General features: G+C 42.9%; 1 protein-coding gene across 1 annotated transcript; it reads right to left on the bottom strand.

Moving 5' to 3' along the window:
- Positions 1–52,998: 52,998 nt before the first annotated feature.
- LOC117659349 (vomeronasal type-2 receptor 26-like) lies at positions 52,999–127,522 on the bottom strand. The gene is made up of 8 exons (XM_087892303.1): positions 127,439–127,522; positions 121,716–121,935; positions 110,016–110,105; positions 104,908–105,122; positions 63,343–64,182; positions 61,088–61,306; positions 56,654–56,783; positions 52,999–53,903 (listed from the first exon to the last, which is right to left on the bottom strand). Exons 1-8 carry the CDS (start codon positions 127,520–127,522, stop codon positions 52,999–53,001), a joined length of 2,703 nt encoding a protein of 900 aa, XP_087748429.1.
- Positions 127,523–144,179: the final 16,657 nt, after the last annotated feature.

The following is a 144,179-nucleotide window of genomic DNA, read 5'->3' as shown; positions in this document are numbered from 1 at the left end:
GTTTAGTGGCCATGAAGGCCAGAACCACCATGACAGTTTTTGCCAAGACAGAGGAAACTGCAAGGGAAAAGAGAATGGCAAATGAAGTTTGTTGGAAGAGACATGTGAGCTTTCTGGGTCGACCAATGAAGAGGAAGGAGCAGAAGAAGCAGAGCATTAGGGAGACCAGGAGGATGTAGGTGAGATTTCTGTTGTTGGCCTTGACAATCGGTGTTTCGTGATGTTTAAGGAAAATCACCAGCACTGCCAATGTGATCACAGAGAGGAAAAGAGCGAGACATAATAAAGTGTTTCCCAGGGTCTCTTGATAGGCAAGGAAGTGGATCCTCTTGGCAATGCAGTGGTCCTTGTGCTGATTGGGATATCGGTCTTCTGGGCAGAGGTCACAGTGAGCAGCATCTGAAATCAAGAGTCTTTGTTTAAGGATTTCAGGGGCATCTGCCATATGTGTTAACCGTCCCATCAGGGTGACATGACCACAGACTTAGTGATGGAATGAACTATGTGTATTACATAGTGGATCAAAAAGAACAATAATTCTTCATGATGACACTGAGGGTAGATTAGAGACAAGAATCTGTTCAGCCTTAGCTGTTCGATGAGTTTGCTGTGATATAAAGGGTCTCTCCAATCACTGGGCACATTAAGGGAGGGGACTAGATTCCATATTAGTGAGGGCTGTTTAATCAGCACTGTGGGTGGGAGCGGCAGATATGGTGGTAGCAGGGGGCCATATCATGTTTTGGGAGTGCGCACCCGCTGTCTTCGAGCAATTGCGCACTCCGGTCCCCAATGCTTTTCTTGTTACCTGGGTTGCACAGATCCTCAGGGCCCGGTCCTCCGGCTGATGTTGTGCAAAGCCAGGTCCGTGATAAATAAAGCCCCCCTCATTTGCGATCTTATTCAGGAGGGGGGAGTTGACCTGGCAGGTATTACGGAGACCTGGTTGGGTTGGGAGGGGGGGTTCCCCTCGTTGAAATGTGCCCACCAGGCTTCCACGCATTCCATCAGCCGAGGGCTCAGGGTAGGGGCGGGGGGAGTGGTGGCTGTTATAAAGGAAGGTCTTTGTCCGAGGGAGGCCACTGTACCTCAGATAGCCGGATGTGAGTCCATCCTTGTGAAGTGGGGTCGTGAGGTGCAGATGGGCTTGCTGATTGTGTACCTGGCTCCCTGCCACGTAGTGGAAGCCTTGCCCAAACTGCTCAACGTAATAGCCAGGATGGCGGTGGATACCCCCAGGCATGGGGGATTTCAACCTGCCATCTGTTGGTGAAATGTCAGAGGCAGCCCGGGAGTTCATCGCTTCCATGATGGCCATGGACTTGACCCAGTTAGTTCAAGGCCCTACTCACACGGGGGGGACACACTCTGGACCTGATTTTTGTCTCTGGTCAGTGGCTGAATGATCTAGAAACAGGGGATATAGTCATCAAGCCCTTGTCATGATCAGACCATTCACTCCTTTGACTAGACTTTCGAGCCGCTACCACAGGGAGACAGAACTGACTAGGTGGTTCTGTCCCAGGTGCCTGATGATGGATCCGGATAGGTTCCTGATGGAGCTTGGGCCATTCCCTGAAGCTCTGGCTCATGACTCGACTGAAGAACTGGTGGTTGCCTGGGTTAGGGCGGCTGCTGGAGCTTTGTACTGCATTGTGCCTTTGCGGCCTCTGACCCGGTGCCGATCGCAATTGGCTCCCTGGTTCTCTGTGGAGCTGAGAGAGATGAAGCACCAGAAAAGACGCCTGGAGAGTGGTCGGAGGGCCAGCCACTCCGAATCTGACCGAACACTGGTAAGGTCTCATATTAAGATCTACTTAGTGGTGATAAGAGCGGCAAAATCTAATTATTTTTCCACTCTTGTTGCATCTGCATATAACCGCCCAGTCATCCTGTTAGGGTGATCCGCTCCCTACTTCATTTGGGAGCGCGGGAAGACCCCTTGCAGGATAGGGCTGAGGATTTTGTGTAATATCTGCATGACAAAATCACTCAGATTCGGGAAGGCTTGGACTCCAACTGGGTAGGCTCAGATGCGGTGATGGAGGTGGGTCTTGAGAGTGTTATCTGGGAGGAGTTTGACCTTGTGACTCCCGAGGATGTGGACAGGATTCTGGGAAGGCTTAGAACTGCCACATGTTTATTGGACCCGTGTCCCTCCTGGTTGGTGCTGGCCTCCCAGGTGGTCACACGAGGCTGGCTCTAGGTGATTATTAACACTTCTCTGAGTGACGGTTTCTTCCCCTTCACCTTGAAAGAGGTGGTGGTGAGGCCCTTCCTCAAGAAGCCTTCCCTGGACCCAGCTGTATTAGCGAACTATCGTCCAGTCTTCAACCTTCACTTTGTGGTGAAGGTTGCTGAGAGTGTGGTGGCGCTACAACTTCCCCGGTACCTGAATGAAGCTGTCTATCTAGATCCATACCAGTCAGGTTTCAGGCCTGGGTACAGCATGGAAACAGCATTGGTCGCATTGGTTGATGATCTCTGGAGGGCTCGGGACAGGGGTTGTTCCTCTGTCCTGGTCCTATTAGACCTCTCAGTGGCTTTTGATACTGTCGACCATGGTATCATGCTGCGCCGGTTAGAGGTGTTAGAAGTGGGGGGCACCATGTTACGGTGGTTCTCCTCCTTCCTCTATGACCATACACAGTCTATGTTGTCAGGGGGGCAGAGGTCAACCTCGAGGCGCCTTGTTTGTGGGGTGCCACAAGGGTTGGTCCTCTTGCCCCTCCTGTTCAACATTTATGTGAAGCCGCTGGGTGAGATCATCCATGGTTTTGGGGTGAAGTTCCATCAGTACGCTGATGATAATCAGCTGTACATCTCTACCCCGGACCACCCCAACGATGCCCTTGATGTGATGTCGCAGTGTCTGGAGGCCATGCGGATCTGGATGGGGAGAAACAGGCTCAGACTCAACCCCTCCAAGACTGAGTGGCTGTGGTTTCTGGCATCCCGTTATAGCCAGCTGGTTCCATCGCTGACTATTGGGGATGAGATTTTGGCCTCCTCAGAGAGGGCTCGCAACTTGAGTGTCCTCCTGGATGCACAGCTGTCTCTAGAAGATCACATGACAGCTTTTTATCAGGTTCGCCTGATTCACCAGTTGCGTCCCTTTCTGGATCGGGACTCCTTGTGCACGGTCACTCATGCCTTCGTCACTTCCAGTCTGGACTACTGTAATGCTCTCTACATGACGCTCCCCTTGAAGAGCACCTGGAGGCTCCAACTGATCCAGAATGTGGCCGCGCAGGCGATTATGGGAGTGACACGGTGCTCCCATGTAACACCTCTCCTGCGCAAGCTGCACTGGCTTCCGGTGATCTTCTGGGTGCGATTCAAGATGTTGGTTACCATCTTTAGAGCGCTCCATGGCTTAGGACCTGGGTACTTACGAGGTCGCCTGCTGCTACCGATAGCCTCCCACCGGCCAGTACGCTCCCACAGAGAGGGACTCCTCAGGGTGCCATCGGTCAAACAATGTCAACTGGCAACCCGCAGAGGGAGGGCCTTCTCTGTGGGGGTACCCACCCTCTGGAATGAATTGTCCCCGGAGATACGGATGATCCCTGATCTACGCACCTTTGGCCGTGCCCTCAAGACATTATTGTTCCAACAAGCTGGGCTGGCCTAAACATTAATTTTAATGGGTTGTTTTAGTTTTTTAATGATTATTTTAATTATTTAATAAGTTTTTAAAATTGCTTTTAATTTTATATATGTGTTTGTTTTATTTTTTGGCTGTGTACTGCCCTGAGTCCTTCGGGAGAAGGGTGGTATAAAAATTAGATTAAATAAATAAATGAATAAATAATGCCTAATGTACATTTCAGATTGAGAGAAACTATGAAATATGGGGTTTTTTTTCCAATTTATATTGAAACCCCCAGAATTCTGATAGAGCTTGTAAACCAGGAATGTTGCTATTTTGTTTATGTATAGAAAAACAGAGTTGGAAAGTCTACTAGTCCAGCCCCCTGCTTAGGCAGGAAAACTCCATATCATTTCAGAGAAATGGTTATCCAATCTCTTCTTAAAAACTTCCAGTGTTGGAGCATTCACAACTTCTGCAGACAAGTTGTTCCACTGATTAATTGTTGTAACTGTCAGGAAATTTCTCCTTAGTTCTAAGTTGCTTCTCTCCTTGATTAGTTTCCACCCATTGTTTCTTGTCCTACTCTCAGGTGCTTTGCAGAATAGATTGACTCCCTCTTCTTCGTGGTAGCCCCTGAGATATTGGAACACTGTTATTATGTGACCCCTAGTCCTTCTTTTCATCAAACCAGACATACCCAGTTCCTGCAACCGTTTGTCTTTTATTTTAACCTCCAATCTCCTAATCATCTTTGTTGCTCTTCTCTGCACACTTTCTAGAGTCTCAGCATCTTTTTTATAGCGTGGCAACCAAAACTGGGTGCAGTATTCCAAGTGTGGCCTTACCAAGGCCTTATAAACTGGTATTAACACGTCACGTGATCTTGATTCTATCCCTCTTTTGATGCAGGCTAGAACTGTGTTGGCTTTTTTGGCAGCTGCAGCACACTGCTGGCTCATATATAAATGATTGTCCACTCAAACTCCAAGATCTCTCTCACAGTTACTATTATTAACCTGAATAATAAAACTTAAAGCTTAAACCTCACATTCCCGTCCTTTACGAAAAGATTGCTAGCAATTCTTCCAAAGGGATGTGAAAATACAGGAACACAGGCTAGTAAGGTTCCCATATGTTGTTTACTGAAATTACCCTGCATTAAATTGGTTAGGAGCAGGAAGTTGGCCTGTGGGCTGAGTTTAGTTCCATAAACTAAGATGAGAACTATGAATACTTTGAAGCACGTCAATCCTACCAAAAGTTAATTAATATGAAAACATATTAATATCTGCTGAACGGTGTCCTTGAGCATGGAAGACCTAAATTTGAAGTGTAATCTACCTGTTTGATCAGAAATGGTCCCTTCTGGACAAGGGTCACATTGGTAGCAGCAAACCTGCTCGCCCTCTGGAACTCTTCTCCTCTCTCCTGCCTGGCACCTCTTCATGCCACACCTGGCAAAGGGCACCTTCTAAAAGGCAAAAGAGAAATGCTTGAGATGGCCTAAGCAGTGAACATGCTTCATATTGATTTCCACATTTCTTTTTCCATGTTCAGAAGGTCTTCAAAATAAATGATACACCATGTTCTACAAGAAACCAGGAACATCTCCTGAGGGATTAACACCATGGATATTGTTCTTGTCTCCTCCAATTGCATCCTGGGTTTCATGCAAAAGTCTCTTTCAATCCCAAACCTTTGTAGATTAGCCACATATCTACCTCAATTGTGTTACACGCAAAGCTTTCTCACCAAATGTCCACATGTTTTTTAATTCAATAGTTCTGTTTCCAGTTAGAAGGATATTCTGCATCCCCAGGAAAGAATGAATCTTTTGCTAAATTTACGACATTTCCTTCCATCTCACCTTTGTGGCCCAGACGATTCCATCAGAGTTAATGATGAAATCTTGGCCTGGGAGAGCCCCAGCATCTACTTGCCCAACTTTCACAGGGACAAAAGATTGATTGGGGAGGAAAACCCAGTTGAGAAGATCGTATTGAGCAGACCCGAGTCCATTTTCTGAGAAGGAGACTTCATCTCCAGCACTGTTGTTGAACTGGACATTTCTCAAATAGGCAAGGATCTGAAAGAAAAGAAACGTTCAGAAATTAAAGTAATTAATCAGAAAGTCAGAAATGAGACATCATGGCTTCTCTCATTCTGTGTCAGGTCCCATTGATCTCTATGGAGACCTGGGCATTCTGGTGGGAGGGGGAAGGTTTGGAGATATGCTTATATGGGGTTTTCCTTTGGTCCTTTCTCTGCTTTGATGAACCTTTGGGGAAGTAGGGAAGGGGGAAGAATGTGCCTCTGGCCATCTGTTTTGTCTCACCATCGGAGGAGCGAGATCGTGGTACCTGGGAACTGCCTGTTATCACCTTCTCAGCCCAAAGTTCTCACAACAACTTTGCACCTTTGGATTGGCTCAAAGATGAACTGGACATTGGGAGGGGCATCAAATTCATTTAATGACTACAACTCAACAACTGTGGCAAAAAAACATCATGAATTGGGTCAAAACTCACTTACCTGCCTTGATTGGCAAATTTAGACTCAATGGTACCTATGTCATATCATTATACTGTTTTAATCCAATTCTCTAAACTGTTCTGAGAATACCTGCCATGAATGGACATTTGAGATCTTCTTTCCAAGTCTCATCATGGATGGTTGGGCACTGGATCCAAACATCGCATGTAATGCATGTGCCAGAGCAAAAATGGCATTGTAGACATTGTAACTTTCCCCTGTCATGCTTGTTTCAAAAATGTGAGTGGGCACATTTTGTACATTCTCCTTTCCTGTACATTTCTTCATCATCTCTGGAATGAATCTTCCTGGTCTCTGTATCTTGCAGTCAAAGACCTTTTCCCACCACTGTGGGAGGAAGATGTCCCCTTTTGGGTTCAAAGGGTCTAAAGATGTGAGAAAATGGATGAATTCTGAGATATCTCCTGTGTGGTCCCTTAACTGCAAAGCCCCATGGAAGGGCTTTATAACTGGCAATGCATCTTTAAATGCCCCCACATTATGTTTCCATTGGGAAGTTAGGATCCAAACTTTCTGAAGTGTTGACTTTGTTGACGTTATGTGAAAATGCAGAGCTGACTGTATATTCGCATTAGTATGAGGGTCTCCAAAGAGAATAATCACTTCAGCTTGACAACAGTTTTTTAAAAAAAGAACAAATGTTTTCCATGTATGGAGAAAATCATCCGATTTCAATATTTCAGTGAAGGCCACACAGATCTCCTTCTCCTTGAGCATCGGCATCAGAGATGAGAGGAAACGTTCTCCACTATCAGCATTGTTGGCCACCAGCCCAACCCAGTTCCACTGGAAATACAGGAGCAGCTGGACTAAACCCACATACTGAGGAAATTCCTTGGAATTAATCCTGAAGAAGGAAGGAGAAACTCTTCTCTCTCCCTGAGGGAACTCAAAGCCAACACCAAGCTGGAGAAAATGAGATTCTTCTTTTAAAGACAAAGTAAGTTTTATGGTAAGTTTTAAGGGTAACCATTTTATGATTGATGGCCCCATTATTCGGCCTGATTAAAGAAGCAAATTTAAGCTTCCTTCTTAGGAAGAATGAAAAGTTACACATTTTGCCTGGTTGGGACAGGTCAGAAGACAAAGATACAAACCCTTCACCTGATATAGGGAATACATTGCACTGAAAGGGTGCCTAAAGTATTAGTTAATTAGGAAGTAACTTCTACATAAAAAAAATCCTCTTGGCACAGTCAGTGTTTAGGAAACATCTCATTATCTGATTCTATCATAGAATAACAGAGTTTGAAGAGACCTTGAAGGACTTCTAGTCCAACCCTCTGCTTAGGCAGAAAACCCTATATCATTTCAGAGAAATGGTAAATCCAATCTCTTCTTAAAAACTTCCAGTGTTGGAGCATTCACAGTTTCTGGAGGCAAGTTGTTCCACTGATTAATAGTTCTAACTGTCAGGAAATTTCTCCTTAGTTCTAAGTTGCTTCTCTCCTTGATTAGTTTTCACCCATTGCTTCTTTTCTTGCCCTCAGGGGCTTTGGAAAATAGCTTGGCTCCCTCTTCTTTTTAGCAGCCCCTCAAATATTGGAAGACCTCTATCATGTCACCCCTAGTCCTTCTTTTCATCAAACTAGACATGCCCAGTTCCTACAACTGTTCTTCATGTGTTTTAGCCTCCAATCCCCTAATCATCTTTGTTGCCCTTCTCTGCACTCTTTCTAGAGTCTCAGCATCTTTTTCACCTGGTGTTGACCAAAACTGGGTGCAGTATTCTAACTGTGGCCTTACCAAGGCATTATAAAGTGGTATTAACATTTCACGTGATCTTGATTTTTATTTTATTTTATTTTATTTTATTTTTGAATTTGTATACCGCCCTTCTCCCTGAGGACTCAGGGCGGTGAACAGCCAAATAAAAACATCAAATACAAATATTAAAATACAGTTAAAATATATATATAAATTTGGCCCCATTAATTAAAACAATAAACAAAACAATTAAAAACACTTAAAAAGAATTAGGCCAGCCCGGCTTGTTGGAAAAGGAAGGTTTTAAGGGCATGGCGGAAGGCACTGAGGTCATGGATTCTCCTTATCTCAGGGGGCAACTGATTCCAGAGGGTGGGAGCCCCCACAGAGAAGGCCCTCCCCCTGGGGGTCACCAGCCTGCATTGTTTGGCTGATGGCACCCCGAGGAGGCCCTCTCTGTGGGAGCGCACAGGTCGATGGGAGGTCGTCGGTGGCAGCAGGCAGTCTCGGAGATAGCTAGGCCCTATGCCATGGAGCGCTTTAAAGGTGATAACCAACACCTTGAAGCGCACCCGGAAGACAACTGGGAGCCAGTGCAGCTCGCGCAGGAGCGGTGTTACATGGGAGCGCCATGCTGCTCCCGTCACTACCCGCGCTGCTGCGTTCTGGACCAGTTGGAGCCTCCGGATGCTCTTCAAGGGGAGCCCCATGTAGAGAGCGTTACAGTAATCAAGGCGAGAGGTCACGAGGGCATGAGTGACTGTGCACAGGGAATCCCAATCAAGAAAGGGCCGCAACTGGCGGATCAGGCGAACCTGATAAGAGGTCCCCCTGGTTACAGCCATCAGATGTTCCTCCAAGGACAGCTGCGTATCCAGGAGGACTCCCAGATTGCGAGCCCTCTCTGTGGGGGCCAAAGACTCGCCCCCAATAGTCAGTGATGGAGTCAACTGACTATATCGGGATGCCGGGAACCACAGTCACTCAGTCTTGATTCTATCCCTCTGTTTATACAGCCTAGAATTTTTGGAAGGAATATCCATCTGGTTTCAGTTCCTAGTGGGGAAAAAGACCCTGGAAACATGGAGACTGCTAGGAAAGATGGTTTAATGGTGGACAGGATCACATGGTTTGAGTTCCTGAGCAGAAAAAGGGCCGAGATGCTAAATGTGCCTTGGTTTTATGCCCTCTCTGTGCTTTGAACTTCCTGGGGCACAGGAAGAGTATCCCGATTGGTTATCAGATGCCTAGGGGGTGGGGGGGTCTTAGCTAGCCTTGCTGGCTGGTGTAATCTTCCCAGGTGCCATGGGGTGAGTTTCTGTTGCTAGATGGGTGGGCCGGGAGGCAGGAAGCTGCTTTGTGTTTAAAACATGTTTCTCCATTTCTCATCCAGGGAAATATAATATGCTGCCTTTTTTAAATATTTCCTAAAATATTTCATTCTTCTAGGAGAGAGGTAGGTGTTAACTTCTTACAGAACTGTGTTGGCTTTTTGGCAGTTGCAGCACACTGCTGACTCATATTTAAATGATTGTCATGTTATATAAAAAATTACTTTGACACATGAAAATAAAAATAAATCCAACTGTCATGTGGATTCTCTAAGTCACATATTTGTGATGTTCCCCAGTAAGCATCTTTGGTTTCTCTCTGTTTTTCCCTTGTTTGTCTGTGTCCGTATCCAACATTGGATGCCGCTTATCAGTGGTGGGATTCAAGTAATTTAACAACTGGTTCCCTGCCCTAATGATTCCTTCCAACAACCAGTTTGCCAAATGCTCAGAAAGTTAATGACTGGTTCTCCCGAAGTGATGCGAATTGGCTGAATCCCACCAATGCCCCTTACCTGTGGGACCTTGTAGATTCTGAAGATGGAGGCCATCTGCCTTGAAGATTTGGGGATGAAGCCTCCAATGACAGAGAGCAGAGGGTCCTGCCTATCACATTTATAACCTGGAATCATTCGGCCTCGTGTGGAGAGCAGGGAAAGGCCGATAATTGAAATACTTCTCTCAATCTGGTGATTGTCAGAAATGTGGAACCCCAGTGTGATATTGGGGAGGAGAACCAGATCCTTGTCGACCTCTCCAACTCCAAATACCACGGCCAGGAACTGCTGGTAGCTCTTGGGTATGAGTCTATTGTGAGAAAAATCATTGGGGAAATTTTCAGAAAACATCATGCTGTTGTATTTGGCTTGCCTTTTTCTTTTTCTTTCTTTCTTTTTTCTTTTCTTTTCTTTTTTTTTTTTTTGGTGTTGGTTGGAGTCAGAAGTCCCAAATTTCATTGGTTTGAGCCCATAGACATTTCTTGATGAAATTTGTATGACTTTGTGAGAAAGGAGAAAAGTGTCTCTTTTCATATCACAGAACATTTTATACCTTGTAAAGAACTTTCCCTCTTCATTTTGCTGCAGTGGTTGTAATCCTTCCCCGTTCTTTTACTGGCACCCCAATTAATTTGGTTCTGTCTTGGAGCATCTTCTTCAGTGAGAGTCCTAGCATCTACAGTAGTGGCCAAAATTGTGGAAACCTTTTGGGAAAGGTGTATTTTCTAAAACTAGCTAATAACTGTACTTTCTTTGGAGTAGTACCGTAAAATTATATATCAATGGGAAGATAATTTAATCAAGAATGTAATGCAATAACTTTTATGAAAGATTTGTTATTAGAATAGCAGTTAATGTATAAAGAAAAAACGGGAAAGTCGTAGAAAAAACGAGATATACAAAAATTATCACCATGTCAGTTAATCCTTAGTTGGGTAACCTTTAGCATGGATTAAGGCAGGGGTGGGTTCTACTTACCTTTACCACCAGTTCACAACAGGATTGCATGCATGCACAGATTGCTGATGATGACATAAAGGGCAGTTGCCGGGGCCTCACGCTGGTTTTATTACCGGTTCTTATGAACCAGTCTGAACTGGGAGCAACCCACCACTGAATTAAGATCTTACAACATCTTCCCATGGAGTAAGCCAAGTCTTTTAGTTCTGCAGCTCACCATGACCTTCTCTCCGAATTAATATTACAATTCAACTTCTTCACTAGGCTAGCACAATTTTTAAGCTCTTGTCCTGCCTCACTTTTATTCTTTACTGATGAAAACGTCTCTTAGAGAATTTTACCTATTTTAAGAATTAAGCTCTTTACGGAGGAAAGAATAAAGATTTGAACTAGATGCCAGAACAGGCATTTTTCAAAAGAGTCCCTGAATTTAAAACAAAGGAAATAATTATCTACATCATACCCGTTCAAGTGAGACTTACAAACTTCGCACAAAAAGCAAGAATGGGTCTTTTTGGAAGTCTGGAATGATGGAAAGAGCAATGATCCCCAGGTGCACATTCCCACCAATAATGAGATCACCAGGCCTATAGTAGCTTTCCTGTGACTGGAAATAATTCCTCAACACACATACATTTTGCATCTTCTTAGCAGCAGTTGGAGGCAGGAGCCAGAGGAGCAGCAGCAGCAGGAGAGGCAGCCCAGTCATTCTTGTCACCTTCCCTCCTCGATCATAAATCAAGGTTTTTGGAGAAGCCAACTTGCAGGTAGCACTTGAAATCTCACCAAAGCTTTAGCACAATAGACACCACCCATTCTACCTGGATGGCCTCAGGGAAAATTCATATCAACTATGTTTCCTCTTATCTGTGTTCAGGCTGTTGCCAAAGAGAAAACTATGACCAGCTGAGTCTCATCAAGCCCAGAAGTTTGCTATTTGCAAGAAAACAGTAGGTGACAGATATGTCCTCTCTCCACTGGGAGAACTAGGGGCATATTTTTTTATAACAGGTTTTATCTTGAAAGATTTGTGAGGGTAGAAATCTACAGGGGATACATTAACAATTATTGTTCTTGGCACTAGAAGGGGAAAAAACATGTTTATATCTCTTGTTGCTGATTCACAGAGCAAATCGACTTGAGAGTCAAGGTGAAACTGGTGTTTGAGTTACATGAAACTGAGCACTTGTGTCACAATTTGTTCAGATATGACTTAGAATAACTTTGTCACTTTGTATGTAGACTAATCAGCATACATTAAAATGAAATTTCATTGCATACAGCTCTCAAAGGGTCACCACCTCCAATATTCCTTACATAAACATGGCAAAATAAATACATACATACATACAAAATTATGCATATAGCCACATATATTATATGACACAGAAAAACAACAGAATCTAGTTCAGGTGTATACATGTACATGGCAGAAAAACGAATCTTGTTAGTTTACCAGATGGATGACTTAGGGAACAAAGCTGTTACAGAATCTGTTAGTCCTGCTAGATATACTTTGAAACCTCTTCCCAGAGGGAAGCAACCGATCATAAAGTGGGGTCTCTAACAATACTTTGAGCTCTAAGCACATAATGCTTATAAGCAGCATCCTGAATAATGGGAAGCCAGCTTCCTATAAACTTCTCAGCTGTCCTCACCACTCTCTTTAGGGACTTTCTATCCGAGGCACTGCAGCCACCAAACCAAACAGGGATACAGTTTGTTTAAAATGCTCTCAACTGTGGCTTTGTAACATGTGGCCAGGACAGAAGGATTAAGATGTGGTCTCCTCATCCGACGCAGGTAATGCAGATGCTGATTTGCACCAACTTCAGTAAGAATGACGTGTGAAGAGACCAGTTCAGATTGTTAGTTATCTGCACCCCCAGATACTTAATACTGTTGACCACCTCTACAGCTGTATCCTTAATATTGAATAGATTTTTACTATGTCAGCTCTTTCTAAAATCTACAATGACCTCCTTTGCTTTATCATTTAGAACCAGGTTACTTTTATTGCACCAGTCCACCAGGAAATTCCTGATTAGTTTTAGGTTGCTTCTCTCCTTGGTTAGTTTCCATCCATTGTTTCTTGTCTTGCCTTCTGGTTCTTTGGAGAATAATTTGACCCACTCTTCTTTGTGGCAGTATTTGTGGCAAATACTGGAATACTGCTGTCATGTCATCCCTCATTCTTCTTTTCTTTAGACTAGCCAAACCCAGAATATCAACATCTTTTTTTTTTTTTATTGAAAAAGTTTTCAAACATCTTTTTTTTATATATTGGGGCAACTAAACCTGGATGCAGTATTCCATGTGTGGTCTTACAAAGACTTTGTAAAGCAGTGTTAACACTTCACATGATCTTGATTCTGTCCCTCTATTACTGCAGCTAAGGATATCATTCACTTTTTTGGCTGCCGCCACACACTATTAACTCTTATTTAAGTGATTGTTCACTAGGACTCCAAGTTCCCTCTCGCAGTTACTGGTATTGAGCCAAATTTCATTTTATTTGTACCTGTACACTTGTTTTTTCTTGTCTAGGTGTAAAACCTTATTTTTCTCTACATTGTTTCATTTTATTAGATAGGGCCCAGTGTTCAAGTCTGTCAAGATCCATCTAGATCTTGAGCCTATCTTCTGGGGTGTTGGCTATTCCTGCCAGCTTAGTATCATCTGCAAATTTGATAAGTTCTCCTTCTATTCCCTCATCTAAGTAATTTATGAAGACATTGAAGAATACTGGGTCTAAAACAGAAACTTGGCTTACCCCACTGCTTACTTCATTACAGTCCTCTGATAATTCCCTGGTGTTCCACGAGCTTTGGAAGATGTGGATCAATGATTTCAAGATCACATCAGCCAACTCCTTCAGAACTCTGGGACATAATCCATCATGTCCTAGTAATTTGAACTCATTTAGAGTAGACAGGTGTTATCTAACCATTTTGTTGCCTATTTTAATTTGTATTCCTGGCCTGTCTTTTATGGTTCTGTTTTTGGTAGGTTGAGCTATTTCTCCTTTTTGTGTGAAGACAGATGCAAAGAAAGAATTAAGCAGCTCTGCTTTCTCCCTGCTGCTCCTCAATTTCTTGCCATCATCTCCCATTAGTTGACTGATTGTTTCCTTGAGTTTTTTTCTTGTTTTTTATATGTTGAAAGAAACTTTTTAAAATTATATTTGACTTTTGTTGCAAGTATTCATTCTGGGCCTTACTGTAACTTTCCTGACTTCATCTTTGCAGATTCTGGTTATATGCTGATATTCCGCCTTTGTTATATGTCCCTCTTTTACACTTTTTGTATTTATCCTTTTTGTCTTTCAGCTTATCAGAGAATTCTCTGTGCAAACTTGTTGGTTTCTTCTTGGCTTTCTTATTTTTCTATTTTAATGGTCCAATCTATCACTCTGACTGTTTGAAGATTTCCTAAGGATAATTCAGAGGTTCTCTCAGACCAATTATTTTTCATTCCATTCCATTTCATTCATTTCATTTCATTCATCTGCAGTTTGAACCTTTCATTGAGTGGCAATTCTATTATCTTGGTAGTGAACACAACACTGTAAAACACTAACACGTTAAAAGTTTCCATTAAAAAGAACAAAATTAGAAAATGTATTCCATGAAATAAACATATCTTTAACATCAAGTATATTTCCCTGCAGGGAACTGGATCTCAATGGGAATAAATAAAGGACATGGAAAACAAAATACTGAGTGACCAGCCATAGCATTAAATAACCAATTATTAATTGACAAAAGCTTCCTTCATCTCAGAAGCTTTAAGAAAAGTCATCCTATTCTAAAAAAGCTTTAAAGACAAATAAAAAATGTGGCTTATCCTGTCATTTGTTAGAGATTCTTGTTTCTTATCATATTTTCTCTACAATTAAGATTGGGCATCAGTAAGATAATTTAACATTTGGGGGAAAAGATGCAAGCCAAGAGACCAGCCCCAGAGGCCAAGATGGAGAAGATCTCCACGGCCACCATGGACTTCCCCTTGGTGCTCAGGTAGGTGGGGAGGAAGGTGATCCAAACACTGCAAAAGACCAGCATGCTAAAAGTAATGAACGTGGCTTCATTAAAGCTGTCAGGCAATTTCCTGGCCATAAAAGCCACTGTGAAACTGACAAGGGCCAGGAAACCCAGATAGGCGAGGACAGCATAAAACATTGAAGCTGAGCCTTCATTACATTCCAAGATGGTCTCTCCTACTAAGGAGTGGAAGTCCAATTTGGGAAATGGGGGAGAGATTACCAGCCAGGTGGCACAAAGAAGTGCTTGGATCAGGGGACAGGCTATGACAATAGAGTTGGTTAGTGGTTTTCCTAAGAGTTTCCTTGCCTTGTTCCCTGGCTTGGTGGCCATGAAGGCCAGAACCACCATGACAGTTTTTGCCAAGACAGAGGAAACTGCAAGAGAAAAGACAATGGCAAAGGCAGCTTGTCTGAAGAGACAGGTTATCTTCCCAGGTCAACCAATAAAGAGGAAGGAGCAGAGGAAGCAGAGCAGGAGGGAGACCAGGAGTATATAGGTGAGATCTTGGTTGTTGGCCTTGACTATTGGCGTGTCACAATGTTTAAGAAAAATCACCAGGACTACAGAAGTGATCACAGAGAGGAAAAGAGCAAGAAAAACTAAAGAATATCCTAGGATATCTTGATAGGAAAGGAAGTGGATCTTCTTGGCAATGCATTGGTCCTTGTCCTTGATGGGGTATTGGTCTTCTGGGCAGTGAGCTGCATCTGAAATAAAGATTCTTTGTCTAACTTTTTCAGTTGCATCTACCATGAGGACAATCTCTATGTCCTACAGACTGGCTCAGATGTGGCTCCTTTCTGAAGGGGACAACTCAAAAAGAAAGTAATAGAATATGATTCACCAGTAAGGGTAGATCTTCCTTGGTTCAAGATTGTTCTTAGAGAGGGATCTGTTGAATTCCAATGGCCTTCTAAGTAGACCATTACATTTATGGTTAGCAGTTAGCAGTTTATACTGGAATACCAATAGATCTCTCGGCCACAAATCCTGCTATTCAATTTTTAATCTACATCAGTTTTTCTCAATGTCAGTAGCTTATAGATTTTCTGGATTCAACTCTCAGGAGGCTGGCTGGGAAATTCTGGGAGCTGAAATTCATACATCAGAAATTCACTCAAGTTGAGAAACTCTGAAATACATTATTTCTTGGTATGTTCTAATACATTATTTATTGATATGTTCTAAGTCATAATAAGGGAGACACACTGGGACATTAATGTGGCATGTTAGGTGGACAAGAGAAGATGTTCTTAGACTGATCAAAAGTGATTCTCAAGGTAACTTAGTTTTAGGAGAGCAAATGTTTAGAAAGACTCATAGGCATGAGTTCCCAACCACAGTAAGCCACTCATGCAGGCTAGTGATCAGGAGTTTTCCCATTGGACCCTGGTATTGGATGGGAGTGGAATGGAGAGCAGAGATTGACCAATTCCTGCCCTACAATTATTATTCATTGGTGAGAGGACAGGACTGCCCAATCCTTATTCCTTAAAAGTAAGGAATCGAGACTTGGGGGCATGAAAATTTAAGTCCACATCCTGAAGATTTCTTCTGGAAATATTGACTATAGGGAACATGTCCAACTTGTCCAAAATGACAAAGAAAATTAAATCATATAATTAAGTGAACTGATTCCTTGACTTGGAAAGATCCACAATGGAAGGGTGCATCTGAAGATGGCCTTGTTTTATTATTGTTTTGCTTTGCTTTGTTTTGTTTACCATATTTGTATGACTTCCCATCTCATAAGAGAGTGACTCTGGGTGGCAAACTTAAATAAAAAGAAATAAATAAATACATACAAACACACTTGATAATAATTGTTATTATTACAAATGATAGAAACTGCACACATGAAACAAAAGACCATAAGCTTAGTGTCAGTAAAGGAACCATCAAAGGTCCTCTGGGATTTGTCAGGCATGATAGTCATAGTTTATTTGTCCCAGGAAGACCTACAATGGAAGGAGGTTCCCTAGATTTGCTCTACCTGTCTTATTAGAAATGGTCCCTTCTGGACAAGCATTACATTGGTAGCAGCAAACTTGCTTGCCCTCTGGAACTCTTCTCTCTCCTGCATGGCATCTTTTCACACCACATCTGGCAAAGGGCACCTTCTAAAAAAGAAATGTATGAGACAACCTAAACGATGAACATATTTCATTTATTCAATTCAAAATTCCTATTTCCATCTTTGCAATATTTTCAAAAAAAAAAAAAATGGTTAACTAGGATTTATAAGAGACCAGGAATAAATTTTGGGGGATTCAGTTCAGTTGCATTCTGGAGCCATCAATGGATGCTGAACATTGGATCTTGGACCTTGACATGAAATGGAAGGATTTTGACATTAAACTACAGCTGTTAACTGTCCAACTAATTGAACTAATAAAAGCAGCCATTTTCAGGAACTTTAAAATCCCAAAAGCAAAACTTTATTGAGTACATCATTTTGGCACTGAAGAAAGCAAAACCAACTCTAAATTTTCCTGGGTAAACTTGCATAGTTAAAAATGCATTTCATCCCTCCTCCCATGGAATGTGTCACATGGACCAATTAGGAATCAGCCTTTTGTTTTGATAACAGTCCACATCTTGGCTGACACCTGCAGAAGTGTCCTTGGCTCTCACGGTTAAAGATTGTAACGTCCGCATTCCATCTCATCTTTCCCTCCCCCCAGTTCTTTGGCATGTTGAAAAGCAATAATAGTCACAAGCATTTTTCAATACTGACAACAGTATTTCTAAAAGAAAAATGAGGAAGTCACTGAACATGAATGGTCCATAGAAGTCACTGTTGCCTGCTCTAATGGAATCATGTGTTTCAAGCAGAAGTTCTTCCCAATCTCAATGCTTCATGCATTTGGTTCTAATTTTTATACATAACTCTTTTAATTCTAATTGCTTTTATGTCAATTATTTTAACACTTGTATACTGCTCAGAGTTGCCTTATCAGTGAGATCAGTGAGAAAATATTTTTATTTTCTTTTAATGACCCTGTAATCCCTTGCATCGGGGTGGACTTGGGTTGACTAAATGGAACTGAGCATTTACTGACCGGATGCCCTTCCTGATGTCTACACAGTGTTCACACCAGATAATAACTCATTGCACCCGGAGAGAAAATATCTGCCGCTACCTAGAATCGAACTCCCAGCCTCCTGATTGTCATGTGAAAGCTCCACTTCTAGGCCACCATGCCACTTGGCAGACATAAATTTAATAAATATATAAAAGAAATGGACCTGTCACAAATGAGACCTCAAATATATTAAAGTGAAAGCAAGTTTTTTATTAAACATCTGCCACATTTTCTGATTTAGTAGACCTGTTTTCCAGTTAGAAGGATATTGGACATCCCCAGGACAGGGTAACTCTTTCCTTCAATTTACAATATTTCCTTCCAGCTCACCTTTGAGGACCAGTTGATTGCATCAGAGTTAATGGCGAAATCCTGGCCTGGGGGAGCCCCAGGATATATTTGCCCAACTTTCAAGGGGGCAAAGGATTGATTGGGGTGGAGAACCCAGTTGAGAAGATCATAATGAGCAGATCCCAGTCCATTTTCTGAGAAGGAGACCTCATGTCCAGCACTGTTGTTGAACTGCACATTCCTCAAATGGGGAAGAATCTGAAACGAAAGAGACCTTCTGAAATTGGACTAATCAGCTGAAAGCCACAAATGAGACATCATGGCTTCTATCATTCTGGGATAGGAGATGGGTGTATGTTTGAGAAGCCAGAAGAGTTTTCTTGGTGGAGATCGAGCAATCAGGAGTAACAAAAAAATTGACTCTTATCCCAATATGAGAAACATTTCTCTTTATTATGCTGCATATTTTTTATTTTTTTATTTTATTTGTCAAACACATAAGATAAGAGATATAACTATAAACATGATTATGAATACATGAAATGGATACAAATAAAAGGGGGACGGTAGGACAGGGACGGTAGGCACGCTAGTGCACTTATGCGCGCCCCTTACAGACCTCTTAGGAATGGAGTGAGGTCAACAGTAGGCAGTCTAAGGTTAAAGTTTTGGGGGTTTGGGGAAGAAACCACAGAGTCAGGTAGTGCATTTCAGGCATTGACCACTCTGTTGATGAAGTCATATTTTTTTGCAATCAAGTTTGGAGCAGTTTACCTTAAGTTTGTATCTATTGTGTGCTCATGAATTGTTGTGGTTGAAGCTGAAGTAGTCATTGACAGGTAGGACATTGTGGCACATAATTTTATGTATTACACTTAGATCAGATTGAAGGCAGTGTAGTTCTAAGTTGTCTAAGACCAACATTTCAAGCTTGGTGGCATAAGGTATTTTATTGTGAGCAGAGGAGTGGAGGATATTGCTTGTGAAATATCTCTGGACTCGCTCAGTTGTATTGATGTCTGATATGCAGTGTGGGTTCCAGACAGATGAGCTGTATTCGAGAATTGGTCTAGCAAAGGTTTTGTATGCAATAGCTTGCAGTACAATATTACCAGAGAAGAAGTTTCGCAAAATTAGGTTAACAACTCTTAATGCCTTTTTGGCAATGCTATTACAGTGAGCTCTGGCACTTAGATCATTAGAGATGTGTGTGTGTGTGTATATATGTGTGTGTGTGTATGTATGTGTATGTGTATATGTATATGTATCATGGCTACTTCAACTTTAGTTCTACCAAATTATACCTATATACAAAGATTTTAATGCCACATAGCAAATATCATTGTGTGGTTTTGCTCCCGTGATAGTTGTCTATGCATTTTAGGAATACATAAATAATTTCTATCACAATAGTGTAAAACTCCACTGACTTTCTCTAACTGACATTGAAGGAGAGCAGCATGGAGCAATCAGGTCCAAACAAATGGGGCCATATGGAAAGAAGAATCTGTCCTGGTTTGTCACTTTGCTACCCAGGAATATCCAACCTTTAGTCCTTGATGCCAAAAGCCTGATGAATTTCAGACCAGAAACCTGTTATGATTACTTGGAGTCATATTCTGTGTTCCGAAGGCTACTTTCACACAACAAGTTGAGTTGGTTGAAAAGATTAGCCAGTGATATCACTGACTCCTTTCATGTTCCCCTGGCAAGAACTGGAGTGAAGGACAAGAGCTCAACCCATCCCATGGCAGCTCTTGAGTCGCGAACATGGGCTTCCTCACCTCCTGCCCAGTGTTCCAACCACTTGAGCCACCATGTTCCTATAAACCAAGGTGAAACTGATGACACCCAGCTGTACATCTCCACCCCAGGCCACCCCAATGATGCCCTTGAAGTGATGTCCCAGTGCCTGGAGGCTGTGCGGATCTGGATGGGGAGGAACAGGCTCAAGCTCAACCCTTCCAAGACTGAGTGGCTGTGGCTCTTGACATCCCGATATAGTCAGTTGACTCCATCACTGACTATTGGGGGTGAGTCTTTGGCCCCCACAGAGAGGGCTCGCAATCTGGGAGTCCTCCTGGATATGCAGCTGTCCTTGGAGGAACATCTGACGGCTGTAACCAGGGGGACCTTTTGTCAGGTTCGCCTGATTCACCAGTTGCGGCCCTTTCTTGATCGGGATTCCCTGTGCACAGTCACTCATGCCCTCATCACCTCTCACCTTGACTACTACAACGCTCTCTACATGGGGCTTCCCTTGAGGGGCACCGGGAGGCTCCAGCTGGTCCAGAACGCAGCAGCGCGGGTAGTGATGGGAGCAGCATGGCATTCCCATGTAACTCCGCTCCTGCGTGAGCTGCACTGGCTCCCGGTGGTCTTCCGGGTGCGCTTCAAGGTGTTGGTCATCACCTTTAAAGCGCTCCATGGCATAGGGCCTAGCTATCTCCGAGACCGCCTGCTGCTACCGATGACCTCCCATCGACCCATGCGCTCCCACAGAGAGGGCCTCTTCGGGGTGCCATCAGCCAAACAATGTAGGCTGGTGACCCCCAGGGGGAGGGCCTTCTCTGTGGGGGCACCTACCCTCTGGAATCAGTTGCCCCCAGAGATAAGGAGAATCCAAGACCTCAGTGCCTTCCGCTGTGCCCTTAAAACCCACTTTTTCCAGCAAGCCGGGCTGGCTTAAGAAGAAATTTTTAAATGTTTTAATTGGTTTGTGATTTTTAATTTTTGGGCCAAGTTTATATATATATTAATTGTTTTTTAATATTTGTATTTCATGTTCTTAATTCTGGCTGTACACCGCCCTGAGTCCTCAGGGAGAAGGGCGGTATATAAATTGGAAATAAATAAATGAATAAATAAATGGAATAATTGGTTTGTTTATAGGCACAAGGCAGGTGATGAATTCAGAATGTAAGTCCTCCAATAGATCTTAAAAATAGAAAATGTGATCCCTGAAGATGGGAATATTATTTTAACCACTAACTGAAGCCAGAAAACATTGTGTGTTCTGTTTGTCTTTCATTTATTTGGACCATCTTGCCCAAATATTACGGCCAAAAGTGAAGAGTGTAAAAGTGCAAATCCGTGCTTTTCTGTTGGTGGCCCTGCTTTTTTCTGGAGTAACTTCGCCCCAGAAATGGGATCTTCTCCCATGTCCCACAAGCTATTAAAACAGAATTATTCTGAAATGAATTTGAGTTTCTGAAGTCTTGCTGTCAATTGTATTGGTTCTATAATTATTTAATTAACTGCAGTGTTGGGTTAGTGTCAGGGTTCCAAGTAACACACTCAACAGAATCAAAACTCCAAGGCAGGCATATTCTTCAAAGTATAGATTTATTAGGTATGTCATATTGGCACATCTGGGGAAACCCGACTCTAACCCCCTCCCCTTAGGTTTCCCCCTAGTTAAAAGTAATGTTTTCCTTTCCCTGCCCATACAGTCCATCACATGGTCCAATCAGGTCACAGTCCAAAGGTCACTTGGACTCAGATCCCACCTCCTCACACCTGGTGGGAAAGTCCTTGGTTCTCAGAGGAAAGAATTTTATTTTGGCTACAATCCCCAGCTATCTCTATCTCTCCCCTCCTGTTCCCATAGATCAACTCATCTCCAATGTGGCAGCCCTGGAGATGCCAAGGGACAATGGCTCCAGGACTGACATGCAGACTCATTTTTATTAGGAAACATAGCCAAAACTAGTTTCCAAAGAAACTAGGGCTTCTTGTAAATTGTTCACTCTATTTTTCCATCAAACAATTATCTTGATATTTGATACCATATATAAAAAAATCCATTCTCAACCCTCTGGGTGGTCTATATTTTCCTCAATCTCAGGCCTTCTACCAGAGACCTGGCAGTTGGAGGGCTCTGAACAGTATTTTAGCACTTCCTAGCACTGCCCTCTTTTGGACAGAGAGTTCTGCTGTTGTTTTGGGGATCTGTTGGAGCCACAATCCCAATTTAGGAGTCCCAGGCCCAAGTGTTTCTACCATAACTGAAACCACTTTGGCCTTGACTTTCCATATCTTCTCTAGTTCCTCCTTCAGGCCTTGGTCCTTCCCCAGCTTCTCATGCTCCTTCTTCCTGATGTTGCTGTCAGTCAACACTACTGTGTCTATCACCAGCATTGTCTCCTTGTCAATGACCACTATATATGCTTGACTGGCCAATAGCAATAGCACTTAGACTTATATACCGCTTTACAGCCCTCTCTAAGCAGTTTACAGAGCCAGCATATTGCCCCCAACAATTTGGGTCCTCATTCCAAGGTCCACCTTGGAAGGATGGAAGGCTGAGTCAACCTTGAGCCTGGTGAGATTTGAACTGCCAAATTGCAGGCAGCTGGCAGACAGCAGAACTTTACTATACATTGCTTTTGTATCTATTCTCTAAGCATTGATAAAATAAATTCCATATATTATAATAATCAGTTTCTTCCTTCCCTCTAATTGCAAGTGTTAATCTATTCATTGCTACACATTCCAATATTTTCTTAATCACATTTTCATCTGTAGGAATCTCTTCACCTTTTCAATTCTATGCAAATACAATTCTAGACGCCATTATTACAAGAATAATCAAGTATACAATTTCTTCACTATAATTCCTTGGTAAAATCCCCAATAGAAATATTTCAGGTTTTACATCAATATGCTGCTGCATCATCTTCTCCAACCACATACAAATTGTTGCCCAGTATTTTTTTATATCTACACATGTCCACCACATATGATAATAAGTTCCTGTGTCTGACGACGTTTCCAACATTTAATTGATTTATCTTTAAACATTTTTGCCAATCTTTCAGATGACAAGCGCCATCTATAAAACATGATACAAATTCTTCTTGTATGCAGTAGACATTGTTAATTTATAATTTCTTAAGGAGAAATGTTTTAGCATAATTTAAATTGTACTATACCAAATCTCAAATGTAATATAGAAGGAATTTCAAACAGGGAATTAAAATGATATATCTTTGCACTGATATGATTGTACAATATTTTCATAATTTTTAATCATTGGAAGAACAAGCCCCTCATCATTGCTAAGATATGACATCAAATTTAAAAAATGCCCCAAAGTCAAAATAAAAGTTACTACTTTACACATAAATCAGAGATTTTTGCGCCTCATTATATTTTCTCTCTGATTCAGATCAGGCCTCAATAGGATAATATAACACTTGGGAGAAAAGATGCAAGCCAAGAGACCAACTGCAGAGGCCAAGATGGAGAAGATTTCCACAGCCACCATGGACTTCCCTTTGGTGCTCAGGTAGGTGGGGAGGAAAGTGATCCAAACACTGCAAAAGACCAGCATGCTAAAAGTAATGAACTTGGCTTCATTAAAGCTGTCAGGCAATTTCCTAGCCAAAAAGGCCATCATGAAACTGGTAAGAGCTAGGAAACCCAGATAGGCAAGGACAGTATAAAACATTGAAGTTGAGCCTTCATTGCATTCCAAGATGGCCTCTCCTACCAAGGAGTGAAAGTCCCAGGTGGGAAATGGGGGAGAGGTTCCCAGCCAGGTGGCACAAAGAACTGCTTGGATCAGGGGACAGGCTAAGACAATAGAGTTGGTCAGTGGTTTTCCTAAGAGTTTCCTTGTTCTGTTCCCTGGCTTGGTGGCCATGAAGGCCAGAACTACCATGACAGTTTTTGCCAGGATAGTGGAAACTGCAAGGGAGAAGAGAATGGCAAAGGCAGTTTGTCGGAAGAGACAGGTGAGCTTCCTGGGTTGACCAATGAAGAGGAAAGAGCAGAGGAAGCAGAGCAGGAGGGAGACCAGGAGGAGGTAGGTGAGATCTCGGTTATTGGCCTTGACGATCGGTGTGTCACGATGCTTATGGAAAATTGCCAGGACTGCTGATGTGATCAAAGAGAGAGAAAGAGTAAGAGATGCTAAAGTATATCCCAGGGTATCTTCATAGGAAAGGAAGTGGATCTTCTTGGCAATGCAGTGATCCTTGTCCTTGTTGGGATATTGGTCTTCTGTGCAAGGGACACAGTGAATAGCATCTAAAATCAAGAATTCAAATATTTGACTGAAGAGTCCAGGCACATCTACCATAAGCATCATTTCTCATTAGTTATTCCTCTTTGCCTCTACTGTGGCCTGACTGTCCCCTTTCTGTTCTGGCAAATTCACAAAGAAATTGATGGAATGACACAGGGTGATCAAAAAAGGCAATTCTTTCTCTATTATTGATGGTGCTTTGACTAAGTTAGCCAGAAAGTTCAAACCCAGCTATCCTGGTCTGTTTTGTTTTCTTTTAACGACCCCATAATCCCTTGCAGGGTGGAGTCTGGGAAACTGAATGGAGCTAACACAATGTTTAATGGCCGGATGCCCTTCCTGTCACCAATGCAGAGTTTTGTTCAGCAGATATATATTCTCATTGTGCCCAGAGAGAGAAATATCTGCCTCTACCTGGGATCAAACTCACAGCCTCCTGATTGTGAGGCAAGAGCTCCACCTCTAGGCCACTGCAACACTCCTTAGCCTGGTCTGTTTGCTGTGAGAAAAAAATGCCATTTCTAATCACTGGGACCTTCCATGACTATTGTGGCTTTTAGTATTTGAGAGAAGTTGCCGTTTCTTCCCCAATTTTATTTCCTATCACCCAGAAATGCTACTCTTTTGTATATTTGTGCGTTATTTTTGTGATTGGGTTGAGAAGATCTAAAATGCAACAGAGAAGGATATAAAAATATCTATTGAGTTTCGGGAGTGGGAAAAATTTCTTTGCCAAACCAAAGGTGATTTATAGAGAAATTGATTACAGGAGGAAGAGAGGAAAGAATGATCCAGAAGCACTCCAGCTCTGAGAGCTGTTTGGCTCAAATTTTCCACTTTGTACTTCAAATCGGTTGATTCAGATTTTTATTCTTGTTGCAGGGAAGGATTGGCAGCCCCCAGACAGATGGATTTCCTGTTCCTCTGACAGATCTATCAATTTCATAGGTAACTGATAGTGCTGACAGAAGATGCATACTCTAAAGATTAAAAAAAATAACTTAACACGGAGTGGTAGCTATTTTTCCAAAAGGGACATGATATTACAATGCATGAAATTATTGAGGAGTGAGAGAGGGGGACTATGTGGACAGGACAATTTAAAACAATAAACTGTAACATCCTGTTCTAAACTATGAATATTTGGACATATGTCAATCCTATAAAAATGACAACAATCTTAAAATTTTGTTTTACTGAATGACTTCCGCAATATGGCAAGATCTGTTTTTAACATTTGCTCTACCTGTCTGATTAGAAATGGTGCCTTCTGGACAAGGGGCACATTGGTAGCAGCAAACCTGCTTGCCCTCTGGAACACTTTTCCTCTCTCCTGCCTGGCACCTCTTCATGCCACACCTGGCAAAGGGCACCTTCTAAAAGAGAAAAGAGAAATGCTTGATATAGCTTCAGCAATGAATATGCTTCCTATGTTCATTTGTACATTTTGGTTTCCATCATCGGAATGTCTTCAAAAGAAATGGTTAACTAGGGTCTATCAGAAAAAGACAGGAAAAGCTATGGAGGGATTAAGTCCACTGGAAACCTGATTCATTTATTCTGAGCCATGGTGGCACAGTGGTTAGAATGCAGTATGCAGGTTACCTCTGCTGACTACCGGCTGACTGCAATCTGGCAGTTGGAATCTCACCAGGCTGAAGGTTGACTGAGCCTTCCATCTTTCTGAGGTGGGTAAAAATGAGGATCTGAAATTGTTGGGGTCCATAGGCTGACTCTGTAAACCGCTTAAAAAGGGCTGTAAAGCACTGTAAAGAAGCACATAAGTCTATGTGCTGGTAGCACATAAGTCTATGTGCTGGTAGCACATAAGTCTATGTGCTGGTAGCACATAAGTCTATGTGCTTGGTAGTACAGTGGTCTAAAGCACCCTGTTATTAAGACCAGCTGCCTGCAATTACTGCAGTTTCGAATCTCGCCAGGCTCGAGGTTGACTCAGCCTTCCATCCTTTCTAAGGTAGGTAAATTGAGGACCCAGTTGTGGGGGCAATAAGATGACTTTGTATAAATATACAAAAGGATGAAGGCTATTGCTTAGCATATTGTAAGCCGCCCTGAGTCTCCGGAGAAGGGCGGCATATAAATCAAATTAAAAAAAAAAAATTGAAGTAAAGCCTTCAAAGGAAATGGTTCAACTGAGCTTCCCAGAAACCAAAACCAGCTGATTTAGGCCAGTGACATTCCCAACCCTACAATGGAATCGGAAGATTGGAACAGGGACCTAGGACCTAGCTATTCTGACCTAGGCTTCCTTAAAAAGCATGAAGCAGAGTCTTGGTCCCGGCCAAACCCCTTTTATTTACACGACTGTGAATTCCTTTTGTTCACAGTCAGCAAGACTTGTCAAACAGTCTCTCAAAGGAATATTTATCAACACAAACCTTATCTTGCTTGGAAAGCTGCCAGATAACTAGTTTCCAAACACAGTGTAAGGCAAAACTTGGCACAGAGTTTCTTAGAGTAACGAACAGAACTTTCCACTCTTGAAACGACCGAATGAGTGAATTGTTTCCTGCAAAAGCCAACTCCTCCTCATTCACTCCTCTTTTGTTTCTTATGGGACGGACCAATCACCTCCAAGGTGTGGTTTTATTCCCAAGTCGACCCTCCTTTCTTAGTTCTTCTTGTCTTCTGGCAGCTCTGCGCATGCACACACTGGAAACAGGCTCCAGCTGTTCCTCTGCCTCACTGCTGTCTAGCTCCCTCTCTGCCTTCAACACAGAGCCCTCGTCCGAGCTTTCCTCAGCCCTCAGGACTGGCCCATGTTCCTCCCCAACCTCCTCACTGTCCGACTCTGCTGCCAACTCCACTGGCCACCAGCAGGCTGCAACACTAGGAGGCCTTGTGACATTAAGATGCAGCCTTTATGAAACAATTAATGATGAGGATCAAAATGAACAGTGTGAGAGAAACAAGTTCTTGGAGGGATGGGAGGGAGTGAGAAAATAGAAACAGGAGAAATGGGTTCTAATTGAGGCATCATTGAAGTACTTGTTTCTCAGTACGCTTTATCAAATTTTCTATGGCAACATCATTGATATGCTTCTTTTAATTAAGACAATAATTCTTCCTTGGGGATAGTAACAGCAGAAAGGTGTAGTCCAGGGGTGTCAATCTCGATTTCATTGAGGGCTGCATCAGGGTTGGGTTTGACCTTGGGGGTCCCGGATGGGCATAGCCAGAGTGGGTGTGGCCAGCTCGACGTCACTCATGTCAGGGGCAGCTGTGGTGGCCTGAGCGCTCTGGCAGTGAAAACAGGCTCCCGAGCTCTTTTTTTGACTGTGACGGCTTCCTGAAATCCTCTGCCAACAAAAATGGAGTTTGTAAGGGCCCCCCTGAACTCAATTTTCACTGGCAGAGGCACCAAAGGCCATCCCTTCACTGTTTCCAGGGTGTCCCCGCGGGCCAGGTCTAAGCATCCAGGCCTTGAGTTTGACTCCCCTGTGTAGAAGTAACTTGAGTTTTGCTAAATATGAATATCCATGGTTATATCATTGATTACCTATGCATATTTATTTATTTATTTATTTATTTATTTATTTATTTATTTATTTATTTATTTATATTTTTATACCGCCCTTCTCCCGCAGGACTCAGGACGGTGCACAGCCAAAATAAAACATAGTATACAAAATTTAAAAACAATTTAAAAACAATTAAATAATTTTGGCCCAAATAATTTAAAACAACCCAATTAAAACCGAATCAATTAAAACTGAGAGGATGGGATCAAGCCAGCCCGGCTAGATGGAATAAGTGTGTTTTCAGGGCCCGACGAAAAGTCCGGAGGTCTGATATCGTGCGTATCTCAGGGGGTAGGTCATTCCAGAGGGCTGGTGCCGCCACAGAGAAGGGTCTCCCCCTGGGGGTCACCAGCCGGCACTGTCTGGCCGACGGCACCCTGAGGAGGCCCTCTCTGTGCGAGCGAACCGGTCGGTGGGAGGCTATTGGCGGCAGAAGGCGGTCTCGCAAATACCCCGGCCCTAAGCCATGGAGAGCTTTAAAGGTGGTCACCAACACCTTGAAGCGCACCCGGAAGACCACAGGAAGCCAGTGCAGCTTGCGCAGGAGAGGTGTCACGTGGGAGCGCCCCGTCGCTCCCATAATCCCCCGCGCGGCTGCATTCCGGACCAACTGCAGCCTCCGGGTGCACCCCAAGGGGAGCCCCATGTAGAGAGCATTGCAGTAGTCCAGGTGGGAAGTGACGTGATGAATGTATGACTATCATTTTATTCTCCTTTCCTGAAATTTATAAATATGAGTGAATCCTTTTATCTGTAGGAACTCCACCTATTGTTTACTCCAGTGTACACTATTAAAGGGATGCGGTACCTCACTGGCTAAGATGCTGAGCATGTCGATTGAAAGATTGGCAGTTCAGGGGTTTGAATCCCTAGTGCCACATAACAGGGTGAGCTCCCATTATTTGTCCCAGCTTCTGCCAATGTAGCAGTTCGAAAGCACATAAAAAAATGCAAGTAGAAAAATCGGGACCACCTTTGGTGGGAAGGTAACAGCATTCCGTGCGCCTTTGGCATTTAGTCATGCCGGCCACATGACCACGGAGATGTCTTTGGACGTCTTCGGCTTAGAAACAGAGATGAGCACTGCCCACTAGAACGAGTGGGCAGATACTCCAGAACGAGTAGCACATATGTGCAAGGGGAACCTTTACCTTTACACTATTAAATTCTGCAGTGAGAATTGGTTACTGGTTTTGGTGTCCTGTGTTTGATTCCAAAATAGGATTAGTCGATAGAAATAAATGTTGGCCACCTTAATGGCATCCTGGCCTTCAACAAGTTCTTTCCAATCCTTTGTCGATCAGAAAGGTTGGCAGTTCGGCCGTTCGAATCCCTAATACAGGGGTTGGACTAGATGACCGCCAAGGTCCCTTCCAACTCTGTTACTGTTACTAATCCCAACCCTTTATGCCACAAATCAGGTCCGAAATGTATTACATGCAAAACAGGTTTTCACCAAATAGCTGCCATATTTTATGATTCAATAGACTTTTTTTCAGTTAGAAGGATGTTTTGAAGAGAACAACATGGCTCAAGGTTGACTCAGCCTTCCATCCTTTCGAGGTAGGTAAAATGAGGACCCGGATTGTGGGGGCAATAAGCTGACTTTGTATAAAAAAAGAACACTGCTTGGGAGGGGGGGGCGAAAGCCCTACTAAGCAGGTATATACAAAAGTATGAAGGCTATTGCTTTAACACATTGTAAGCCGCCCTGAGTCTCCGGAGAAGGGCGGCATATAAATTGAACTAATAAATAAATAAATAAATAAATAAATAAATAAATAAATAAATAAATAAATAAATAAATAAACAAACATCTTTCCCTGAATTTACATCAATGCCTTTCAACTCACCTTCATGGCCCAGATGATTGCATCAGAGTTAATGGTGAAATCCTGGCCTGGGGGAGCCCCAGGATCAACTTGTCCAACTTTCACAAGAATAATTGATTTATTAGGGAGGAAAACCCAGTTGAGGAGATCATAACCAGCAGATGCCAGTCCATCTTCTGAGAAGGAGACTTCTTCTCCAGCACTGTTGTTGAACTGCACATTCCTCAAATAGGGAAGAATCTGAAGCAAGCAAGACCTTCAGAAATTGGAATATTTGACTTGGAGCCACCAATGAGACATCACGGCTCCTCCCATTCTATTATGGCCCTCATTTTCACAGACTGGTTTATGTTTGAGAAGCTTGTGGAATTATCTTCATGGAGATTTGAGCAATCAGGAGTAATGCCAAATGCTTAGCTACTTCGCCAACACCACAAAGGTTTGCTATTGCAATTGGGCCTTTGTATCAATGGCAGTTTCAACTCCACTTTAAACAAATGCTTCCTACCTGCAAAGATTATAACACCTCACTCCACAGTTCATTGTTTGGCTTTCCTCATGCTTTACTTGGCTAAATACATTTTAAAAACTGTACTTTGGACCAAGGACTTACAAACGACAAATGCATTTTAGGAATGATTGAATAATTTATTTCAAAACGGAGTGCAATTCTCCAGATTTTCTCTATTGACAAAGAAAGCAGAATGCAGGAATTGGATCTGACTAAGTGAGGCCATGTGGACGAAAATGTCTACCATGGATGGTCGTGGATTGTCTGAGAAGCTCCAACATTTAGTCTTTGATGTAAAAAAAAGTTTGATAAATTTTACACCAGGAATAGATTGGATTCAGGCTACATCCTGAGAGAAACTGAGGCGCTTCTAAGTGTTCTGTCCCCGTTCCACTCATGCACCCCCACAGATGGCCCAGAGTTAATAAGCCACACGACAAAATTCTTTGAAAATAAAGCTGGCAGCAACCCAGTGGCTAGCTGCCAATTCAGACTTTACTCACACAAAACAAAGATTAGCCTGCCAGCATTCCGATAAAACAGGCAGAGTTTTCAACAATACAAGGATTAATCCAAATGCAGTCCGATAAAGCAGGCAAAGTCCAGTAACGCAAAAATCATGGATTAGTTCTAGTTTTTGCTCATCACAAACTGAACCGACCACCACACCCACATTTATACCCTGTGGGGTGTGGTCCAGTGACTCAGCTAATCTCTGGCATGCCTTCCCCTCTGTTGTGCATGCTTCTCCCTGTGCCTCTGGCGAGGGTCCAGCCAGCACTTATCTCCTTCATCACTGTCCACCTGTGGCTGCAGGGATGTGCTTGGCTCTGAGCTTATCTTTTGGCCTTCGGTGTCCTCCGGAGGCATTGCTAGAGAGGAGCGTCCTAGAGAGGGAGGCCTTGCCAACTCCTCTTCCTCACTCTCAGAGTCTGCATCTGTCGATAGCCCAGGCTCAGGCAACGGAGCCACAACACTAAGAAAGGTGCCCCCTAGGACAAGATCTACCCTATTGGATCATTTTGCACCCAGATGGTCATCTTGCTCTGGGCTGACAGCATGAAACAGTCACTGTCAGGATTCAGAGTAATAATCCCATATTAAGCAAAATTCTGAGGCAGGTGAAGTCCTCAAGGAATAGCTTTATTGGAAATTTCATATTGGCACAGATCTGGTGAAAACCAACTTCAGCCAACTTCAGGGTTGACAGTCACTTCCTGAAATTCAGGCAACCATAGAAGAGTTTTCAGGACCTTATATGAAGATATTTCCCCTATGAACCTTATGGATGATCAGTTTGATTTATCTGTTTCCCCTTGTCCCTTTTCATCCAAACATTTGACTTCGTTCATAGTGTTATTTTTTTTTCCTAATTGCTGTTTTAACCTGTTCTGGTGAACACTGATATGGTAGCATACAGATATTTAATGAGTAATTCCAAAAATACTTATGGGAAACTTCACCTCTAAGGATCTGTGGACTGGATAAAAAGTCACAAAGATTACCTGCCATGGCTGGACATTTGAAATCTTCTTTCCAAGCTTCATCCTGGCTGGCCGTCCTCCAGCTTCATAGATTGCATGTAATGCGTGTGCCAGAGCATGAATGGCATTGTAGATGTTGTAACTTTCACCAGTCATGCTTCTTTCAAACAAGAAAAATGGTACATTTTGTATATTCTCCTTCCCAGTACAGATTTTCGTCCCTGGTGAATAAAATATACCTGGTTTGCGGAATTGGCACTCAAAGACACTTTCCCACCATAACGGGAGAAACATATCCCCTTGTGGGTTCAAGGGACTTAAAGAAAGGATGAAATTCCTGAATTCTGAGATGTCACCCGTGTGGTCCCTAAAATGCAAAGTCCCATGCAAGTGCTTTAGATTTTGCCATAGATCTACATTTTCCATTACACCGGGTTTCCAAGAGGAAGTTAGGATCCAAACGTTTTGAGGTGGTTCTGTTTCATGAATTATATAAACCTCGAAACTCCACTGAAAAAATTCAACAGTAGCAGAATCTCCAAAGAAAACAGTGACGTCAACTTTAAGTGACATTTTGAAATATAAAAGGAACTTCTCCATATCTTCAAAAATTGTCAGCCTTTCAGTGAAGGCCAGGCAGATCTCCTTTTCTTTGAGCATTGGCATCAGAGTTGAAATGAAATGTTCTCCAATGTCATTTTTAGAAGCCAGAATCCCAACCCAGTTCCACTGGAAATACAGAAGCAACTGGACTAAACCCACATACTGAGAAAATTCCTTGGCATTAATCTGGAAGAAGGAAGGATAAATTCTTCTGTCTCCTTGAGCGGATTCAAAGCCAACACTGAGCTGGAGAAAATGAGAATCTTCTTTAAAAGACAAAGCAAAATTTGATGGTGATTTTAGGGGTCCCCATTGTGTCGTTTATTGTCCCCCATCAGTCAGGCTGAGTCATTTTGAGAGATAAGCTTCTTAGCTTCTTAGCTTCTTAGGATGAGCCATCAATTATCAAATTTGCAGAGTTGTGACATGTCAGAATCCAAGGGAACAAACCATCAAACAATGTTACATGAAACATATCTTGACACATACAATACTAAAATGAATCCAAGTATAGTATCAATTCTCTAAATCACATATTTTTCAATCCACCCCCACCCCCAAAATACCTTTGGTATCATCTTGCACTTCTGTATATTTGTCTACTCCATAACTGTATATCTCAAGAAGCCCCCTTACCTGTGGGACCTTGAAGAGGCTGAAGATGGAGGCCATCACCATTGAGGATTTGCCATTGTCACCTCCAATGACAGAGAAGAAGGTGTCCTGCTGGTCACATTTATAACCTGGGACCATTTGGTCTCGTGTGGAGAGCAAAAAGAGGCTGATTAAAGAAATCCTCCTATCCCACTGGACATTGTCATACATGTGGAAGCCCAGCGTGATGTTGGGGAGGAGAACCAGATCCTTGTTGATCTCTCTGACTGCAAACACCAAGGCCAGGAACTGATGGTAGTTGTTGGGAATGGCTCTATAGTAACAGAAACATTGTGAAATATTAGAGGAAAGCTTGTGTGTCCTTGTGGAGTTTGCCTTGTCTTTGGTTCTTGCGGAGTTTACTTTGGAGCAGGAAGTCCAAAATATTAATAGTTTTTTAAATGTTTTTGAATAAACCTGAATGGATTTGTGAGAAAGGAGAAAAGCCTGTCTATCCAAATCACAGACTATTTTATATCCCTCTATCATCCATCCTTCTTCACTTTGCTTCAGTATCTGTAATTCTACCCAATTTCTCCTGTAGTAGCCTAATCAATTTTATTCCCTCTTGGAGCAACTTCTTTTTTTTTATTATTATTAAACTTTATTAAGGTTTTTAAAAAACAAAAGAGAAATAAAAAGAAAAAACAAACATTCAAACAATAACATAAAACACATAAACATAATATACATTTTCAGTTTGTATCGGATGTGCAGTGTTTTAACTATTTACATAGATAATACTTGGTGACATTTTAACTCACTTTTAACCATTATTTAACACACCTTTAGATCTTTCTTTCATTTTATCATGCAACCACTTGTACCACCTTTCCCACACCATATAGTAAACTGACTTTTCATCATTTAATTCATAGGTTAATTTAGTCATCTCTGCGCACTCGAGTATTTTCTTAATTGTAAGCTCTTCTGGTGGTTGAATTTTCTCTTTCCAATACTGTGCGTATGCCAATCTAGCGGCTGTAATTATATGGATCATTAAATGTGTCATTTCCTTTCTATATGGCTTCTTTATTATTCCCAGGAGGAAAATCTCTGATGTTAATTCAATATCTTCATCAGTTATTTCATATTACCATCTCCTAATTTTATTCCAGTATCCTTTTGTTTCCAGGCATGTCCACCACATGTGAAAGAAGGTGCCTTGACCGTGGCCACATTTCCAACAATTGGGATGTATATTGGGATATATCTTCGCTAGTCTGGCCGGGGCTAGGTACCATCTATGAAACATTTTGTAATGGTTTTCCTTATATGCTACCGCTCTAGTCAATTTAAGATTTCTGTTCCATGCCTCCTCCCATTCCCCAAAATTTATATTGCGCCCTATATTTTTCTCCCATGCAATTATTTGGTTCTTCGTAACATCTTCGAACTTGTCATCGCTTAATAGATAATTGTATAGTTTTGCCAGAATCTTTTTATTTGTTCCCATCAAGACTTTATCCAGTCCATTTGATCCCAGTTCTAGACCATATTGTTCTTTGTCTCTCTGATATCTGGATTTTACTTGTGAATAAGTCCACCACGCAACTCCTCTGGAGCAACTTCTTTTATCAGGTCTGATAACCATTGCTGGGAACAAAAGTGGGGGTCACAGCAAAAATATTCTGAGGGTTATTATTCATAAGGACTGCTGATTCCCGAACTGAGTTGTTGTTTTTTTGTGTGTGTTTATGTGTTGGTCTATGTGTGTGTGTGTGTGTGTGTGTGTGTGTGTGTGTGTGTGTTTTATAGTACTCCATGCAGGAATAGCTTGGAGCTTCTCTTTGAGAATGTTCCATCTTGCCTTTCTATCCAAATTAACAGTGTAATCATCTTCTTAACTAGGGCAGTGCAGTTCCTAATATGTTGTCCCTCATCACTCTATATCGGAGTTTATCATCTTTCTGATGAAGAGTTCTGGAAAGATTTAGAAGCTAGCCCGTTTTATGAGCTCGGCTCTTTATTGAGAAAAACACAAACATTTGAACTACATCATTAGAAGAAATATTTTTGAGCAAACAAATCATACAATCATTTATATAATTCTCCTCCAGGTAAAACTTACGAAAATGTGACCGAATACCATAATGGATCCATTGTAAAGTCTAGGTAGACAGTGTTACCATAGAAGCCAAGAGGCAAATTCCCACCAATAATGAGATCACCAGGCCTGTAATAGTATTCCTGAATCTTTAAACGTTTTGGCAAGACACACGTGGTTTGCATCCTCACAGCAGATGTTGGAGAAGTTGGAGGCAAGAGCCAGCAGAGCAGCAGCAGCAGGAGAGGCAGCTCAGTCATTCTTGTCACCTTCCCTCCTAGATTAAAAGTCAAGGTTGTGCAGAAGCTGATTTGCAGGTATCACTTGAAATCTCACCAGAGTCTCGGTGCATAGTCTGGTTATGCCACCTCGATGGCTCCAATTCAAATTTATATCCAACATGCTTCCACTTACCTGTGTTTGGCCTGGGACCAAAGAGAAAACTGAGTCAGCTGAGTCTCACCAAAGTTAGAAGTTGGCCCTTTGGAAGACACAAAAATCTCTCTCCCTCCACAAAGAACATTTTTAAATCAGGTTTTATCTTGGAAGATTTTCATAGGTGGGAATTCATAGGGGGTACATTGAAAAATCACTGTTCTTCTGATAATTGCAAAGAAATGCAGTGGTCCTGCCCACTTAGCACTATATTTTGTTTGTGCACCAGAAAATGAAAAACATGTTTGTGTCTCTTGTTGCTCTTCCACAGAGTCAACTATGTTGTTTTGGCTGAAGACTCCATCCACCTCCACTCTCCCCCTTCAGCTCCAAACTGTGTCAACCTGAATTCATGTGAGAATAACCCATGATAGAAACGACCCCACAGCCAGTCAGATTCAAGCTTGACATGCAGTCCTCATTTGTTAAGTTGGCAAAGTTTGAGAAACATTGCTCTGAGATGTTTTTTTCCTTCCCTTCACTTAATTTTTTGCTAATTGCAAATATAATAAAGTTATACTTTAATTTATTATCCTAGTCATTTTTAATATTTTGAAAATAACAGGGTCTAGGACAGTGATGGCTAACCTTTTTGCCATCGTGTGCCAGGAAGAGCGGGGTGGGGGGGTTGAGCGCATGCGTGCTCATACCCATAATTCTATGCTAATTCTAATTCTCACCCCGCTCCTGCACACAATGGCCCGGTAGGCCTGTTTTTCTTTCTCACCTGGCTCCAGGACCTCTCTAGGCATCTGGGGAGGGCAAAAACAGCCTTCCCCACCCCTCCGGAGGCCAAAAATGGCCCATTTGACAACTTCCAGTCCCCCTGGAAGCTGAGCTCGCGTGCCCACTGATATGGTTACAGGTGCCAGCTGTGGCACGCGTCCCATAGGTTCGCCATCACGGGTCTAGGATGAAGCCTTCAACACTGAAGTTTCCTTCTAGCTTCAAGTATATTTGTATTTCAGTGCATTTATTCCACTAGCTCATAGCATAGCTCAGCCTCCATTTTGTTCTCTTCTCTACTGGGATCCCATGCAAGTCAAGGTACACTGCAATATATTGCGTTGCATTCCAATGCTCAAGTCAATCCACCTTTTTTAAAAAAGGAGTTCAAAGTGGTTTGGTTAATTTGTTCAAATACTGTGGCTGACTCATGTCCAACATTGCGCTACTTTCTAAATTGCTGATGCCTGGGAACAAAAATAAAAAACAAATTGTGAGCAAGTGTGTGTTATACTTTGTATTGTATACAAAGCCATGGGGGTGCAGTGGTCAGAGTGCGGTACTGCAGGCTACTTCTGCTGACTGCCGGCTGAGTGCAATTTGACAGTTCAAATCTCACCAGGCTCAAGGTTGACTCGGCCTTCAATCCTTCTGAGGTGGGTAAAATGAGGACCCAAATTGGGGGCAATATGCTGACTCTGTAAACCACTTAGAGAGGGCTGTAAAGCACTGTAAAGCTGTATATAAGTCTATGTGCTATTGCTATTGTACCAAATCTGAAATGCAAAAAATAAGGAATTTCAAACAGGAACCTAAAAATGGTGATGTCAGTGTTGCAACGCTGGCATAGAGAGGAGAGCGAAAGATAAACTCTGAAACTTTTGCCTGCTAAATTCCTTTGAAGCCCGGTTGTCGTGGAAATGAGGGGAGGGGGCACATTCCTGAGAAATGATGAGGAAAAGTAGTCTGAAGAATGACTTGGAAGACAGCCAAAGAGAAGCAGAGACTTGGGGATCGGAAAGGGAGGGATTGGGAGGCAAAAGGTCAGTCTTGTCCGTGCGGAGTCATGATCCGGTGGCTGAGTTCAATTAAAGAAAGATTTCCTTAAAGATTGGCAGTTTGGAAATTCATTTAATTTTGAGATAGCACCGCAGTCTGACAGGTACTTCTTCGGACAGAGATGCCAAAGGGTATCCATGCTTCTTTGTAACCGTGGAAATAAGGTTGTTTTATGTGTAATTCTAATTTGTTTAACCAGATCACACCACAGTACTGTAACGTAAGGAGAAAATTTTTAATATTCTTTAAATTCCATTGTACCAAATCTTAAATGTAAATAGAAGGAATTTCAAACAGGAACTGAAAATGGTACATCTTTGGACAGAGATGCCAAAGGATGTCTATGGTTCTTTGGAACAATGGAGATTAGGTTGTTTTATGATGATGATGTTATCCTTTCACTCATATCAGGTTCTTAATGATTTGATGGGGCAGGTCTCTCAACGTCTTCCAATCTTGCACTACTTCTTTGAGTTTTTCTTATGCTCTGGCTGATGTCCATTTTGATGGTGTCCAGACACCATGTTCTTTGGTGGCCTGGTTTCCTTTTACTATTATCTCTTCCAAACAAAATTGCTTTCTCCAGTAAATTCCCCAGCATGACATGGCCAAAGTAAGTGAGAGACAGTTTTGTGATTTCTTTCCAGCAACATGTCTGGAGTTATGTCCTCCAGCACTTGCTTGTTAGTCACCTTTACTGTCCAAAAAGTTGTTTTATATATTATTCTAATTAGTTAAGCACACCACATCACAATTCTGAGACTCAAGGAGAAATGTTTTAGTATTGTACTGTACCAAATCTCAAATGTAAATAGAAGGAATTTCAAACAGGGACTAAAAATGATATATCTTTGCATCAAGAAGATTGTAAAATATTTTCATAATTTTTAATAATTCATTAAATAGTGTGTCATCTGGGTACAAATTTTTTGTGTCATAACAATTAAAGCCTACCACCATATTCATTATTTATATTTACTATTAGTTTAATATTAATACTTAATACTTAGCATATCTATTATCATAACATTTCTCTTCTTAACTTATTTAACTTTACTAAACATTACTTTCATATTTATTCTCTAAGCATTGATAAAATAAATTCCATATAGTATAACAATCAGTTTCTTCCTTCCCTCTAATTGCAAGTGTTAATCTATTCATTTCTGCACATTCCAATATTTTCTTAATCACATTTTCATCTATAGGAATCTCTTCACCTTTCCAATTCTATGCAAATACAATTCTAGCCGCCGTTATTACATTAATAATCAAGAATACAATTTTTTTACTATAATTCCCTGGTAAAATCCCCAACAGAAATATCTCAGGTTTTAAATCAATATGCTGCTGTGTCATCTTCTCCAACCACATACGAATCCTTGCCCAGTATTTTTTTGCATTTACACATGTCCACCACATATGATAATATGATCCCAGTGTCTGATGACATTTCTAACATTTAGTTGATTTATCTTTAAACATTTATGCCAGTCTTTCAGGTGACAAGTGCCATCTATAAAACATCTTATACAAATTCTCCTTGTATGCAGTAGACATTGTTAATTTATAATTTCTTAAGGAGAAATGTTTTAGCATAATTTAAATTGTACTGTACCAAATCTCAAATGTAAATAGAAGGGATTTCAAACAGGGACTAAAAGTGATATATCTTTGCACTGAGATGATTGTAAAATATTTCCATAATTTTTAATCATTGGAAGAACAAGCCCCTCTCTTATTTCATCATTGTTTAGAAATCACATCAAATTTTAAAAATGCCCCAAAGTCAAAATAAAAGTTACTTTACACATAAATCAGAGGTTTTTGCACCTCATTATGTTTTCTCTCTGATTCAGATCAGGCCTCAATAGGATAATATAACACTTGGGGGAAAAGATGCAAGCCAAGAGACCAGCTGCAGAGGCCAAGATGGAGAAGATCTCCACAGCCACCATAGACTTCCCTTTAGACTTCCATAGAACTTGCTGAATCTGTACTTATATTTTTGATTTTTTCCTGCTTAAATATGAAACTTTGCTTTTCTCCACATTAAAATTCATTTTGTTGAATAGGGCCCATTGTTCAAGTTTGTCAATATCTTTTTGGATCCTGAGCTTGTCTCCAGGGGTGTTGGCTTTTCCTGCCAGTTTAGTGTTATCTGCAAATTTGATAAGTTCCCAATCTATTCCCTCATCTAAATCATTTATGAATATTTTGAAAAGTACTGGGCCTAAGACAGAGCCTCATGGTATCCCATTGCTTACTTCTCTCCATGTTGATGTAGTATCATAAGGATTACTCATTGAGTATCGTGGTGGTGATGTTGCCTATTCCACATTTTTCTAGCTTACCAAGAAGTAAGTTGAGGTCTACTTTGTCAAATGCCTTACTGAAATCTAAGTATGCTTGCAGGGTACTGCTGAGGATTTTGTCCAATTCCTGCAAGACAAAATCACTCAGATCCGGATGGGGTTAGACTCTGACTGGGCAGGGTCCGATGAGGGGACAGGAGCAGGTCTTGAAGGTAATATCTGGGTTGACTCTGACCCTGTTTCTTTGGAGGAAGTGGACAGGACTGTGGGTAGATTGAGTGCCACAACGTGTTTGTTGGACCCGTGTCAATCCTGGCTTGTTGCGGCAACCAGAGAGGTGACCGGGGACTGGATCCAGGTGATTGTGAACACTTCGTTGAGGGATGGGGTCTTCCCCACCATCCTTAAGGAGGCGGTGGTTCAACCCCTCCTCAAGAAGCCTGCCCTGGATCCGGCCTCCCTTAATAACTTTTGTCCCGTCTCCAACCTTTGCTTTATAGTGAAGATTGTTGAGTCCGTTGTGGCGTATCAACTCCCGCAATTCCTGGAGGAAGCGGACTTTCTAGACCCTTACCAATTGGGCTTCAGGTGCGGATACAGCACGGAAATGGCATTGGTCGCTCTGGTGAATGATCTCTGGCGGGCCCGGGACAGGGGTTATGCCTCTGCTCTGGTCCTACTTGACCTCTCAGCGGCTTTTGATACCATCAACCATGGTATCTTGCTGCGGCGACTCGGAGGGTTGGGAGTAGGGGGCACTGTTTTGCAGTGGTTCTCCTCCTACCTCTCGGGTCGTTCGCAGTTTGTTTTGGTGGGGGGGCGGAGGTCCTCCTCGAGACCCCTCATTTGTGGGGTGCCTCAGGGTTCGCTCCTCTCCCCCTTGCTCTTTAACATTTATATGAAGCCCCTGGGTGAGATCATTCGTAGTTTCGGGGTGAGTTACCATCAATATGCTGATGATACTCAGCTTTACATCTCCACCCCGGACCAATCCAGTGATGCCCTTTCCATGATGTCTAAGTGTCTGGAGGCGGTGGGGGTTCAGATGGGTAGGAACAGGCTCAAACTCAACCCCTCCAAGACGGAGTGGCTGTGGATACCGGCACCCCAAGATCTAGTGGCCCCATCACTTTTGATGGGAGGGGAGATACTTACTCCCTCTGAAAGGGTTCGCAACCTCGGCGTCCTCCTGGATTCGCGGCTGTCTTTAGTAGACCATCTGACGGCCATATCCAGGGGGGCTTTTGCATAGGTTCGCCTGATGCACCAGTTGCAACCCTACCTAGACAGGGATGCCCTTCGCACAGTCACTCAGGCTCTCGTTATCTCTCGTCTGGACTACTGCAATGCCTTCTACATGGGGCTGCCCTTGGGGTGCACCCGGAGGCTCCAACTGGTCCAGAATGCAGCCGTGCGGGTTCTTACAGGAGCTTCCCAATACTCCCGGGTTACACCTCTCCAGTGCGAGCTGCACTGGTTGCTGGTGGTCCTTCGGATCCGCTTCAAGGTTTTGGTTTTGACCTATAAAGCCCTTCATGGCATAGGCCTGGGATATTTGCAGGACCACCTCCTACCGGCCTCCCACCGCCTAGTGCGCTCACATAGAGCTGCCCTCCTCCAGATGTTGTCGGCCAGACAATGTCGGCTGATGGCGCCCAGGATGAGGGCGTTCTCTGTGGCTGCACCAACCCTCTGGAACGAGTTACCCACCGAGCTCTGGATGACCCCTGATCTCCATTCCTTCCGCAAGGACTTGAAGACATGGCTCTTTAAGCAAACTGGCTGAGTCTGTTTTGGGAGTTTTAATTAATTGTGGGTTTTAAACTGAATTTTAATTGTTAATTTTAATCGTATTTATTATTACTGTTTTTATTGGGATTTTATTGTTGTGAGCCGCCCCGAGTCCTTCGGGAGAAGGGCGGCATATAAATTTTAATAAACTTAAACTTAAACTTATACTATATCCACAGCATTTTGGTGGTTTACTAACTTAGGAGGGAATCAATTTATTTTCCAAATCAATTATCTTATTCCAAAGAATAAGAAACAATGGATGTAAACTAATAAAGGATAGATGCAAACTGAAATTAAGGTGAAACTTCATAACAGTGAGCACAATTAACTTGCCTTCAGAAATTGTGGGTGCTTCATCACTGTAGGGTTTCTGAGTAAGCTTTCTGACTCGGGAGAAGAAACCACTGCAGGGCCCTGCAGTGGAGACGGGCCCACGGCACGATGCCAATGCATGAAACCATCTTTCCCAGGAGTTGGGAGAGGATTGCCAGGGAAACTGGGTTTCCCTGAGCAACGGAGCTGACCAGAGACCGCAGGCTGGACAGCCGCTCCTCGGAAAGGTAGACCCTACACTCAACCGTATCTATGATAGCCCCGAGGTGTTGGATGCGGGTCGTAGGTAGATTGATGGAGAAACCGTGAGCCTCCAGGACCTGGAGGGTGGTGTCCAGATCCTGACGTGCCCGCGCCTCCGAACTCGAAAGGATGAGAAGATCGTCTAGGGTTGTCTGAAATGGTATAGGGTCTCCTGCTTGAGCTCTCCCCCTTGAATGGCAACCAAGAAATGAAACAGAAGTAAGTATGGCTTCATCTGAAGTTGTTTTCCAGATTGACAACTTGCCTGAAACGATATAGGGTCTCTTTCCTGCTTGAGCTCCAAGGTCTCTTCCAGCTTTTTTCTGATTTCAAATTTTCAGAGATTCTTGTGCCTCATTATATTCTCTCTGCAATTGAGATTGGGTTTAAGTAGGATAATGTAGCATTTGGGGGAAAAGATACAAGCCAAGAGAGCAGCTCCAGAGGCCAAGATGGAGAAGATCTCCACGGCCACCATGGACTTCCCTTTGGTGCTCAGGTAGGTAGGGAGGAAGGTGATCCAAACACTGCAAAAGACCAGCATGCTAAAAGTAATGAACTTGGCTTCGTTAAAGCTGTCAGGCAATTTCCTAGCTAGAAATGCCACTGTGAAACTGATGAGGGCCAAAAAACCTAGATAGGCAAGGACAGTATAAAACATTGAAACTGAGCCTTCATTACATTCCAAGATGGTCTCTCCTACCAAAGAGTGGAAGTCCATGTTGGGAAATGGAGGAGAGGTTACCAGCCAGGTGGCACAAAGAACTGCTTGGATCAGGGGACAGCCTAAGACAATGGAGTTGGTCAGTGGTTTTCCTAAGAGTTTCCTTGTCCTGTTTCCTGGCTTGGTGGCCATGAAGGCCAGAACCACCATGACAGTTTTTGCCAACACAGAGGAAACCGCAAGAGAAAGGAGAATGGCAAAAGCAGTTTGTCGAAAGAGACAGGTGAGCTTCCCAGGTCGACCAATGAAGAGGAAGGAGCAGAGGAAGCAGAGCAGGAGGGAGATGAGGAGGAGGTAGGTGAGATCTCGGTTGTTGGCCTTGACAATTGGTGTGTCATGATGTTGACAAAAAATTGCCAGAACTGCCAGTGTGATCATAGATAGAGAAAGAGTGAGAGAAGCCAAAGTGTATCCCAGGGGCTCTTGATAGGAAAGGAAGTGGAGTTTCTTTTCAATGCAGTGGTCCTTGTCCATGTTGGGGTATTGGTCTTCTTGGCAGGGATCACAGGAAGCTGCATCTGAAATCAAGAGTCAGTTTTCATTTCATGGCGTGTCAAAAAGGGCTAATCATCCTTTAGTACTGATAACCCTGAGGATACATTAGCCTTTCAACTCTTGGGCTCAATTTCTCTGCTTTATATTTTGCATCTGCTCATTCAATCTTTTTTTTGGCAAAGAAGGGCAGGCACACATAGCTAGATCAATCTTCTCTTTCTCCAATGGGTCTATCAATTTCCTGGGAGACTGATAATGCTGACAGAAGAAGCAAAATAATGAAAATTAAACTTTGAATCTCACACTCCTCTCCTTCATGAAAAGATTGGTAGCTGGATTTGCTGGTGGCTTGTAAGAGAAGGAGTAGAAAGTCTACTGCAGAACTCATGAATTATCCCCTGAAACTATCTTGCATTAAATTCCTGAGGAGCAGGAAAGGTGGTGGGGGAGGGGTGCAGCACAGTTTAGATTCATGAACTCAGAGGTTCTCCTGGAAACCACGAATATTTTTGAAAAATATCAATCTATGAGAATGACAACAGAATTAATATTTCTTCTTACTTAATGGCTTCCTTTATCCTAGAAGTTGCGGTATAAATTTGAGATGAGCTCTACCTGTCTGATTAGAAATGGTCCCTTCTGGACAAGAGTCACATTGGTAGCAGCAAACCTGCTCGCCCTCTGGAACTCTTCTCCTCTCTCCTGCCTGGCACCTCTTCATGCCACACCTGGCAAAGGGCACCTTCTAAAAGGGAAAAGAGAAATGCTTGAGATGGTTATCCCCAGGAAAGAACGAATCTTTCTCTGAATTTACAAGATTTCTTTCCAACTCACCTTTGTGGCCCAGATGATAGCATCAGTGTTAATAGTGAAATCCTGCCCTGGGGGAGTCCCAGGATCTATTTGCCCAACTTTCACGGGGACAAAAGATTGATTGGGCAGGAGAACCCAGTTGAGAAGATCATAACCACCAGATCCCAGTTCATTTTCTGAGAATGAGATTTCATCTCCAGCACAATTGTTGAATTGGACTTTTCTCAAATAGGGAAGAATCTGAAAGAAACAAGATCTTCAGACATTGGAATACTTGGCTGGAAGCCACAAATGAGACATCATGGGCTTCTATCATTCTGTGATGGCCATCAACTTAGCAGATGGTTGTATATCTGAGAAGCTAGAGGATTTTCCTTGGTGGAGTTCCGAGCAATCAAGGATAACACCAAATATTTCATTCATTTTCCAATACCACAGATTCTCTTTATCATTGGGCATTTCTATCATGGCTTCTTCAACTCCAGTTTTACCAAATGATTCCTACATACAAATATTTTAATTCCACATTTAGAATTTCATTGTATTGTTTTATAGAAAATAATAGAATAGAATAGAATAGAATAGAATAGAATAGAATAGAATAGAATAGAATAGAATAGAATAGAATAGAATAGAATAGAATAGAATTCTTGATTGGTCAAGTGTGATTTGACACACAAGGAATTTGTCTTCGGTGCATAAGCCCTCCGTCTACGTTAAAAATACATTCATCAAGAATAATAAGATACAACACTTAATGATAGTCATACGATACTAAATAAGCAATCAAATCATACTAGGAAACTAAATAAAACAATATAAATCATAAAGATACAAGCAGCAGGATTATAGTCATAAGTAGGAAGAGATAGATGCTAGTAAGGAAGAGAAGAATAATAGTAATACAGTCTTAGTAAATAGTTTGACAGTGTTGTGGGAATTAGTTGTTTAGCAGAGTGATGGCATTTGGGAAAAAAACTGTCTTTGAGTCTAGTTGTTCTGGTGTGCAGTGCTATATTGTTATATATATATATTGCTATATTATATTGATACTGTTTCCTGATTGCTTATTTGTTCCCTATGACTATCATTAAGTGTTGTACCTTATGATTCTTGATGAATGTATCTTTTCTTTTATATACACTGAGAGCATATGCACCAAGACAAATTCCTTGTGTGTCCAATCACACTTGGCTAATAAAAATTCTATCCTATTCCTATTCCTATTCCTATTCCTATTCCTATTCCTAGTCTATTCTATTCTATTCTATTCTATTCTATTCTATTCTATTCTATTCTATTCTATTCTATTCTATTCTATTCTATTCTATTCTATTCTACTCTATTCTATTCTATAGTGTCATTTTGAGGGAAGCAGCTGAAACATTTTATGTCCAGGATGCGAGGAGTCTGTAGATATTTTCACAGCCCTCTTTTTGACTCATGTATTATACAGGTCCTCAGTGGAAGGCAGGCTGGTAGCCATTGTTTTTCCCGCAGTTCTAATTATTCGTTGAATTCTATATCTGTCTTGTTGGGTTGCAGAGCCAATGATTTATACATTTTAAATATATACATATTAAAACACTTGCTTTGGTTATAAGTGTTCTTATAAATGAGAAATGCATTTTAGGAATGATGAAATAATTTCTGTCCCAACAGTTGACAGTTATATCCCATTGACTTTCTCCAGCTGATTCTTAAAGAGCAAAGAATGCAAGAACCTTGTCTGACCAAGAGGGGCTTTGTCACTGCGTTTTTGTATTTACCAGATGAGCTATTATTTTTGGACTTTTAGACTTACCATAGCTTGCCAAGTTTCTTATCTTTAAGCTAACTGCACATGTCTACATTCCTTCACTTTCTTTCTTCTCTAAAAACTTTCCTTTGTTCTCCTGCCAAGAGAGGTCCGGCAGGAACGTTGCTAAGATGTAACTAATTAGACTAGTGAGATGTTTTATTTTCTTTATAACAAATAAATGAGTTTTTCTTAGAAAATATATCTTCAGGTTTTATTTTCTTGCAAAGATATACACAAGGAAAATGCCACGATTCACCTCTAACTCAGGCAATTACCCCAGGAAAGTAACGGGGCTGATTGCCACTCTGACAATCTGTGTAAGGAAAACCCTGCTCTGGTTTGTCACCTCACTGTGAAGAAAGGCCCAATGTTTGAAATCCTTTGAAAAGTCTGAGGGATTTCAGGCCAGTCACCCATTGCGTCCAACCTTGAGTGCTGCTTGATGTGCTGAGGGTGACAGATTCTGCTTTCACTCAACAAGCGGAGCAGCTGAAGAAATGGCAAATTAAATAAGTGGCACGGAGTCACACAGAATGCTAAGCCACGGAAATATGAACCAAAGTTAAAAGGAATTGGGTTGATGATGACTGACTTTTTACAGGTTGGATTCAGGCTACATACTGAGGGAAAGTGAGGTGGTTCTGCAAATGTGCCCACTAGGACATGTTGACTTGTTGAAGCATCCAGATTTTCATCTTGCTCAGAGCTGTCACCTCCTGCATGGATTTGTCACCCTCTCAAACACAGGTAACCATTGAAAAACATTTGGGACATATAAGAACATCTTTCCTCTAGAGAATTTATGGACAACTGGTTTTGTTTACTTTTCTCCTTCCCTCCTTTACCTCTTTCCAATAAAAATCTCACACTTTACTTATATTATTTTTTTTTAACAACTGCTCTCTTAAACTGTTCTGAAATGCAAGCATTTGGTAACAAACACATCACAATTGCAAATCCAAATTCAGTCACATGTTACAATTACAAATCAGTAATTCAAGAAATACATATGGGAAGTTTCCTCTCTAAGGATCTGTGGATTGGATAAAAAGTCCTGTAGATTACCTGCCATGATTGGATATTTGACTTCCTCTTTCCAAGCCTCAACCTAGTTGGTCGCCTTCCTGATCCATACATTGCATGTAACGCATGTGCCACAGCATAAGCAGCATTGTGGATGCTGTAACTTTCACCTGTCATACTTGTTTCAAACAGGTAAATTGGCACATTCTGTAAATTCTCCTTTCCTGTACAATGTTTTTTCTGTACGTTCTTATTCTGAGTTATTTGGTGGAACCTGCAGTCAAAGACCCATTCCCACCATACTGGGAGAAAGGTGTCCCCTTGTGGGTTCAACGGGTCTAAAGACAGGAGAAACGAACTGAATTCTGGGACATCAACCGTGCGGTCCCTAAAATGCAGAGATCCATGGAAGTGCTTTATATCTTTCAATATTGCAATAGATCCCATCACATTAAGTTTCCAATGAGAAGTTAAGATCCAAACTTTCCAAAATGGTTTCTTTGTCAATTTTTCATGACAATACAATGCCACCAGTACATTTGCAATACTATGGGAGTCTCCAAATAGAATAATCACTTCAGCTCTACACAAAGTTTTGAAAAGACGAAGGATTTTCAATTCTGTTACACCATCAGCATCAAATTTGTACTTGTTAATGAAGGCCAGACAGATCTCCTTCTCCTTCAGCATTGGCACCAGAGATGAGACAAAATGTTCCCCATCATCATTTTCAGGGGCCAGAAGACCAACCCAGTTCCACTGGAAGTACAGAAGGAGCTGGACTAAACCCCCATACTCAGGAAATTCACTGGGATTAATCCGGAAGAAGGAAGGATAAACTGCTCTTTCTCCTTGAGTGAACTTAAAGCCAACACCAAGCTGGAAAAAGTGAGAATCTTCTTTCAAAAACAAAATTAAGTTTTATGGTGACTTTAGGGGTCACCACTGTGTGGCTGATTGTCTTACCAACCAGCTGACTCATTTTAAGGGACAAGCTGAAGCTTGTTCCCATTTTAGGAGGAGCCATAATTTCATATTTTGTGTGGTTGGAAGAGGTGAGATGCCAAGGGAACAAACTGTCAACCTGACACAGAGAATAAAGTGCAGGGAAAAGTTTGCTAAACTTTAATGAAGAATAAGTTAGGAAGGAATTCCTCTTGGCAAATACAGGATTTCAGAATTATCTCATTATCTCTTTGGAGCTATATAAATCAAAACATAAAATATAAAAATGAATTCAACATATCATGAATTCTCTAGATCACAGACTCACCAAGACACCTCTGGTTCCATCTTTGGCTTCAGTTGTGCTTCTGTTATTTGCCTACTCCGTAACTCTTTCTAAAGAAGCCCCCTTACCTGTGGGACCTTGAAGAGGCTGAAGATGGAGGCCATCTGCCTTGAGGATTTAGGGTTGTCACCTCCAATGACAGAGAGCAGAGGGTCCTGCTTGTCACATTTGTAACCTGGAACCATTCGGCCTCGTGTGGAGAGCAGTGTGAGGCTGATTATGGAAATCTTCAACTCCATCCTGTGATTGTCATGGATATGGAAGCCAAGGGTGATGTTGGGCAGGAGATCCAGATCCTTGTTGATCTCTTTGACTGCAAACACCAAGGCCTGGAACTGCTGGTAATTCTTCGGTATGGGTCTAGAGGGAGAAAAACATTGGGGAACATTACAGGAAAGACGGTGTGTATGAGAGGTGGGATTTGCCTTGCCTCCCATTTTTGTATTTTGTGTGGAGCAGCAAGTCCAAAGAACAAATGAAGGTTGTTTTTTTTTAAAGTTGTTCTTTCATTAAACTTGAAGGCCTTTATCAGAAAGGAGAAATGCCTCTCTCTCCATTTCATGGACTATTATATACCCCTCTATTGTTCTGTCCGTCTATACTTTGCTCAAGTGAATGTAATCCTTCTTAACTCTTTCTCCAGCACCCAAATTAATTTCAGTCTCTATTTGAGCATCTAGTTCTGCTCTGCTAAGCATTGATGAGCATAAGACTCCAGTGGGGTCCACGCATTCATTTCTTGAAGGCTATCAGTCCTGAGCACTGCTGATTCCAAAACTGAATTTGTTTTTTGTTTTTTTTCAGTATCCCGTACTGGAAAAGGATAGACCTTTTATCTGAGTTTTCCACTATAATTTTCTGTCCAAATTAATATTATAAATCATCTTTTTCACTAGGTCAGCGCAGTTTCTAAGGTACCAATGAAGGAGAATATTTGTAGCTCAGGGTTGAAATGAAGGGTCCTTGATGCTTTCAGAGCTTGGTTGTTTTCTTGCAAATGTTTCATTATCCAAATAATTTCGTGTTATGAGGGTGTTACCTAGTTTTGATAATGAAACGTTTGCAAGGAAGCAACCAAGCTCAGAGAACAGCAAGGAAGTTTCTAAGGTGTTGTTCCTGCTTACATTTTATGTTTTTTATCATCTTCCTGATGAAGAGTTGTGGAAAGATGGAGAAGCTTGCCTCTTCATTGAGAAAAGGAAAAAGTATGAGATTGTAAGTATCACTAGAACCAATATTTTAGAAGGAGACCCTGAACCCAAAACAAGCCAAAGAATTCTTTACATCTTCCCCACCAGAAGAAACTTACGAAATCTTGAAAGAAAGCTGATATGGATTTCTTTGAAAGTCTGGGATATTGGATGAAATTACAGTTACTAGGAGTAAATTCCCACCAATAATGAGGTCACCAGACTTGAAATAATACAATTTTTCCTGATTCTGGAAAGGATTTGTGAACACACATTTGTTTTGCATCCTCTTAGCAGAAGTTGTAGGCAGGAGCCAGAAGAGTAGCAAGAGCAGCAGAAGATGAGGCAGCCCAGACATTCTTGACACCTTCAATCCTAGATCAGAAATCAAGGTTTGTGTGGTGGTTGAACTGCAGGTAGCACTTGAAATAACACCAGAGTTTCGGCACCAGAGAGAGAGAGAGAGACGATGCCACCTGGATGGTCCCAGGGCAAATTTATATCATCCATACTTCTCCTTACCTATGCTTGGTCTGTGACCAAAGAGAAAACCAAGACCAGCTGAGTCTCACCAAAGCTAGGAGTTACTCTTTTTCAGGAGGAGGAAACTCAGATCATATTTGTAAAAGCTTATTTTACCTCAGAATATTTTTCTGGGTTGAAATCCATGGGGGATACATTTAGAATGACTGTTATTCTGATAATTGCAGGGAAGACCAATATCTTACCCACTTAGCAATAGCTTCTCTTCATACACTAGAAGTCTGTTGTTGATCCAAGGAGCAGATAGGTCAAGTAGATCCAAGGGTCAAGGTTCAGGTGGAATTTGGCCTACCTGAAACTGAGCACCTGAACCCAAGATGGAGTCTGTCCCATAGTTTGTTTGGATAGTATGAATGAAGTAGGGTGGCACATGACCATCAGTTTTACCCTAGTAAGTGTGAACAATCGTACCAACATTTGGATAAAATGGCTGGTTTATTTGAACCCCCTGGCAGGGGATGAAATAAGAAACTAACTTCTCCCATAGATTTTAAAAAGATAGGATGAAGGATCTCAAAAAGGTATTAGGCTAATTTAAACTCTGCAGGAGAGCTGTCTAACAACTCCTTGGAGCCAGAAAAAAATGTTTGATGTGTTTATCTTGTGAAGTGTGTCTTCAGAGTTGTCAGTTGGTGTGAAAGGATACCATCTCCCATGGCAAAACTCTGGGATGGTTTTGGGTTATAGGAATGGGTGCATGGTGCTATGTTCTTCTCTAATTCCTCTGAAGGTGCTAATAGTCAGTGTGGGTTACGGGGAAGAGGAGTTCAGACCATTGGTATATTAGGATGATTAAGGAATATGGCCTGGACTGCAGATGTTCTTTTACAGAGAGAAAAAGGACAAGGGAAGTGATTGGAATGCAAGGAGGAGTACAAGGGAGGGTAAAGGAATGCAACTTTGCTGGCTTTGTTTGCGTGCAAAATTGTTAGAATTGGCTTTTCCACTTCTGTACCCACATGGAATTTTCAGTAAAGTTATACTCTTGGCTGTTTTGAATGGCAGGTTCTTCCATGGTGGACATGCTCTTCATTGCCCCACCCCCAACCAGAGGCTCTCCCGATTATTTCTTAGCATTGAGCATCGAGCCATCCGGGGGGACAAAAGGGTTAATTTCCAGAGATTCCCCTTTCCCAGGGAAGTTTCTTCTGACTTAGAAAACAAACAAACTGACAATCAACCCAAGTACCCATTACCTTCTTTTATTCCCTCCTTTCCCCTTGTTGTTCAGATGCACATCTCCTTTTTCTAAGGGGGGCAGCATGTCAGGTCCCTATCAGAATGCTGTCATTCTGGAAGGGAGGGTGGAAGTGTCATGGGCCACATAGTTTGCATGCTTTTGCTCTGTTGTTGCTGTAACTGCTTGGGAGCTAAAAGGGAGGGGGAAGCTCACACCATCTGCAGCAACTCCCTCTCTGCAGGTCTGGGCCAGGTATCCAAGGTCGCAGTGCCCCAAAGATGAACTCTTCGGAGATTCTCATAACACCTTTGTGGCATGTTATTGGTCACTGATGGACACGGGGTATCAAGGGGGAGGGTTTCAAGGGAAACTTTAACCTAATGCTTCATACCTGAATTTCAGACTCTCTGCAATCACTATCTCTCAGTAAAAGTTCCTTTTGACATGTCGATTGTTTCTAGAGTTTTACTTTCTTGAGAAAGTAGCTGAGGCAGGTCCTTAAAAAAAGCCTGGAGACTAAAACATATGAAGAACGGTTGCAGAATTTGGGTTTGGCTAGTCTATAGAAATGGACTTTAGAGAAAAGAAGTCTAATCTAGAGAAAAAAAGGACTAGGTGGGACATGACAGCAGTATTTGAGAGGCTGCCACAAAGAATAGAATAGAATAGAATAGAATAGAATAGAATAGAATAGAATAGAATAGAATAGAATAGAATAGAATAGAATAGAGCTGGAAGGGACCTTGGAGGTCTTCTAGTCCAGCCCCCTGTCATGCAGGAGAACCTATAATAATAATAATAATAATAATAATAATAATAATAATAATAATAATAATAATAATAATAATAATAATAATAATAATAATAATAATAATAATAATAATAATAATAATAATTTTATTTATATACCGCCCTCCTCCCGAAGGACTCGGGGCGGTGTACAGCCAAAATTAAAATATAAATATTCAATATCATAGTTAACATTAATTAAAATCATTAAATAGTTTTGGCCGAATTTTAAAACCCAAAGTTAAAACTCAATTTAAAATCATTAAATTAGACAGCCCCGCCTGTCGGAACAGTAGGGTCTTAAGGGCACTTGTTTGACATAATATGTCAACAAAGTTGACTGTCCAGTCTCCTCTTAAAAACTTTCAGGGTAATAGAGTACCCACAATTTCAGAAGGCAAACTGTTCCATTTGTAAATTGTCCTCACTTTAGGAAATTTCTCCATCATTCCAGGTTCGTTCTCTCCTTGCTTAGTTACCAACTATTGTTTCTTCTCCTGTCGTCTGATGCTTTGTGAAATAATTTTACTCCCTCTTCTTTCAGAGATCGAACTCCTGACAGTGAGCAGTATTTTAGCTTGCAATACTGTATTCTAGCCACAGCTCAGTCTGGGGTTGCTCCCTCCTGAAGAAACTATGGCTGGACTCCACCATACTAGGCAATTTTTATCCACTACCAATGTCTCACTTTTAGAAAATATTGTACATTGAATATTTTTCAAATATCTAGAAGGGCTTGTTAGAGAACCTGTTCATTAAAAAATTCTAACTAGCAAGAGCTAACAAAAAAGTCTTCCTTTTATTTTCTCCACACTATGGAATATTTGGCCTTCAGTAAGAGCATTAAGAGCTGATATAGGAGTACAAGACTGAGACATAAGGTTGCAGGTGTTTGCTGGATTAAGAGAGCACAGTCAACCTTTTCAAATTTCTCTACTTTTGGGGAGGATTTTATGGTTTTATGTTTTTGTTTTTACTTGTAAAACATTCAGTCATTTATATCAGAGTTTCTTGCAAAAATCAAATCCAGCAGCACACACAGATAATTGATTCAGCTGGATTCATTAACTTCTTTATATACATAATAACAGATGAAATAAATTTTACAATGCCAATAGTTGATCCTTCAGTGTGGTAGAAGTTACAGGCAAAACACAAGGCAGGAGAGAACAGTTAATTTCATTTCAGCAGAGCAAACAAGCATACACTCTGGTTTCAGTTTCGATTCTCTGCACAGACTCCGAAGCTGCAGACTAAGACACGCCCTGTCTCCAGTCTGTCTCAGCTCCCAATTGGCTGACTTAGTTGCTATGCCTATTCATTGGCTGACCTTGTTACCATGTCTCTGCCAGTTCATGAATAATCTGACAATTTAGACAATGAGATGAGGATATATAAATATGATAAATAAAAGATTTACCTCACTGCCAAAATTCTCCAAAGTCAAAGTAAAAATTCCCAATCCACACATAAATCAAAGATTCTTGTGTTTCATTATATTTTCTCTACAATTCAGATGTGGTCTAAATAGAATAATATAGCATTTGGGGAAAAAGATGCAAACCAAGAGACCAGCCCCAGAGGCCAAGATGGAGAAGATCTCCATGGCCACCATGGACTTCCCTTTGGTGCTCAGATAGGTGGGGAGGAAGGAGATCCAAACACTGCAAAAGACCAGCATGCTAAAAGTAATAAACTTGGCTTCATTAAAGCTGTCAGGCAATTTCCTAGCCAAAAAGGCCACCGTGAAACTGATGAGGGCCAGAACACCCAGGTATGAGAGGACAGTGTAAAACATGAAACCTGAGCCTTCATTACATTCCAAAATGGCCTCTCCTACTAAAGAGTGGAACTCAAAGTTGGGAAATGGAGGAGAGGTTGCCAGCCAGGTGGCACAAAGAAGTGCTTGGACCAGGGGACAGGCTAAGACAATGGAGTTGGTCAGTGGTTTCCCTAAGAATTTCTTTGTCTTGTTCCCTGGCTTGGTGGCCATGAAGGCCAGAACCACCATGACAGTTTTTGCCAACACAGAGGAAACCGCAAGAGAAAATAGAATGGCAAAGGAAATTTGTCGTAAGAGACAGGTAAGTTTCTCGGGTCGGCCAATAAAAAGGAAGGAGCAGAGGAAGCAGAATAGGAGGGAGACTAGGAGGATGTAGGTAAGATCTCGGTTGTTGGCCTTAACAATTGGTATGTTGTGATGTTTATGGAAAATCACCAGAACTGAAGATGTGATCAGAGAAAAGAAAAGAGCTAAAGATGCTAAAGCATATCCCAGGGTGTCTTGATAGCTGAGGAAGTGGATCTTCTTAGCAATGCAGTGGTTCTTGTCCTTGTTGGGGAATTGATCTTCTGGGCAAGGGTCACAGTGAGTTGCATCTGAAATTAAGAAAATTTTCTAAATATTTCAGGGGCATCCACAATGAACATTATCCGTCCTGCCTAGGATGTCATTTGTGACACCTTGCTGATTGGTCAAACTCCAAGTAAGTAAGTAATAAATAAGTGATGGAACGACCACCTGGGTATTTTATGGTGTTCTGAAAAAGGCAAATCATTCTTGGATCAAAATGATGTTGGAAATCTGTTGCTCAAAGTTTGGGTTCACACTTTATCTGGTCACTGGTCACCTGCATAATTATTTTGGCTTTCTTTGTGACAGAAAGTTTGGCACCTGAATTTTTTTCCTCTTTGTAATTGAAGCTCAAGAATATCTGTCCATCAAGAAGCCCGATATTTATTATTTAATTTACATTATAATTGGTTATTGTCACACATATGATGAGGGAACTTCACAAATTTACATTGAAATACATTTTTGGAGGGAGCGATCTTGTCCTATTCCTTTCTCTTTCTGTCCCTTCCCTATTTGTTCTATCTGTATGACTTAAGTCAGGAAGCTCAAACTGCCCAAGGAGCTGCTGATCCAGTTCTACAGAGGAATTATGGAGTCTGTCATCTGCACCTCTATAACTGTCTGGTTTGGCTCTGCAACCCAACAAGACAGACACAGACTTCAGAGGATAATTAGAACTGCATGAAAGCACTTGTAACAACCTGCCTTCCACTGAGGACCTGTATACTGCACGAGTCAAAAAGAGGGCTGTGAAAATATCTACAGACCCCTCACATCCTGGACATAAATTGTTTCAACTTCTACCCTCAAAATGATGCTATAGAACACTGCATACTGGAACAACTAGACACAAGGACAATTTTCCCCCAAACACCATCACTCTGCTAAACAAATAATTCTCTCAACACTGTCAAATTATTCACTCTGCATTACTATTACTAATAATCTCCTCATTGTTCCTATCACCCATCTCCTCCCACTTATGACTGCATGACTGTAACTTGTTGCTTGTATCCTTATATAGATTGTTTCCTAGTATGATTTGATTGCTTATTTGTACCCTATGACTATCATTAGTGTAATTATTGTATCAATTACTGTAAGTTCGAATCTCACCAGGCTCAAGGTTGACTCAGCCTTCCATCCTTTCTAAGGTAGGTTAAATGAGGACCCAGTTTGTAGGGGCAATAAGCTGACTTTGTATAAATATACAAAAGTATGAAGGCTATTGCTTAACACATTGTAAGCCGCCCTGAGTCTCCGGAGAAGGGCGGCATATAAATCAAATTTTAAAAAAATTAAGTGTTGTACTTTATGATTCTTAACAAATGTATCTTTTCTTTTTATATACACTGAAAGCATATGCACCAAAGACAAATTCCTTGTGTATCCAATCACAGTTGGCCAATAAAGAATTCTACTCTAATCTAATCTAATATATAAACACAGATGCACAGGCCCAGATATGGAATGGGATGAGGGAGAGATAATTTCTCTATTTGAAATCATTTTTCTGCCTGGAGGGGCTGTTAAATATAGCTAGTTTTAATCTATTTCTCTGTCAGACCTATAGATTTCCAGGGAGATTGATAGTCCTGACAGAAGTAGCATGCTAAAAGTAATACAGATTTTGAATATTCAGACACACTGAGGAAAATGATCAGTAGTTGGTTTTCCAATTGAGGACTTGAGGAGTGGAAAGAACAGTAAGAAAATACTGCCTTGAAGCCACCCTGCATGAAATTGGGTGAGAAGAGCAGTCCTGCCAAATCCTCATTCCTCAGGGGCGGGAAGTTAAACTGCATGGGCAGAACAATTTGCATCCACATCTGGAAGCATGTCAAACTTGCCACAAATCAACAACAGTTTTTTAATGTGTGTTTTCTGCTTTGTATGAGGAGAGCACATCTCCCTTCCCCTGTCCTTACCACTTTCTATAGAGGTAATTGAGAGTATCCTGTTATATTGTATTGCACTTTGGTTTGGAAGTATTACTGCTGCTGACTGTGTAGAAAGTGGTGAGGACAGTGGAAAAGATTATTTGAAGTTCACTTCCTTCTATCCAGGACATGGCATATAAAAACCCCTTGACCAATATTGTCAGGGACTTCACACATCCTCCCCATGACCAGTTTTCATTGTTGCCTTCTGGGAGGAAGCTTTGTGGTATCCGAAGCAGAAGAACAATTACATTCTATAATATCTTACCTTGTTAATCCTCCAGACTCTTTTTTCTGTTATGTATTCAAAATGGTTTGTGTGTGTGTGTAGAAATAGACATTCAGTAGATATACATCAGAGCTGTCAAACTCCCGGCCCAGGGGCCAGATGCATCATGTGCTGACCCTGCCACACCCAGTTTAGCGAAGGACAGAAAAGTCCCAATACACCATGTGACGCAGCTGTGATGATGTGAGTTTGACCCCCTGATATAGATGTATAGAGATAGAGATGATAGAGATAGAGAGAGAGAGAGAGAGAGAGAGAGAGAGAGAGAGAGAGAGAGAGAGAGAGAGAGAGAGAGAGAGAGAGAGAGAGAGAGAGAGAGAGAGAGAGAGAATGTTTTGTTATTATTTTGTATAACATGGCACTTATTATTATCTTTGGGACAGTGATATTGTTTGGTGAGTGGCTTTTTTTTCTTTCAAGAGTGGACATCAGAATTTCATTTTAATGTGTGCCATTGTGTACACAGAAAAATGACAGTAAAATTTATCTTTATTTTGATCTACTGAATGGCTTCTGGAAGATCTACATTTGAAGTCTGCTCTACCTGTCTGATTAGAAATGGTCCCTTCTGGACAAGGGTCACATTGGTAGCAGCAAACTTGCTCGTCCTCTGGAACTCTTTTCCTCTCTCCCGCATGGCACCTTTTCTTGCCACACCTGGCAAAGGGCATCTTCTAAAAGAGAAGAGCAAAAAGTTTGAGGTGGATTAAGCAATGAACATGCTTTTATTCATTTCCACATTTACATTTACATTTTCAGAAGGTCTTTAGAAGAACTGGTTCACCATCCTGTAACAACCAGGAGGATGACAATTCCAGCAGTGCCTGTTACTATTGTTAAATGGATTCTTTGGGTCATTAACCAAATATCTACCTCAATTCAAGTCATTCCCAGGGTTGGTCCCTCCAACCCTGAGTCTCAGTTCTTTCAAGGTAAGGGAATGTCTATCCTTCAACTCTCCCCACCCTATTTTCCCCATCTCTGTCCTTTTGGCCACTGCATGAGAAAGCCACTGTATTCCCCTCCTGCCAACTCTAGAAGACCTTCCACATTTTCCTTCTCAGCAAATCATCACTGAGTTCTTCGTCTCTTAGGCTGTCCTCACCACCACCACCACCACCACAGAGCCTCAAGCTCTACAATGCAAGCAGACTCATGGCTGCAGCATGCCAAGAAGCTGCTGAGTCAAAACATGCAGCCCTAGAACTATGGTCCAGCAAGAAATCTCTGATCTATACTACAGTACAAAGCTTCAGCCATCCCAATCCAGAAGCCTGGTGCAAAGACCCTAGATCAGTGGTGAAATGCTACCAGCTCACACTGGTTTGGGCAAACTGGTAGTGATAAAAACTACTGGTTCGGGTGAACCAGTAGTAAAAAAAAGCTACCGGTTCCTCCAAACTGGTATTTCTGACGATCAGATGTGCCGTGTGGTTTAAAATCGCTAGAAAGCAGGAAATCCTGCTTTCTAGTGAATCTAAATCATGTGGCACAGCTGATCACCCTCTCGCTGCCCCCAGAAATGCGTAAGATCTCCGATCTCCATGTATTTCGCTGTGCCCTCAAAACCTTGTTGTTCCGCCAGGCCGGGCTATCAATGTAAAGATTTTAATTGGTTTTAAATATGGGATTTTAAATTTGGGGGTTTTATAATTGAGCCAATTATTTAATCATTTTAATTATTTTTAAATTTTGTCTGTCTTTGTGCTTTTAATTAGGCTGTACACCGCCCTGAGTCCTTCGGGAGAAGGGTGGTATAGAAATAAAATTAATAAATTAATAAATTAATAAAAATAAATAATAATAAATAATACTTACCTTCCCAAAACCTCCTTTTTCCGCACAAAGTGCATGTTTGGTGCGCACTGCACATGCACAACCAGCGAACTGGTGGCAAACCAGTTCAGATTTCACCACTGCCCTGGATGACTGAGAATCTTTACAGACATCCAGGTCATGGTTATCCCAAAGGTTCTTTTTCAAGAGGCAACTGGACTTTCTGTTTTTTCTCTGAAGACTTTTCACTTCTCATTCAAGAAGCTTCTTCAACTCTGACTGGATGGTGGGAACCCATAAATGCAGCCCACCTGCATTTAAAAGACACAGGACACTGTTTTGAAGACGGCAAAGTCCACATTGTGACAGAGAGAACCGCTTGTTTGGAAAGAGGGGTCAAAGAGGCCATCTATGTCAAAATTGAACAGCCTTCTCTTAACACAGGGGGGTGGGGATGCGACATCATCTATCTCCAATCTACAACACAGTCCTTTCAACAGTTCCAAGAAGACTCCACACCCATTTGCATTACTCAGATGACCCTAAGGACACAGACAATCCTCCAGGTGGCTTTAGTGACTCACTAAAAGAATGCAAATGACCAGCTGTCCGCAAGGAGCATAAATCCTTCCATTCTCCTACATCCAGTCAGAGCTGAAGAAGCTTCTTGGATGAGAAGTGAAACATCTTCAAAAGAAAAAAAGAAGAAAGTCCAGTTGCCTCTTGAAAAAGTACCTTTGTGACGACCATGGAATATGTCTTCAGAGAACCCCGGCTCCCTCAGCCAAGAAATGGAGATGAGCACTACATTCTAGAGTTAGACATGACTGGACTTTATCTGTGCCTTTGAGGCACATCTTTTTCTAAAAGAAAAAAATCACAATCATCCAACCAACCAACCAAACAGGAATCCTCCATAGAGTGTGTTGTGGTCCGCCAGCAGCCTGCAAAACTGGCAGCAGAGTCGGACAGTGAGGAGGCTGGGGAGAAACATGGGCCAGTCCTGGAGTCTGGGGAAGGTTTGGACAAGGGCTCTGCATCAGAGGCAGTGATGGGGCCAGGGCCCTCTGGGAGTTATGTGTGGACTCCGGAGCCTCCAGAGTTGGACATTAGTGAGGCAGAGGAACAAGGGGAGTCTGTTCCCAGTGCATGCATGTGCAGAGCTGCCAGAAGGCAAGAACAGTTAAAACAAAAGGGATGACTCAGGAGTAGGGATTGGAGATGATTGGCCCCTCCCATAAGATATAAAGGAGGAGCAAAGGCACGTGAGCCTTTGCAGGAAGCAACTTTGTTCATTCTGGTCCGTTTAAATTCTGCAGCTCTGTTTTGACTCTGTGCTCCGTGTAGCCTTGGAAAGCTAATTGCCAATTAGGTCTTGGCAGCGTGTCAAGGGAGATAAAGATGGGTGCTTATCTGTCTTATTCTGAAGGACTGTGGCAGACTTCTGTCAGACTCTTTACAAACTATTTGTGACTCATTACAGCCTGGGAATGAACTTAATTCACAGCCGTTGAAATAAAAAGAGGGTTTTTGGAATTAATCATGTGCTTTTTACTGTCTCAGGAAGCCTAGGTCCGAACAGAGCAGTGGTGGGTTTCAAAAATTTTTACTACACTCTGTGGGTGTGGCTTGGTGGGCGTGGCTTGGTGGGCGTGACAGGGGAAGGTTACTTCAAAATCATCATTCCCTCCCCACCCCACTAACCTGCTCTGGGAAGGAATCAAATTCCCCCCTCTTCATTTTCCCAAATAAAATATTACTCATAAGAAAAGGCTCCCAGAAGAGCAAGGAAAAATCAAGCTGCTAACAAAGGAACCTGCCTGAGGCTCATTCCACATTCCTGCCAGCTGCATAAAGGAAACTTTGTAAGAAGAAAACAGCTACCAGTGCTTAGAAATAATAGAAAGTGGAAGTTCAGCTCCATTTACAAGTAGGCAGAAAACTCATTCAAGACAGGATAGTTCACAATGGAAATCACCCAAACCTTTTTAGAAACACAAAGCCCATGTTGCACAAACCCCAAAACTTCAAAAACATAGAACCATATAAGAATCCCTCCTCTTATCTCGTTTGTTGTTCAGCTGACTCAGAAACAAACTGCTGAATGTCACTTCACTTCTGCAAGTAAAAACCTCCTTCCAGCAGCTGCTTCTTGGCTTGTCAATTTAAAGCGACGGTGTATTGTTTTTTTTCCCCCCTTTTTTTTCTTCTTCTTTGCCAAGCGATCTCCTGGCTGAAAAGTGAGCTCTGATTTTTTCCTTCTAGCTGATCAGCTGGGAGACTGGGAGGCAGCGAATAGTTTGGCGGTGGGGCCAGGCAGAGGTGGTATTTACCAGTTCTTCGAACTACTCAAAATTTCCACTACTGGTTTGCAAGAACTTGATCTGTCCCCGTCCACACACACACACAAACACAGCCAGCCGAGGATTAAGGAAGCACTTGGAACACACCCAGGTCTTTATCTCCAACTTGGCAGCGATATACACACCGTCTGCCAAGTGCTTTTATTTCCACAGAAACAGAAAGATAATATACTCAGCATGCAAGAGTCCAACAGAAATAATTTTCCTCTCAGCAGTTTCGGACGAGGCTTTAGTGACTATCCAAGGTTTATTTTTGTTCGTCACAGGGATCACTGGCCACCACCCTCTATTATATAGTCTCTGGGGTGTGGTCCAGTGACTCAGTTCTAATCCCTAGCACGCCTCCTGAGCTGCTGCAATCGTTTATCATGCCTTCGGAGGCGTGCGTCCAGGAATGACGTCTCTCCTTCACTCTCGTCCGAGACACCTGTCTCCCGGCTAATCTCCTCTCCCTCGGCTGGCTCCTGAGACAGTGCCAGAGGGGAGGGGCCTGGAGAGGGAGGCCTGACTCCTCTTCCTCATGCTTGGAGCTTTCTTCCTCCGATGGGATAGGCTCAGAGGGCGGGGCCACAACGGAACCGGTCAGAACCGGCTGAAACCCACCTCTGGAACAGAGTTCACTATTCCCTTCTCTAGCTGCATCCTGGGTTTTTCTCCCCATCCCAACCTTTATTGGCACAAATCCAACTTGAATCTGTTATATGAAAAGCACATCTTTAACCACAGGGATGCCATATTTTATGATTCAATCCACCCTTTTTCCCAGTGAGAAGGACATTCTGTATCCCCAGGAGAGAATGAGTCTTTCCTTGAACTTACAACATTTCCCCCCAGCCCACCTTTGTGGTCCAGATGATTGCATCAGAGTTGATAGTGAAATCCTGGCCAGGAAGAGCTCCAGAATCTACTTGCCCAACATTGATAGGGACAAAAGAGCGATTGGGGAGGAAAACCCAGTTGAGAAGATCATAACGAGCAGATCCCAGTCCATCTTCTGAGAAGGAGACTTCCTCTCCAACGCTGTTGTTGAACTGGACATTCTTCAAATAGGCAAGAATCTGAAAGAAAGGAGACCTTCAGAAATTGGGGTAATTAGACTTTGGGGGTCTTTGGTACTCTCTGAGCTTGCTTGTTTTCTTGTAGACGTTTCATTACCCTAAGTAGGTAACATCATCAGTGCTAGTAAGGAGTGTGGCTTGCTGTCAATTTATATTCTTACCAAGGGACCCAGCAAGCCCAGAAGAACAAACAGGAGACATCTACAACATACAATGTAATAATACAATGTAATAATCCACTCCTCTGCTCGTAACAAAATACCCTATGCCACCAGACTTGAAATTCTGGGGTTTAGAAAATTTAGAACTATGCCGCCTTCGGTATGACCTAAGCATAGCTCATAAATAGATAAGGAGAATCCATGACCTCAGTGCCTTCCGCCGTGCCCTTAAAACTTTCTTTTTTCAACAAGCCGGGCTGGCCTAATTTCTTTTTAAGGGTTTTATTAATTGTTCTGTTTTGCTGATCGTTTTTAATTAACGGGGCCAAATCTATATATATTTTTAAATGTGTTTTAATATTTGTATCTGGTGTTTTTATCTGGCTGTTCACCGCCCTGAGTCCTCAGGGAGAAGGGCGGTATACAAATTCAAAAATAAATAAATAAATAAATAAATAAATAAAATCATCTGCTACAATGTCCTACCTGTCAATGACTACTTCAGCTTCAACCACAACAATACATGAGCACACAATAGTTACAAATTTAAAGTGAACCGCTCCAAACTCGATTGCAGAAAATATGACTTCGGTAACAGAGTGCTCAATGCCTGGAATGTACTACCAGACTCTGTGGTCTCATCCCAAAACCCCCAAAACTTTAACCTAAAACTCTCTACTGTTGACCTCACCCCATTCCTAAGAGGTCTGTAAGGGGCGTGCATAAGAGTACCAGCGTGCCTACCATCTCTATCCTAATGTTCCCTTTAATTGTATTCATTTTATGTATTCAATTCATGCTTATACTTATATATATTATCTAATATGTACTGAACAAAATAAATAAAATAAAATAAAATAAACTGCAACAACCATTATGTAAGACAAACAGACAGAAAACTAACTAGCATCCATGAACACTAACTGGAAGTCAGAAGACATTCCCAAAATTCTTTAACTTCACAACATACAGACAGATTTCACCATAGTTGGGAAAATGTGACCATCCCAGAACAGGCCAAGTCCAAAAATGCTAGGGAATTTCTAGAAGCCTGGCACTCTGACAAATCATCCATCAATAGACACATAGACGAAAACAACATCTATAGACTATGCAAAAGAGAGAATCAACCAGCCCAAAAGAGAACAAAAAGACTCCAGCACCTCACCACCAGTAATCAGCATCCAGATCAGCATAGATTAACTCCAGACCAACAATCAAGTAAACAATAGCCACATCAAAAAAACTTCCTTTATTGGTAATTGGACCTTAGACACTACGTTCTCTGTTGGCTTCCCATAAGCAAAGTCAAAGGGGAGGCCAGCAGGGAATTCTGTATTCCAAATTTTGTTGTATGGTTTTGCTCTTGTGATACTTGGGGATAGATAGATAGATAGATAGATAGATAGATAGATAGATAGATAGATAGATAGATAGATAGATAGATGTAGATGTAGATGTAGATGTAGATGTAGATAAGAATATATATTGTAAGAAATATTACTATTGGACTGTACGTGACTATAGATTAAAATGTATATAGAGATAAGTATATAGAAGGTTATGGTATAATTATGGAAATAATGGTTATAACTATAACGTACAACATTATGCATTTAAAAGAGACTATAACGTATGATTAAGAGAATACTGGTTATAACCAGGGTGTATAATACTATGTATACTTAAAAAGGACTGGATACAGCCAGTACATTGTTGTTGCAAAACTGGAAATGTGATGTATTATAAAGAAAAATGTATAATAAAAATATTAACAAAAAAAAGAAAAAAGAAAAAAAAAGAAAAGAAAGAAACATCCATGGGAAGCTTGTTCTGTAAAGTTCTTTAAAATAGAGGAAAAGTCACTGAGATTACCTGCCACAATTGGATATCTGAGATCCTTTTTCCAAGCCTCACACTAGCTGGTCGTGTTCCCAATCCATTCATGGCATGTAACGCATGTGCCACAGCATAAACGGTATTGTAGATATTGTAACTTTCACCTGTCATGCTCATTTCAAAAATGTACGATGGCAAATTCTGCAAATTCTCCTTTCCTGTACATTGTTTTTCCCCCTTTGGAGGGATCGTTCCTGATTTATGGATCTTGCAGTGAAAGACCAATTCCCACCATGGAGGGAGAAAGACATCTCCTTGGGGGTTCAAGGGGTCTAAAGACTGAAGAAAATGTCTGAATTCTGGGTCATCATGGGTACGGTCCCTGAAATGCAAAGCACCATGAAAAGGCTTTAGGAATTGTGAGAATATGTGAGGTTTTATTGTGCTAATTTCCCAATGGGAAGTCAGGACCCAAACTTTTCCAAATGCCACCTTAGTCTTTTTTTCATAGAAAGCCAGAGCCATGTATACAATTGTTATTCTGCTGGAGTCTCCGAACAAAATAATCACTTCGACCTTAAACCACGTCTTAAATAATGACGTCAATTTAAGCAATGGAACACCAATGCCATCAGCATTGAACATTTCAGTGAAGGCCAGGCAGATCTCCTTCTCCTTCAGCATCGGCATCAGAGTTGAGATGAAATGTTCTCCAGTGCCACTTTCATGGGCCAGGAGACCAACCCAGTTCCACTGGAAATACAGGAGCAGCTGGACCAAACCCAAATACTGAGGAAATTCCTTGGGATTAACCCGGAAGAAGAAAGGATAAATTGTTCTGTCTACCCAAGTGAATTTGAGGAAGTCAAAACCAAGCTGCAGATAAAAGAGAGAGCTTGTTTTACAAATAAATTTTCCAAGACAAGGTCAAATTTGGATGTGGTTTCCACCTGCCTTGACAATTTTCATCCGGTTTCCTATCTTCCCTTTTTAGGAAAGGTGGTGGAAAAGGAAGCTGCTTGGCAGCTGCAGAGGGTCCTGGATAAAATGAATTATCTGGACCCTTTCAGGCAGGATTCAGCTTGGTTATTGGACAGAAGCAGCATTGGTTGCACTTGTGGACAATCTCTGGTGATAAAAGGGTGAGGGTACTGGAGTGATGGCGAACCTTTTAGACACCGAGTGGCAAAACTGCGCGCACACGTATGCCCAAACTGAAAGGTGCACATGTGCAAATGTGCACATGCATGGACATGCACGCACACATGCGCAGCAGAGACCCAATGACCAGCTGGCCTGTGGGAGGCGGGGCATCCCAACACTGGCAGCATGGCAAGAGGTAAGATCTTTTTCTTTAATGAGCTTCTGTTTCGTGGTTTGCAGCGAAACAGAAGCTCATGAAAGAAATGGCACACAGATCTGACCTGGGGTGACGGCACATGTGCCAGCAGAGAGGGCTCTATGTGCCACCTCTGGCACGCATGCCATAGGTTCACCATCACGGGGGTAGTGCAACCGCTCTACATGGGGCTACCCTTGAAAAGTGTTTGGAGACTACAGTTGGTCCAGAATGCAGCCACGCGAGTTATAGTGGGTGCGCCTAGATACACCCACATTACACCAATTCTCCGCGAGCTGCACTGGCTCCCTATCGGTCTCCGGATGCAATTCAAGGTGTTGGTCATTACCTTTAAAGCCCTATATGGCTCAGGGCCCGGCTATCTTCAAGACCGCCTTCTACCACATAGCTCCCAGCGACCGGTAAAATCTCACAGAGTCAGTCTCCTCCGGGTCTCGTCAGCTAAACAATGCCGGCTGGTGGGCCCGCGGGGGAGGGCCTTCTCTGTGGCTGCCCCAGGTCTCTGGAACCAGTTACCTCCTGAGGTCTGGACCATCTCCACCCTATTGGCCTCCCAAAAATCGGTGAAGACCTGGCTTTTCCGGCAGGCCTGGGGCCGTTGATCTCGCTGTTGCGATCTTGTGAGATCCGGTCATGAATGGTGTGCATGGGCTTTTAACGTTTTTAAAGTTTTTAATGTTTAAATGTTTTTCTTTTTAACATTTTTTTTATGGGATTGTTCGCATTGTTTTATTCTTTGTTGTAAGCCGCCCAGAGTCCCTTGGGAGTTGGGCGGCATAGAAATGCGACAAAATAAATAAATAAATCAATCAATCAATCAATCAATAAATAAATAAATAAATAAATAAATAAATAAATAAATAAATCCTTGCTCTCCTTGATCTCTCAGCAGACTTTGATACCACCAATAACGGTATCCTTTTGGGCCAGCTGCAGAGTCAGGGGATGTGCAGTACAGTTTTACACTGGTTTGACTCCTTTTTCCAAGGCTGGTCTCCATCCGTGTTAATAGAGAGTGAGAGATTCAGCCCACAGCTGCTCTTTTGTGATGTGTGATAGGGCTCGGTACTCTCTCCACTCCTTTTTAACATCTACATCAGGGATGTCAAACTGGCAGTCCACAGGCCAGATGCGTCACATGGAGGCCACGCCCACCCCAGTACCACAAAGGGGGAAAAAAACATTGTGAAGCATCATGTGACGGCAATGTAGCACCACAAGTTTGACACCTGTGATCTACATGAAGCCTTTGGGTGAGATCATCCATCACCAATGGGTTGAGGTAACACCAGTACGCTGATGATACCTCAACTCCGTATCTCCATCCCTGATGAGCCAAATGATGCTGTCGCTTTCCTCTTGCCATGCCTAGAGACTATGGGAGCCTAGATGGGGGACAAAAGGCAAGACTGAATGGACCACCAAGATCTGGGACTTGACATAGTTCTGGTTGCACCATCAAAGCTGACATTTCACGGAGCGTAAGAACAACTCAGAGGAGCAGTGCAAGATCAGAAGATGTGGAGAAACCTGGCCCATAGAATCACCAAGAATTGGACATCACTGAATGGATAACATCACCACCACCACCACCATCATCAAGAGCTGTGGTGGCCCAGTGGTTAGAATGCAGTACTGCAGGCTACTTCTGCTGATTACTGGCTGCCTGCAATTTGCCAGGTCGAATCTCACCAGGCTCCAGGTTGACTCAGCCTTCCATCCTCCCGAGGTGGCTAAAATGAGGACCCAGATTGTTGGGGGCCAGACACTGACTTTGTAAACTGCTTAGAGAGGTCTGTAAAAGCACTGTGAAGTGGTATATAAATCTAAGTGCTATTGTTATTGCTACCATCAGTTCTGGATGGATTGCACTACCCCAGACAGACCTGGTACACAACCTGGGGGTTCTCCTGGACTCACAGCTCCTGCTCAAAAAAACAGGTGGCAGTCATGGCTAGGAGATCCCCTGGATTGGCTGGTGTTATAACATTGTTGTAAGAGCTACACTGGGGGCAATTCAAGATGTTGGTTATCATCTTTAAAGCCCTACATGACATGGATTCAGGTTATTTGAGGAATTGTCTCACACCAATGGGACTATGCCCACCCCACTTGTGCCAGGAGAGGGGACTTTCTGTGAAATGAATTTTCCAAGACAAGATCAAATGTATAGAATAGAATAGAATAACAGAGTTGGAAGGGACCTTGGAGGTCTTCTAGTCCAACCCCCTGCTTAGGCAGGAAACTCTACACTACTTCAGACAAATGGTTATCTAATCTCTTCTTTAAAACTTCCAGTGTTGGAGCATTTACGACTTCTGGAAGCAAGTTGTTCCACTGGTTAACTGTTTTCTCAGGAAATTTCTCCTTAGTTCTAAGTTGCTTCTCTCCTTGATTAGTTTCCACCCGTTGCTTCTTGTCCTACCCTCAGATGCTTTGGAGAATAGCTTGACTCCCTCTTCTTTGTGGCAGCCCCTGAGATATTGGAACACTGCTATCATGTCTCCACTAGTCCTTCTCTTCATTAAACTAGTCAATTTATATTCTTACCAAGGGACCCAGCAAGCCCAGAAGAACAAACAGGAGACATCTACAACATACAATGTAATAATACAATGTAATAATCCACTCCTCTGCTCCTAACAAAATACCCTATGCCACCAGACTTGAAATTCTGGGTTTAGAAAATTTAGAACTAGGCCACCTTTGGTATGACCTAAGCATAGCTCATAAAATCAGCTGCTACAATGTCCTACCTGTCAATGACTACTTCAGCTTCAATCGCAATAATACACCAGTACACAATAGATACAAACTTAAGGTAAACTGCTCCAAACTCGATTGCAGAAAATACGACTTCAGCAACAGAGTGCTCAATGCCTGGAATGCACTACTGGACTCTGTGGTTTCATCCCCCAAACCCCAAAACTTTAAACTTAGACTGTCTACTGTTGACCTCACCCCATTCCTAAGAGATCTGTAAGGGGCGTGCATAAGAGCACCAGTGTGCCTTCCGTCCCTGTCCTACTGTCCCCATTTATTCATATCCTTATCCTGTATTCATAATCATGTTTATACTTATATCTGTTATCTGACAAACAAACAAACAAACAAACAAACAAACAAACAAACAAACAGGACTGAAGAGTAGCTACTTTTACACAGCATCCATTAGGTAGGAATTCATCCAGGAAAGTATTTCAGAAATACTTTATTGTTTATCACTTGGTGATGGTGGTATAAAAAAACATATCCTGACAGACAAAATACAAAAATAAATTCAACCCTTGCATGAGTTTCCTAAATGATGGACTCCTCATTGTCCCCAAAATATTTTTATCTTCATCTTTGGATTCTCTGTGTTTCTGTTCTGTGCCTGCTGCATACTGGTTTCCTATGGCACTCCCTTACCTGTGGGACCTTGAAGACACTGAAGATGGAGGCCATCTGCCTTGAGGATTTGGTGTTGAGATCTCCGATGACAGATAGAAGCATTTCCTGCTTGTCACATTTGTAATCTGGAACCATTTGGCCTCTTGTAGACAGCAGAGAGAGGCTGTTCCAGGAAATCCACCTAAAAATCTGGCTATTGTCATAGATTCGGAAGCCAAGTGTGATGTTGGGCAGGAGAAGCAAATCTTTGTTGATCTTTGCTACTGCAAATACCAAGGCCAGAAAGAGCTGGTAGTTCTTGCATATGATACTACAATGAGAAAACATTTAGGAATATTACAGGGAAGCCTGCATGTCATGGTGTAATTTCCCTTTCCTTTGTGTTTCTGTGTGTATATGTTCTCATGGACTTTGTTGTAAGCCTCTCCCCCCCCCCAAAAAAAAATGTTATCAAGAGTATTATATACTCTTATATACTGTCTGGAATTCATGGTAAGTGCAGATAGAGACCTAGAAGTACCAGATTTCAACCCTAAATAGCCATGACTCATCTGCTTGAGTAATCTCCAAGTAGCTTTGGCCATTCAATGGGCCATGGTGGCACAGTGGTTATAGTGCACTATTGCAGGCTACTTCTGCTGACTGCTGGTTGCCTGCAATTTGGCAGTTCAAATCTCACCAGGCTCAAGGTTAACTCAGCCTTCCATCTTTCCGAGGTCGGTAAAATGAGGACCCAGATTGTTGGGGGTAATATGGTAACTCTGTAAACTGCTTAGAGAGGGCTGTAAAAACAGTGTGAAGTGATATATAAGTCTCAGTGCTATTGCTATTGTCAATTTCTAACGCTCAAAGCTTTAGCTCTGAGACATGTTGCTGTTAACAATACTCCACAATAAAATAAAATCCATTACAAAATAGCACTAATGATTCCAAAAGTAGGATTGCCTTTTTTAAAAAAAATACCTCCACTCTTTTAAAAAGTTGGCCTGTTCTCTGACAGTCCCACCATGACTTTTTGTCCAAATTATTATTATAAATCAACTTCTTCACTTGACCAGCACATTTTCTGATACGTAACCCCTTTCTCACTTATATGTTGTTTATTATCTTCCTGATGAAAAGTCTTAGGAAATTGGATGATTCTTTCCTATTTTATTAGCTTGGTTATTTCTGGAGAAAGGGGACATGGTGGCTCAGTGACTAAGATGCTGAGTTTATCGATCGAAAGGTTGGCAATTCAGCGGTTCAAATCCTTAGTGCCGTGTAACGGGGTGAGCTCCTGTTACTTGTCCCAGCTTCTGCCAACCTAGCAGTTTGAAAGCACGTAAAAACTGCAAGTAGAAAAATAGGGACCACCTTTGGTGGGAAGGTAACAGCGTTCTCGGAACCTTTGGCATTTAGTCATGCAAGCCACAGGACCACGGAGACGTCTTCGGACAGCGCTGGCTCTTCGGCTTTGAAACAGAGCTGAGCACTGCCCCTAGAATCAGGAACGACTAGCACATATGTGTGAGGGGAACCTTTACCTTTACCTTATTTCTGAAGAAAAGCATCAAGACTTCTGAATTGCACCAGGAGATTGCAAACTAGAAGTAGAAGTAGAATTTCTGAAAGGAGTCCTTGAATCCAAAACAATCTTCCATCACTTTCTTTCTTAAGTGAAATTAGCGGTTGATTTGTATTGAGTTGGTGCTGACATGAGGTGAGGTGGGATGGGTTATGAGTTTTTATGTTGTGGATTTTTAATGTTGTAAGATGCCCAGAGTCACCGGTGCATGAGTTGGGTAGTCATATACATTTGTTCAATAAATAAATTAATACCTTTCTGAAAATGGCATCAGGAACCGCTCACTGTGGAAGTGTATCTTTCTAAAGTCAGAAAATGTTCTCAGGGGCAAATTCCCCCCAATAATGAGATCACCAGGCCTGTAATAGTCCTCCTGGATCTGCACAGGCTCATTAAGTATGCACACACTTTGCATTATCTTATCAGTCGTTATTGAAGGCAGGAGCCAAAGGAGAAGCAGCAGGAGAAGCAGCCCATTCATGATTCTCACCTTCCTTCCTGGATCAAAAACCAATGTTCATTAAGAATCTGAACTGTATTTGGCCCCCCAGGAAATCTCACCAGGAGTTTAATACAGAAGAAGATGACTGTGCAACTTGGGCAACTTCAGGGCAAATTTATATCAATTGGGCTTCCTCTCACCTGAGTTTGAGTTGTCAACTGAGGCCAGGTAGGTTTCATTGATCACAAGAAATTTCTTCTTTGCAAGACAAGCTAAGGTAACTTGTCCAGTCCCATCCCCATTGGGAGAGCTTAGGGCCTATTTCATTTAAGCAGTTTTTCTCTTGGAAGAGTTTTGTGGATAGAAATCCATAGGGGATATAATATGAATTACTGTTCTTCTGATAATTGCAAGGCAGACTAACATCCTACCCACTTAACAATAGGTACTTCTCACATGTCAGAAGGGGGTAAAACATGTTTATGACTCTTGTTGTTGATCTAAGCAACAGATGGATTTAAGGGTCAGAGTGCAGGTGGTATTCGGCCTACCTGAAACTGAGCAATAGCACTTAGTGTCAACTCTGAAGCTGACCTGGCTGATGCCATTTTTCTCCTGCCTCATAGTTGCCATGAACTTTGAAAGGAGGAAAGGGAGGAGGAAAGCAGATAGACAGGCTACCAGTCAAAACAAAAAGTTTTCTCATGGGACCCAAGGTCATCCCGACAGAGGAGGGGCCAAGCAACCTCCCAGCTAACTTCATTGGACAATGTGATCGGTGACACCTGGGGAGGGAATATTTGCTCTTTTAATTAGGGGAAAAACCATAGCAACTTTTAGAGTTGGTATTCACTAACTGTGCCGATATGGTGTGTCCAATAAATATGTTATTTGAGGTATTTACCTGCCTCAGAGTTCTGCTTTTGGTGGATGCATTGCTTGGAATCTGACACTTAGACTTATAGTCTGCTCCATGCAGCACTTTACAATGTCAGCATATTGTCCCCAACAATCTGGGTCTTCATTTTACAGATCTTGGAAAGATTGAAGGCTGAGTCAACCATGAGCCCAAATTCCAGGCTGTGGGCAGAGTTTGCCTGCAATAGACTGCTGTTTTATAATATGGGAAGGATGTCCTGATTGCAGTAGAGGAAGATATAGTGAATTCAGCACAAATTCCAGTTTGCTGTCATTCAAGTTAAGGCCATATAATAACTCATGGATATAGAGCTATTGATCCCACACAGAGAACCGGTAGCAAAAATCCCTGGCTGTCCTCTCCCCAATTGCCCAGCTGAGCCGCACAATCATCAGAGGCTTTTTTTTTTAATTTTTAAAAGCATTTTTTCTACAACCTCTTTGACCGAAAAAAATGCTTTTAAAACTAAAAAAAAAAAGCCTCCGATGATCGTGCGGCTCAGCTGGGATCATCAGAGGCTTTTAAAACCATTTTTTCTACAACCTCTTTGGCCGAAGAGGTTATAGAAAAAATGCTTTTCAAAGGAAAAAAAGCCTCTGCCGATCAGGCAAGTCAGCTGGGATCGTCAGAGGCTTTAAAAGCATTTTTTTAACAACCTCTTCAGACGAAGAGGTTGTAGAAAAAATGGTTTTAAAAGTAAAAAAAAAAAAGTTGGCCACGCCCACTCAGTCATATTACCCCACCACCACCAAGCCATGCCCACAGAACCAGTAGTAACAAATTTTACATTTCACCACTGCAAGAATCCCTCAGAAGAAATGGAGTAGCCTTCATAATCAATAAAAGAGTAGGAAAAGCAATACTGGGATACAATCCCCAAAATGACAGAACGATCTCAATTCAAATCTAAAGCAAACCATTTAATATCACAGTAATCCAAGTCAATGTCCCAACCACTGGTGCTGAAGAGGATGAGGTTGACCGGTTCTATGAAGTCCTACAGCATCTTATAGAAATAGCACCAAGAAAACGATGTCCTTATCATCATGGGTGATTGGAATGCTAAAGTAGAAAGCCAAAAGATAACCGGAATAACAGGCAAGTTTGGCCTTGGAGTACAAAATGAAGCAGGGCACAGGCTGATAGAATTTTGTCAAGAGAATAGGATGGCCATAGCAAACACTCTTTTCCAACAACCCAAGAGACAACTCTACACATGGACCTCACCAGACAGTCAACACAGAAATCAGATTAACTATGTGCTCCGCAGCCAAAGATGGAGGAGCTCTATACAGTCAGTAAAAACAAGACCAAAATGGCTGTCTGAGGAAGCTTTACAAATAGCTGAGGAAAGAAGGGAAGTGAATGGCAAGGGAGAAAGAGATAGATACGCCCAGTTGAATGCAGAATTCCAGAGAATAGCTAGAAGAGATAAGAATGCCTTCTTAAACAAACGGTGCAAAGAAATAGAAGAAAATTGGAGATATGAAGGGAACGTTTCATGCAAAGATGGGCATGATAAAGGATCAAAAGGGTAAGGACCTAACAGAGGCAGAAGAGATTAAGAAGAGGTGGCAAAATTACACAGAAGAACTACACAAGAACAAGCTTAATGTCCCTGATAATCACGATGGGGTGGTCACTGACCTCAAGCCAGACATCCTGGAATGTGAAGTCAAATGGGCCTTAGGAAGTCTGAGCAACAACAAAGCTAGTGGAGGCTATTCAAAATCTTAAAAGATGATGCAGTAAAAGTGCTACACTCAATTTGCCAGCAAATTTGGAAATCTCAACTGTGGCCACAGGATTGGAAAAGGTCAGTTTAAATTCCAATTCCAAAGAAGGGCAATGCCAATGAATATTCAAACCAGAGATGAAATTCAAAATTTTTCCCTACCGGTTCTGTGGGCGTGGCTTAGTGGGCATGGCACGGGAAGGATACTGCAAAATTCCATTCCCACCCCACTCTGGGGCCAGCCAGAGATGCTTTTTGCCAGTTCTCCAAACTACTCAAAATTTCTGCTACCCCAGAACCTGTTAGAACCTGCTGGATTTCACCCCTGGTTCAAACTATCGCACCATTGCACTCATTTCACATGCTAGTAAAGTTAAGCTCAAAATCCTACAAGCTAGGCTCCAGCAGTATGTAGATCAAGAAATACCAGAAGTACAGGCAAGATTTTGAAGAGGCAGAGGAACTAGAGATCAAATTGCCAACATACGCTGGATCATGGAGAAAGCTAGGGAGTTCCAGAAAAACATCTACTTCTGCTTCATTGACTATGCTAAATCCTTTGATTGTGTGGATCACAACAATTTGTGGCAAGTTCTTAAAGAGATGGGAGTACCAGACCATCTTATTTGTCTCTTGAGAAACCTATATGCGGGTCAAGAAGCAACAGTGAGAACTGGACATAGAACCACCATTTTATTTTTTAAATTTGATTTATATGCCGCCCTTCTCCGGAGACTCAGGGCGGTTTACAATGCGTTAAGCAATAGCCTTCATACTTTTGTGTATTTATACAAAGTCATTTTATTTAACTTATATGCAGAGCAAATCATGCTCTATAATGTAGATGTCTCTTTGGACTTTCATCTCCCCTTTAAAAAGCAGATGTTAGTTATGGTAGGTGTTTGTAAAGCTTCAGTTTATTCAACAGGATGAGATTGAGTCTGAATGCCAAAAGATCAAAGATGTATAATAGCAAGCTTTCTTTCTACATAGGGCACTGGGACTTAATGTGAAAAACTGGAAGACATGGGATGAAAATGGCTGCATGATTGTTACAGATAGCTGGCTTATTTATTTAGTTACTAGCTGAATACCTGTGCTCCACTATGAAACTATGTGATCGGGCTCGAGAAATTGACACTTACAGATTGAAAATTAATGAATAGTTATGATCAGCCTCTCCTCTCCACTTATCTTGCTCATCCTTGCCCCACAGAAATATCTCCTATCCTATCTCCTTCTGTCCCTCAGGCTTACCCCACAGAAGCTTCCCCTATCCTATCTCCTGCTTGCTGCTGTGAAAGTAAAACTGAAACTGAATCTCCACTCCTCTGCTTGTGTTTTGCATTTGGAATAGTTTTCTTTTCAGGTGGGGAGGAGGAGTATAACTCCTTAGCATCAGAGTGTGTTAATAATAATATAGGAAATACTACTGCTGTGATGGTCATTTTGAAAAATATTTTCTTAATGAGCACCTGGAAGCCAAGAGGAACATACGTGGCAAATTTCAAGTTTGTAGGCTTTATGGTTCTGGAGATTTTGTGATGAAGCATGAGTGGTATTTCACTTTTATATATATAGATTCATTGGCTCAGTCATTCAGTTTCTATATCTGTCCATCTCAAACAAGTGACTTTTATTATAACCAGTTATAGAACTTGATAAGGCATTATTTAATGGATATGTTCCTCATTCTCTATCATCATGTTTTAGAAACGTCATAATATACTAAATATGCCTCAAAGGAAAATTTAAATGTTTCTTGGGCATGCATCAGTTACAGATTTTTGTTCCTTATCATATTTTCCCTACAATTCAGATTGGGCCTAAGTAGGATAATGAAGCATTTGGGGAAAAAGATGCAAGCCAAGAGACCAGACCCAGAGGCCAAGATGGAGAAGATCTCCACAGCCACCATGGACTTCCCTTTGGTGCTCAGGTAGGTAGGGAGGAAGGAGATCCAAACACTGCAAAAGACCAGCATGCTAAAAGTAATGAACTTGGCTTCGTTAAAGCTGTTGGGCAATTTCCTAGCCATAAAGGCCACCGTTAAACTGACGAAGGCCAGGAAACCCAGATAGCTGAGGACAGCATAAACATCAAAGCTGAGCCTTCATTACATTCCAAGATGGCCTCTCCTATCAAAGAGTGGAAGTCCAACTTGAGAAACAGGGGAGAGGTTACCAGCCAGGTGACACAAAGAAGTGCTTAGACCAAGGGACAGCCCATAACAATGGAGTTGGTCAGTGGTTTTCCTAAGACTTTTCTTGCCTTGTTCCCTGGTTTGGTGGCCATGAAGGCCAGAACCACTATGACAGTTTTTGCCAATACAGAAGAAACTGCAAGGGAAAAGAGAATGGCAAAGGCAGTTTGTCGGAAGAGGCAGGTGAGCTTCCTGTGTCGACCAATGAAGAGGAAGGAGCAGAGGAAGCAGAGCAGGAGGGAGACCAGGAGGACATAGGTAAGATCTCGGTTGTTGGCCTTGACAATTGGTGTGTCACGATACTTAAAGAAAATTGCCAGGACTGCAGTTGTTATCACAGAGAGGAAAAGAGCAAGAAAAACTAAAATGTATTCCTAGGAAAGGAAGTGGCTCTTCTTGGCAATGCAGTGGTCCTTGTCCTTGTTGGGGTATTGGTCTTCTGGACACAGGTCACAGCAAGCTGCGTCTGAAAGCAAAAATGTTTGTCTAAGTATTTCAGCTGAATCTTCCATGAACAAGATGTCTCACCCACAAACTACCTCAGATAGGGAATTGAGACAGTTTGTCAAAAATGACAAACAAAATTTAATCTTATGATTAAGTGACTGTTCACTTAATCATAAGATTACATTTTGTTTGTCATTTTTTGGTAGATTTGACCTCTGTCTTTACAAATGTGGAGGAGATTCTAACACAGGAAGAAGCAATTTTCCCGGAACTATGGATTACCAAAAAAAAAAAAAAAAAAAACACACACCAAATGGAGGAAACAGACAGACAGGTAAAACAGCGGAAATTTTAAACAGGCTAAGGAATAGGACAAATAAAACCTCTCTGCCTTCAATTTTCCTAACCAAATTACATTCACTTGCTAATAAAATGGATGAAATACTCCTTTTAAACAGATACAATTCTGATTTTTGCAATTCAGCAGCCCTATGCTTCTTCAAAACCTGGTTAAATGAATCAATTGGTGATAGCAGCCTGCATATCCCAGGGTTTCAGATTCAATGATCAGACAGAATTGCAGAGATATCTGGTAAAACGAAGGAGGAGGCTTATGCTTATATATCAACAACAGCTGGTCTTAGGATACAACTATAATATATAAATTCTGTGACAAAAACTTAAGAGTCTTTACTTATCAACTGTAAAGCATTTTATTCTCCATGTGAGTTCTCCTCATTTCTACTAATTGCTGTGTATGTCCTGCCCCAAGCCTATGTAAACAAGGCAAATATCCTGATTCACTGGACATTATTTTGGGAGATCTAAACAAGGCAAACTTAAGGAAAGAGTTACCAAAATATTTTCAGCATGATACTTGTCCCACTAGAGGCAAGAATACGTCAGACCATTGCTACACAACACTAAAAGATGCTTATTGGTCTTTACCACAAGCAGCTGTGGGACACTCTGATCATTGCATGCTTCACCTGCTGCTTCCTGTTAAACCCCTTGCAATTTGCATACCGAGCAAATAAATCAACAGATGATGCTGTTAATATGGCTCTGCGCTACATCCTACAACATCTTGAATCTCCAAAGACCTACGCAAGGGTCCTCTTTGTAGACTTTAGTTCAGCATTCAATAGCATCATTCCAGACACACTTCTAACTAAGCTAAACCAGCTACAGGTACCTGAACACACTTGTAAGTGGATCATAAGCTTCCTAACAAACAGGAAGCAGCAGGTGAAGCTAAGCAGAATCACATCAGATACCTGTACAATTAGCACAGGGCCCCCCCCAAGGCTGTGTGTTCTCCCCACTTCTCTTCTCTGTATACCAATGACTGCATCTCTAACGATCCATCTGTTAAACTACGGAAGTTCGCAGATGACACAACAGTGATTGGTCTCATTCGAGACAATGATGAATCCGCATACAGATGGGAGGTTGAACAACTAGCCTCGTGGTGCGACTGGAACAATGTGGAACTGAACACACTCAAAACTGTAAAAATGGTGGTAGACTTTAGGACAAACCCTTCCATACTTCCACCTCTTACAACACTAGACAACACAGTATCAACAGTAGAGACCTTCAAATTTCTAGGTTCTACCATATCTCAAGACCTAAAATGGACACCTAACATCAAAAATGTCATCAAAAAGCACAACAAATAATGTTTTTTCTGTGCCACCTCAGAAAGCTCAAACTGCCCAAGGACCTGCTGATAAAGTTCTACAGAGGAATCATTGAGTCTGTCATCTGCACCTCTTTAACTGTCCGGTTTGGCTCTGCAACCCAACCAGACAGACAGAGACTTCAGAGGATAATTAGAACTGCAGAAAAAACAATTACTACCAACCTGCCTTCCATTGAGGACCTGTATACTGCATGAGTCAAAAAGAGCGCTGTGAAAATATTTACAGACCCCTCACATCCTGGACATAAACTGTTTCAACTCCTACCCTCAAAATGACGCTATAGAGCACTGCACACCATAACAACTAAACACAAGAACAGTTTTTTCCTGAACACCATCACTCTGCTAAACAAATAATTCCCTCAATTCCCTCCTGTCAAACTATTTACTAAGTCTGCACTACTATTAATCTTCTCATCGTTCCCATCACCCATCTCCTTCCATTTATGACTGCATGACTGTAACTTTGTTGCTTTTATTTATATTGATATTGTTTCCGGATTGCTTATTTGTACTCTATGACTATCATTAAGTGTTGTACCTTATGATTCTTGACAACCGTATCTTTTCTTTTATGTACACTGAGAGCAAATGCACCAAGACAAATTCCTTGTGTGTCCAATCACATTTGGCCAATAAAATTCTATTTCTATTTTTTCAGAAGAAATCTTCAGGATAAGGACCAAAATTGTCCTGCTCCCACAGTCTGAATTCCCCACTCTTGAAGATCAAGCCAGCTTCCTTGATTTATGAAGATCAAGAATGGAAGGGACCATCTGAAGCTGGGTTTATTTATTCATCTCATAAAAGAGTTATTCTAAGTGGTGTACAGAACTTAATTTAAAAAGAAGCAAATAAAAGCATATAAAAACACATGATAATAATAATTATTAAAAACTATAAAAATGTGCACACGAAACAAGAGACCATAATGTTAGCTGCAGTAAGGAATTTAACAGTAACAGAGTTGGAAGGTACCTTGGAGGTCATCTAGTCCAATCCCCTGCTCACATAGGAGACCTGTACTAAGGATTCGAACTGCTGAACTGCCAACCTTTCTGATCGACAAGCTCAGTGTCTTAGCCACTGAGCCATCTAGTCAGGCTAACCATTGCATCCTCAGGATTGCTCAGGTGTGATGGTCACAGTTTCTTTCTCCCAGGAAGATCTACAATGGGAGAAGGTTCCATAGGTTTGCTGTACATGTCTGATCAGAAATGGTCCCTTCTGGACAAGAGTCACATTGGTAGCAGCAAACCGGCCTGCCCTCTGGAACTCTTCTCCTCTCTCCTGCCTGGCACCTTTTCTTGCCGCACCTGGCAAAGGGCACCTTCTAAAAGAGAAGAAAGAAATACTATAGATGGCATCAGCAATGAACATGCTTCATTTATTCCTTTCCATATTCCTACTTCCATCCCCAGAATGACCTTAAAAGTAATTTTTAACCAAAATCTACAAGAAGCCAGGAAATGCTTTTGGGGGATTCAGGCCAGTGGCCACTCCTGACCTACCAATAGATGCTGAACATTGGATCTTGGACCTTGGTCTGCAAAGGAAGGCATTTGACATTGAGCATTTCTGAAACAAAGGATAATAAGGATTCAATTGAACATGAAAGTCCATTCATATTCAAGGATTTGACTGAACACTAAATCACTCTTGCCTGCCCTAATGACATCCCAGGTTTCAAGCAGAAGTTCTTCCCAATCCCAATGCTTCACGGAGTTGGCTCTCTTTTTATTCAAATTGGAGCTCCTGGAAGCACGAAGCCGAGAACACCAGCCTGAAGATGACGAATGAGACTTCGTCGAAACGTCGCCAAGACACTTCCAATTTTACGTGGGAGAAGACCCGAATAACCAAAGACCTACATATATATATATATATACTGCTCAAAAAAATAAAGGGAACACAAGCAGAAGACATCTGAGATCTGAATGAATGAAATAGCCTTATTAAATACTTTGTTCTTTACATACAGTAGCTACTGTATGTAACGAACAAAGTATTTAATAAGGCTATTTCATTCATTCAGATCTCGGATGTCTTCTACTTGTGTTCCCTTTATTTTTTTGAGCAGTGTATATGCAAGGGGTCCTCTGCAGCACGGGCCTGATGATGGCAGATGAGATTCTGCCGAAGCGTTGCCAAGACACTTCCAATTTTATGTGGGAGAAAACCCGAATAACCAAAGACCTACATACAAACACCCGTGAAAACCTCAGAAAACATATATTCTTTTTAATTCATAGGCTCAAATGTATGATATTTTTGTAGTCAGGGTTTTTTCCTATGTAGATAGTGTTGTTAAATGGCCATAGTGGGATGATATCTCCAATCATCACTTTCAGGTCTGTCAGACATTTTGTGTTGTTTATTCTGAGACTTATGGGAGACTGGGATAGCACTATTTCGGGCTTTTTGGACCTCATCGGCCAGCCACACCCATATTTTATGACTCCTCCCTGTAAAGGTCAAATATTTATTCTTTTTAATTCATAAACTTTCAGGCCTGAAAGTGATGATTGGAGATATCATCCCACTATGGCCATTTAACAACACTATCTACATAGGAAAAAACCCTGACTACAAAAATATCATACATTTGAGCCTATGAATTAAAAAGAATAAATATTTGACCTTTACAGGGAGGAGTCATAAAATATGGGTGTGGCTGGCCGATGAGGTCCAAAAAGCCTGAAATAGTGCTATCCCAGTCTCCCATAAGTCTCAGAATAAACAACACAAAATGTCTGACAGGCCTGAAAGTGATGATTGGAGATATCATCCCACTATGGCCATTTAACAACTTTATCTACATAGAAAAAAACCCTGACTACAAAAATATCATATGGGTTGGCTACAAATGGCATTCAAAGCAGATTTTTCATCTGAAACATAGCAGGTATTTCTGCTACGTTTCAGGTTCAGAAGACCTGTTTTCCAGTTAGACGGTTGTTGGATATCCTGAGATGAAAATGAATCTTACCCTGAATTGACAAGATTTCCTTTCAGCTCACCTCTGTGGCCCAGTTGATTACATCGGAGTTAATGGTGAAATCCTGGCCTGCAGGAGCCCTGGGATCTATTCGACCAACTTTCACAGAGACAAATGATTCATTGGGGAGGAGAATCCAGTTGAGAAGATCAAAATGAGCAGATCTCAGTCCATTTTCTGAGAAGGAGATTTCATCTCCAGCACTGTTGTTGAAGTGGACGGTCCTCAAATACAGAAGAAGCTGAATGAAAAGAGACCTTCAGAAATTGGAGTAATTGGCTGAACCCACAAATGAGATATCAAGGCTTCTATCATTGTGTGATGGCCATTATTTTCAGAGATAGTTGCATGCCCCAAAAGCTAGAGGAGTTTTCTTGGCTGAGAGCAGAGCAATCAGGACAACACCAAATATTTGACTTCTTTCCCAACACAACAACAGTTTCTATTTATTTTGGAGAATTTGTACCATGGCTACTTCAACTCCAGGTTTATGAGAATGATACCTACCTACAAAAATTTTAATGGCACCTATGAATGGCTTTGCTCCTTTAATACATGACTATATACATATTTAAATGATTCCTTTGGCCCAAGATTATGTAAATAACAAATGCATTTTATGAATAATTAAATTATTTCTACCACAATAGCATGCAATTCCACTGAGAGCAGGATGGAGGAACCAGGTCCAAACAAACGGGGCCACATGGAAAGAAGTACCTGCCCTGATTTGTGACTTCACTGCTGAGGAAAGTCCAACATTCAGCCATTGATGCTGAAAGCCTGATGAATCTCAGACCAGAAATCCTCCAGGACCACTTTGGAGTCCTGCTTGGTGTTCTGAAGTTTACAGAAGTTGCTTTCACACAACAAGCAGAACTGTACAAAATGGTGCCCCCGATGGCAGCCTCGATAAAATGCTCTCTTCTAGTTTTGATGTTTTCTATTATTTTCTGTGACTCTGAGAATTTCATATTCAAGAATTGAACTTTTGAATATCAAACAATGGATTTTACATAACAAGCAGTTTTCAGAAATATTCTATTCTGTTCTGTTCTGTTCTGTTCTATTCTATTCTATTCTATTCTATTCTATTCTATTCTCAAACTAAACAGATGGAGTGAGGTCACGTAAGATGCTAAGCCACAGAAACATAGAAAGAGTTACCTAGAGGTAAGATGAGCGGCCTGTAAACCTTATAAATCAATAAATAAACACAAACCAAAGTTAAAATGAATTCTTTATTGGTTAGATTCAATTTACCTAGTAATTGCAACTGAGGTGGTTCTGCATGAAATTTGACTAGGACTTCAACTGATTTGCATAAATACCATCCACAATCACACCAAGATTGCCATCTTGCCCTGGGCTGAATTGTCCTCCCTGAAATGGTCACTTCCTGAAACTTTTCTTGTAGACCTTTCAGGACCTTATAGGAAGGTCCTGAATTTCCTTTATGGATCTTATAGGGACCTGGTTTGCTTTACTTCTCTTCCTCCCTCCTCTGTTCCTTCTCAACCAATAGTTATATTCCATTCATTTTTTAAAAAATAAATGCTGTTTTAATATGCTTCCAAATTCATTGATATGGTAGCATAGAGATATTTAATTGGCAATTCAAGAAATACATATGGGAAGCTTCGTCTAGATGGATTTGTGGCCTGAATAAGATTACCTGCCATGACTGGACATTCGCGATCCTCCTTCCAAGCCTTATCATCGCTGGTCGCCCTCTAGATCCATGCAGTTCATGCAGTGTGTATGCCACAGCATAAACGGCATTGTAGATGTTGTAATTTTCACCTGTCATGCTTGCTTCAAAAATGTAAGATGGCAGGTCCTGTAAATTCTCTTTTCCTGAACATTGCTTTTCCTGCTTTTTAAGGATCACTCCTGGTTTGTGGATCTTGCAGCCAAAGATTTTTTCCCACCAAAGTGGGAATAAATCATCTCCTTCTGGGTTCAAAGGGTCTAAAGACAGGAGAAAACGGCTGAATTCTGTGACATCCCTGGTTTGGTCCCTAAAATGCAAAGTCCCTTGGAAAGGCTTTCTAAATAGCAACATTTCTTTAGATGCCAACACACTAAGTTCGCAATAGGAAGGTAGGATCCAAACTTTCTAAAATGATAGGGGCTTTTTATAATGAAATAGAGTGATCCCTACCAACATAATAGTATGGGAGTCCCCAAACAGGACAATCACTTCAGCTTCAACCAAAACCTTGAAAACAAGTTGTATTTCCAAGGCCTTAATATCAGAACTGAATATTTCAGGGAAGGCCAAGCATATCTCCTTCTCCTTCAGCATTGGCACCAGAGATGTGATGAAATGTTCTCCACTGTCATCTTTAGAGGCCACCAGCCCAACCCAGTTCCACTGGAAATGCAGGAGCAGCTGGACTAAACCCACATACTGAGCAGATTCCTTGGGATTAATCCGGAAGAAGGAAGGATAAACTCTTCTCTCTCCCTGAGAGAACTCAAAGCCAACACCCAGCTGGAGAAAGTGAGGTTTTGTTTTTCAAAGCAAAGTAATGTTTTATGATGATTTGGGGAATCACAGTTGTGTGATTAGTGCTCCAGTCAGGGTGATTCTCCCTGAGTTGCAATCTAAACTTCACTGAAAGGGTGGCTACACTTTTATAAAAACCAAGAAATAATTCCTCTTGGCAAGTACAGCATTTCAACCTTACATCTTCTTCTTCTGTCATATCCCAGTGGTCTTCCGGGTGCGCTTCAAGGTTTTGGTTACCACCATGGTTTAGGGCCTGGCTATTTACAGGACCGCCTGCTGCCACAAATGGCCTCCCACCGGCCAGGATGCTCTCACAGACAGGGACTCCTCCGGGTGCCGTCGGCCAAACAATGTCGGCTGGCGGCCCCCAGGGGGAGAGCCTTCTCTGTGGGGGCACCTACTATCTGGAACGAGCTCCCCCCGGAGATACGGAGGATCCCGGATCTACGCACCTTCCGCCGTGCTCTTAAGACCTTTTTATTTCACCAGGCTGGTCTGGCCTAACCTTTCCCATTCTTTTTTAATGTAAATTTTAATGTAAATTTTAATTTGTTCTTAATCTGGGGTTTTAAATTTGTCTTGGGCTAAATTGATTTAATTCGATTTTACTTCTGCTCTTAATTTTTGTATTTTACGTGTTTTATTCTGTGCCTGTTCACTGCCCTGAGTCATTCGGGAGTAGGGCGGTATACAAATTAAATAAAATGAAATGAAAAAAAAAATCCATCATCAGATGTTAATAATCATGTTTGTTATCTTTTTTTTATCAACAGCTGCATGAAAAAGGGCTGCTGAATTTTGTCCAAACCAGTCCCTTAGATTTTGAAGCCATGGTGTCCTTCTTCTGCCTGGGTCTTGAGGTTTTTTTAAACCTCGAAAAGGTTGAAAACCTTGGGGTAATATAAAAATGTACCTTGATACATAAAATATTAAAAAGGAATTCAGCTACACCATGGAGTCTCTAAATCATATATCCCTGAAGTGCCCATCCCATCGCCAAACACCTTTAGTTTCATTTTTGCCTTCAGTGTGTTTCTGTTGTTTGTCTATCTTGTATCCATTGCAGCCTCCTTACCTGTGGGACCTTGAAGATGCTGAAGATGGAGGCCATCTTCCTTGAGGATTTGGGGTTGTCACCCCCAATGACAGAGAGCAGAAGGTCCTGCCTGTCACATTTATAACCTGGAATCATTTTGTTCGGAGTGGAGAGCAGGGAGAGGCTGCTGAGATAAATATTCCTCTCAGTGTCATCACTGTCATAAATGTGGAAGCCAAGGGTGATGTTTGGGAGCAGAATCAGATTCCTGTTCACCTCTGTGAGTGCAAACTTCAAGGTCAGGAAATTCTGGTAGTTCTTGCTTAGGGGCCTAGAGTGAGAAAAAAAAAACCCAAACCAGGAAAAACAAATTATCCATAACAATAAGGAAGCTTATTGTCCTAATGTTCCCTTTTATTCGTATAATTAATAATGATTAATTATTGGCTTTCTTGCAAAGCCAGTTGTTCTTCTACAACCCAAATCAATTTGGTTGTGTCTTTGAGCAGCTTCGCCAAGCCTGCTGAACACAAAACTCCAGTGTGTATGTGTGTGTCACAGCACAGATTTACAGAAAGCCATCGGTTATGAGCACTGCTGATTCTAAAACTGAGTTTTATTTTTTTCAATGTCCCACACTGGAAAAGAAATGAGCATTTATTTGAGTTTTCCACCATAATTTTCTGTCCCAATTAATACTACAGCTCAATGTCTTCTCAAGGCCAGCTCAGTTTCAGATCTGTTGCTCTCCTCAGTTGTGGTTTACTATCTCCCTGATGATGAGTTCTGGAAAGATCAAGAATTGTAGACTATTTTTTAATTTATTGACTACATTTACATGTCATCCATCTCACCATCACCTTTATTGTGAAGAGCACAAAGATCTGAGCTACACTAAGACTTGCAAAGGCCACTAAGGACAAGTAATTCTGAAAGGGGACCTTGAAGCTAAAACAAAGCAAACCATCATCTATATCTTTCCACCCCAGGTGAAACTTACAGCAGCGTATAATAAACCATGGATGGTTTTGTTTTAAAGTCCGTGTGATTGAAATGAAGAATGTTTGTCAGGAACAAATTCCCACCAGTCATGAAATCGCCAGGCCTGTAATAGTTTTGCTGAATCTGGAAAGTGTTGGCCAACACACAAGTTACTGGAACTTTCTTAGCAGAAGTTGGAGGCAGGAACCAGAAGAGCAGCAGGAGGAGGAGGAGGAGAGGCAGCCCAGTCATTCTGGTCACCTTCCCAGAAATCAAGATTTGTGCAGAAGCAGAATTGCAGGTAGAACTTGGACTCTCACCAGAGCTTCAGCAGAATAGAGCCCAGCCCTGCAACCTGGATGTTCTTAGGGGAAATTTATATCAGCCATGCTTTCTCTTACCTTTGTTTGTGCTATGGCCAAAGAGAAAATTAAGGCCAGATGAGTCACACTAAACCAAGGAATTAGCTGTCTGCAAGACAAAGTAACATGACGTGTCCTGCCCCAATAGGGAAACTCAGTGCATATTTTCTAAAGCTTTATCTTGGAAGATTTTTTATGGATATAAATCCACAAGGGATAGATTGAGAATTACTGTTCTTTTGATAATTGCAAGGAGAAGCAATATCCTGTCCACTTAGCATTAGATTTTGTTTGTGCACCAGAAGGGGAAAATCATGTTTGTGTCTCTTGTCATCCATAGAGCAGAGGGACTTGAGAATGATGATGAAGTTGGGTATTTGACCTATGTGAAACTGATTACCTGAGTACCTGTACACAAGATGGAGCTTAGCCTTTGGCATAATTTGAGTGTTAATAGTGCATGGCGGCCTATAAGGATCAGTTGTACCCTAGTAAGTGTGAGCAATCATACCAACGCTTGGATGGAATAACTGGTTTATTTACAGCCACATGACAGGAGATGAAATTAGAAACAAACTTCTCCCACTGGTCTTAAAATAGTCAAGAGGATCCATGAAGATGTTAGGCAGATCTAAACCAGGGGTGAAATGTAAAATTTGTTACTACCGGTTCTGTGGGCATGGCTTGGTGGGGGGGGTGTAATGTGACTGGGTGGGCGTGGCCAACTTTTTTTAAAAAAAAAACTTTTCAAAGCATTTTTTCTAATGCTTTGGAAAGCTTCTCTGCCGATCAGAAACTCAGCTGGGATCGTCAGAGAGACTTTTTAAAAAAATGTCTCTCTGTTGAGAGAGGCTCTTTAAAAAATGCCTCTCTGCTGATCAGGGAACTCAGCTGGGATCGTCAGAGACTTTTCAAAGCATTTTTTTTTACCACCTCTTCGGCCAAGAGGTTACAGGAAAAAATGCTTTGAAAAGCCTCTGATGATCCCAGCTGAGCCGCGCGATCATCAGAGGCTTTTTTTTTTTTTTTTACTTTTAAAAGCATTTTTTCATCGGAAGAGGTTGTAGAAAAAATGCTTTTAGAAGTAAAAAAAAAAAAAACCTCTAATGATCGCGCGGATCAGCTGGGCATGGGGGGGCAGGGATTTTTGCTACCGGTTCTCCAAACCACCAGCGGCCATCGCTACCGGATCGAGCGATCCGGTCCTAACCGGGAGCATTTCACCCCTGATCTAAACTCTACTGGAATATTATTCTAACAACTAACTGAAGCCATAAAACTTGTGGCTTGTGTTTGTCTTATGAAGTGTGCTTCTGTTTGCGTTCTGAAATATGGTATACCTCTAGCTAGGATAATAAGAATTAGTCCACAGAATTATGTCATTTTCTTCTTTCTCTGATGCTAATTAGAGTCAGTGTTGGTTGGAGGGAACAAACTGAGGCCAAATCCCTGATTTTCAAGGTGCCTCAGGAGGCCTTCTCTGTTCAAGTTCAGGACCTACTGTTGGAAATAAAAATCCATCTAGTTCAATTCCAAGCTGAAATATTCCAAGTTCCAAGTTCCAAGATGCTGGAAATAAAATGGAGGCTGGAGGCTGATTGGAAAGAAGGCCCGTTTATTGATGGACAGAACCACCAGGGTTTGTGGTTCTGGTTGACAAAATGGTTGAATGAGTGGATGGATTTTTATAAGTTTCAGAGAGGCTGCTAGGGAGGTTGTGCAATGTAGTGAGCTCTGTGTCTTCTGCTAAATGGTAGTAGGTTAATCCTATTATGTCCTGAAGGCTCAAATCCTGTTCTTCTTAATCCCATAATCCTGGACCTGAAGGTCTTTTGTTTTGTAGATAGGCTGGCCCAGTCTTTCTTAATGGGCACAAAATACCTGCTGGGGGGTGGGGCTGCTTCCTGCCTCTAAAATACATGTTTCTCCATTTCTCCTTTTGGGGAAATACAATATCTTGCCTTTTTAATATTCCTCAAAATATTTCATTCTTTTATGACAGGGGAGGGTTTTTTCCCTACAATATGATGATATTAGTGAGGCTTTGGCACAACTCGCTAGTCCTCCTGTTTAACCACAATAGTAACCACGGTTCCTTCACAAACATTCAGGGGATTTGCTTTAAGTCAGCATCTTAGAGGGATTCAGCATGAAGGGAAGGAGCTCAAGATGAAATCAGAATAAAATAAGAACGGTTTGTGGGGCCTTGCGAGAAAGAGGCTGAATAAACAGAACCAAAGCCCAGGCCTAGAGAAAGAAGCAAACTAAAAGATAGACTTCCTGAGGAGAAGAAGCAACTAAAAAGGGGACAGAAACCAAGGAGACAGAAAATAAGCATCAGGCCCTCTGTTCATGTCAACGCTGGAATTAAAAACAGACAAACCCTCTAATAGTCAATTGAAAGAAAACATTAGTAGGGAATTCAGCAAAGCCTCAGGAATCAGTGGAAAGAAACATGCTTAAAAACACTGATAGTGAAACAATGCCAACATATTCTGAAAAATGATTAAAATAAAGTGGGAAACTGTCCTTTTGGAAACTAATATCCAAATATATAATAACAACGTTTATTATCAAGTTGAACTTTGGATCTATGGGACAGGTAGCATTAATGAAAAAAAATTGGGTGATTATTGCAGATTAACAAACATTCTGTGATAATTCATGCCACTTGATTTCCAGTACTTTAATGGATAATGCTATCTTTCAGTTCCTTATTTTTTAAGAAATAAGATCAAATTGAAAAATGTTCAAAATCAAAATAAAGCCTCCCAAAACCTGCATAAATGGGGGTGGAGTATGGCATTTTAATTGGTTTTTATGTTGTGGTTTTTAATGTTGTAATCCAGTTGGAATTACCTATGTACATGTTAGGTGGGCAATGTAAGTATGTTTCATAAATACATAATATAATCAGAGATCCTTGGGCCTCATTATATTCCTTCTACTATTCAGATTTGGCTTAAATAGGATAATGTAGCATTTGGGGAAAAAGATGCAAGCCAAGAGACCAGACCCAGAGGCCAAGATGGAGAAGACCTCTACAGCCACCATGGACTTCCCTTTGGTGCTCAGGTATGTAGGGAGGAAGGTGATCCAAACACTGCAAAAGATCAGCATGCTAAAAGTAATGAATTTGGCTTCATTAAAGCTGTCAGGCAATTTCCTAGCCAAAAAGGCCACTGTGAAACTCATGAGGGCGAGAAACCCTAGATAGGCAAGGACAGTATAAAACATTGAAGCTGAGCCTTCATTACATTCCAAGATGGCCTCTCCTACCAAGGAGTGGAAGTCCAAGTTGGGAAATGGGGGAGAAGTTACCAGCCAGGTGGCACAAAGAACTGCTTGGATCAGGGGACAGGCTATGACAATGCAATTAGTGATTGATTTTCCTAAGAGTTTCCTTGTCCTATTCCCTGGCTTGGTGGCCATGAAGGCCAGAACCACCATGACAGTTTTTGCCAACACAGAGGACACTGCAAGGGAAAAGAGAATGGCAAAGGCAGTTTGTCGGAAAAAACAGGTGAGCTTCTTGGGTTGACCAATGAAGAGGAAGGAGCAGAGGAAGCAGAGCAGGAGGGAGACCAGGAGGATGTAGGTGAGATCTCTGTTGTTGGCCTTGACAATTGGTGTGTTGTGATTTTTACGGAAAATCACCAGAACTGCCAATGTGACCACAGAGAGAGAAAGAGCGAGAGAAACTAAAATGCATCCCAGGGTGTCTTGATAGGCAAGGAAGTGGATCTTTTTGGCAATGCAGTGGTCCTTGTCCTTGTTGGGATATTGGTTTTCTGGGCAGGGGTCACAACGAGCTGCATCTGAAATCAAAAGTCAGTGTGAATTTCTTGGTGAATCCACAAGGGCAAATCATCCATCCATACTGACAATGCTGGGAATAGATTAGCTAGAAAAAACAGATCTGTTCTCTGGCTCAACATCTCTTCTTTAAACTTCAAATCCAGTCATTCAAACCTTTTTTTTTTTTTTTTTTGCAGGAAAGGTAGATAGATCTGCTCTGTCTCTGACAGGTCTATGAATTTCCTGGGAGATCGAGTGTTCTGATAGAGGCGGTCCTTAATAAAAATTAAAGCTTGAATCTCACACCCCATTTGTTCACAAAAAGATTGGTGTCTGGTTTTCCTGATGGGATGTAAAAGTAGGAGTAGAAAGCCAAGTAGGGAACCCATGAATTGTGCCCCCAAACCAACTGTCAACCCTGAAGCTGACCTGACGAGAGCTACCTTGACAGCTTCAATGTTGTCACACTGGAGCTGAAGGATAGGGAGGGGGGATTTTAGATAGCTGGGATTTTGTAGCCAAAACAAAATATTTTCTCTTGGGAACCAAGGACATTCTCACACCTGGTCAGAGGAAGATGGAGTGATGTTGACAGGCAACCAGACAGCACCTTGATTGGACCATGTGACTGATTGTTCTGAGAAAGTGAAAAACTTTTACTTTTAATTAGGTGAAAACCTTGAGAATCTTCAGAGTCGGTTTTCACCAGATCTGTGCCAATATGATATATCCAATAAAGCTATTCTTTGAGGAATCTACCTGCCTCGGAGTTTTGCTTGATATGGGTGTATTACTTAGAACCCTGACACCAACCTGTATTAAATTTCTGAGGAGCAAGAAAAGTGCCCTGTGGGGTAGTACAGTTTAGATTAATGAATTGAGAGGGTCTGCTGAAAAGAAATATGAATATATTGAAGCATATATATCCTGATGCCAAAATTAACACTTTTCCATTGAATGGTTTCCTTGATCCTGGGAGGTCAACATTTGAATGTGCTACCTGTCTGATTAGAAATGGTTCCTTCTGGACAAGGGTCACATTGGTAGCAGCAAACTGGCTCGCCTTCTGGAACGTTTCTCCTCTCTCCTGCCTGGCACCTCTTCATGCCACACCTGGCAAAGGGCACCTTCTAAAAAAGAGAAGAGAGATATTGCAGGTGGCTCAGCAAAGATTATTCTTCTTTTATTCCTTTGTACATTGCTCTTTCCATCTTTAGAACATCTTCAAAAGAAATGGTTTACCAGAAACCAGGATAAGTTCCAGAGGGAGTCAGGCCAATGCAGTCCTGACCCACTAATGGATGCTGGAGATTGGAACTGGGACCTCAAAGTGTAAAGGAAGATTTGTGACATGGAGCTACAGCTTTTCTAAAAGAAAGAATTATAAGTCAAACCTCAAATGTGTTCAACTCAAAAGCATATTTTTTATAAAATTCCTGAATTTAATGGGTTTTCCAGTTAAAAGTGTGTTATGCATCCCATGGAGGTAATGACTCCTTTGCTGAATTTACAACTTTTCCTCCCAGCTCACCTTTGTGACCCAGATGATTTCATCAGAATTAATGGTAAAATCTTGTCCCGGGGAAGCCATGGAATCCATTTGCCCAACTTTCATGGGGACAAAAGATTGATTGGGGAGGAAAAGCCAGTTGAGAAGATCATAACAATCAGACACCAATCCACTTTCTGAGAAGGAGACTTCCTCTCCAGCACTGTTATTGAACTTGATGTTCCTCAGATAGGGGAGAATCTGAAAGAAAAAGACACCTGGACTAATTGGCTGAACACCACACATAGGACATCCTGGTTTCTATCTTAATGTCTTGGCCATCAGCCTAGGAGATGGGTCTATATCTGAGAAACTAAATGATCTCTTTGATGAAGATCTAAGCAATCAGAAGTAACATCAACTATTCAACTTCATCCCCACATTTTCTTTATCATGATATTTGTATCATGGCTTCTTCAATTCAAGTCTTACAAGAACGACAGCTACATACAAACATTTTAATGCCATATTCTAAATTACATTGTGTAGTTTTGCTCTGTAATACTTGGCAAGTTACATTTTTAATTTTATTTGAGTCCTTGAGAAATGTTTCATTTCAAATGTTTGGGTCATGAAATGTCTGCAAGAAAACAACCAAATTCAAAGAGCACCCAGACCCTTCATTTCAACCCTGAGCTAGAATATTTTCCTTTATTGGTAAATATTCTCTGTCATAACTTTGCAAGCTAGACTTTCTCTAGCTCAAAGAGAACAGAATGAAGAAGTAGATCTGACCAAGTGGGAGCCATGTAGAAGGTTTATCCTGCCTGGTTTGTCATTTCACTGTCTAGAGAGGAATAATTTAGTCTTTGATGTTGAAAAGTCTGATGAATTTTAGATCAGGAACCCATTAGGACCAAGTTGAGTTCTTCTGCATATGCTGAAGTTGACAGAGACTTAACACAACAAAGAAGGCAGTACAAGAAACGGCATACTAAAAAAATGGAGTAGACTCAGAAATAATTCTAAGCCACAATAACCAACATTAATATGAACTGAGTGTCTTTTTACACTCAGATTGGATTCAGGCTACCTACTGAGAGAAAATGAGGAGGTTCTACAATGCTGACGAGGACTTCAACTGATCTGTCAAAGCATCTTCCACAAATGCACTCAGATTAGGACCATGTTGGGATTTTCTACCTATGCTGAGCTTGACAGAAGCTTAACTAAACAAACAAAGCAGTAGAAGAAATGACACACTCTCAGGCAACCATTGATGTCCTTCCAGGAACTTCTAGGAAGCTCTTTGATCATGGGGCCCTGGATCGAGTCGTGCCTTTGCGGCCTCTGACCCGGCGCGGATCTCGCCTTGCTCCTTGGTTTACCGAGGAGCTGAGGGAGATGAAGCGCCGGAAAAGACGCCTAGAGAGTAGTTGGAGAGCTAGTCTTTCTGAATCGGACCGGACACTGGTTAGATCCCATATTAGGACTTACCTAGTGGCGATAAAAGCAGCAAAATGTACGCATTTTGCTGCTCTTATTGCGTCATCAGATAATCGCCCGGCCGCCCTGTTTAGGGTGACCCACTCCCTGCTCCACCAGGAAGCGCGGGAGGACCCCTTGGAGGGAAGAGCCGAGGACTTTGTTCAGTATCTGTATGACAAAATCACTCAGATTCGAGAAGGTCTGGACTCTGACTGGGTAGATCCAGCGAGAGTGACGGAGGCAGGTCTTGAGACTGTTATCTGGGATGAGTTTGATCCTGTGACCCCAGATGACGTGGACAGGATTCTGGGTAGATTGAACGCGACCACATGTTTGTTGGACCCGTGTCCCTCCTGGTTAGTGCTGGCTTCCCGGGAGGTGACGCGAGGCTGGCTCCAGGGGATTATAAATGCTTCATTGGGTGAGGGTGTCTTCCCCGCCGCCCTTAAGGAGGCGGTGGTGAGGCCCCTCCTCAAGAAGCCTTCCCTGGACCCGGCAATATTGGCTAATTATCGTCCAGTCTCCAACCTTCGTTTTGTGGCGAAGGTTGTTGAGAGTGTGGTTGCGGGACAGCTTCCCCAGTACCTGGATGAAGCGTCGTATCTGGATCCGTTCCAGTCGGGTTTCAGGCCTGGTTACAGCACGGAAACGGCATTGGTCGCGTTGGTTGATGATCTCTGGAGGGCTCGGGACAGGGGTTGTTCCTCTGTCCTGGTCCTGTTAGATCTCTCAGCGGCTTTTGATACCATCGACCATGGTATCATGCTGCACCGGTTGGAAGAGTTGGGGGTGGGAGGCACCGTACTAAGGTGGTTCTCCTCCTTTCTCTCCGACCGGTCGCAGTCTGTGTTGACAGGGGGGCAGAGGTCGACCCCGAGGCCCCTCATATGTGGGGTGCCGCAGGGATCGGTCCTCTCGCCCCTTTTGTTCAACATTTATGTAAAGCCGCTGGGCGAGATCATCCGTGGTTTTGGGGTGGAGTACCATCAGTACGCTGACGACACCCAGCTGTACATCTCCACCCCGGATCACCCCAACGATGCCCTTGAAGTGATGTCCCAGTGCCTGGAGGCCGTACGGATCTGGATGGGGAGGAACAGGCTCAGGCTCAACCCATCCAAGACCGAGTGGCTGTGGTTTCCGACGTCCCGATATAGTCAGCTAATGCCATCGCTGACTATTGGGGGCGAATCATTGGCCCCCACGGATAGGGCTCGCAACTTGGGCGTCCTCCTGGATTCACGGCTGTCGTTAGAAGAGCATGTGACGGCCGTGTCCGGGAGGATTTTTCATCAGGTTCGCCTGATCCGCCAGTTGCGTCCCTATCTAGATCGGGACTCCCTACACACAGTCACTCATGCCCTCGTTACTTCTCGTCTGGATTACTGCAATGCTCTCTACATGGGGCTCCCCTTGAGGTGCACTCGGAGGCTCCAACTGGCGCAGAGTGCGGCCGCGCGGGTGGTGATGGGAGCGACTTGGAGTTCCCATGTGACACCTCTCCTGCGCGAGCTGCACTGGCTCCCGGTGGTCTTCCGAGTGCGCTTCAAGGTTCTGGTTATCACCTTTAAAGCGCTCCATGGCTTAGGACCTGGTTATTTACGGGACCGCCTGCTACCACCAATAGCCTCCCACCGGCCAGTACGCTCCCATAGAGAGGGGCTCCTCCGGGTGCCGTCGGCCAAACAATGTCGGCTGTCGGCCCCTAGGGGGAGAGCCTTCTCTGTGGGGGCACCTACGATTTGGAACGAGCTCCCCCCGGAGATACGTAGGATCCCGGATCTGCGCACCTTCCGCCGCGCACTTAAGACTTTTCTATTTTATCAAGCTGGCCTGGCCTAAATCTTCCCCCTTTTTAAATGTGGAAATTTTAAATTTTTAAATTTTAAATTTGTCTTTTTATAGGGGTATGGGTAAGGCATTTTAAATTGGGGAGCCATCTTAGATTTAATTCTGTTTTAAACGTATTTTAATTGTTTATATTGTATGTTTTTAACTTTGGCTGTGCACCGCCCCGAGTCCTTCGGGAGAGGGGGCGGTATAAAAATCTAATAAATAAATAAATAAATAAATAAATATGAACAATCAGCTTGTTTTAATTCTCTTTTTTCGCCATCTATCCCTTTTCAACAAATGCCTCGCACTTAATTCAAATGACAGTTTTCAATAATTGCTATCTTAATATCTTCTTAGATACATTTTAAATATAGATATTTAATCAGTAAATCAAGAAATGCCTAGAGGTAGTTTTCTACCTAGATCTGTGGATCAGACAAAAAGTCACTGGGATTACCTGCCATGATTGAATATTTGAGATCCTCTTTCCAAGCCTCATCATGGTTGGTTGTGCTCCAGATCCATGCATTGCATGTAATGCATGCGCCACAGCATAAATCGTATTGTAGATGTTGTAACTTTCACCTTCCATGCTTGTTTCAAAAATGTAAGAAGGTAAACTTTGTAAATTCTCCCTTCCTGTACATTGTTTCTTCCCCTTTGGAAAAATCCTGCCTGGATTGTCCATCATGCAGCCAAACAACCTTTCCCAACATGGAGGGAGAAAGACGTCCCCTTGTGGCTTCAAGGGGTCTAAAGACAGGAGGAAATGACTGAATTCTGAGACAAATCCAATGTGGGGCCTAAAATGCAAAGCTCCATGGAAGGGCTTTACTACTTTTGATACGTCTTGATTCCCCACCACACTAAGTTTCCAATGGGAAGTTAAGATCCAAACTTTCCGAAATGATGTCTTTCTCAAATATTCATGGACACTCATTGCTGCCTGAACATTTGTAATACTATTAGGGTCTCCAAATAGAATAATCACTTCAGCTTTAGACCAAGTCTCCAAAATATGCAGTATTTTCATCATTGGAGTAGAAAGAAATTTCACTTTCAACTTTTCAGTGAAGGCCACGCAGATCTCCTTCTCCTGGAGCATTGGTGTCAAAGTTGAGATGAAACGTTCTCCCCTGTCATCTTCAGGGGCCAGAAGCCCAACCCAGTTCCACTGGAAGTACAGGAGCAGCTGCACTAAACCCACATACTGAGCAAATTCACTGGGATTAATCCAGAAGAAGGAAGGATAAACTCTTCTCTCTCCCTGAGTGAACTCAAAACCAACGCCTAGCTGGAGAAAGTGAGATTCTTGATTTAAGGGTCACCATTATGTGGATTATTGCCCCACCTGGCTCACTTTGGGTGACAAGCTTAATTTCCTGGCCTTGTTAGGAAGAATGATTACATATTAGGAAGAAGAGGTTATGTATTTTGCCTGGTGATGATGTGTCAAAAGCCAAGGGAATGTTAAATTAATACAGAGAATATACTAACTACACTACTTTTATGAAGAATAGATTAGGAAGGAATTCCTCTTGACAAATGCCACATTTCAATATATCTCATTATCTAGCACTTTTGGCTTCTATAAAAACATATCTCGATACAAAAATATAAATATAGGTCCCCCCAAACCCCCTTTCCACCTTTAGTTTCACTGTGTGCTTTGTTGTTTGTCTGCCCCATATTCTATCCAATGAGGCCCTCTTACCTGTGGGACCTTGAAGATGCTGAAGATGGAGGCCATCCGCCTTGAGGATCTGGGGTTGAGATCTCCGATGACAGAGAGCAGAGGATGCTGCCTGTCACATTTGTAACCTGGAACCATTTGGCCTCTTGTGGAGAGAAGGGAGACGCTGATTATGGAAATCTCCTTCTGAGTCTGAGAATTGCTATAGATGTGGAAGCCAAGGGTGATGTTGGGGAGGAGAACCAGATCCTTGTTGACCTCTGTGACTGCAAATACCAAAGCTACAAACTGCTGGTAGTTCTTGGGTAGGACTCTACAGTGAGAAAATCATCAGGGAAATTTTAAGGAAAGCTTGTGTGGGGTAGGTCATGTCATTTTTTTAAAACATCCTTTGTTGGAGGAAGTCCTAAATTCCTTTGGGTTTTTTTCATTGCTAAGGCTGTTCCTTGATTAATGCCCTTGACAGCAAGGAGAAAACCCTGTTTATCCATATCACAGATCATTTTATACTCCTCCATCAGCCTTCCCTTCTTCAGTTTGCTCCAATGGGTATAGTTCTTCCCAATTGCTTCTCTTCCAACCTCATTACTTTTCTTCCCTCTTGAAGCAGATTCTTTAGGTTTGGAAACTATTCCTGAACCTAAGACAGATGGATTTTTTTACAACTCCTTGACACTGTAAATGGGTTGATCTCATCTTTGAGTTTAGTATCAGGGGTAAGTCAACTTTTTCACTAGGCCAGCACAGTTTCTAAGGTGTTGTCCTTCCTCACTTTTTTGGGTGGTTTATTAGCTTCCTGATTGAGAGTCCTGGAAAGACTGAGAATTCTGGTCTATTTTATGAGTTTGGTTCTTTATTGAGAAAAGCACAAAGATCTGAACTACGTTAGGGCATTGCAAACATCACTAGAACAAATATTTCTGAAAAGAGTCCTTGAACAAACCAAATAATTATTTACATGTTTCAGCTTTAAGTGAAACTTACAAAATATCGTCCAGAAATGAAGATGGGTCTTCTTTAAAGGATTGGAAGTAGAATGAATGTACAGTTCCCAGGGGAAAATTCCCACCAATAATGACATCACCAGGCCTGTAAAAGTCTCTCGTAGTGTGTACAGTGTTTGTCAACACACACCCAGTTTGCATCTTCTTAGCAGAAGTTGGAGGCAGGAGCCAGAAGAGCAGCAGCAGGAGGAGGAGAGGCAGCCCAGTCATTCTTCCCACCTTTCCTCCTGGATCAGAAATCAAAAGGGTGTTTTGTGTGTGCAGAGGTTGAATTGCAGGGAGCCCTCGAAATCTCAGCAGAGCTTTAGCACAAGAGAGATAGTCTGTGCCACCTGGATGGCCCCCAAAGCAAATTTATATTCAACCGTGCTTCCTGTTACCTGTGTTTGGTTTATGATCAAAGAGGATACTAAGGCCATACAAGTCTCACCATACCCTGAAGTTGCCTCTTCACAACAGAAGGCAAGGTGACATGTCTTGCCTCCACTGGGAGTACTCCGAGTATATAATTAAAAGCAGGTTTCAACTTGGAAGATTTTTGTGGGTAGAAATCCATAGCGGATACATTAGAAATTGCCGTTCTTCTGATAATTGCATAGAAAAGCAATTTTCTTATTTACTGAGCAACACACCAGATAGAGAAAAATGAGTTTGGGTCTCCTATTGTTAATCCACAGATACAATGCACTGATTGATTGATTGATTGATTGATTGATTATTTAAATTTATATACCGCCCTTCTCCCGACAGACTCAGGGCGTTGTACAGCCAAAAATAAAAACATAAAAATATAAAATTTAAAACAATTTAAAAGTATATTAAACAAATTTGGCCCATATTAATTAAAAAAACACCTTTTTTAAAAAATGAATTAAAAACAATTAAAAGAGCTACGCCAGCCTGGCTTGCTGGAATAGGAAAGTTTTGAGGGCACGGCGGAAGGTGCGCAGATCCAGGATCCTTCGTATCTCCGGGGGCAGTTCGTTCCAAAGGACAGGTGCCCCCACAGAGAAGTCTCTCCCCCTGGGGGCCTCCAGTCTACATTGTTTGACCAACAATGTCGTACTGGCCGGTGGGAGGCTACCGGTGGCAGAAGGCGGTCTCATAGATACTCAGGTCCTAAGCCATGGAGCGCTCTAAAGATGGTAAGCAATACCTTGACAATCAAGGTGAAATTGTGTATTTGAATTATATGAAACTGAGCATGTGAACACAAGGTGGAGTTTGGCCTCTTTCATAGGTTGTTTGGATAGTATAAGTATTGATGGGTCATGGTGGCCCGTGACAATCAGTTGTACCCTAGTAAGTCTGGGCAATCATACCAATACTGGGATGGAATAAGTGGTTTATAAATGCCAACATGGCGGGTGATGAAATTAGATACGAATTCTTCCCATAGAACTTAAAAGTTGGCAGGAGAATTTCTCAAGGTATTAGGTTAAATTAAACTGTATGTGAAGATAATCCAACAATGAGTTGGAATCAGGAAAGTTTCCCTGCTGTGTTTATCTTGGGAAGTACATCTTCAGAATAGTGAACTGGTGTGGGAAAGACACCATCACCAAATGGCAAACATCTGGATTGGCTGAGGTAATATTTCAAAGTCAAGTATCACCCTTACCCTGAGGGTATTCAATTATACAACCATTGATTGACCAAGCAATGAGGTCAAGATTTTGCCCTAGTACCCGAAGCTTATTGAATGGGGAGGAACAGTCTCCATTCTAATCCTAGTAGAATCAAGCAGCTGTGGATGATTGGTCCTTCCAGCACTGGGGACATTGGATCTTTGATCTTGCATGACTTGCTTAGGACTGCTGTGCACTCTGGGTGTCTTCCTGGACTCTCAGCTCCTCCTCCAAAAGCAGATGTTAGTTAGGGTACATTCTTTTTGTAAAGCTTTGATTTATTCAAAAGGATGATATTGAGCTGTGGAAAGTCTGAATGCCCCAAAATCAACAAAGAAAATGGAGGCCTGAAGAAAGGCTGGAAGCAGAAAGTCTCTATTATTGGGATCAGACCAGGAAAGGAACTGGATCAAGCATAAATTCATCCGTGAGAGAGATGTTGTTCCTGCACCTCTTAAGGAGGTGTTGGCTAGCCCCCTCCTCAAGTAACTGACTCTATCATACTGGACAATGTCAACCCTGAAGCTGACCTGGCTGAAGCCATCTTGGAGGTTCAGTCAGAGGTGGGCTGCACATATGTTAACAACCGGTTCGCTAGAAATGTCCGCCTATCTCGCTTGTGCGCGGCTTCAAACTCCCTGCAAATCTTCTCAGGCAGCCGCAGTGAGTACAGCAGGCGAGGCGTGGAACTCAGCTGGGCTGTGTGGGTGGGGCCAGTGAGCCAGAGTGTTAGCAATATTGGACAGAATAGCGCTAGGGCCGGTGGGTGGGCCCAGCCGGTGGTCAGGACTACCAGTTCCCCTGAACTGGTCTGACCAGGCAACAGCCCACCTCTGGGTTCAGTGCTGCCACACTGGAGCAAAGGACTTTTACTTTTAATTCGGTGAAAACCAAAAGGCCCCTCAGAGTTAGATTTTATGTGCCCATATGATCTTTCCAATAAAGCTATTCTTATTTTGGATTCCACCTGTCTCGGTGTTTTTGCTTGCAATGGATCTATTATTTGGAATCCCCACAGCCAATTTTCATCCAGTATGCAATATGCCTTCTTTTTTTTTAATTTATTAATCAATTTGTTGTATTCCACTGAGTGTCCCTGTTATCTGGGAGCATCGTCAATATTATAAATAAGAATTTCAAAAAGTGTCATTTGGTCCTTGGAACATTTATGAATGGTAGTGCTGGGAACACTTGTCAGATTTACACTTCTACGCACACCTTCCCCCCTCTCTACATCCCTCCCCCAATTTAAGGAAGGAGGTGCTTTTTCTTTTGAGTGGCAGTTCTGACATCCCACCATCAAACTGCCCCAAAGGATCTTATACCTACTTGCAGACAGCCATTGTTTGAATAAATGTACACACCACCAACTTATAAAAAATAGCTATTCTTTTGGGAGATTCCCTTTAACTCCCTCCAACCATGACTTTATCAATCCCTTGCTAACATATTCATTTTTTCATCAAGTTCATTCCTCACAACCAAGAACCCTCTATGTTTCTAAATTCATTTCCATGCCTTTTAAGCAGGGATGAAATCCAGCAGGTTCTGACAGCTTCTGGAGAACCGATAGCAGAAATTTTGAGCAGTTTGGAGAACCGGCAAATACCATCTCTGGCTGGTCCCAGAATGGGGTGGGAATGGAGATTTTGCAATATCCTTCCCCCAGGAGTGGGGAGAGAATGGAGATTTTGCGGTATCCTCCACCTGCCACGTCCACCAAGCCACACCCAAAGAACCGGTAATAAAAAAATTTGGATTTCATCACTGTTTTTAAGTCCTCCAATTTCCCCATCTTGATTGTATGCTGTAACACACACACACACATACACACACACACTTCCTAAAGACTGAATTGTTCCAGACAATCACTGGAACAAAGTGAAAAGTGTTCTTGTTAACAGTTCATATTAATTTCTCTGTCAAACACAGCTATCTTGGTTTTTGATATATAATTTTTCAAATGCATACTCATAGCAAGGATGTATATTTATCTATGGAACGATTTTTGGAAATGATTTGAGTCCTTAGATATCATCTGCATATAGTAGTACAAGACATTTGTCTTCTCAAATAACCACTTTTTAAAGTATTTCCTGACCTCTTATCTCTAATTTCTTTAAAGAAATCAGAGAGTATCATAAAACAAGGTCTTCCTCCCTACTCAGTAATCAATTGTTTAATTATTTGTTCAAGAAAGAACAAGCCATGATGTATTCATCTATCTATCTATCTATCTATCTATCTATCTAACTATCTATCTATCTATCTATCTATCTATCTATCTATCTATCTGTCAGCGTTTCAGCACTGACATAGAAAGGGAGATAAGCCCTGGACTTTTGCCTGCTAAATCCCTTTGAAGCTCGGTCTCCGTGGAAATGAAGGGGGGGGAACATTCCTGTGAAATGACGAGACAAGAAGTCAGGAGAGTGACTTGGAAGATAGCCAATGAGAAGCAGAGAATTTGGGATCAGAAAGGGAGGGATTGGGGGGCAAAAGGTCAGTCTTGTCCGCACGAGTCATGATCCAGTTGCTGTGCTCAAATAAAGAGAAGATTTCCTTAGAGATTGGCAGTTTGGAAATTCATTTATTTTGAGATAGCATCGAAGTCTGACACTATCTATCTATCTATCCATCCATCCATCCATCCATCCATCCATCCATCCATCCTTCCTTCCTTCCTTCCTTCCTTCCTTCCATCTTCATAAGAGTCAGAAAGAATAAATAAGGTATGAAAAGCTGGGGCCAGAAAATAATCACATGATCTTATTTTATTTTATTTATTTTATTAATTTAATTTGTATACCGCCCTTCTCCCAGAAGGGACTCAGGGCGGTGAACAGCCAAAATTAAAAAAACATACAAATGCAAAAGTTAAGATAATTAAAAGAATTAAATCATTGGCTACCCAAATTTAAAACCCCAAATCCATAAAATTTAAAATCCCAATTAAAAAACCATTTAGGCTAGGCCGGCTTGATGAAATAAAAACGTCTTCAGGGCTTTACGGAAGGTCCGGAGGTCCGGGATCAATCGTATTCCAGGAGGCAGCTCATTCCACAGGGTGGGTGCCCCCACAGAGAAGGCTCGCCCCCTGGGGGCCGCCAGCTGACATTGCCTGACCGACGGCACCCCGAGGAGGCCCTCTCTGTGAGAGCGTATTGGCCGGTGGGAGGTTATCGGTATCAGCAGGCGGTCTCGCAAATACCCTAGCCCTAAGCCATGGAGCGCTTTAAAGATGAGAACCAACACCTTAAAGCACACCCGGAAGACCACCGGGAGCCAATGCAGCTCGCGCAGGAGAGGTGTTATGTGGGAGCGCCACGTCGCTCCCATAATCACCCGCGCGGCCGCATTCTGCACCAGCTGGAGCCTCCGGGTGCTCCTCAGGGGGAGCCCCATGTAGAGAGCATTACAGTAGTCCAGGCGTGACGTAACCAAGGCATGAGTGACCGTGCACAAGGAGTCCCAATCCAGAAAGGGGCGCAACTGGCGTATCAGGTGAACCTGATAAAAAGCCCCCCTGGCCACGGCCATCATATGCTCTTCTAAAGACAGCCGTGTGTCCAGGAGGACGCCCAAGTTGCGAGCCCCCTCTGTGGGGGTCAGTGACTCGCCCCCAATAGCCAGCGATGGCACCAGCTGGCTATACCGGGACGCCGGCATCCACAGCCACTCGGTCTTGGAAGGGTTGAGCCGAAGCCTGTTCCTCCCCATCCAGACCCGCACGGCCTCCAGACACTGGGACATCACTTCGAGGGCATCATTGGGGTGGTCTGGGGTGGAAATGTACAGCTGAGTGTCATCAGCGTACAGATGGCATCGCACCCCAAAACCATGGATGATCTCACCCAGCGGCTTCACATAAATGTTGAACAGGAGCGGCGAGAGGACCGACCCTTGCAGCACCCCACAAGCAAGGCGCCTCGAGGTCGACCTCTGCCCCCCTGCCAACACAGACTGCGACCGGTCAGAGAGATAGGAGGAGAACCACCGCAACACGGTGCCTCCCACCCCCAGTCCCTCCAGCCGGCGCAGCATGATACCATGGTCGATGGTATCAAAAGCCGCTGAGAGGTCTAACAGGACCAGAACAGAGGAACAACCCCTGTCCCGAGCCCTCCAGAGATCATCCACCAATGCGACCAATGCCGTCTCCGTGCTGTACCCAGGCCTGAAGCCGGACTGGCATGGATCTAGATAGACGGTTTCATCCAGGAACTGTGGGAGCTGTCGCGCAACCACACTCTCCACAACCTTCGCAACAAAGCGAAGGTTGGAGACCGGATGATAGTTTGCCAAAACGGCCTGGTCCAGAGAAGGCTTCTTGAGGAGGGGCCTCACCACCGCCTCTTTCAAGGCGGGAGGCAAGAAACCCTCTCTCAGAGAAGCATTTATGATCCTCTGGAGCCAGCCTCGTGTTACCTCCCGGGTGGCCAGTACCAGCCAGGAGGGGCACGGGTCCAATAAACATGTGGTTGCGTTTAACCTCCCCAGGATCCTGTCCATGTCCTCAGGAGTCACAGGGTCGAACTCATCCCAGGTAACATTCTCAAGACCAGCCTCAGTCACCCCGCCGGGATCTACCCAGTCAGAGTCTAAGCCTTCCCAAATCTGAGCGATTTTATCGTGCAGATACTGTACAAAATCCTCAGCCTGCCCTTGCAAGGGGTCTTCCCGCGCTTCCTGATATAGGAGGGAGTGGGTCACCCTAAACAAGGTGGCTGGGCGGTTATCTGCCGATGCAATAAGAGCGGAAAAGTGGTTACGCTTTGCCGCTTTTATCGCCACTAGATAGGTCTTAATATGAGACCTAACTAGTGTTCGGTCGGATTTGGAGCGACTCGCCCTCCAACCACTCTCTAGGCATCTTTTCTGGCGCTTCATCTCCCTCAGCTCCTCGGAAAACCAAGGGGCCGGACAGGTTCGGCGTCAGGTCAGAGGCCGCAAAAGCACGACTCGGTCCAGAGCACCGGCGGCTGTCCTATCCCAGGCAGCCACCAGATCTTCAGCCGAGTCGTGTGCCAGAGTTTCAGGAACTGGCCCAAGCTCCCTCTGGAACCTATCAGGATCCATCAGGCGCCTGGGGCGGAACCACCTGGTCGGTTCCGTCTCCCTGCAGTGGGGTGCAGCGGTCGAAAGGTCCAGTCTCAGGAGAGAATGGTCCGACCATGACAGGGGTTCAATAACTATATCCCCTATATCCAGACCACTCCGCCACTGACCAGAGATAAAAACCAAGTCCAGAGTGTGTCCTCCCACGTGAGTGGGGCCATGAATTAATTGTGTCAGGTCCATGGCTGTCATGGAAGCCATAAACTCCCGAGCCATCCCAGACGCCCCACTGGTAGATGGCAGGTTGAAATCCCCCATGACCAAAAGTCTGGGGGTATCAACCGCCACCCCGGCAATAACGTTGAGAAGCTCGGGCAGGGCCGCTGTCACGTGGCAGGGAGCCAGGTACGCGATCAGCAGGCCCACCTGCATCCCATGGCCCCACTTCACCAGGAGAGACTCACATCCAGCTATCTGAGGTACAGTGGCCTCCCTCGGATCAAGACCTTCCTTTATAATGACCGCCACCCCCCCACCCCTGCCCTGGGCCCTTGGCTGATGGAATGCGCGGAAACCTGGTGGACACATCTCTACGAGGGGGACCCCCCCTCTTGGCCCAACCAGGTCTCTGTAATACCTGCCAGGTCCGCACCCCCCTCCTGTATTAGCTCACAAATGAGGGGGGCCTTATTAACCACGGACCTGGCATTGCACAACATCAGTCTAAGGCCTGGGCTCTGAGACTCTGGACAGCCGGGGAGACGAGAAGAGTCATGGGGGCCGAGGCATGCCATCGCTTGGAGATAGCGGGTGCGTGCCCCACCACCTGATGTGGCCCCCTACTCCCGCCATATCTGCCCCTCCCAACCACGGTCCTGATAGAACTGCCCTCCACCCTATCCACACTGAGCTCCTCCACACCCCGCTCCCCGCCTTCCGTTCCATGCCCCTGTAACGGGCCTGACCTATGCCCCTCCCTCCCCACCCCCCGCCCTAAGCCCCTTAAAAGATTACAAAAAGACAATTTTAAAAAACCCCACAACCCCCTCTTTGCGGCATGCCACCTCTCGGGGTTCCAAAGCCCGTCATCGAGGTAGGCCCTCGATAGAGTGGAGGGCCAAGCCTGCGAGAGGGGGGAGTCTCGCAGACCAAGAAGCTCCACTGCGGAATACATCTTGACCACAGAGGATGGGAGCAACCATATCCTAGGGGTCCATATAGAAGGTCCAGGGGAGAGACATGGAATGGAAGTCTCAAAAACATTTTCAACAGGACCGGTCCACTGTCCCCTCACAACAGAGGACGAAGTCAAGTTCCAGGTCGACCACAGTCCAAGGGGGGGAAGGGGGAAGACCCAACCACCCTCTCACGGAGGTCCGATCAACCATTCGACCCCCTCTTGTGGTGAGATGGCAGCGATGAACCAATGCAGACAGCACAGCATCCGGGGCTCAGGTCCAAAAACCGCCCTCTCATGGCGGTTGGTCTGATGGTCAGGTCCCCTCTGCTGGCAGATGCAAGAATTCAATATCATCCCAGTTCAGCCCCCAGGGGCCCCGACATCAGAGCCACCCTCTCACGGTGGTTTAACTGAGCCCAGCCCTCTCAGCTGATGGGATGGAGCCATGTACCGGCCCCCATTCAGATTTAAATAGTCCTCCCCACAGTTAGGGAAAGTTCAGATGAAAATAAACTTGGCGTCAGGTGAGTCAGTGAGCTAGCCAACAATCCAAGGTGGGCATAGTCTTGGTAGAGAAGCATTGGGGGGAAACAGGGACAGTTATCTCTAGCCTCCCCCAACCCCCACATAACAATGGAGGCCTCCCAAGATCTGAAAGCGTCTCATGCCAGGTCCTTGCTCAACCCAAAAGGCAGATGATCTCCCGGCCTCGTTGCCCCCCCCCATCCCCAACTTCCAGGGGGGGTGTCTCCTCCCTGCCAGACCCTCTGGGCTGCCATCACAGCTGCCGTCGTCCTGCCATCGCCGCCGTCGCTGCCGTAACGCCCAAAAGGGTCTGGCAGTGTCCCAAAGATCTCCTGGGAAATCCGGCAACTCCCATAGCACTCCGGGCAACCCCTCAGCCTGGGAAATCGCCGTACCGCAGCGCCCCAGGCAAAAAACGCCGCCAAGCCGATTCCGACGCCCACGTGGACTCCAGCTGGAGGAAAATGTAGCTTTCTCACTTAAGTTAATAGAAATTAAAACAGTATGGTTCATATAAACTCCATACCTTTTAAAAAAACTAATGGCCAATTGAATGAAAAAATTAGCAGGAAAAGGCAAACCCTTGCTAATCTATTGGAAAAAAAGTCTTAAAAACACTAATAGTGAACACAACGCATTTTTACAGCCAATCAGATTAAAAAAAAGAGAACAGGTATGTTGGAAAGTAATAACAACATATTTACCTTATTATCATTTATTTCCAAGTTGATCATGGGGCCTCCCTGGGAAGAACTGGCATTAATGAAAAATAAAAGGATGGGTGTTTGTTGCTGATTATTAGAAAGTTTGTGATTAGCACATCACTTGATTTCCAATCATTTAAGGAAAAAGCACCTCTCTCATCATTTATATTAAAAATCAAAAACTAAAATGTCAAAATTAAACATACATCCCCATATACATCAGAGATTTTTATGTCTCATTATATTCTCTCTACAATTGAGATTTGGTTTAAATAGGATAATGTAGCATTTGGGGAAAAAGATGCAAGCCAAGAGACCAGCCCCAGAAGCCAAGATGGAAAAGATCTCCACGGCCACCATGGACTTCCCTTTGGTGCTCAGGTAGGTGGGGAGGAAACTGATCCAAACACTGCAAAAGACCAGCATGCTGAAAGTAATGAACTTGGCTTCATTAAAGCTGTCAGGCAATTTCCTAGCCAAAAAGGCCACCGTGAAACTGATGAGGGCCAGAACACCCATGTAGGAGAGGACAGCATAAAACATTAAAGCTGAGCCTTCATTACATTCCAAGATGGCCTCTCCTACTAAAGAGTGGAAGTCAAAGTTGGGAAATGGAGGAGAGGTTGCCAGCCAGGTGGTACAAAGAACTACTTGGACCAGGGGACAGGCTAAGACAATGGAGTTGGTCAGAGGTTTTCCTAAGAATTTCCTTGTCTTGTTCCCTGGCTTGGTAGCCATGAAGGCCAGAACCACCATGACAGTTTTTCCCAACACAGAGGACACTGCAAGGGAAAAGAGAATGGCAAAGGCAGTTTGTCGGAAGAGACAGGTGATCTTCCCTGGTCGACCAATGAAGAGGAAGGAGCAGAGGAAGCAGAAGAGGAGGGAGACCAGGAGGACGTAGGTGAGATCTCGGTTGTTGGCCTTGACAATTGGTGTGTTGTGATATTTACGGAAAATCACCAGAACTGCCAATGTGATCACAGAGAGAGAAACAGCGAGAGAAACTAAAATGTATCCCAGGCTGTCTTGATAGGAAAGGAAATGGATCTTCTTGGCAATGCAGTGATCCTTCTCCTTGATTGGATGTTGGTTTTCTGGGCAGGGGTCACAGTGAGCTGCATCTGAAATCAAAAGTCAGTGTGAATTTCTTGGTGATCAAACAAGGGCAAATTATCTGTCCATACTGACAATGCTGGGAATAGCCAGAAAAAGGGATTGGTGTCTGGTTTTCCTGATGGGATGTTAAAGTAGGAGTAGAAAGCCAAGTAGGGAACCATGAATTGTGCTCCAAAATCAACTGAAGCTGACCTGATCAAAGCCACCTTGAGAGCTTCAATGTTGTCACGCTGGAGCTGAAGGATAGGGAGGGGGGATTTTAGATAGCTGGGATTTTGATAGCCAAAACAAAATATTTTCTCTTGGGATCCAAGGACATTCTCACACCTGGTCAGAGGAAGATGCAGTGATGTCGACAGGCAACCAGACAGCACCTTGATTGGACCATGTGACTGATTGTTTTGAGAAAGTGACAACCTTTAATTAGGTGTAAACCGTGGGAACCTTCAGAGTCAGTTTTCACCAGATCTGTTCCAATATGATATATCCGATAAAGCTTTTCTTTGAGGAATCTACCTGCCTTGAAGTTTTGTTTGATATGTGTGTATTACTTGGATCCCTGACACCAACCTGTATTAAATTGATATTAAGTTAAGATTCATGAATTGAGAGGGTCTGCTGAAAAGAAATATGAATATATTGAAGCATATAAATCCTACCAAGCTGATGCCAAAATTAACACTTTTCCATTGAATGGTTTCCTTGATCCTGGAAGATTAATCAACATTTGAATGTGCTACCTGTCTGATTAGAAATGGTTCCTTCTGGACAAGGGTCACATTGGTAGCAGCAAACTGGCTCGCCCTCTGGAACACTTCTCCTCTCTCCTGCCAGGCACCTCTTCATGCCACACCTGGCAAAGGGCACCTTCTAAAAAAGAGAAGAGAGATATTGCAGGTGGCTCAGCAAAGATTATTCTTCATTTATTCATTTGTACATTGCTCTTTCCATCTTTAGAATGTCTTCAAAAGAAATGGTTTACCAGTAACCAGGATAAACTCCAGAGGGAATCAGGCCAATGCAATCCTGACCCATTAATGGATGCTGGAGATTGGAACTGGGACCTCAAAATGTAAAGGAAGGCTTGTGACATGGAGCTACAGCTTTTCTAAAAGAAAGAATTATGAGTCAAATCTCAAATGTGTTCAACTCAAAAGCATGTTTTTTCATCAAATCCCTGAATTTAATGGGTTTCCCAGTGAAAGGGTGTTATGCATCTCCTGGAATGAATGAATCCTTTTCTGAATTTACAACTTTTCCTTCCAGCTCACCTTTGTGACCCAGACGATTTCATCAGAGTTAGTGGTGAAATCTTGTCCTTGGGAAGCTGTGGAATCTATTTGCCCAACTTTCATGGGGACAAAAGATTGATTGGGGAGGAAAAGCCAGTTGATAAGATCATAATGAGGAGAAACCAATCCACTTTCTGAGAAGGAGACTTCTTCCCTAGCACTGTTGTTGAACTTGCTGTTCCTCAAATAGGGGAGAATCTGGGGAAAAAAAGACATCTGGACTAATTGGCTGAACTCCACACAGAGTACATCCTGGTTTCTATCATAATCAGCCTAGGAGATGGGTCTATATCTGAGAAGCTAAATGAGTTCCCTTGATGGAGATCTAAGTAATCAGATGTAACATCAAATATTCAACTTCAATGACAATACATTTTCTTTATCATTGCACATTAGTATCATGGCTTCTTCAATTCCAGTCTTACAAGAGTGATAGCTATATACAAACATTTTTATGCCATATTCCAAATTACATTGTGTAGTTTTGCCCTGTGATATTTGGCAAGCTACCTTTTCAGTTTTATTTGGGCCCATAGTTTTGTAAATGACAAATGCAAGCTAGACTTTCTCTAGAAATAGAGAAAGTGTAGCTTGCAAAGAAGTAGATTTGACCAAGTGGGGGCCATGTAGAAGGTTTGTCCTGCCCTGGTTTATCACTTCACTGTCTAGAGAGGAAAAATTAAGCCTTTGATGTTGAAAAGTCTGATGAATTTAAGATCAGGAACCCATTAGGACCAAGTTAACTTCTTCCCCATATGCTGAAGTTGGCAGAGACTTAACGCAACAAAGAAGGAGTACAAGAAATGGCATACTAAAAAAAATGGAGTGGACTCAGAAATAATTCTAAGCCATAATAATCAACATTAATATGAACTGAGTGTCTTTTTACAGATGGGATTCAGGCTACCTACTGAGAGAAAAAAGAGGAGGATCTACCATGCTGACTAGGACTTCAACTGACCTGTTGAAGCATCTCTTCCACAAATGCACTCAGATTAGGACCATGTTGGGTTCTTGTCAAGTATTTGCAAGCCATTGGCACATATATCATACAGACACTAGTGGAGGCAGAAAGTGCCCCCACCCCTATGTGGAGAGGAGGGGCTTACATTGAGTATAAAACCCCCTCTAACCTTTCCACCAAGCTCTCTTTTACGTTTGTTCTCCATGAGACATGATCTGTGTGCCCCCTATCCTAATGGATATTAAGACAGCCTTTTGTACATAGTTAATATGTTTTGTTATATGAATAAATACATTTATCACATTTATTCATGCATCTGCCTTTGGACTCTTCTATGCTCCTGGGTGTTTCTACGATCCCAATTTCCACAGAATGGTAGCAGAGGAATGGTAGCAGAACTCCACTCCAGGAGCTGTTGAAAAGGCGAGATGCCCTCCAAAATAACCTGTGAGAGAAGCTCCCCTGTTGTGACCAGAGGCCTTCAACGGAGGAGAACTTCACAGCAGCCCCAGTCTGAATCAACCATGGAAAACATTGAAGGGGGTTTCCATCCAGCTACACCCTGGCAGCCAGAGGCCACCCAGATGCAGCAAGAGATCCCAGAGGCTGAGCCAGGCAATGTTGGAGAAGGCTTCTTCAGCACTGACGAAGAAGGGGCAGAAGGACCAGATGAAAGCCTGGACAGGCAAGTGGCTGAGATGTCAGAAGAGGAGTGCCGAGCAGCGCTCGCCTCCCTCCTGAAGACAAGGGCAGCAGCCAGAAAGAGGCCTGAGGAGGCAGCACCAGAGATGCCTGCCATCCCGGTAAGGACTCCCCTGCCTGATCTCTCCAAGATGGCGCCTGCCGCCAGAGAGACTGCCCCCCACCCAGTTTCCCGCCAAACAAAATGGCCGCCAGGCCACTTCCGGAGGCAACTTCCTCCAAGATGGCTGCTCCCCTGGGCACTTTGCCAGCACCACGAGCCAGGCCATCCCCAGCTCCACAGCCCAGGCCTACAACGCCAGCCAGTCAGTTCAGCATTCCAGCGGCCCAGAGGACCACTCCGAACCCACAAGCCCCTTGCCAGGCCCCGCCTGCCACGGCAAACATCAAAGAGGCCATAGAGGCCCTGGTCGCTGCCCTGGAACTTATGGGGCAACCACCCACCGGCCGCCCCGAGGCCCCAGACCCAGCTGCCCACTTAAGGAGGGCCCCAAATCCAACCTCCCACCCCCGGAGGAACCCAGATGGACCTGCAGCCTCCCACCCCCCACTGCAGAGGCACTCACCATTCCCTGAATGCTCCAGGGAGGCCCAGGCTGAGGCCTCCGCACCTTTCCGGTCTTGCTGGGATGATCCGGAGCTGCAATCCTGCTCCTCTGATGGAGAAGAGGAGATCCAGAGACATTTCCAGGCCTATCCAGCCCATGGACCTCATCTGATGGGCCTCCAGTCTCCAGAAAGATCTCCAGGCCTTCTTCCCACTCCTCCAAGTCTTCCCCGCCACATCGCTGATGTCCGGGCCTATACTGAAGCTCCAGCCAGACCTGACTTCAGAGCTCAGAGAGGGAGATCGGAGCTCCAACAAGGAAAGGCTTTGGAGCATGCTCCATTTCCTGCACGTGCCCAGTTGCTTCAAACTACAGAAGGACTACAAAAAGGAGCCAGACCTAAGCAATCGATCCCAGGCTTAGGGATCCCAATGCCATTCACAACAGGCTCTTTTCAGCCATTTGAACAACTCCCCATGCAGTTTAATGGCAATAATTTTGTAACTTTGCCAAATAATTTTGAAAAATTACATTTAAGTGGTCAGAATTTTAAAAAATGGTGTAAAGAGATTCAGATAATTCTCTTAAGAGAAAATACTCTGGACATGATCAAAAGACCACCCTCTTCACCTTGGAGCCCTGAAATTGAGTTCCTGCATAAAAGAGCTTACACAACCCTGTTAAGTTCTATAGACACAGCTCTTTATGCCAGTCTTTCAGATGGCCTCACAGCTCAGGAAGTTTGGACTGCCCTATATAATTTGTTCCATAGTGACAATATGGCTGCAACCAGCAGATTGTCAAGAATTTTCCACAACTATAAACTCAGACCTGGTGTCAAAATGGGGGAACATTTGGCAATGCTTAAAGCCATGAGGGATGAGCTTATACAGAGGGGGGAGCCTGTTTCTGAATCCACTTTAATTAGTGTGATGTTGAACTCCCTAGACAAATCCTGGAGTCCCTTTATTATTTCTCTAGAAGGGGTTTCTAGGGAACAAAGAAATATAGAATACTTTTCTGGCCGCTTTATTGAGGAAGAGTTAAGGTGCAGAGATGAGGAACAACAAGAAATGAAGGAGGCATATCACAGGCCTAGGCCTCAGAGGAGGCGCCAGGACACAAGTGAAAGGATTAATACCCTTCCCACCTGCTTTGACTGTGGCATACAAGGTCACTTTAAAAGGGAGTGCCCTCGCTCTAGGGCCAACACGGCTGGACTTAAGCACAGTAAAAATAAAAGAGGCCGTGGAAGAGGGGGAGGTGGTCATAAAGGATACCAATACTGTAGTGTCACTAGTGACAACCACACCTCCCAGATAAAGGATGCTGAGGGGCTGTGGCTTCTTGATTCAGGTGCATCAACGTATATAGCCAACACGAAGCAATGATTTCAGGTTTTACATCCACTCAAGTCCTCAGTAAAAGTTGCCACTGGGGACAAGGCAGAGGTAACTGGGGAAGGTGTGATCAATGTGCCTGGTATAGGAGATGTCACAGGGGCACTGTATGTTCCCTCAATCAAGAACAACCTTTTAAGCATCTTAAAATTGACTGAGGATAAAAATGTAAAACTGGTTTTTGAGAAGGGTGGAGGTTATGTTTTCGAAAATGGGGGTGTTGTTGGCGATATTGTAAAAATCAACAATTTGCCTTATTTTTCCCCAAAAGCACAGGTCAAAAGGCACAAGAAACCTAACAAGAGGGCTCAGGGAGCTAACGCCCAGATAGAGCAGAAAGCTTCTGTGCCAGCCCCCAGGTTGTCCAAATTCAAGGACCCTGGACCTAAAACCAATGAAGCTTTTAAACCAGCTCCTAGGACATCCAAAGCCATTAAGACTGAGCCCATTAAGGTCACAACTCCTCAGCCAATCCTGAGGAACTCTAAGGTGACCATTAATCCAGTGCCTACTCTCATTACTGAACAGACCAAGGCTTGTAATGGTAAGATACATAAGGTTGACAAAGTATGCATGGGTAAACCTTTATATTTGGATTGTGCTCATATATTACACCGCAGGCTCGGCCATGCCAGCTTCCCGGTTATTAAGAAAATGCAAGATTTTTCTGATGGGCTTAAGATAAAGAATTGTAATACCTATTTGGAATGTGCCATCTGTAAGGCAGCAAAATCTAAAACTGCTGCTATACCTAAGGTCTCTTCCCGTCGTGCAAGGTACCCTTATCAGCTGGTACACATGGATTTGGTTGGTCCTTTTAGACCCTCCCTTGGTAGGGGGCGTTATTTTTTAACAGTAGTAGATGATTACTCTCGTTATGGCCATGTATTTATTTTAAAGGACAAAACTGAAGTCTTTACCAACTTCAAATATCTTTACAACCAGATCCAAACGCAACACAAGGTGTGCATCGCCCAGGTGCAGAGTGATAGGGGGACTGAGTTTACATCCAAGATTTTTGAAAAGTGGATGAAGGAGAGAGGTATCCTCCATTTTAAATCATCCCCTCAAACTCCATCCGAGAATGGCATTGTAGAAAGGAGAAATGGCGTGCTGCAGAATGTCATGAACTGCCTACTTGCAGATGCTGACATGAGCCAAGTTTTTTGGGCAAAAGCGGTCAAAATGGCTAATTATCTAGTCAACAGGACGTGGAGTAGTGCCATTAACCAAACCCCATACTTCCTGGTCCATGGAAGGAAACCTAGCCTCTCACACCTGAGAATTTTTGGTTCCTATGCCTGGGTCCATATCCCCAAGCACCTCAGAAGAAAGGGGGGCAAGGCATCAAGGAGGCTCAGATTTATAGGTTATGCAACCGGCAGCAAGGCCTCTAGGTTTGTAGACAAAAATAACCTTGTCATTGTCTCTAGATCAGCTTCCTTTGAGGAGGGGTCAAATTGGTCAAAAATTCATTCCAATGAACCCGGTTATTCCCCTATTAGAAGCGACACTGAACAAGCAGCACCACCTGAAGAGGATGAACCAACAAACTCCAAACAACTGACCAGCGAAGATCCGGATGGTGATGAATCCCTACCTGACTCTGACGATTCACACAAGGAATCCCTGGGTGACTTCACACCTCCTGCCTCACCTAAACGACCATATCTTCGCAGTGCCTGGGACAGAGGCCCGCCCCATTTTGATTGGAAAGATACCTCCGGCAGCTCCAATTCTGACACCGATGCTCCAGATGACAATGATGATGGTGAGTGGCAATTTCCCAGACGGTCAAAACGCTCCAATAAAGGGGTGCCACCCAAAAGGTTGGACATTGGCTGTGTTGCCTTGGTCAACAGCGTTACCATGGCCCCTAAAACGTACTCAGATGTCCTTCAGCTTCCCGAGGAAGAACAGCGCAGGTGGAGGGTGGCAATGGAGCAGGAAATGGACAGTCTCAAAAAATTGAAAGTTTTCATCCCCATGGAAGTCCCCAAAAAGAGGAAAGCAATTGGCACCCGTTGGGTCTACAAGGTCAAGCCAATGCCCAACAACAAACTCCTCTATAAGGCCCGGCTGGTAGCACAAGGCTATGCACAGCGCTACTTGCAGGACTTTGATGAAACATACTCCCCCACCGTGAGAGCGGAAAGTGTGAGGGCTGCTTTGGTCACCGCAGCAGCACATGGGGAACACATTTTTCAATTTGATGTGCAAACTGCTTATTTACACGCACATCTAAAACAAGAAATTTACGTCAGAGGTGCCCCTGGATTTCAACGGCAGGAAGGCCACACCTGGCTTCTGAAGAAAAGTTTGTACGGCCTCAAACAATCAGGCAGACTGTGGTACAAATGCCTGACTAAAACTCTCAAATCACTGGGTTTCCATCCATCTCCAGCTGATAAATGTACCTTCACAAGGGATACCAAAGGGGGGCTGGAGAAAGTCCTAGTGTATGTCGATGACCTTTTATATATAGGGCCTGACAAGGGGGGAAGTATTATATTTGCCAGGACCCTACAAAAAAAAGTTCACTCTAAAGTCTTTAGGATATGTGGATAAGTACCTAGGCGTACAAATCATCACTACACCAAAAGGTTTTGCTCTCTCCCAAAAGGAAAAGATACAGGAACTCTTGGTGAAATGTAAAATGGAAGATAGCAAGCCAACGGCTATCCCAATGCAGACCGACTATTATGGATTGGCACACAAGGATAGCCCAGAGTTCCAGAATAATACTCTATTTAGGTCAGTGATCGGCTCATTACTATATATAAGTAACTGGAGCCATCCAGATATTGCCCTGGCCGTAAACCTGCTATCTAGACAAGTGGAACATCCTACCCAGTTCCACTGGTTGGCCATTAAAAAGCTACTAAGGTATCTCAAGACCACAGCAGATTATGTGCTTCGCTTGGAACCTGAGAATAGAGACAAGGCCCAATTAAAATGCTTCGCGGATGCGGACTGGGCCAGAGATACCAACACACGTAGGAGTACTTCGGGCTTCTTGGTACTATTAAATGAGGCACCCATCCATTGGCATGTGGGGCAACAGAAATTTGTTTCGTGCTCCACCGCTGAGGCCGAATATGCATGCTTATCAGAGGCAGGGAACGATCTGATATGGTTTGATGCCTTAATTTCTAGCATCTGGACACCACCGACTTTGCCCATCCAAATTATAGAAGACAACACCGGGGCCATAGGCATTGCCAAAGCCTATGCGGTGGGAAAAAGGTCCAGACATATTGATATCCACTATCAAAATGTTAGGCAACTAGTAGAGATGGGGTTTATATCTTTATCACATTGTCAGACCAAATATCAAACAGCTGATATTTTCACAAAACCTCTACCAGCAGATAGGCACAAAGATCTGTGTAAAAAGTTATGTCTCACAGGGTAAAATCTGTTGTGCATTGCATTTGTATGTTTGCATGCCATTGGCTCGCAAGGAGGGGAACTGTCAAGTATTTGCAAGCCATTGGCACATATATCACACAGACGCTAGTGGAGGCAGAAAGTGCCCCCACCCCTATGTGGAGAGGAGGGGCTTACATTGAGTATTAAACCCCGTCTAACCTTTCCACCAAGCTCTCTTTTACGTTTGTTCTCCATGAGACATGATCTTTGATAGGGGTAGTCACACACGCTGTGTGCCCCCTATCCTAATGGATATTAAGACAGCCTTTGTATATAGTTAATATGTTTTGTTATATGAATAAATACATTTATCACATTTATTCATGCATCTGCCTTTGGACTCTTCTATGCTCCTGGGTGTTTCTACGATCCCAATTTCCACAGTTCTTCTGCATATGCTGAGCTTGACAGAAGCTTAACCCAACAAACAAAGCAGTAGAAGAAATGGCACACTCTCAGGCAACCATTGATGTCCTTCCAGGAAGTTCTAGGAAGCTCTTTGATCTTATGAACAATCGGCTTCTTTTAATGCTCTTTTTCCGCCATCATTCCCTTTTCAACAAAAAACTCTTACCGGTACTTAATTCAAATGACGTGTTTCCATAATTGCTATCTTAATCTCTTCTTAGGTACATTTTACATACAGATATTTAATCAGTAAATCAAGAAATGCAAAGAGGTAATTTTCTACCTAGACAAATAAAAAGTCACTGGGATTACCTGCCATGATTGAATATTTGAGATCCTCTTTCCAAGCCTCATCATGGTTGGTTGTGCTCCAGATCCATGCATTGCATGTAATGCATGTGCCACAGCATAAATGGCATTGTAGATGTTGTAACTTTCACCTTCCATGCTTGTTTCAAAAACGTAAGAAGGTAAACTTTGTAAATTCTCTCTTCCAGTACATTTTTTCTCCCCCTTTGGAAAGATCCTGCCTGGATTGTCCATCATGCAGCCAAACAACCTTTCCCAACATAATAGGAGAAAGATATCTCCCTGTGGGTTCAAGGGGTCTAAAGACAGGAGGAAATGACTGAATTCTGAGAAATCCCCAGTGTGGGGCCTAAAATGCAAAGCCCCATGGAAGGGCTTAACTAATTTTGATACGTCTTGATTCCCCAGCACACTAAGTTTCCAATGGGAAGTTAAGATCCAAACTTTCCGAAATGATGTCTTTCTCAAATGTTCATAGATACCCATTACCACCTGTACATTTGTAATACTATTGGAGTCTCCAAATAGAACAATCACTTCAGCTTTAGACCAAGTCTCTGAAATATGCAGTATTTTCAATTTTGGAGTATAAAGAAAATTTGATTTCAACTTTTCAGTGAAGGCCAGGCAGATCTCCTTCTCCTGGAGCATTGGCGTCAGAGTTGAGACAAAACGTTCTCCTCTGTCATTCTCAGGGGCTACCAGCCCAACCCAGTTCCATTGGAAATACAGGAGCAGCTGCACTAAAGCCACATACTGAGCAAATTCACTGGGATTCATCCAGAAGAAGGAAGGATAAACTCTTCTCTCTCCCTGAGTGAACTCAAAGCCAACACCTAGCTGGAGAAAGTGAGTTTCTTGATAGAGTAAATTTTAAGGGTCACCATTATGTGGATTATTGCCCCACCTTGCTCGCTTTGAGTGACAAGCTTAATTTTTTGGCTTTGTTAGGAAGAAGGCTTACATATTAGGAAGAAGAGGTTATGTATTTTGCCTGGTGATGATGTGTCAAAAGCCAAGGGAATGTCAAATTAATACAGAGAATATAGTAACTACACTACTTTTATGAAGAATAGATTAGGAAGGAATTCCTCTTGGCAAATACCACATTTCAATATATGTCATTATCTATCACTTTTGACTTCTATAAAAACACACAAAATATAAATATAGGTCCCCCCAAACCCCTTTTCCACCTTTAGCTACACTGTGTGTTATTTATCTACCCCATACTCTATCCAATGAGGCCCTCTTACCTGTGGGACCTTGAAGATGCTGAAGATGGAGGCCATCTGCCTTGAGGATCTGGGGTTGAGATCTCCGATGACAGAGAGCAGAGGATGCTGCCTGTCACAATTGTAACCTGGAACCAGTCGGCCTCTTGTGGAGAGAAGGGAGAGGCTGATCATGGAAATCTCCACCTCAGACTGAAAATTGCTATAGATATGGAAGCCAAGGGTGATGTTGGGGAGGAGAACCAGATCCTTGTTGATCTCTGTGACTGCAAACACTAAGGCCATGAATTGCTGGTAATTCTTGGGTACAATTCTACAGTGAGAAAATCATCAGGGAAATTTTAAGGAAAGCTTGTGTGGAGTAGGTCATGTCATTTTTAAAAACGTCCTTTGCGGCAGGAACTCCCAAATTCCTTTGGGTTTGTTTCATTGTTAAGGATGTTCCTTGATTAATGGCCTTGACAGAAAGGAGAAAATCCTCTTTATCCAAATCACAGATCATTTTATATCCCTCCATCAGCCCTCTTCACTTTGTTTCAATGATTGTAGTCCTTCCCAATCGCTTCTCTTTCACTATAATTAATTTGTTTCCCTCTTGAAGCAGCTTCTTCAGGTCTGGAAACTATTTCATTATTTCATTATTTCATTATTTCATTATTTATTTATTTATTTATTTATTTATTTATTTGGTCAAACATATACAACATAGCATGGACAGGTATTTACATAAACAGAAAGAAACGAAGTAAGTACAGATAAGTGGGGACATTGTTGAGCACAAGACTACAGCCGGGGGTTACAGCATACATTTACCGAAGGCCATTATTTAGGAGCAATCATGATTCCAAAACAAATGGATTTTTTTACCACAAGTCTACACTGTAAACAGATTGACACCATCTTTGAATTTTGAATCAGAAATTTGTCCAAATTAATATTGTAAGTCAACTTCTTCACTAAGGCAGCAGAATTTCCTCACTTTATTTGGTGCGTTATTAGCTTTCTGATCAAGAGTTCTGGAACGATGGAGAATTCTCCATATTCTCCATATTTTATGAGTTTGGTTCTTTATTTGAAAAAAGCACAAAGATCTGAACTATGCTAGGGCATTGAAAACATCACTAGAACAAGTATTTTGGAAGAGAGTCTCTCAACACAAAGCAAACCAAATAATTATTTACATCTTTCCCCTTTGGGTGAAACTTACATAATAGTCTCCAGAAGTAGAGATGGTTTTACTTTAAAGGATTTGAATTTGAATACATGTGTAGTTCCCAGGGGAAAATTCCCACCAATAATGACATCACCAGGCCTGTAAAACTCTCTCTTAGTCTGTAAAGTGTCTGTCAACACACACCCAGTTTGCATCTTCTTAGCAATAGTCGGAGGCAGGAGCCAGAAGAGCAGCAGCAACAGGAGAGGCAGCCCAGTCATTCTTCTCACCTTCCCTCCTAGATCAGAAATCAAGAGGTTATTATTTTTTTGCAGAAGTTGAATTGCAGGGAGCCCTTGAAATCTCAGCAGAGCTTTAGCACAAGAGAGACAGTCTGTGGCACCTGAATGGCCCCCAAGGTAAATTTATATTCAACGGTGCTTCCTCTTACCTGTGTATGGTCTGTGACCAAAGAGAATACTAAGGCCATACAAGTCTCACCAAACCCTGAAGTTGCCTCTTTGCAACACAAGACAAGGTGACATGTTCTGCTCCCAAAGGGAGAACTACGAATATATAATTTAAAGCAGGTTTTATGTCAGAAGATCTTCAAGGGTAGAAATCCATAGAGGATACATTAGAAATTACCATTCTTCTGATAATTACAAGGAAAAACAATTTTCCTATGTACTGAGCAATACACCAGGTAAAGAAAAATGATTTTAGGACTCTTGTTGTTAATCCACAGATCAGATGCAGTTGAGAGTCAAGGTGAAGTTGGGTATTTGAATTATGTGAAACTGAGCAAGGAGTTTGGCCTCTTCCATAGTTTACTTGGATAGTATAAGTCTTCATGGGGCATGGTGGCCCTTGTGACAATCAGTTGTACCCTAGTAAGTCTGGGCAATCATACCAACACTTGGATGGACTAAGTGGTTTATAAATACCAACATGGCAGGGGATGAAATTAGACACTAACTTCTCCCATAGAACTTAAAAAAGAGAAACTTCCTCACAGTGAGGACAATTAACCAATGGAACAGCTTTTCTTCAGACGTTGTGGGTGCTTCATCTCTGGAGGTTTTGAAGAAGAGACTGGAGAGTCATGTGTCTGAAATGGTGTAGGATCTCATGCTTGTGGGGGAGTGGACCAGAAGTCCTTTAAGGTCCCTTCCACCTCTATTCTGATTTTGATCATCAGCCTTTTTCCCTCTGTTGAATCATTTCTATCTTTCTGCACCTATTTGCAGACCTTATCATTGTTCCCTTCATTTTCTCATCTGTTATAAAGACTGAATTGGTCCAGGCAATCACTGGGAACAGAGATTGTGCAGCTGTCTGACAAGGGCTTCCTTAAAACTGTTCGTTCCATTTTTTTGCTTCTTGTTCATTCCATTTCCCCATAAATCATAACCATCTTAGTGTTGTGTATATTACCTTCCAAATACTTATCCATAGTGAGAATATATATACCAAATCTATGAACATTTATAGCAAATCATTTGAGTTCTCAGAGACCACAGTGTCCACTGTATATAAGAGTAAACAGACATTTGCAGGCCCAAATAACCATCCATTAAGCATGTCCTGTATTCTTACCTGTAAGTTCATTAAATAAGCAAGAGAATATCACACAACCATATCTTTCTTACTACTCACAATGCATTGCATTTAACTTCACCCTTCCTTCCCTCCCTCCCTCCCTCCCTCCTTCCTTCCTTCCTTCCTTCCTTCTTATCATCCATCCATCCATCCACCTTCCTTCTTTGTAATATTTGGAAAAAATATTAAGAAGAGAGCAGGAGTAGGAAAATATCCATCAATATCAATTTCACATGAGCTTATTTATTAATAAAGTATGTTTCTCAATTGACATAATAGAGAATAAAACAATATGGTTCACAATAAGTGCTTGAATTAAAGAAAAAACCCTTTAATAGTCAATTGAAAGAAAAAATCCAGTAGGAAATTCAGCAAAGCTTCAGGCATCAGTGGAATGGAACAATCTTAAAAACACTGAGAGTGAAACAAACCCAACATATTCTTAAATATGCTTTTGATTAAAATTAATAAAATGGGAAACTATCATTTTGGAAACTAATATCCAGATATACAATATCAATGTTTATTATCGTTGATCTTTGGGACAACTAGCATTAATGAAAAAAGTGGGTGATTGTTGCAGATTAACAGACATTCTGAGATTACTCACATCACTTGATTTCCAATTGTTTAAAGGACAAGCCCACTTCTGATTAAATGAGATCAAATTGAAAAATAACCAAGATCAAAATGAATACTCCCAATCCCTACATAAGTGGGTGTGGAATGAGGCATTTAATGGGTTTTTATGTTCTGGTTTTTAATGTTCTAATCCAGCTGGAGTCACCTATGTGTCAATTGGAAGTCAATATAAATGTTTCGTATTGATAATCAGAGATTATAATCAGAGATTCTTGTGCCTCATTATATTCTCTCTACAATTCAGATTGGGTTTAAATAGGATAATGTAGCATTTGGGGGAAAAGATGCAAGCCAAGAGACCAGCCCCAGAGGCCAAGATGGAGAAGATCTCCACGGCCACCATGGACTTCCCTTTGGTGCTCAGGTAGGTGGGGAGGAAGCTGATCCAAACACTGCAAAAGACCAGCATGCTGAAAGTAATGAACTTGGCTTCATTAAAGCTGTCAGGCAATTTCCTAGCCAAAAAGGCCACCGTGAAACTGATGAGGGCCAGAACACCCAGGTAGGAGAGGACAGTGTAAAACATGAAAGCTGAGCCTTCATTACATTCCAAGATGGCCTCTCCTACTAAAGAGTGGAACTCAAAGTTGGGAAATGGAGGAGAAGTTCCCAGCCAGGTGGCACAAAGAACTGCTTGGACCAGGGGACAGGCTAAGACAATGGAGTTGGTCAGAGGTTTTCCTAAGAGTTTCCTTGTCCTGTTTCCTGGCTTGGTGGCCATGAAGGCCAGAACCACCATGACAGTTTTTGCCAAGACGGAGGAAACTGCAAGAGAAAAGAGAATGGCAAAGGCAGATTGTCGGAAGAGACAGGTGAGCTTCCCAGGTTGACCAATGAAAAGGAAGGAGCAGAGGAAGCAGAAGAGGAGGGAGACCAGGAGGAGGTAGGTGAGATCTCTGTTGTTGGCCTTGACAATTGGTGTGTTGTGATTTTTACGAAAAATCACTAGAACTGCCAATGTGATCACAGAGAGAGAAAGAGCGAGAGAAACTAAAATGTATCCTAGGGTGTCTTGATAGGCAAGGAAGTGGATCTTCTTGGCAATGCAGTAGTCCTTGTCATTGTTGGGATATTGGTTTTCTGGGCAGGGGTCACAGTGAGCTGCATCTGAAATCAAAAGTCAGTGTCAATTTCATAGTGAATCAACAAAGGCAAATCATCCGTCTATGCTGACAATGCTGGGAATAGGTTAGCCAGAAAAAAACAGATCTGTTCTCTGGCTCAATATCTCTTCTTTAAACTTCAAATCCACTCATTCAAACTTTTTTTATTTACAGGAAAGGTTTAGCAGATATAGGTAGACAGATCTGCTCTCTCTCTCTGACAGATCTTTGAAGACAGGTCTGGGAGATCAAGTATTCTGATAGAAGAGGCAGGTCCTTAATAAAAAATAATTTTTTTATTCCTCTGTGCATGTCCAAGATGGCCGCTCCCAGCTGAGCGGCGGCGATACTCGGGGGATATCCCCCGGGTTTTGGGGGTTCCGGGGGTTCGACCAGCTAATTGACCCCCATGTCTGGTGAGGGAAGCTTCTCACCAGTCTGTGTCATCTTCTTGAGAGCTGGCAGCTCTCCAGGACACGATGGCCACGAACGAGACGGAGACGGCTGCGCTGCGGCTCTATGAGCGGGGAGAGCGCCCTCAGCGTCCTCGGCATCTCCCCGCAGCTGCCGAGCTAGTGGAATGGGCGGTGGTGGCGTCGGCGATGCAGCCCCTCCCTGGAGCTTCAGGGACTCCGAGGGGATGACAGGGGCTTCCTGTTAGACCCAACGGTGGACGGGGATGTTTTAAGAGCTGGCATCGTCGGGATTGGCACTCGCTTTAACACTGGGACGAGCGGCTGGGAGAGATAACATCAGAGAGGCCGGAAAGGGACAGGAGCCTGAATAGGGAGAGCGAGGGGCATCCTGACCATGATTTGAATCAGACCATCAATGTTTGTTTCTTGGAACTGCCGGTTACAGCTATGGATGGGAGGCCCACTTGGAGGGGGCCCACTCCCGGTCCTTCCAGAGGCTCCCCCCCCTCCCTCATTTGGATGGGGGTGAGCTAGAAACATTGCTGTTTGATGGTCACAAAAGACCTTGGGCCAGGCTTTTATGCCTTACGTGGTCTATCAGCCTCCAGGAGGCCACTTATCATCTGGAGATGCCTCTGAATAATATGATACGATACTTGTTATGATACCTGCCTCCCATGGACATGGACATCTATAGCCTCCCGATTCGCCTCCCTACTCGCCTAAGGTTCAGCCGCTAGAGTTATCGGAGTCTTCTCTGGGCCCGTGAACCTGTAGATTGGTGGTTTGTTATCAATGCCCCCAATTGTAAGAGGGAAATATTCGGATTTCAAGTCTTTCATGGTGCCGGTCGATGACTGCAGTTTCTGGCCCTTCCCAGCTTTCGTGAGAGGGCAGCTGGTGTTAACATCTGGCCTCGAAGCGGCCTAAGACTCCATCCACTGCTGTGAGAGAGCAGTGGAGTTTACTGACTTGGAATTGATTGAATATCCCTTTCCAGACTTTGGACTATCTTGATTACCCCCAGGCCGTTGATTTTCCCCCGATTGATTGATTAATTAATTGATTGATTAGATGTATTCGCCAACAGAACTTCTTATTCTGCGAGACTCCTCCCTCTCGCAGGTGTGGCCCTCCACTTTATCAAGGGCCTACCTTTATGACGGGCTTTGGCACCCCGAGAGGTGGCATGCTGCAAAAAGGGGATTAAGGGGTTTTTTAGGGAAACTTTTTGATAGATTTTTAAGGGATTTTAAGGGGCGGGAGGGTTGTGTGGGTTTGGGGGTTAACCCACGGGGGGAGGGGTCCGGCCCAGCTGTTAGTGGGGCCACGGAGGGTGTAGATTCCGGGGGTAAGGGGGACATCAGAGTCCATTCTGTCGAGGGCTTTTCTATCAATGTGTTGAGTGGGAGGGGCAGATATGGTGGGAGCAGGGGGCCGCATCATGTAGTGGGGGCGCGCACTCGCTATCTTCGAGCGGTGGCACGCCCCGGTCCCCATAGCCCTTCTCGTATCCCAGGCTGTTCAGACTCTCAGGGCCCGAGCCTTCGGCTGCTGTCGTGCAATGCCAGGTCCGTGGTAAATAAAGCCCCCCTCATTTGCGATCTTATTCAGGAGGGGGGAGCGGACCTGGCAGGTATTACGGAGACCTGGTTGGGCCATGAGGGGGGGGTTCCCCTCGTGGATATGTGCCCACCAGGTTTCCGAGCATTCCATCAGCCGAGAGCTCAGGGCAGGGGCGGGGGGGTGGCGGTTATTATAAAGGAAAGTCTTGATCCGAGGGAGACCACTGTTCCACAGATAGCCGGATATGAGTCCCTTTTTGTGAGGTGGGGTCGTGGAGTACAGATGGGCTTGTTGATCACGTACCTGGCTCCCTGCCGCGTGGCAACGGCCCTGCTCGAGCTGCTCAACGTCATAGCTGAGGTGGCGGTTGGTACCCCCAGACTTCTAGTCATGGGGGATTTCAACCTGCCATCTGTCGGCGAAACGTCTGAGGTGGCTCGAGAGTTCATGGCTTCCATGACGGCCATGGACCTTACTCAGTTAATTCATGACCCCACTCACACGGGTGGACACACTCTGGACTTAGTTTTTGTCTCTGGTCAGTGGTTGAGTGGCCTTGATACAGGGGATATAGTCATCGAACCCTTGTCATGGTCTGACCACTCGCTCCTTCGACTGGACTTTCTAACCGCTGCACCCCGCCGCAGGGAGGCGGGACCGACCAGGTGGTTCCGCCCCAGGCCCCTGATGGACCCTGATAGGTTCCAGATGGAGCTTGGGCCATTTCCTGAGACTCTGGCTCATGACTCGACTGAGGACCTGGTGGCCGCCTGGGATAGTGCGGCTGCCGGGGCCTTGGACCGTGTCGTGCCTTTGCGGCCTCTGACCCGGCACCGAACTCACCTAGCTCCTTGGTTCTCCGAGGAGCTCAGGGAGATGAAGCGCCGGAAAAGACGCCTGGAGAGTAGTTGGAGGACCAGTCGCTCCGAATCCGACCGAACACTGGTGAGGTCTCATATTAAGACCTACCTAGTGGCGATAAAAGCAGCGAAATCTAGTTATTTTGCCGCTCTTATTGCGTCATCAGATAATCGCCCGGCCGCCCTGTTTAGGGTGACCCGCTCCCTCCTCCATCTGGAAGCGCGGGATGACCCCTTGCAGGGCCGAGCCGAGGACTTTGTGCAGTATCTGTATGACAAAATCGCTCAGATTCGGGAAGGACTGGCCTCTGACTGGGTATGTCCAGACGGGATGACTGAGGCAGGTCTTGAGAGTGTTATCTGGGGGGAGTTCGATCCTGTGGCTCCCGAGGACATGGACAGGGTCCTGGGATGGCTGAACGCGACCACATGTTTATTGGACCCGTGTCCCTCCTGGTTGGTACTGGCTTCCCGGGAGGTGACACGAGGCTGGCTCCAGAAGATTGTTAACGCTTCTTTGAGTGAGGGGGTCCTGCCGGCCACTTTGAAAGAAGCGGTTGTGAGGCCCCTCCTCAAGAAGCCCTCTCTGGATCCAGCTGTTTTGGCTAACTATCGTCCAGTCTCCAACCTTCGCTTTGTTGCGAAGGTTGTTGAGAGTGTGGTGGCGCAACAGCTTCCCCGGTACCTGGATGAAACTGTCTATCTAGACCCGGTCCAGTCCGGCTTCCGGCCTGGGCACAGCACGGAAACGGCATTGGTCGCGTTGGTGGATGATCTCTGGAGGGCTCGGGATAGGGGTTGCTCCTCTATCCTGGTCCTGTTCGACCTCTCAGCGGCTTTTGATACCATCGACCATGGTATCATGTTGCACCGGTTGGCGGGGTTGGGGGTGGGGGGCACCGTTCTGCGGTGGTTCTCCTCCTACCTCTCTGACCGGTCGCAATCTGTGTTGACGGGGGGCAGCGGTCGACCCCGAGGCACCTTGCTTGTGGGGTGCCACAAGGGTCGGTCCTCTCGCCCCTTCTGTTCAACATTTATGTAAAGCCGCTGGGTGAGATCATCCGTGGCTTTGGGGTGGAGTTCCATCAGTACGCTGATGACACCCAGCTGTACATCTCCACCCCAGGCCACCCCAACGATGCCCTTGAAGTGATGTCCCAGTGTCTGGAGGCCGTGCGGGCCTGGATGGGGAGAAACAGGCTCCGACTCAACCCCTCCAAGACCGAGTGGCTGTGGCTTCCAGCGTCCCGATATAGCCAGCTGACGCCATCGCTGGCTATTGGGGGCGAATCACTCGCCCCCACGGAGAGGGCTCGCAACTTGGGCGTCCTCCTGGACGCACGGCTGTCTTTAGAAGATCATTTGACGGCCGTGGCCAGGGGGGCTTTTTATCAGGTTCGCCTGATACGCCAGCTGCGCCCCTTTCTAGATCGGGACTCTCTACGCACAGTCACTCAGGCACTAGTCATTTCCCGCCTGGACTACTGCAACGCTCTCTACATGGGGCTCCCCCTGGGGTGCACCCGGAGGCTCCAGCTGGTCCAGAACGCGGCCGCGCGGGGGATTATGGAGGCGACGAGGCGCTCCCATGTGACACCTCTCCTGCGCGAGCTGCACTGGCTCCCAGTGGTCTTCCGGGTGCGCTTCAAGGTGTTGGTGACCACCTTTAAAGCGCTCCATGGCTTAGGGCCGGGGTATTTACGAGACCACCTTCTGCCACCAATAGCCTCCCACCGGCCAGTACGCTCGCACAGAGTGGGCCTCCTCAGGGTGCCGTCCGCCAGACAATGTCGGCTGGCGACCCCCAGGGGGAGAGCCTTCTCTGTGACGGCGCCCACCCTCTGGAACAACCTTCCCCCAGAGTTACGTATAATAACAGACCTCCGGATTTTTCGTCGGGCCCTGAAAACCTATTTATTTCAACAAGCTGGGCTGGCCTGAGTTAAATTTTAAATTGATTTTAAATTGGGTTATCTTAATTTTGGCCAAAATATTTAATTATTTTAATACTGTTCTTAAATTTTGTATGCTTGTTTTTATCTTGGCTGTGCACCGCCCTGAGTCCTATTGGAGAAGGGCGGTATAGAAATTTAATTAATAAATAATAATAAATAAATAAATAAAGCTTGAATCTCACACCCCATTTCTTCACAAAAAGATTGGTGTCTGGTTTTCCTGATGGGATGTAAAAGTAGAAGTAGAAAGCCTAGTAGGGAACCCATGAATTGTGCTCCAAAATCAACTGAAGCTGACCTGACCAAAGCCACCTCGAGAGCTTCAATGTTGTCAGACTGGGGCTGAAGGATAGGGAGGCAGGATTTTAGATAGCTGGGATTTTCATAGCCAAAACAAAATATTTTCTCTTGGGAACCAAGGACATTCTCACACTTGGTCAGAGGAAGGTGGAGTGATGTCGACAGGCAACCAGACAGCACCTTGATTGGACCATGTGAATGATTGTTTTGAGAAAGCAACAAACTTTTAATTAGGTGTAAACCATGGGAACCTTCAGAGTCAGTTTTCACCAGATCTGTGCTAATATGATATATCCGATAAAGTCATTCTTTGAGGAATCTACCTGCCTTGAAGTTTTGTTTGATATGTGTGTATTACTTGGATCCCTGACACCAACCTGTATTAAATTTAAATTAAGTTTAGATTCGTGAATTGAGAGGGTCTGCTGAAAAGAAATTTGAATATATTGAAGCATATAAATCCTACCAAGCTGATGCCAAAATTAACACTTTTTCTTGGTCTTGGAAGGTGAACATTTGAATGTGCTACCTGTCTGATTAGAAATGGTTCCTTCTGGACAATGGTCACATTGGTAGCAGCAAATTGGCTCACCCTCTGGAACGCTTCTCCTCTCTCCTGCCTGGCATCTCTTCAGGCCACACCTGGCAAAGGGCACCTTCTAAAAAAGAGAAGAGAGATATTGCAGGTGGCTCAGCAAAGATTATTTTTCATTTATTTATTTGTACATTGCTCTTTCCATCTTTAGAACATCTTCAAAAGAAATGGTTTACCAGTAACTAGGATAAACTCCAGAGGGATTCAGGCCAATGCAATCCTGACCCACTAATGGATGCTGGAGATTGGAACTGGGACCTCAGATTCAAAGGAAGGCTTGTGACATGGTGCTAAACTTTTTCTAAAAGAAAGAATTATAAGTCAAATCTCAAACGTGTTCAACTGAAAAGCAGTTTTTTTCATTAAATCCCTGAATTTAATGAGTTCCCCAGTTAAAAGGGTGTTATGCATCCCGTGGAGTTAATGAATTCTTTGCTGAATTTACAACTTTTCCTTCCTGCTCACCTTTGTGACCCAGATGATTTCATTGGAGTTAATGGTGAAATCTTGTCCTTGGGAAGCTGTGGAATCTATTTGCCCAACTTTCATGGGGACAAAAGATTGATTGGGGAGGAAAAGCCAGTTGACAAGATCATAACGAGTAGACACCAATCCACTTTCTGAGAAGGAGACTTCCTCTCCAGCACTGTTGTTGAACTTGATGTTCCTCAGATAGGGGAGAATCTGGTGGGAAAAAAGACATCTGGACTAATTGGCTGAACAGCCTAGGAGATGGGTCTATATCTGAGAAGCTAAATGAGTTCCTTGATGGAGATCTAAGTAATCAGAAGTAACATCAAATATTCAACTTGAATGACAACACATTTTCTTTATCATTGGACATTAGTATCACGGCTCCTTCAATTCCAGTCTTAGAAGAGTGATAGCTACATACAAACATTTTTATGCCATATTCCAAATTTCATTGTGTAGGTTTGCACTGGGATACTTGGCAAGCTACATTTTTAGTTTTGTTTGGGCCCATAGTTTGTAAATGACAAATTCAAGCTACAATTTCTCTAGAAATAGAGAAAGTCTAGCTTTCAAAGAAGTACATCTGACCAAGTGGGGGCCATGTAGAAGGTTTGTCCTGCCCTGGTTTATCACTTCACTATCTAGAGAGGAATAATTTAGCCTTTGATGTTGAAAAGTCTGATGAATTTCAGATCAGGAACCCAGTAGGACCAAATTGATCTCTTCCGCATATGCTGAAGTTGACAGAGACTTAACTCAACAAGCAAGGCAGTACAAGAAACAGCATACTAAAAAAATGGAGTGGACTCACAAATAATTCTAAGACACAATAACCAACGTTAATATGAACTGAGTGTCTTTTTACAGATTGGATTCAGGCTATTTACTGAGAGAAAAAAGAGGAGGATCTACCATGCTGACTAGGACGTCAACTGACCTGTCGAAGCATCTTTCACAAATGCACTCAGATTAGGACCATGTTGGGTTCTTCTGCATATGCTGAGCTTGACAGAAGCTTAACCCAATGAACAAAGCAGTAGAAGAAATGGCACACTCTCAGGCAACCACTGATGTCCTTCCAGGAACTTCTAGGAAGCTCTTTGCTCTTATGAACAATCAGTTTAGTTTAATTCTCTTTTTCCGCCATCTATCCCTTTTCAGCAAAAACCTCTTACCGATACTTAATTCAAATGACAAGTTTCCATAATTGCTATCTTAATATCTTCTTAGGTACATTTTACATACAGATATTTAATCAGTAAATCAAGAAATGCATAGAGGTAGTTTTCTACCTAGACAAATACCTACCATTTATCTGATCTGTGGATCAAATAAAAAGTCACTGGGATTACCTGCCATGATTGAATATTTGAGATCCTCTTTCCAAGCCTCATTATGATTGGTCGTTCTCCAGATCCATGCATTGCATGTAATGCGTGTGCCACAGCATAAATGGCATTGTAGATGTTGTAACTTTCTCCTTCCATGCTTGTTTCAAAAATATAAGAAGGTAAATTTTGTAAATTCTCCCTTCCTGTACATTGTTTCTTCCCCTTTGGAAAGATCCTGCCTGGATTGTCCATCATGCAGCCAAACAACCTTTCCCAACATGGAGGGAGAAAGACGTCCCCTTGTGGCTTCAAGGGGTCTAAAGACAGGAGGAAACGACTGAATTCTGAGACATCCCCAGTGTGGGGCCTAAAATGCAAAGCCCCATGGAAGGGCTTTACTACTTTCAATATGTCTTGATTCCCCATCACACTAAGTTTCCAATGGGAAGTTAAGATCCAAACTTTCCGAAATGATGTCTTTCTCAAATGTTCATAGAGACTCATTGCCACCTGTACATTTTTAATACTATTGGGGTCTCCAAATAGAACAATCACTTCAGCTTTAGACCAAGTCTCCGAAATATGCAGTATTTTCAACATTGGAGTTTTAAGAAAATTTGATTTCAACTTTTCAGTGAAGGCCAGGCAGATCTCCTTCTCCTGGAGCATTGGCGTCAAAGTTGAGACGAAACGTTCTCCCCTGTCATCTTCAGGGGCAATCAGCCCAACCCAGTTCCATTGGAAATACAGGAGCAGCTGGACTAAACCCACATATTGGGCAAATTCACTGGGATTAATCCAGAAGAAGGAAGGATAAACTCTTCTCTCTCCCTGAGTGAACTAATAGCCAACACCTAGCTGGAGAAAGTGAGTTTCTTGATAGAGTAAATTTTAAGGGTCACCATTATCTGGATTATTGCCCCACCTGGCTCACTTTGAGTGACAAACTTAATTTTCTGGCCTTGTTAGGAAGAAGGATTACATATTAGGAAGAAGAGGTTATGTATTTTGCCTGGTGATGATGTGTCAAAAGCCAAGGGAATGTCAAATTAATACAGAGAATATACTAACTACACTACTTTTATGAAGAATAGATTAGGAAGGAATTCCTCTTGGCAAATACCACTTTTCAATACATCTCAGTATCTAGCACTTTTGGCTTCTATAAAAACATATCTCGACAGAAAAAATATAAATATAGGTCCCCCAAACCCCTTTTCCACCTTTAGCTGCACTGTGTGTTATTTGTCTACCCCATACTCTATCCAATGAGGCCCCCTTACCTGTGGGACCTTGAAGGTGCTGAAGATGGAGGCCATCTGCCTTGAGGATCTGGGGTTGAGATCTCCGATGACAGAGAGCAGAGGATCCTGCCTGTCACATTTGTAACCTGGAACCATTTGGCCTCTTGTGGAGAGAAGGGAGAGGCTGTTTGAGGAAATCTCCTTCTGAGACTGAGAATTGCTATAGATGTGGAAGCCAAGGGTGATGTTGGGGAGGAAAACCAGATCCTTGTTGACCTCTGTGACTGCAAATACCAAAGCTACGAACTGCTGGTAGTTATTGGGTAGGACTCTACAGTGAGAAAATAATCAGGGAAATTTTAAAGAAAGCTTGTATGTGCTGGTGTCATGTTTAAAAATGTCCTTTGTAGGAGGAATTCCCAAATTCATTTGGGTTTTTTCATAATTAATGCTGTTCCTTGATTAATGGCCTTGACAGCAAGGAGAAAATCCTATTTATCCATATCACAGATCATTTTATACTCCTCCATTAGCCCTCCCTTCTTCACATTGCTCCAATGGGTATAAAGCAAAGGTAAAGGTTCCCCTCGCCCATATGTGCTAGTAATTCCCAACTCTAGGGGGCATTGTTCATCTCTGTTTCAAACCCAAAGAACCAGTGCTGTCTGACCACGTCTCTGTGGTCATGTGGCTGGCATGACTAAATGCCAAAGGTGCATGGAACACTGTTACCTTCTCACCAAAGGTGGTCCCTATTTTTTCTACTTGCATTTTTTACGTGGTTTTGATCTGCTAGGTTGGCAGAAGCTAGGACAACTAACAGGAGCTCACCCCATTACGCGGCACTAAGGAGTTGAACCCCTAAACTGTCGAACTTTCAATTGACAAGCTCAGCATCTTAGCCACTGAGCTGCTATCTCCCTAATCCAAATGGGTATAGTTCTCCCCAATTGCTTCTCTTACACCCCAATAAATTTGTTTCCCTCTTGAAGGAGCTTCTTCAGGTCTGGAAACCACTGTTGAGCAGTAGCTGTGACAGCAAACGTTTACTGAAGGGCCATTTATGAGCAATCCTGATTCCAAAATGGATGGAGTTTTTCCAACTCCTCAGCACTGTAAATGGGTTGAGTTTGCTCTTCGAATTTTGTATCAGGAGTTTCTGTCCAAATTAATTCTGTAAATCAACTTCTTCACTAGGCCAGTACATTTTCTAAGGTGGTGACTTTCCTCAGGTTTTGGGGTGGTTTATTTGCTTCCTGATCAAAAGTCTGGAAATAGAATAGAATAAGAGTTGGAAGGGACTTTGGAGGTCTTCTAGTCCAGCCCCTTCTTAGGCAGGAAACCCTACACCACTTCAGACAAATGGTTATCCAACATCTTCTTAAAAATTTGCAGTGTTGGAGCATTCACAACTTCTGCAGGCAAGTTGTTCCACTGATTAATTGTTCTCACTGTCAGGAAATTTCTCCTTAGTTCTTGGTTGCTTCTCTCCTTGATTAGTTTCCAGCCATTGCTTCTTGTCCTGCCTTCAGGTGATTTGGTGAATAGCTTGACTCCCTCTTCTTTGGGGCAACCCCTGAGATATTGGAACACTGCTACGATGTCTCAACTTAGTCCTTCTCTTTATCAAACTAGACATACCCAGTTCCTGCAACCGTTCTTCAGATGTTTCATCCCCCAGTCCCCTAATCATCTTTGTTGCTCTTCTCTGCACTCTTTCTAGAGTCTCAACATCTTTTTTACATTGTGATGACCAAAACTGGATGCTCTATTCCAAGTGTGGCCTTACCAAGGCCTTACAAAGTAGTATTAAAACTTCATGTGATCTTGATTCTAGCCCTCTGTTTATGCAGCCTAGAGCTGTGTTGGCTTTCTTGGCAGCTGCAGCAAACTTCTGACTCATATTTATGTGATTGTCCACTAGGAACCCAAGATCCCTCTCACAGTTACTTCTATTGAGCAAGATTCCAAATATACGATACCTGTGCATTTCGTTTTCCTTGCCTAAATGTAGAACCTTCCTTTTTTCACCACTGAATTTCATTTTGTTAGATAGCGCCCAATGTTCAAGTCTGTCCAGATCCTTCTGTATCTTGAGCCTATCTTCTGGAGTGTTTGCTATTCCTGCCAGCTTGGTGTCATCTACAAATTTGATGAGTTCCCCATCTATCCCCTCGTCCAAGTCATTGATGACGATGTTGAAAGGAACTGGAAAGATTGAGAATTCTTGCCTATTTTATTAGTTTGATTCTTTATTGAGAAAAGCACAAACATCTGAACTACGCTAGGGCATTGCAAACATCACTAGAACAAGTATTTCTGAAAAGAATCCTTAAACAAACCAAATAATTATTTACCTGTTTTCCCTTAAAGTGAAACTTACAAAATCTCCTCCAGAAATGAAGATGGGTCTTTTTTAAAGGATTGGAAGTTGAATTTATGTATAGTTCCCACGGGAAAATTACCACCAATAATGACATCTCCTGGCCTGTAAAAGTCTCTCGTAGTGTGTACAGAGTTTGTCAACACACACCCAGTTTGCATCCCCTTAACAGAAATTGAAGGCAGGAGCCAAAAGAGCAGCAGGAGGAGGAGGAGAGGCAGCCCAGTCATTCTTCTCACCTTCCCTCCTAGATCAGAAATCAAGAGGTTATTATTTTTTTGCAGAGGTTGAATTGCAGGGAGCCCTTGAAATCTCAGCAGAGCTTTAGCACAAGAGAGATAGTCTGTTCCACGTGAATGGTCCCAAGTCAAATTTATATCAACTGTGCTTCCTCTTACCTGTGTATGGTCTGTGACCAAAGAGGAAACTAAGGCTAGCTGAAGTTGCCTCTTTGCAACACAAGGCAAGGTGACATGTTCTGCCCCCACCGGGAGAACTCCGAGTATATAATTTAAAGCAGGGGTTTTTTCGGAAGATCTTCATGGGTAGAAATCCATAGGGGATACATTAGAAATTACCATTCTTCTGATAATTAAAAGGAAAAACAATTTTCCTATGTACTGAGCAATACACCAGGTAAAGAAAAATGATTTTAGGACTCTTGTTGTTAATCCACAGATCAGATGCAGTTGAGAGTCAAGGTGAAGTTGGGTATTTGAATTATGTGAAACTGAGCATGGAGTTTGGCCCCTTCCATAGTTTGTTTGGCTAGTATAAGTCTTCATGGGGATGGTGGCCCTTGACCGTCCGTTGTACCCTAGTAAGTCTGGGCAATCATACCAGCACTTGGATGGAATAAGTGGTTTATAAATACCAACATGGCAGGGAATGAAATTAGACACTAACTTCTCCCATAGAACTTAAAAAAGAGAAACTTCCTCACCGTGAGGACAATTAAGCAATGGAACAGCTTTTCTTCAGAAGTTGTGGGTGTTTCATCTCTGGAGGTTTTAAGAAGAGATTGGACATTCATTTTTCTGAAATGTTGTAGTATCTCATGCTTGAGCTGGACTAGAAAATCTCAAATGTCCCTTCCAGCTCTGTTCTGATTTTGATCATCAGTATCTTCCCCTCTGTGGAATCATTTCTATGTTTTTATACCTATTTGCACACCTTATCATTGTTCCCTTCATTTCCCCATCTTTACAGTCCCCTCTACCATGATACCCAAATCTCCCCCTACTATTATAAAGACTGAATTGGTCAAGGCGGAACAGAGATTGTGCAGCTGTTTAAAGTTGTTCATTCCATTTCTTGCTTCTCGTTCATTCCATTGTTAAATTTTTCATTCCATTTTCCCATGAATTACAACTATCTTGCTGTTTGAGATACTACTTTTCAAATACTTACCCATACTGAGGATGTTTATCTAATCTATGAACATTTATGGCAAATCATTTGAGTTCTTAGATAACATGCTGTCCACTGTATATAGGAGTAAACAGACCAATAGCTAAGCATGTCCTGTACTCTTATCCATAAAGGTAAAGGTAAAGGTTCCCCTGGCATATATGTGCTAGTCTTTCCCGACTCTAGGGGGCGGTGCTCATCTCCGTTCCAAAGCCGAAGAGCCAGGGCTGTCCGAAGACGTCTCTGTGGTCATGTGGCCGGCATGACTAAATGCCAGAGGCACACGGAACACTGTTACCTTCCCATCAAAGGAGGTCCCTATTTTTCTACTTGCATTTTTTATGTGGTTTCGAACTGCTAGGTTGGCAGAAGCTGGGACAAGTAACGGGAGCTCACTCAGTTATGTGGCACTAGGGATTCAAACCCTGAACTGCCGACTTTTCAGTCAACAATCTCAGCGTCTTAGCCACTGAGCCAACGTGTCCCTCACTCTTATCCATAAGTTCATTAAATAAGCAAGAGAACATCACACAACCATATCTTTCTTACTACTCACAATATATTGTATTTAATCCTTCCTTCCTTCCTCCCTCCCTCCCTCCCTCCCTCCCTCCCTCCCTCCTTCCTTCCTACCTTCCTTCCTTCCTTCCTCCTTTCCATCCATCCATCAACCTTCCTTCTATGTAATATTTGGAAAAAAATATTAAGAAGAGAGCAAGAGCAGAAAAATATCCATCAATATCAATTTCACATGATATTATTTATTAATAAAGTATGTTTGTCAATTAACATAATAGAGAATAAAACAATACGGATCATTTCAATGCTAGCGGATGTGGAGTGAGGCATTTTAATGGGTTTTTATGTTGTGGTTTTTAATGTTGTAATCCAGCTGGAGTCACCTGTGTGTAGGTTGGGTGTCAATATAAATGTTTCATATTTATAATCAGAGATTATAATCAGAGATTCTTGTGCCTCATTATATTCTCTCTACAATTGAGATTGGGCTTAAATAGGATAATGAAGCATTTGGGGAAAAAGATGCAAGCCAAGAGACCAGCCCCAGAGGCCAAGATGGAGAAGATCTCCACAGCCACCATGGACTTCCCTTTGGTGCTCAGGTAGGTGGGGAGGAAGCTGATCCAAACACTGCAAAAGACCAGCATGCTGAAAGTAATGAACTTGGCTTCGTTAAAGCTGTCGGGCAATTTCCTAGCCAAAAAGGCCACCGTGAAACTGATGAGGGCCAGAACACCCAGATAGGAGAGGACAATGTAAAACATTGAAGCTGAGCCTTCATTACATTCCAAGATGGCCTCTCCTACTAAAGAGTGGAAGTCAAAGTTGGGAAATGGAGGAGAGGTTGCCAGCCAGGTGGCACAAAGAACTGCTTGGACCAGGGGACAGACTAAGACAATGGAGTTGGTCAGAGGTTTTCCTAAGAGTTTCCTTGTCCTGTTTCCTGGCTTGGTGGCCATGAAGGCCAGAACCACCATGACAGTTTTTGCCAAGACGGAGGAAACTGCAAGAGAAAAGAGAATGGCAAAGGCAGATTGTCGGAAGAGACAGGTGAGCTTCCCAGGTTGACCAATGAAGAGGAAGGAGCAGAGGAAGCAGAGCAGGAGGGAGACCAGAAGGATGTAGGTGAGATCTCGGTTGTTGGCCTTGACAATTGGTGTGTTGTGATTTTTACGGAAAATCAACAGAACTGCCAATGTGGTCACAGAGAGGAAAAGAGTGAGAGATGCTAAAGAGTATCCCAGGCTGTCTTGATAGGCAAGGAAGTGGATCTTCTTGGAAATGCAGTGGTCCTTGTCCTTGTTGGGATATTGGTTTTCTGGGCAGGGGTCACAGCGAGCTGCATCTGAAGTCAAAACTCAGTGTCAATTTCATAGTGAATCAACAAAGGCAAATCATCCATCCATACTGACAATGCTGGGAATAGGTTAGCCAGAAAAAACAGATCTGTTCTCTGGCTCAACATCTCTTCTTTAAACTTCAAATCCACTCATTCAAACTTTTTTTATATATAGGAAAGGTAGATAGACCTGCTCTGTCTCTGCCAGGTCTATGAATTTCCTGGGAGATCGAGTGTTCTGACAGAAGAAGCAGGTCCTTGATAAAAAATAAAGCTTGAATCTCACACCCCATTTGTTCACAAAAAGATTAGTGTCGGGTTTTCCTGATGGGATGTAAAAGTAGGAATAGAAAGCCAAGTAGGGAACTCATGAATTGTGCTCCAAAATCAACTGGAGCTGACCTGAACAAAGCTACCTTAACAGCTTTAATGCTTTCATGCTGGAGCTGAAGGATCGGGAGGGGGGATTTTAGATAGCTGGGATTTTGATAGCCAAAACAAAATATTTTCTCTTGGGAACCAAGGACATTCTCACACCTGGTCAGAGGAAGGTGGACAGGCAACAAGACAGCACCTTGATTGGACCATGTGACTGATTGTTTTGACAAAGTGACAAATTTTTAATTAGGTGAAAACCACGGGATCCTTCAGAGTCAGTTTTCACCAGATCTGTGCCAATATGATATATCCAATAAAGCTATTCTTTCAGGAATCTACCTGCCTCAGAGTTTTGATTGATATTTTTGTATTACTTGGAACCCTGAACACAACCTGTATTAAATTTAAATTAAGTTTAGATTCATGAATTGAGAGGGTCTGCTGAAAAGAAATATGAATATATTGAAGCATATAAATCCTACCAAGCTGATGCCAAAATTAACACTTTTCCATTGAATGGTTTCCTTGATCCTGGAAGATCAACATTTGAATGTGCTACCTGTCTGATTAGAAATGGTTCCTTCTGGACAAGGGTCACATTGGTAGCAGCAAACTGGCTCGCCCTCTGGAACTCTTCTCCTCTCTCCCGCATGGCACCTCTTCATGCCACACCTGGCAAAGGGTACCTTCTAAAAAAGAGAAGAGAGATATTGCAGGTGGCTCAGCGTAGATTATTCTTCATTTATTCATTTGTACATTGCTCTTTCCATCTTTAGAACGTCTTCAAAAGAAATGGTTTACCAGTAACCAGAATAAACTCCAGAGGGATTCAGGCCAATGCAATCCTGACCCACCAATGGATGCTGGAGATTGGAACTGGGACCTCAAAATGTAAAGGAAGGCTTGTGACATGGAGCTACAGGTTTTCTAAAAGAAAGAATTATAAGTCAAATCTCAAATTTGTTCAACTCAAAAGCATGTTTTTTCATCAAATTCCTGAATTTAACGGGTTTCCCAGTGAAAAGGGAGTTATGCATCTCCTGGAGTGAATGAATCCTTTGCTGAATTTACAACTTTTCCTTCCAGCTCACCTTTGTGACCCAGATGATTTCATCAGAGTTAATGGTGAAATCTTGTCCTTGGGAAGCTGTGGAATCTATTTGCCCAACTTTCATGTGGACAAAAGATTGATTGGGGAGGAAAAGCCAGTTGAGAAGATCATAACGAGTAGAAAACAATCCACTTTCTGAGAAGGAGACTTCCTCTCCAGCACTGTTGTTGAACTTGATGTTCCTCAGATAGGGAAGAATCTGGGAAAAAAAAGAAACCTAGACTAATTGGCTGAACTCCACACATAGGACATCCTGGTTTCCTTCATAAGGTGATGGCCATCAACCTAGGAGTTGGGTCTATATCTGAGAAGCTAAATGAGTTCCTTGATGGAAATCTAAGTAATCAGATGTAACATCAAATATTCAACTTCAATGACAACACATTTTCTTCATCATTGGACATTAGTATCATGGCTTCTTCAATTCCAGCCTTACAAGAGTGATAGCTACATACAAACATTTTTATGCCATATTCCAAATTTCATTGTGTAGTTTTGCTCTGTGATACTTGGCAAGCTACATTTTTAGTTTTATTGTAAATGACAAATGCAAGCTAGACTTTCTCTAGAAATAGAGAAAGTGTAGCTTGCAAAGAAGAAGATCTGACCAAGTGGGGGCCATGTGGAAGGTTTGTCCTGCCCTAGTTTATCACTTCACTGTCTAGAGAGGAATAATTTATCCTTTGATGTTGAAAAGTCTGATGAATTACAGATCAGGAACCCAGTAGGACCAAGTTGATCTCTTCCCCATATGCTGAAGTTGACAGAGACGTAATGCAACAAAGAAGGAGTACAAGAAATGGCATACTAAAAAAAATGGAGTGGACTCACAAATAATTCTAAGACACAATAATCAACCTTAATATGAACTGAGTGTCTTTTTACAGATTGGATTCAGGCTACCTACTGAAAGAAAAAAGAGGAGGATCTACCATGCTGACTAGGACTTCAACTGACCTGTCAAAGCATCTTCCACAAATGCACTCAGATTAGGACCATGTTGGGTTCTTCTGCACATGCTGAGCTTGACAGAAGCTTAACTCAACAAACAAAGCAGTACAAGAAATGGCACACTCTCAGGCAACCACTGATGTCCTTCCAGGAACTTCTAGGAAGCTCTTTGCTCTTATGAACAATCGGATTGTTTTAATTCTCTTTTTCCGCCATCTATCCCTTCTCAACAAATACCTCTCACTTAGTTCAAACGACAGTTTTCAATAATTGCTATCTTAATCTCTTCTTAGATACATTTTACATACAGATCAAGAAATGCATAGAAGTAGTTTTCTACCTATACAACTACCTATCATTTATCTGCTCTGTGGATCAAATAAAAAGTCACTGGGATTACCTGCCATGATTGAATATTTGAGATCCTCTTTCCAAGCCTCATCATAGTTGGTTGTGCTCCAGATCCATGCATTGCATGTAATGCGTGTGCCACAACATAAATCGCATTGTAGATGTTGTAACTTTCACCTTCCATTCTTGTTTCAAAAATGTAAGAAGGTAAACTTTGTAAATTCTCCCTTCCTGTACATTGTTTCTTCCCCTTTGGAAAGATCCTGCCTGGATTGTCCATCATGCAGAGAAACAACCTTTCCCAACATGGAGGGAGAAAGATGTCTCCTTGTGGCTTCAAGGGGTCTAAAGACAGGAGGAAATGACTGAATTCTGAGACATCCCCAGTGTGGGGCCTTAAATGCAAAGCCCCATGGAAGGGCTTTACTAGTTTCGATACGTCTTGATTCCCCACCACGCTAAGTTTCCAATGGGAAGTTAAGATCCAAACTTTCCGAAATGGTGTATTTCTAAAATGTTCATAGAAACTCATTGCCACCTGTACATTTTTAATACTATTGGGGTCTCCAAATAGAACAATCACTTCAGCTTTAGTCCAAGTCTCTGAAAAATGCAGAATTTTCAAGATTGGAGTATTAAGAAAATCCGATTTCAACTTTTCAGTGAAGGCCAGGCAGATCTCCTTCTCCTGGAGCATTGGCGTCAGTGTTGAGATGAAACGTTCTCCTCAGTCATCTTCAGGGGCTACCAGCCCAACCCAGTTCCATTGGAAATACAGGAGCAGCTGGACTAAACCCACATATTGGGCAAATTCACTGGGATTAATCCAGAAGAAGGAAGGATAAACTCTTCTCTCTCCCTGAGTGAACTCATAGCCAACACCTAGCTGGAGAAAGTGAGTTTCTTGATAGAGTAAATTTTAAGGGTCACCATTATGTGGATTGTTGCCCCACCTGATTCACTTTGAGTGACAAGCTTAATTTTCTGGCCTTGTTAGGAAGAAGGATTACATATTAGGAAGAAGAGGTTATGTATTTTGCCTGGTGATATTGTGTCAAAAGCCAAGGGAATGTCAAATTAATACAGAGAATATACTAACTACACTACTTTTATGAAGAATAGATTAGGAAGGAATTCCTCTTGGCAAATACCACTTTTCAATATATCTCATTATCTAGCACTTTTGGCTTCTATAAAAACATATCTCGACAGAAAAAATATAAATATAGGTCCCCCCAAACCCCTTTTCCACCTTTAGCTGCACTATGTGTTATTTGTCTACCCCATACTCTAAACAATGAGGCCCTCTTACCTGTGGGACCTTGAAGGTGCTGAAGGTGGAGGCCATCTGCCTTGAGGATCTGGGGTTGAGATCTCCAATGACAGAGAGCAGAGGATCCTGCCTGTCACATTTGTAACCTGGAACCATTTGGCCTCTTGTGGAGAGAAGGGAGAGGCTGTTTGAGGAAATCTCCTTCTGAGTCTGAGAATTGCTATAGATGTGGAAGCCAAGGGTGATGTTGGGGAGGAGAACCAGATCCTTGTTGACCTCTGTGACTGCAAATACCAAAGCTACGAACTGCTGGTAGTTCTTGGGTACGATTCTACAGTGAGAAAATCATCAGGGAAATTTTAAGGAAAGCTTGTGTGGAGTAGGTCATGTCATTTTTAAAAATGTCCTTTGCAGCAGGAAGTCCCAAATTCGTTCGGGTTTTTTTTCATTGTTAAGGCTGTTCCTTGATTAATGGCCTTGACAGCCAGGAGAAAATGCTGTTTATCCATATCACAGATCATTTTATACTCCTCCATCAGTCCTCCCTTCTTCACTTTGCTCCAATGAGTATAGTTCTTCCCAACTTCTTCTCTTCCACCCTCATTAATTTTCTCCCCTCTTGAAGGAGCTTCTTCAGGTCTGGAAACCACTGTTGAGCAGTAGGTGTGACAGCAAACGTTTACTGAAGGCCCATTTATGAGCAATCCTGATTCTAAAATGGATGGAGTTTTTCCAACTCCTCAGCACTGTAAATGGGTTGACCTCATCTTTGAGTTTTGTATCAGGGGTTTCTGTCCAAGTTTCTAAAGTGTTGTCCTTCCTCACTTTTTTGGGTGGTTTATTAGCTTCCAGATTGAGAGTCCTGGAAAGACTGAGAAAGACTGAAAATTCTTGCCTATTTTATGAGTTTGGTTCTGTATTGAGAAAAGCACAAACATCTGAACTATGCTAGGGCATTGCAAACATCACTAGAACAAATATACTGATAAGAGTCCTTGAACAAAACAAATAATTATTTACATGTTTCCCCTTTAAGTGAAACTTACAAAATCTCCTCCCGAAATGAAGATGGGTCTTTTTTAAAGGATTTGAAGTAGAAAAAATGTACAGTTCCCAATGGGAAATTCCCACCAATAATGAAATCACCAGGCCTGTAAAAGTCTCTCGTAGTGTATAAAGTGTTTGTCAACACACACCCAGTTTGAATCTTCTTTGCAGAAGTTGGAGGCAGGAGCCAGAAGAGAAGCAGCAGGAGGAGGAGAGGCAGCCCAGACATTCTTCTCACCTTTCCTCCTCGATCTGAAATCAAAAGTTTTGTGTGTGCAGAGACTGAATTGCAGGGAGCCCTTGAAATCTCAGCAGAGCTTTAGCAGAAGAGAGATAGTCTGTGTCACCTGAATGGCCCCCAAAGCAAATTTATATTCAACTGTGCTTCCTGTTACCTGTGCATGGTTAATAACCAAAGAGGTTACTAAGGACAGACAAGTCTCACCAATCCCTGAAGTTGCCTCTTCACAACACAAGGCAAGGTGCCATGTCTTGCCTCCACTGGGAGAACTCCGAGTATATAATTTAAAGCAGGTTTCAACTTGGAAGATTTTTGTGGGTAGAAATCCATAGGGGATACTTTAGAAATTGCCGTTCTTCTGATAATTGCATAGAAAAGCAATTTTCTTATTTACTGAGCAACACACCAGATAGAGAAAAATGAGTTTGGGTCTCCTATTGTTAATGCACAGATCAGATGCACTGGACAATCAAGGTGGAATTGTGTATTTGAGTTATGTGAAACTGAGCATGTGCACACAAGGTGGAGTTTGGCCTCTTCCATAGGTTGTTTGGATAGTATAAGTGTTGATGGGGCATGGTGGCCCTTGACAATCAATTGAATCCTAGTAAGTCTGGGCAATCATACCAACACTTGGATGGAATAAGTGGTTTATAAATACTAACATGGCAGGTGACGTAATTAGACACTAATTCTTCCGATAGAACTTAATAGTTGGCAAGAGAATTTCTCAAGGTATTAGGTTAAAATAAACTCCATGTGAAGATTTTCCAACAATGAGTTGGAATCAGAAAAGTTTGCCTGCTGTGTTTGTCTTGGGAAGCAGGTCTTCAGAATTGTGAACTGGTGTGGGAAAGACACCATCACCAAATGGCAAACGTCTGGGTTGGCTGAGGTAATAGGAGTGTGTCCATGGTATTATGTGGTTCTCTCCATTCCCTGGAGCTCTTTCCATTCAGTGTTAGTTGGAGGGGAGACACTGAGCCCCAACCTCTGATTTTCAAGGTACCTCAATGAGTCCTTCTCATTTCAAAGTCAAGTATCATCCTTACCCTGACGGTATTCAATTATACAACCATTGATTGACCAAGCAATGAGGTCAAGATTTTGCCCTAGTACCTGAAGCCTATGGAATGGGGAGGAACAGTCTCCATTTTAATCCTAGTAGAATCAAGCAGCTGTGGATGATTGGTCCTCCCAGCACTGGGGACACTGGATCTTTGATCTTGCATGACTTGCTTAGGACTGCTGTGCACTCTGGGTGTCTTCCTAGACTCTCAGCTCCTCCTCCAAAAGCAGATGTTAGTTAGGGTACGTTTTTTTCTAAAGCTTCGATTTGTTCAAAAGGATGATATTGAGCTGTGGAGAGTCTGAATGCCCCAAAATCAACAAAGAAAATGAAGGCAAGAAGAAAGGTTGGAAGCAGAAAGTCTCTATTATTGGGATCAGACCAGGAACGGAACTGGATCAAGCATAAATTCATCCGTGAGAGAGATGTGGTTCCTGCATCTCTCAAGGTGGTTGTGTCTAGCCCCCTCCTCAACGAAGTGATCCCATCATACTGGCCAATGTCAACCCTGAAGCTGATCTGGCTGAAGCCATCTTGAGGGTTCAGTCAGAAGTGGGCTGCACATATGTTAACAACCGGTTCACCAGAAATGTTCACCTTCCTCGCTTGTGCGCGGCTTCAAACTCCCTGCAAATCTTCTCAGGCAGCCGCAGTGAGTACAGCAGGCGAGGCGTGGAACTCAGCTGGGCTGTGCGGGTGGGGCCAGTGAGCCAGAGTGTTAGCAATATAGGACAGAATAGCGCTAGGGCCGGTGGGTGGGCCCAGCCGGTGGTCAGAACTACCAGTTCCCCTGAACTGGTCTGACCAGGCAACAGCCCACCTCTGGGTTCAGTGCTGCCACACTGGAGCAAAGGACTTTTACTTTTAATTCGGTGAAAACCAAAAGGCCCCTCAGAGTTAGATTTTATGTGCCCATATGATCTTTCCAATAAAGCTATTCTTATTTTGGATTCCACCTGCCTCGGTGTTTTTCCTTCCAATGGATCTATTATTTGGAATCCCCCCAGCCAATTTTCACCCAGTATCCAATATGCCTTCTTTTTTAAAATTTATTAATCAATTTGTTGTATTCCACTGAGTGTCCCTGTTATCTGGGAGCATCGTCAATATTATAAATAAGAATTTCAAAAAGTGTCATTTGGTCCTTGGAACATTTATGAATGGTAGTGCTGGGAACACTTCTCAGATTTACACTTCTACACACACCTTCCCCCCCTCTCTACACCCCTCCCCCAATTTAAGGAAGGAGGTGCTTTTTCTTTTGAGTGGCAGTTCTGACATCCCACCATCAAACTGCCCCAAAGGATCTTATACCTACTTGCAGACAGCCATTGTTTGAATAAATGTACACACCACCAACTAATAAAAAATAGCTATTCTTTTGGGAGATTCCCTTTAACTCCCTCCAACCATGACTTTATCAATCCCTTGCTAACATATTCATTTTTTCATCAAGTTCATTCCTCACAACCAAGAACCCTCTATGTTTCTAAATTCATTTCCATGCCTTTTAAGCAGGGATGAAATCCAGCAGGTTCTGACAGCTTCTGGAGAACCGATAGCAGAAATTTTGAGCAGTTTGGAGAACCGGCAAATACCATCTCTGGCTGGTCCCAGAATGGGGTGGGAATGGAGATTTTGCAATATCCTTCCCCCAGGAGTGGGGAGAGAATGGAGATTTTGCGGTATCCTCCACCTGCCACGTCCACCAAGACACACCCAAAGAACCGGTAATAAAAAAATTTGGATTTCACCACTGTTTTTAAGTCCTCCAATTTCCCCATCTTGATTGTATGCTGTAACACACACACACACATACACACACACACTTCCTAAAGACTGAATTGTTCCAGGCAGTCACTGGAACAAAGTGAAAAGTGTTCTTGTTAACAGTTCATATCAATTTCTCTGTCAAACACAGCTATCTTGGTTTTTGATATATAATTTTTCAAATGCATACTCATAGCAAGGATGTATATCTATCTATGGAACGATTTTTGGAAATGATTCGAGTCCTTAGATAACATCTGCACATATTAGTACAAGACATTTGTCTTCTCAAATAACCACTTTTTAAAGTATTTC

This window comes from Pantherophis guttatus, chromosome 1 (assembly GCF_059756535.1).
Source record: "Pantherophis guttatus breed Tessera chromosome 1, ASM5975653v1, whole genome shotgun sequence".
NCBI classification, from domain to species: domain Eukaryota; kingdom Metazoa; phylum Chordata; class Lepidosauria; order Squamata; family Colubridae; genus Pantherophis; species Pantherophis guttatus.
Note: the sequence above shows the minus strand (reverse complement) of the source record. Positions and strands in the feature narration are given on the sequence as shown.

Coding starts and splice junctions, on each gene's coding strand:
- LOC117659349 (XM_087892303.1), bottom strand. CDS start 127,522: ATGAAAGTTGGGCAAATAGATTCCACAGCTTCCCAAGGACAAGATTTC. Junction 105,123..110,015: donor CCTGGAGCATTCAGGGAATG/GTGAGTGCCTCT, acceptor ATTTTCCTCCAG/CTGGAGTCCACGTGGGCGTC. Junction 64,183..104,907: donor CTGTGATGGCAGCCCAGAGG/GTCTGGCAGGGA, acceptor TTTTATCTGCAG/CTTGGTTTTGACTTCCTCAA.